Below are 134,950 nucleotides of genomic sequence, written 5' to 3'. Positions count from 1 at the left end.
CCCAGAGAGATCTCAACTTTTTATTCCTAAACACTTCCAAACCCAAAATTTTTAAATTCTCATTACAAATTGGATCTCACAATCCGTTCTAAGGTCGGAGAATAGTGGAGAAGACTCTGACGATGGTCCATGAATCGTTCGTGACAAAAAGATCTAGGAATTAGATCAATTTGGAAGTTCTTCAAAGTGGTCTCTCAAAATCCTAATTTCTCCAAGTTTTGAACCATGCATTCTTAATTCTAAAATTAATGTAGTTAGAGTGCTTAGAATCATGATTATTTTCGCATGTGTGTTGTAGCCCTCTTACCCTCAAGTTATAGATAGAAAAATATGGAAATAATCATATGTTTAATTAAACATAAAAAGAAAGATTTACTTTTTTTTTGGGGTTAAAATATCATTTCAATAGTCGAATTTCAATATCTACATTCTTAAAGAAGGAATTAAGCAAAGAAAAAAGCAATTAAATAAACCGACCTGATGACATTTGATAGGATGATGTATGAATATTTTTCAAAATTTTGTCTTCTTCGGAGCATTGTGGTGTTGCAAACATAGCTGACAAAAGACAATCGAAATGAGCTCAAATATATATATACCACACCAATATTAATTCAATATTGACAAACATTTGAAAAGATAACAAATTAAATTAAAATAATGTAACCTCAAAACTAAGAACAATCTCTGTTTTGGAAGTTAAAATAACAATGACCTATACACAATAATGGAATCCCAAAGATTATTAGAAGAATTACACTACAAATAAGACTTGTGGATTCGTGTGAGATATTGTTTTTGTTGTGGTCTTGTTCATCACAGTCCTGAATCATAATTTAAATCAATAATCAAAAACATAATACATTAATTACTTAATAAAAAATATTATATTAACAGGGTAATTACACTTAAAAAGAAAGAAAAAACAATATTTTAAAGGTCGAGTAAAGCGTCTTTACTAAATCTTAATCTAAAAGAGATTTATTAGATCTCCTGAGAAAATTATGGGATACAAGGGTTTTATTCCTTTTGATTTTTTTAATGACAAGATTAGATGTTGCACCTAATCTCATGTATCCTCCCTCACATAATAAAAAAATTATTTTTCTTTTGAATTTTTTTTCATGTGACAAATTTTATTAGACAAAGCATAAAAATAATTGCATTTTTAATAGATTATATATTTGTATGTAATTGCTTAATTTGATGATTTTTTTTTCGATTTTTTTTAAATAACACGAGGACATCTTACTTTGTGAAACAACGAGGTGTTTGAGTCTTAACCTCAAATGGGCGGAGTGACGCCCTCTATGTTTGAGGCTCCGTTTCCAATTATTATAACTTATCATTAACCCTACATTTCAAATCTCTCTTGTTTTTATGTCTACTTTGCTAAAATAGTCTATTATAATCTATTTTAAATAGTTTGGACCGAAACACTGTACTATATAACTACTCGAATAAAATTTATATCAAATCAAACTTCAAAAAACCAAAAAACTATATTTATTTACCAAAAAAAGCTTAGCTAAACCAACACATCTATATGTAAATAAAATATTTGGTAATGGAGAGGGAGGAGAGACAACCATAGGGGAGAAAGAAAAAGTAATATTAAAAAAATATTATATATATAAACATTGAATAAATAATATTCTTTTTTTTTTTTGGGAGAGATACCTTTTAAATATATTCTTTAAAAACACATAAACCATATGAATCAATACAATTATTTTTCAAAATAACAAGAACAAAAAGATAAATTTTCAATTATATATATATATAACATAATGACATAAAGTATGAACTATCCACCAAAACTCCACTATACATACATTTTATCTATCTATATCTATCTATCTAAAAGAGTTACAAAAGAAACTTTTAATTTTCTTTTTTCGCCATTTTAGTTATATGATTTAATCACACATTAAATCCGATTTCCTTTAAAAGAGATTATTCGATTTTATTTTAAAACATCTATTTTATCTACTTTAATTCACATTATATGATAAAGAGATAATTTTTTTTAAAAAAAATTCTTACATTACATTCAAGTTAAATGCATCCACAAAATTTTCCAACAAAATCTATCAACCACACTAAGATTGATAAATAATTTTTGAAAATAAATCTAAATTTTCGGTATCCAACAATAGAAATCTCATTTTTTATCTAATTCACATTAAATCCTTAAATAATCCCATTATATTATATTCGAGTTAAATGTGTACAAAATTCTTCAACAAAAATCTATCATCCACATTAAGATGATCATATATATTTTTTTAAAATAATAAAAAAGTCTATTTTTATCTAATAATTTTCGATTTTTCAAAGATAACAATTTCATTTATCTAATTCATATAAATTTTCAATTCTATCCATTTTATAACTATTAGCACATTAAAAAAAAAGTGGTTTCAATTTATTTATTTATTTATTTTGATCTAGATTTGATTTAAGATCAAATTAAATTAAAATTTGAATCTGAACCTTTTTTTTTCTATAATGAAACCATTGCACTCCCAATTTTTGAAGGTGTCCTTCTTTCTCTTTATTCTTTCTTTCTTATGTTAATTTCCTAAAATGAGGTGGATGAAAAAGGACCTTTAATATTAATATTATGTTTTTCAAAAACTTATTAGAGAAATATTGTTGCTTTTGAAAACTTATTAGAGAATAACTGTTGTTTTGGGAGTTCGAGGCTAGAGATCGAACGTTTGAGAACTCGACTAATCTGGAGGTCGAACGTTGAGAACTCGACGAACAAAGAAAAACTTGGAAACAATACATAGGCCGAAACTTCAACCATCGACAAGGAAAATCTTGCAAATCTTGCTTAGGTTGTCGAAGGTTGAAGTTTCGACACACATCCACCCTCGAGATTGCAGGTTTATTCCTTTTCTTTTTCCCTCATAGAGGAAATAAAGTAATGAGATGGTATACTATATGTATTTGTGTACTCGAGCTGCTTCTAAACAACCTATGCATTTTTATCATTTCGAATTAGACGGAGGCTTGTGGGATTGACGTGAGGGGGGCGAGGATGGCTATATTTTTGGGAAGTGAACTCCAGGTGAGTATGAAGCGCATGGATACAAGTTATGCCTTGGAATGAAAAGATAATTCCGAATTAACTTTGTCTACGAACAAAATTTTGTATATTAGGTTGTCGAAGGTTACACACATGTCGAAACTTCAAAGCGATTAAGGAGATAAGTGGGGCTGAAGAAGATTAAGGGAGAGAGCGAGATTCAAGGCGAGGATAGTAGGAGAGAGCAGAGATGTTGAATGAGATTTTAAGAGATGAGCGAGATTCAAAGCGAGATTTTAGGAGAGAGGGAGATTCAAAGCGAGGAATGTTGGAGAGAGCGAGATTAGTTTATATTGACTAATTTGACTAACATTGAACTTGGTAAAATGAAATGGTTGAATAATTGAAAAATGAGATTATTCAGGAATACACATTGAATGCTAAGATTACGCATTGAGTTTTGGTAGTAGATCCATATCAAAAAAGTGTTTGTGATTGCTCAGAAGAAATGAAAGCTAGTAATCATTAATGGAAAAATAACAACAATAACAGAGAGAGCGAGATATGAGAGAGAGCGAGAGTGAGAGAGTGAAATCTTAGGAGAGAGCGATACTGAGAGAGCAAGATCTTAAGAGCGAGATCTTAGGAGAGAGCGAGAGTTTCACTTTATTTGAACTTTCCATAGAAATATATATAAAAAAAGAGAAAAAAAGTGCTAATAATCATACTATAATTGAAATATCATTAGACTATAATTGAATATATTAGATTTTATACTATAATTGAATAATCATTAGACAATAAAATTTGAATATATTAGATTATTATACTATAATTGAATAATCATTAGACAACAAATTGATATAATAGATTATTATACTATAATTGAATAATCATTAGACAAATAAATTGAATAAATTGAATATATTAGATTATTATACTATAAATTGAATATATTAGATTATTATAATGTAAAACTTTATTGATTACAAAAAAAAAAATTGAATATATAGTAGATTATTATAAAAAAAATTGAATATACAATAAATTATAATAAAAAAATTGAATATACAATAAAATAAATATATAATAAAAAATTATTTATTATTCAATCCCTAACTATCTAGAGCCCGTCTTAGTAACGAAGGATACTTCTTTCGATTATGTCCTAACTGGTTACAAAAATCCACATCGTTGTCAAGTGGCTGGTTCTGTCCAATCCATTTCGTTGTGATAATGTGAACTTTTCGGTCTACCAGGTCTTTCTAACAACGATGGATCAGGATGTAAAGACGGGCATAATTAGGGTGCGTGATCCAGTAATCTTCATGCGGTACAAGTTGAAATTGAGGAAAAGTAACATTCAGCATACGTTGACAATTTGTAGTAATCCTCATAAAATCTTCGTAGTTCATGTTAAAATGTGAGCAAACGGCCATAAAATGGTAAGCATGTAATGCGAATGCTTGGCCATTTGTTGCATTGAACAGTACCGCTCGGTATGATGGCTTGTTTGGAGATCACTAAGTATAAAACACTTGAGAGAAATTGTAACACACGAAAGAGTGTGTTTAATACGCAACGGTTCCTGTTCATGTTAACAAGTGCAAGCATTCCGCCATTCATGCTTGCATTTTATGGCTGTTTGCTCCAACATTTATACATGAAACTACGAAGATTTTATTGAGGACTACTAAAAATTTCAACGTATGCTGAATGTCACTCTCCCTCAATTTCAACCTGTATCGCATGAAGATTACTGGATCACACACACCTTAATATGCCCGTCTTACATCCTGATCCATCATTGTTGAGAGACCTGGTAGACCGAAAAAGTTTACGTTATCACAATGAGATGGATTGGACAGAACCAACCACTCGACAACGATGTGGATTTTGTAACCAAGTTAGGAACATAATCGAAGGAAGTTGTCCTTCGTTACTTAAGACAGGCTCTAGATAGTTAGGGATTGAATAATAATATTTTTTTATTATATATTCATTTTATTGTATATTTATTTTTTTTTTGTTAATTGATTGTTATTCAATTTTTTTTATAAATAATCTATTGTATATTCAATTTTTTTTTTGTAATCAATAAAGTTTTACATTATTCTTTTACCCTCACACTTTTCGCTACTATTCAATTATAGTCAATTTTAATATTTTTTTTTTTCAGATCATGGCTTTAAACCTAAGACCTGTTGATCCCGATGTTTTGTACAACCAGTCCATTCATCGATCATCATATTGTACGCGAGATCGTACTACTGGAGAAATACTTGCAGACGTCGAGAGACCATGGTTTATTCAGTTGGACTGGCATCTGATCACAGCCTTGTCGAGAGATGGAGGCCCGAGATGCATACATTCCATATGTCTGTTGGAGAGTGCACTATCACTCTACAGGACATAGAAGTGTTTTTGGGGTTACCTGTTGACGGTGAGCCGGTCACCAGAGTGATGTACAATGACTGGTTAGAAGTTTGTTAACTGTACCTCGGTGCGACCCACCTGCCAACAAGATTAAAAGATCGAATGATTAAGTTTAACCAACAGACATATGGAATGTATGCATCTCGGGCCTCCATCTCTCGACCAAGGCTGTGATCAGATGCCAGTCCAACTGAATAAACCATGTCTCTCGACGTCTGCAAGATATTTCTCCAGTAGTACGATCTCGCCGTACAATATATGATCGATGAATGGACTGGTTGTACAAAACATCGGGATCAACAGGTCTTAGGTTTAAAGCCATGATCTGAAAAAAAAAATATTAAAATTGACTATAATTGAATAGTAGCGAAAAGTGTGAGGGTAAAGAATAATGTAAAACTTTATTGATTACAAAAAAAAATTGAATATACAATAGATTATTATAAAAAAAAATTGAATATACAATCAATTATAACAAAAAAAAAATTAAATATACAATAAAATGAATATATAATAAAAAAAATATTTATTATTCAATCCCTAACTATCTAGAGCCTGTCTTAGTAACGAAGGACACTTCCTTCGATTATGTCCTAACTGGTTACAAAATCCACATCGTTGTCGAGTGGTTGGTTCTGTCCAATCCATCTCATTGTGATAACGTGAACTTTTCGGTCTACCAGGTCTTCTCAACAATGATGGATCAGGATGTAAGACGGGCATATTAAGGTGTGTGATCCAGTAATCTTCATGCGATACAGGTTGAAATTGAGGAGAGTGACATTCAGCATACGTTGACAATTTTTAGTAGTCCTCAATAAAATCTTCGTAGTTCATGTTAAAATGTGAGCAAACAGCCATAAAATGCAAGCATGGAATGCGAATGCTTGTCACTTGTTACATGAACAGTACCGTTCGGTATTAAACACACCTCTTCGTGTGTTACAATTTCTCTCAAGTGTTTTATACTTAGTGATCTCAAACAAGCCATCATACCGAGCGGTACTGTTCATGCAACAAATGGCAAGCATTCGCATTACATGCTTACATTTTATGGCCGTTTGCTCACATTTTAACATGAACTACGAAGATTTTATTGAGGACTACTACAAATTGTCAACGTATGCTGAATGTTACTTTCCTCAATTTCAACTTGTACCGCATGAAGATTACTGGATCACGCACCCTAATATGCCCGTCTTACATCCTGATCCATCGTTGTTGAGAAGACCTGGTAGACCGAAAAGTTCACATTATCACAACGAAAATGGATTGACAGAACCAGCCACTTGACAACGATGTGGATTTTGTAACCAGTTAGGACATAATCGAAAGAAGTATCCTTCGTTACTAAGACGGGCTCTAGATAGTTAGGGATTGAATAATAAATAATTTTTTATTATATATTTATTTTATTGTATATTCAATTTTTTTTATTATAATTTATTGTATATTCAATTTTTTTTATAATAATCTACTATATATTCAATTTTTTTTTTTGTAATCAATAAAGTTTTACATTATAATAATCTAATATAATTCAATTTATAGTATAATAATCTAATATATTCAATTATTCAATTTATTTGTCTAATGATTATTCAATTATAGTATAATAATCTATTATATTCAATTTGTTGTCTAATGATTATTCAATTATAGTATAATAATCTAATATATTCAATTTATTGTCTAATGATTATTCAATATAGTATAATAATCTAATATATTCAATTATAGTCTAATGATATTCATTATAGTATGATTATTAGCACTTTTTTTCTCTTTTTTATATATATTCTATGGAAAGTTCAAATAAAGTGAAGACTCTCGCTCTCTCCTAAGATCTCGCTCTAAGATCTTGCTCTCTCAGTATCGCTCTCTCCTAAGATTTCACTCTCTCACTCTCGCTCTCTCTCAATATCTCGCTCTCTCTGTTATTGTTGTTATTTTTCCATTAATGATTACTAGCTTTCATTTCTTCTGGAGCAATCACAAACACTTTTTTGATATGGATCTACTACCAGAAACTCAATGCGTAATCTTAGCATTCAATGTGTATTCCTGAATAATCTCATTTTTCAATTATTCAACCATTTCATTTTACCAAGTTCAATGTTAGTCAAATTAGTCAATATAAACTAAATCTCGCTCTCTCCAACATTCTCGCTTTGAATCTCCCTCTCTCCTAAAATCTCGCTTTGAATCTCGCTCTCTCTTAAAATCTCATTCAACATCTCGCTCTCTCCTACTATCTCGCCTTGAATCTCGCTCTCTCCTTAATCTTCTTCAGCCCACTTATCTCCTTAATCGCTTTGAAGTTTCGACATGTGTGTAACCTTCGACAACCTAATATACAAAATTTTGTTCGTAGACAAAGTTAATTCGGAATTATCTTTCATTCCAAGGCATAACTTGTATCCATGCGCTTCATACTCACCTGGAGTTCACTCCCAAAAATATAGCCATCCTCGCCCCCTCACGTCAATCCCACAAGCCTCCGTCTAATTCGAAATGATAAAAAATGCATAGGTTGTTAGAAGCAGCTCGAGTACACAAATACATATAGTATACCATCTCATTACTTTATTTCCTCTATGAGGGAAAAAGAAAAGTAATAAACCTGCAATCTCGAGGGTGGATGTGTGTCGAAACTTCAACCTTCGACAACCTAAGCAAGATTTGCAAGATTTCCCTTGTCGATGGTTGAAGTTTCGGCCTATGTATTGTTTCCAAGTTTTTCTTTGTTCGTCGAGTTCTCAACGTTCGACCTCCAGATTAGTCGAGTTCTCAACGTTCGATCTCTAGCCTCGAACTCCCAAAACAACAGTATTTCTCTAATAAGTTTCAAAGCAACAATATTTCTCTAATAAGTTTTGAAAACAATAATATTAATATTAAAGGTCCTTTTTCATCCACCTCATTTTAGGAAATAACATAAGAAAGAAAGAATAAAGAGAAAGAGAGACACCTTCAAAAATTGGGAGTGCAATGGTCATTTATAGAAAAAAAGGTTCAGATTCAAATTTTAATTTAATTTGATCTTAAATCAAATCTAGATCAAATAAATAAATAAATAAATTGAAACCACTTTTTTTTTAATGTGCTAATAGTATAAAATGGATAGAATTGAAAATTTATATGAATTAGATAAATGAAATTGTTATCTTTGAAAATCGAAATTATTAGATAAAAATAGACTTTTTTATTATTTTAAAAAAATATATATGATCATCTTAATGTGGATGATAGATTTTTGTTGAAGAATTTTGTACACATTTAACTCGAATATAATATAATGGGATTATTTAAGGATTTAATGTGAATTAGATAAAAATGAGATTTCTATTGTTGGATACCGAAAAATTAGATTTATTTTCAAAAATTATTATCATCTTAGTGTGGTTGATAGATTTTTGTTGGAAAATTTTGTATGCATTTAACTTGAATGTAATGTAAGAATTTTTTTAAAAAAAATTATCTCTTTATCATATAATGTGAATTAAAGTAGATAAAATAAGATGTTTTAAAATAAAATCGAATAATCTCTTTTAAAGGAAATCGGATTTAATGTGTGATTAAATCATATAACTAAAATGGACAAAAAAAGAAAATTAAAAGTTTCTTCTTGTAACTCTTTTAGATAGATAGATATAGATAGATAAATGTATGTATAGTGGAGTTTTGGTGGATAGTTCATACTTTATGTCATTATGTTATATATATATATATATTGAAAATTTATCTTTTTGGTTCTTGTATTTTGAAAAATAATTGTATTGATTCATATGGTTTATGTGTTTTAAAGAATATATTTAAAAGGTATCTCTCCCAAAAAAAAAAAAGAATATATTTTATGTCATTATGTTATATATATATATATATTGAAAATTTATCTTTTTGGTTCTTGTATTTTGAAAAATAATTGTATTGATTCATATGGTTTATGTGTTTTAAAGAATATATTTAAAAGGTATCTCTCCCAAAAAAAAAAAAGAATATATTTTATGTCATTATGTTATATATATAATATTTTTTTAATATTACTTTTTCTTTCTCCCCTATGGTTGTCTCTCCTCCCTCTCCATTACCAAATATTTTATTTTACATATAGATGTTGGTTTAGCTAAGCTTTTTTTGGTAATATAAATTATAGTTTTTGGTTTTTGAAGTTTGATTTGATAGTAAATTTTATTCAGTAGTTATAATAGTACATGTTTCGGTCCAAACTATTTAAAATAGATTATAATAGACTATTTTAGCAAAGTAGACATAAAAACAAAGAGAGATTTGAAATTGTAGTTAATGATAAGTTATAATAATTGGAAACGGAGCCTCAAACATAGAGGGGCTCACTCCGCCCATTTGAGGTTAAGACTCAAACACCTCGTTTGTTTCACAAAGTAAGATGTCCTCGTGTGTATTTAAAAAAATCGAAAAAAAAATCATCAAAATTAAGCAATTACATACAAATATATAATCTATTAAAATGCAATTATTTTTATGCTTGTCTAATAAAATTGTCACATGAAAAAAAAATTCAAAAGAAAAATAATTTTTTTATTATTGAGGGAGGGATACATGAGATTAGGTGCAACATCTAATCTTGTCATTAAAAAAATCAAAAGGAATAAACCTTGTATCCCATAATTTTCTCAGGAGATCTAATAATCTCTTTTAGATTAAGATTTAGTAAAGACGCTTTACTCGACCTTTAAAAATATTTGTTTTTCTTTCTTTTTAAGTGTAATTACCCTGTTAATTAATATTTTTTTATTAATTAATTAATGTATTATGTTTTGATTATTGATTTAAATTATGATTCAGGACTGATGAACAAGACCACAACAAAAACAATATCTCACACGAATCCACAAGTCTTATTTGTAGTGTAATTCTTCTAATAATCTTTGGGATTCCATTATTGTGTATAGGTCATTGTTATTTTAACTTCCAAAACAGAATTGTTCTTAGTTTTGAGGTTACATTATTTTAATTTAATTTGTTATCTTTTCAAATGTTTGTCAATATTGAATTAATATTGTGTGTATATATATATTTGAGCTCATTTCGATTGTCTTTTGTCAGCTAGTTTGCAACACCACAAATGCTCTCGAAATAGAACAAAATTTGAAAAATATTCATACATCATCCTATCAAATGTCATCAGGTCGGTTTATTTAATTGCTTTTTTCTTTGCTTAATTCCTTCTTTAAGATGTAAGATTTATTGAAATTCGACTATTGAAATGATATTTTAACCCCCAAAAAAAAAGTAAATCTTTCTTTTTATGTTTAATTAAACATATGATTATTTCCATATTTTTCTATCTATAACTTGAGGGTAAGAGGCTACAACACACATGCGAAAATAATCATGATTCTAAGCACTCTAACTACATTAATTTTAGAATTAAAGCATGCATGTTCAAAACTTGGAGAAATAGGATTTTGAGAGACCACTTTGAAGAACTTCCAAATTGATCTAATTCCTAGATCTTTTTGTCACGAACGATTCATGGACCATCGTCAGAGTCTTCTCCACTATTCTCCGACCTTAGAACGGATTGTGAGATCCAATTTGTAATGAGAATTTAAGGAAATTTTGGGTTTGGAAGTGTTTTAGGAGATAAAAAGTTGAGAGAACAATTTTTCTTCAAAAAAAAATTAAGTTGCATGAACCTTTTCGGTTTCAATTCTTCTCGTATTTATAGAAGTGACTCTGTGCCATCAAATTGCATCTCCAAATGACACTTTATGAATCTTTAATTAAAGTGGGAAATGAGGTGTTACTCAAAGTAGGAAATGTGCGATTTTCCACTAACCCCAATTTTCTAACTTTTGAATTTTCCACAAAATTCAATTTTAAAAATAATTTTAATAATTAATTCAAATAATTAATTTTAAATAAAATTCATTTATTTTAAACTAATATTAAATAAAATTAATTCTAATAATTAATTAAATAATTTAATTAATTTAATATCAAATATTAATTTAATTAAAAATATCAATCCCGAACATGAGCTCCAACAATTTGAGATTAACCAGTTAAACCTTTTAACCTAATTTAACCAACTTTCGTTAACTGTCGTGACACTTCACTAAAGCTCAATAGCTGCACTCTCCTCACTATAGATATATTTATTTCCACTTGATTCAACCATGATTAGTAAGTCGATCCTTCACATGTTGTTCGTAATTACAGCTAGGTCAAAATTATCATTTTACCCCTATAATTACATCTTGTTCCTTAAGTTCTACTAATCCTCTAATGAACAATTGGTTTGTGATCCAATCAACAAATTGAGTCCGTCTCAGGCCAATGAGAGGGTGGAGCCCCTTATTCAAGATCCAAAGTCAGCATTAAAATAACAACTTATCTACTAATTCTAAAATCGGGTAGGAGCGAATTCTATCTTGCAGGACTATGTCCCCAGCTATCTACCCGGACTTACCCCTCAAATGGAAAGCTTATTAAGTCGGCAATGTTAAGCCACTCTCACCCATGCAGATTAAAGAATAATCTCAAATAAACAAAAGTCCATAGTTAGTTTAGGATTAAGATTCCTATCAGCAAACAGTGTTATAAAGTAAAAGTGACTATTTCGTGGTATACAAACTCATTGCATAGGATGTCCCAACTTGCATGTCTCCACATGAATGATTCAAGATCACATCATTTGTATCAAATACAAAATAGGTCGCATAGACCATTTTAGCTATTACTCGAACTTGACCCACTTTTATGTCTCTACATAAAGTTCAAGTATGCATGTTATAGCCAAGAGTTCTAAGTTTATTGGATTTAGGATTAAAAGGTCCAATTCACATATTCAATAACATTTTTACTGAATAATCTCAACAACAACTTTATTGTAAAATAGAATATGTTTAATGTACGCAAACTATAAGTTTTAGGACATACAACCCGATACGAATTATCTACTTCAACTCCCTGCACAATATTTGTCTGGTTCTACAGCTGTAAGTTTCTTTCGTATTATACATACATAGTTTTCTCTATATTAATATTTTTCCCTAAATTAATATTTATATTCTTAAATATTTCTATCTTTATATCTATTTTTAGATTGAGAAATGTACTAAACTAATCCGTGAGTGGGATGACTACTATGAGTCTCGAGTTGTACAATCAGCTAAAGTATTTTATGAAATGAATTTGAAGACTGCTAAAAATAATACATAAGATAAGGAGTCGGAGGAGACCAAGTTCCAATATATCGTAGTAAGTTATTTTTAATCACCCAAATGTGATAGTAATTACAATTACACATTGAAATTTTGGAAGACCTTATTATAGCATTGCGCACTGTCAAATCAATTTCTCATAGATGCATCTATGGTCGTGATTTATTGGTTAGTAGAAATTGAATCTTTCCATTATGATAAATTATTGCTATTATGGTCAATTTGTAGGCTGAAGATCTATATTGAACACATCCACTGGACAACGTTAAAGATTGTTCCTTATTGAACACTGTTTGCTGTTTTATTTTTTTTTTCCTTCTTAACAAAGATTATTTATTTACTATTAACATTACTACTACTCCAATGAGTATTTTCTTTATAGAAATTGATTGGATACTCTTTATCTATATAAAAATTTTTATTTTTAAGCGGGTTGTGAAATTTGATCCTCACTTATCATTTTATATACTACCCATGATTTATTTAAATATTGTTCATATTTTAGTGCATCCCATATTACATCATTCTTTGTACAGCCCATACAGCACCCCTCAAATATATTATTTTATTTATTTATCTATTTATTTTTGCAATTGAAGGGAATGCATGAAATTAGATATAATCCGTTACCCTACTAAATTGTCATTTGGATTTGTGTTTGATTTCAATTTGGCCAGACGTTTCAAGATCAGTTCTTATAACTTACAAACATTTAGTTATGTCATAAACAAGTTAAAAGATTCATAATAATAATAATAAATAAAAAGTAATCTTGTGGGTTTCACTTTCATTGGCTGTAATGAAGGATTCGTTTTCTAAACTAGGGCAAAATTAAAATACCTGCAGCAACTTCTTCCGAAGGCTTCCAAGCCATTTCATTGGGGCTGTGGTGATTGCTTCATCTGAAGATACTTCTCCTATTTGCTTGATCACAGTGGTTTCTTGGTTATTTGACTCGCCGTGTATTTTCGTGTCATCTTTAGCTTCAGATTCTTTCAGAACACTCTCTGGTTTCACTTTTATCTTTATTGGTTTACCAAGCTTCGATTTATCTTCCATTTGTGCATTTTCAACAGCCTTTGGACATACAGGAAACCCCTGATCATCCCATGATTCTAAAATCACGCCTGACCCAATGCATCTCCTTCCCTTGTAAAAGGCTGCAAACTGCCCTGCTGCGAGGCCTTGGTCGTCTTCGCTTAGATGAACAACAGCAATGTCTTCACGACCATCCTCATTGTGTTCCATTGTCAAATTGCAGCTATAGAAACTCGGGCCATGTCGGACCTAATAATTGTATATAATCATGAAACAATGGGGAACTGGAAATGACATGATAAGGATCTAGACCAATAACACAATCTAAAAGCAAATGAGTGGAATATAGCAGGCATAGCATCCCCAGACCATTTCTAGATCATCTACTCAATCTAATACGTTTAATTCCTAAATAAAATAGAATCTAATACTTTTCCATCTCAAAAAAGAAAGCCCCTACACAATCCCTTATCAAATAAAATTGACTTCCAAACTTAAATCCTTTCTTTGAAAGAAAAACCCATGACGTCGAGATGCTTGTTCTATTGAATAATCATGGAAGATCGAAATTATTATGTAATTAATCAACGTTTCCGGATTATCAATTTTCCCAAGCATGATTGTTGACACAAACTAGCAGGAATAAACTGAAGGCTTCTCAGGAGAGGTTTGAATAAAAATGTTAAGACTATTGCCTTTTCTGTTATACCATTACAGCCAAACAATTTGAAGTAGTGAAACTAACGAGAAATATGGGAGATGGAAGCTGAAACTTTACCTTACATTGAAGCCCAGAAAATTGGTCTGGGGGCATACCAGTAAGCCATTTTAGTGATCCAACACGAAACACCCGCCTTCTTTTGTCAAATGAGAAATAATTTCTCGACACAAATACTACATTGTTCTTTATATCTTTTTCCACAACATACCTGCATTAGACCAAGGCGTAAAAGCTGAAATCGTCATTGTAATATAACTCCGCGAGAGACACAAGTAAAGAATGTGAACTCATGAGGCACCAAATTAGAAATAATTCAACGTAATTTGTCACTAAAAACTAAACTGGCACACTGTAACGTTCAAATCTACTCTACCAAATAGAATTTAAGATGTTCCTGAAGTTTCATTAATCATACATGATACAACCGCTAAACAGCAGAGAACATTGAATTGATTGAAAAGGCATACCAAGGTCCTCCAGGAAGTCTTAGACCTTGACGTTGGCCAATCGTGTAGAACCAAAATCCTCGATGTTTGCCAAGAAAATCTCCCGACTCTGCCTCCAGTATCACACCTTCGTCCTCCCCAATATGTCTTGCAACAAATTCACTAAACTTTATCTACACATCAAAGAAACAGGTTCTACATGAATTATACCCACTAGATACCTTATACGAGACCCATCTTCATAAACTAGATGAATGAAAATTTTTGCAGTTAGGAAGAATAAGGAAATAAAAAACTAGCTCAGGGAAAGTTCAGCCATCAGAAAATTTCAACAAGAGTTAGCAAATTTTATACGCAAAAGTTATAACAAGTAATAGAGTATTCTTACGATGCAACCAAATAGTTAGAAATACTGGCATTGAGGAATGGTTTTTGAGAAAATCACAAGTTCTCCAAACAGATATTTCAATCACCACATCCAAAAGTACCTTCCCAAGAAAGCATATTCCTTGTGAATCCTTTCTGTCTTTGTTTGGCAGGTTGAATTTTGCAGCAAGTTTGCGAACCTCATCCTGCAGATGATTGTTGAGGGAATATAAGGCTGAGAGAAGAAACATGTTACTGAAGTCACAACGCTAGAAAAACATATTAACAAGATAACAAGCACACAGGTAATTCTTTTTTCCTTCAAAAAAGATAGTGCATTAGCTGAAAGAATGTAGCTGGTTAAGATGGGAGCAAGTGTTAACTCATGATATGAACTTACAAATTGAAACACTTATATATAAGTTTTGCATACGAGAACAGTTAAAAACTTAATAGCTTCAGGCTGCAAGATAACACATCCAAAAGCTCTAATATGATATCTACATCAATTGGAAAAGTCCAATATGATTTTTAACTTTTATTAAATACATAAATTCCTCAATGGAATGCAACCGATGTTAGCTGCTAGGTGTTTATGTCTGTAGAAGCTTAGAAGGCCAGTACCAAATCATATAGATTTACGAAGCTGAACTTCTCGGATTACAATCTGAAGTCTGAAACATAAGATATATCTTAAAAATTACATGATAATAAATGCTGTAAAGTAAGCTTGAACAAACCTTTGGAATACAACCAAGAGGGAATAAAAGCCGTTTAAGCTGATTCTGTGAGAGATGCGATAGGAAATACGTTTGATCCTTGACCTAAAAAACAATAATAGTGAAGTAAAATAGGAAATCTTTAGTTAGGAACAAATGAAAAACAAGGAAAGGATAAATGCGTTTGACAATAAAACTTGAACTAGGTAAGCAATACATAATACTTATTAATGATATTGTTTCTAGATGGATTACAACAAATACTGGCCCATGTTGTTCAATATAGGTCATACTGTTCCACTGAGTTTATACATGAGACTTCATGTTGAATTACTAAAGACATCACTAACTGTCATGCGTAAAATATAGATTAAAGACATCAATATAGGTCATATCGTTCCACTGAGTTTATACACAAGACTTCAAGTTGAATTATTAAAGACATCACTAACTGTCATGCACAGCATATAGACAAGAGTCATAAAAATAGCAAAATAGTGTCCTAAAGGGTTATAGAAACAATCAACTACAAAATAATAAAGTTCAGCAAGTTATAACTGATACTCCCTATTGGATGGGTTAGATTGAAAGAAAGGCCCATGCAATTGTTTCCAGATACCATGTCCTTGGATAGTTCTAAAACAGAAGGTTTATCCATTTGATCAGCAGATGGATGAATAACATTTGCATAATGCCCTGAAGCAACATAATCGAACTCCATATTGCTTATTGCATCCATGAATGCACCTGGAAAAAGCAGGGGATGCCATAAATTATATCAATACAAAAGAAATCATAAACATACAAATAACAAAATAATAAAATAAAATAAAACATGATGATATAGCCAAAATCTCTAGCGCATCCAATGAACATACCGAACTTTATTCTTGTGTTACAAAGGACGTCAGGGTTTGGAGTACGGCCACATCGATATTCTTCAATTATATAAGAAACCTAAAAGCATGAACTAAGCAATATTCAGTAGACAGAAAAGAGAACCTAAAACTACTTTGTCCTATCCTATTAGAAAAGAACGAATGAGCAAGAGGGTCAGCCGGCACAAGTATACCAAATTGATTGGATGTCATGTACTAATATCATTAAGATTTCCATCAAAGTTATAGCACACAATTGTAATTGTAAAAAGGCACTTACCACATTCCTCCAATATTCCTCGGTCAAATGAACGACTTCTAATGGTACATCAACCTGAAAACCAATTTACATTTTTCAATTCTAAGATCTCTCTTGAGCACAAACTACGGCAGAAAAATAAGACACATATTTTCCCATTATGCAGAACCTATAATTACGGCGCCATATGGTGAAATAACTTATGGACATCTTGAACGATGATCAATTTCCCAAGAAAACCTTTATTTCATTAAGATCTTCGCTGGCCAAATTACACTTTTTAAGTCCAGATGGATTTATAAGCTAAAATAGTAACAAACCTGATCACAAACAGCTTTAGCATACTTCAAATCATCGTCCCATGGGCATTCTGACCAAAAATTCTCGAAATCTTCCTACGAAAACAAAACCCATCAAAGTGCGGTCATACGAACAGGCTATTATCCTCTGCCAACACAGCTGATACATACAAAAAGAGAAACACTTCCACACGCGTTCTTGATTATAATCCTAAACACCAATTATTTTTGCTACAAGACTTCGTGCTAAAATGACCATTTGATTACTCACGATTGCGCCAGCATTCTCAATATCATCTACCTTAATTTGCAAAAAAACACAACAACCATATAACCTATTCCATTTAAAAGAACAAAGAGGAAGCACCTGGAACCAGATTTTGAGGTAGAAGGCAGTGCAGGAGTGGCCAGCAGCGTGGAGGAGGCGGAGGGCGACGCTGCTATCGACGCCGCCGCTGAGAAGAACGGCAACTTTGAGGGGATAGGAAGGCATCGAACATGAGAGGAAAGGCACCAAGTCGGCATCGGAGAGGCCTTTAGGTGAAGAAGATTCCAAGGTTTTACACAGGGCAGAGGAGGCGGAGAACCGGGTGAGGAAGAGCCGAGGGTTGCGCCGGCGGAGGACAGGTCTGAGAATTGAGGGGGAAAGGGGAAGAGAAGTGAAATGGGAGATGGGAAGAGAACACCAAACGACGGGCTTCACTCGCAGTCTCAGCATCACTGTAATTGAATCTCCCCTTCCTTTCTATCCACCGCCGTCGCATTCTTCTACCTCCCAACCGAAGACGAACCAACGAAAAACATATTGGGTTTTTTTTGTACCGGATGGACTCAATTGGAAGGCCAAATGAAAAATGATTTCTACTTACGTCATAAGCATGTGATTTTACCAATTTGTCCTTGAGATTCACTCCTCATACAAAGGTGGGTGTACGGATCCTCGCCAAGCCTACCGCCAAACTGTCCAGCAATTTTAATCATCTGCAGCATCACCGGCTTCATCTCGAACCGCGATCCATCCAAGGTTGGCCTCATGATTCCTGGTGATAAATCATAAAGGTCGGGCGACGCATAGTCCCGGAGGGCCTATTGCGGTCGTTCACCGAGAGAATGGGGTTCGCCATGATATTATTTGCATTTGGTGCTCTGTTTTCCGATTGCTCCGCCATGTTGGGATCTTTCTCTTGTTGTTGTTGGCTGCTATTTCTTCTTCTTCGGAAAGTTCTCTCAATCTCTAGGTCGTAATTGGGCTCAGGAATTTGTCCTTTGCTCATCAACGCCCGCTTCTTCCCTTACCAAAGGAGAGGCAGTGCACAGAGATGGAAAGCTGCAAAGAAAATAAAAAAAAATTACTGTTAGCACAATATGTACTGCCGCAGTCCCCGGCAACGGCGCCAAAAACTTGATGCGTTCGTGATTATGATGAAATAATGGTGTATATTGTGATGGTGGTGTATGCGTTGTACATGCAAGTTTTCTTAGCAAAATCCAATTATAAATCCTACTAGGTCGCCTGGTAAGCCCAGGGTCGAACACAGGGACTATGGAGACAGTATGCGACAGTGATTTCTGATTCCTTTGCAGTGACAAATAAAACAATGAGTTGGTTGGTATGTTTGTTTAAAGTATAGATTCTATGTGACGAAATTGAGAAAAGAATTAATAATAGCGAAAGTAACAATGAGTATGCGGGGAACAGGTTGAGAAGGGATTTAGCTAACACTTCCTAAGATTGCGTTCAAGCTATGCGATCATGCTACACACACAACAGCAAATCATCTCCCAATGCAAATTTCATAGTTCCTATTTCTAAGACGCATGCAATGTATACAATGATGTTGATAGGACTTATTCCTAAATCTATATTCTTGTCTATGCGATGATGAATGATGCACACATACACAAGGTGACCGCATACTATCATATCCTATCTCTAGGGTGCATGCGATGCGTTAATAGCAAACATAACTTATTCCTAAGTTTCTATCTCTTACTTATGCGGTTCTAATCTGAATCTCCCAAGCCTATATTCTAATCTGACTTTCCCAGGCCTAGATTTTATCCTTAGACCACCCTCCCGAGCATCTCTAAAGGACGAATGACGCATACATAGTACAAGATGATCGCATAAAGTGAAGATCTCAGGTTATGTTAGCTAAGTGCTTCTCAACCCATTTGGAAGTTTAGTTACTCATGTGTAATGTAAAAAGAGTGAACAGATGTAGAGACGCAAATTCCATTTGATAAATAAAATCAGAATATAGAATGACAATGGAAAGTAGGGATAATGAGTCTGGTAGCAATGTCTTGCTTCCCAAGGTTTTTACATTGTGTTTTTTTTTTTTTCTCTACTCTACCCAAAAGAATGTGCTTGCTTCCGCAAGAGTCGGCCCTCTCTTCGTTTGTAGCGCCTCCCAATAGTCTTCCGAGCTTCCCAGGAGTGATCTCTCGTCGTCCCCAATCCTTCACTCGCCTCCACCTTCTAAGTGTAAGAAAACTATGAACAACGGCTAACTATCTTCTATATGACGAACTATCTATACGGCTAAGCTCCCTTATCGATGGTGGCCTTCGGTATTTATAGAGATTAAGGTGAAGAAGCTTTTCTCTCAAATGATTTCACTGATGGGATGCCATTAAATCTCTGTCTGATGCGCCGATTAATTGTCACCAAAACGTTGAGTGTACTTGCTACAGTATGTTGTTAACGGCTTGTCAACTAAATTCAAATTCGATCATCATAAGCTTTTTGTCCCATCGTGATTTATTAAGCTTTCACTTTGATGTGTCGTCTCTATACGGCCACCTTCTTGAGCAGATCTTCGTGAACGCATACGATCGCATAGCTTTGCGGTCGCAATCTTCTAATGCGCTCGGACGCTAAATTCCCTGATCGCAATTTTGCCTTGTGCCAATGCATTTTCCTGCACAAAATACATAAATTAGTTGTTTTAACGCAATTGGCACATGCGAACGCAATGTTCTCAACTTAATGCTTTTGGAGACAATTTTATATATTTTTACTGTCGCAATCCTACATTGTTTATATCTTTGCGTTGTAATAACGTGCATTTCTGCCCGTTATCAGGTATCCTGTGTACCCTTCGTCTACCAACCTGTACCACTCTTTTTGGTGGGAGTATTTTTATCTTGGTATACCCTGGTGGATTTTTCCATTGTGATACATGACCAAGCGGGTTTATTGATTCGACATATGCTAATACTAGGGAATCAACACTATACAATCGGCTGCATAGAGTGAACGGATTAATATTGCACTCTTAGTTGCAGCAATAGCGTGCGAACACGGAATCTTCAAACACTGAAATTGCTTGCAATTATATTCTCGAGTGTTAAGGCTGACTATACCATCTAATCCACCGTCCTTGATATGAAATCTATAACAATCAATTAGATTTACTTGGCATCGCCTTGCTTTTTCACATTCTAAACCCATTATTTCCTCCACATAGATTGAGTGTGTCGATGTACTATTAGGCCACATTGTTCGCTGCTTATGAAACAAACCTTGAAGTACACCTCTTATGTATTCTACCAATGAAGTTATTGGTAACACTCTTGCTTATTTAGTAATATCACTGAAGCATTCAACACTATTGCTGGTCATGTTATCATATCGGTTATCGGACTGGTAACACTGTGCCCACCGTTGAATACCAACATCCTCTAAATATCTAGCAAGGGAACCATTATTGTAGTTTACTATTTGGACCCAATGACACTTAAACTCTAATTCTCGATACGCTTTACAAACATCGTGAAACAATTTTTTAATGGCCTCGCCTTTGAAGTATTTCTCCACGTTCCTTTTCAAATGGAAGGTACAAAGTCCGTGGTAAGAATTGGGGAATATGATATTAACGACATTAGCTATGCTCTATCCATGGTCTGAGACGAATACGAGGTTAAGGCATTCTCCAATTGTTGTTAGGTTTTTCATGAACCACTTCAGGGATCAGTCATTCTCACTATTAACAATTACATATGCTAGTGAGTACAGTTGGTTATTACCATTCATTGCAATACCAACTATCATTGTTCCCTTATGTTTACTCTTTAGATGAGTGCCATCTACAATGATCACGGGTTGATAACTCTTAAAGCCTCTTAGACTCGCACCTAGAGCTATGAACATGTATTTGAAATATTTTGATTATTCAAGCTCAATCTCAAATACAGTTCCAAGATTTTCTATTTTCAAAACCTCACCATATGCATGCAAGACGTCATATGATTCCTCTGGCGTCTCCCTTGAAAGAGCAAAAGTAGTTTCTCTCGCATGCCATGCCTTCGTCATAACTAATATTGACACCATATTGTTGTCGTATATCCTCAATAATACGGTGTGATTTGTCCCCCCGACCAATGCGAAACTTGTCCTTTATTAGGTGACCAATAACGAATGTGTTGGCTTGCCTGTGGTCATGATTCAATACTTAATCGAGCATGTGCGATTGAGCATGCATTTTATGATCTTGAAAATATCATATCCGCCTATTTTAATAGCTTGAACAACCCACTTACAAGTCTTGTGTGAACACCGAACACTATACAATTTTTTGTTCAATTTTTTAACCCGCAGCTCAAAGTTGTTCTTAATGGCCAACATTGCTAACCTCTTCTTCATATCACTCTTGCTGAAGAAAATTTGACCTTCTTCAATTGTATCTACCAACCCTATAGACGACTATGGTTGCATAATCAAGTCCCCAATTTTGGCGTTACTACTAGATGGTACATTGATCGGATTTTGGCGAAGTATACTCCCAACAAAATGGCCAAAATCATTTGACAAAATTGGAGTTGGTTGTTCTTCATTCACGACAAAATGACCACTCCCTAAAAAAAATTTGGATTGGTTGTTCTTCATTCACAACAGAAGGATTTTTCCCTAAAACAACCGAGGTTGTCTGTTCTTTATTCCTAACCTCTTCATCTTCTATCATTGCATTCTCACTTACACATGTCCCAACATCTTCTATTGTCACATTTGGATGCAATACGTTCATTATATTAACATCAATGTTATCATTTTCCAGTGAGACACCCAATGGACAAACATCATGCTCATTTACATCATCTTCACACATGGGTTGGTCTGATCTCTCTTAGCAATCAAATGTTGCCACGATGAATTTCTTCGATTTCCTCAAGACTTACAAATACCTGCAGCCTAGTACGGTCATACTCTGAAAGAAGAAATTTAACATCAGCATCGTTCATTAAGCATACTGGAGGAGAATCAATATTCATCTTATATTTCACCCTCATTATAATATTGAACCATATCGAATTAACTTGCATGATATCTTATACAAGATTTACCAGCTCATTGTCGTCAATGTGCTTGGAATAGCAAACCTTTCAAACGGCCTCCAGTAGAGCATTCTTCTGTATCGTCCCATATACCACCATAACATAAGAATATATACTTATCCATCCTTCAAGAAAAACAATACAGAAAGTGAGCATTTAGGAAAATAGGTAACTGTTAAATACTCGCTACTTGCTACTCGATTCTCGTCACTCGATACTCGGTATTCTCAACTTGATACTTTTCAGGTTTCATAGCTCTTTCTCCTCATCCTCGCTTCACTGGGAGCTACTTGCATGTATCAGTACACACTCACAAACTCACACTCATTCGTTCTATTTACTACATTTGTATGTCTCGCACATCGTCAAAAAAAAATTTAAAAAAAAAATTAGCAGGAAAAAGCACATTTACTTACTTGAGGTGTGAGACAATATAGTGAAATGATCTCAGTGCCTTTATAACTTGATCTCCATCAAGATAAACAGGTTTTGTGAAGTGGATTTTTTGAAGAGAAAGTGATCCCGATTTTTTCTTTCATGTTTCAGTCTTGTTTGTTCTTAGTTAATAAAAAAAAAATTACTTCACATTTTAAGAAATCGATTTAAAATTCACCATGTATATGGCCAGAAAATTCTCCAATTGTGTATGTTCATACATGAACATTAATTATAGAGCAGGTTCCGTATCGAGTGACATAGATAATTCAAAATAATCGAGTATGACGTTGATATGGTCGAATATACACGTGTCGATTGAAGCCGTATTGAGTGACCATGAAGCTAGGTATCGAGTGACTGTGCATCGAAGAACGTGTGAGGAGCCATCAAGGATCGAGTAAATTCGTATTGACAGGCACGAGGGGTGCATCTCAGGGGTGAATCGGTAAAATCACACGCTTATGACGTAACTTTCCATTACTTTCTCTACAGGAGGCCATTTTTCATTTGGGCCTCCCAAATGAGGCTATCCGTACAAGAAACCCAAACATATTATCCAATTTAATTTTTCTTAAAAGTATTATGTCAAAAAAATTGTTAAAAAAATACTTGTCTAACCTTTTACCAAAATAACAATTTAGTTCTTTATTTGTCTTGTAACGATTTGGTCCATGTAGTTTTAATTCTGTAATGATTCAATCCATGAACTTTAATGTGTAACAATTTAGTCCTTATATTTTTTAATTCATAATAATTGAGTCCCTAACATAAACAAATTTATCAAAATTAGATGTTGATTTTTATTATTTTATGATGTAGACTTTGTATTTTATTATCGACTTATTTATGCAAGAAATCTTATTAAATCTTTGACTCTAATTTCTATAGTAGGGACTAAATTGTTTCAAATATTAAAGTACAAGGACTAAATTGTTACACGGTAAAATTCAAGTACTAAATTATTACAGAATTAAAAGTTTAGGGACTAAATCGTTAAAATCAAAGTTGATGAACTAAATTGTTACTCTTTTGAAAGTTTAGAGAGTAAAAGTGATTTTTAACCAAACTTTTTATTATCCACCAATGCATTAATATTTTCATATATATACAAAATTTACTATAAATTTTGAAAATATTATTCACACATTGTATTTCATTATAGGAAAATAATATTTATTTTTTGAACAATTTCAATAAGTTTTAACTTTGAGTATATAAATTTGCCAAAATGAGTTTAGTTTAGTGTCAATTGACATGACTTTTTCCCTAATGGTCAAAGGTCGGACCCTACCCTGTAATTGTTGTACTAAAAAAAATTGAATATAAATTTAAAATTGATTTAAAACACAATAACTAAAATTGAGCAATTAAAAGTACAATGACTAAAATTGAACAAAAATAGAACAACATATTTTAACCTTTATTTTGTTGTTTTTTACAATAACATATTCAAATTTTTATTTTGAATATTAAAATTCGAAATTATTAATATATATATATATATATATTAATTTTCATATCTTTTTATTATTATTTAACAAAATCACCATGTTAGAATTGTGTGACTTTTTTTTTACCTAAAAGTAAATTTTTCATACATTTGTAATTTTAAATCTCTGACCTTTTAACCAAAAAGACATATCTCATATTGATTGAACTTTGTTGATGTGTTGTGATTTAATTAATTAATTACTCATATTCACGTCAGAGTCAAATCATCCTTTAAACCAATGCTATAAGTATTTAAATAAAAAGTTATATATAGTAGCCAGGGTGTAAAAAAAAAATTCCATACAACTCCAATTTATCACAAACTATGTTAGCATCAAGTTAAAAAACATAATAATGACCCATGTTAGTAATATCTAAAAACAATAATAAATGATAAAAGTGTGTTTAACTGCCGACATAGTTCATTTGTAGTGGCTCTTTGAAAACCAACGAGAATGAAAGTGGATTGCACCCCCGAATTTGTCATCGAGGACGATGACAGTTTAAGTGGGGGAGGATGTCACAAACTAACTTTGAGAAAGTAGATTGTGATCCCACTTGTGCAGACAGTGTAGTGGCGACACATGAGTGTCGACATATCTAGCAAAGACAAAGTGTTAGAGGTTCGATGTAGCACCCGGTATGTCGTTTTGATTCGACAAGGGCGCAGAAGGGCCTAAGTCTCGACTATGTCCGGATAGATAGATGTCTAGGAAGTCCCGAGTTGGATTGTTGCTCATGGGTCGGTTGATGATGGTTCTCAATAAGTGTGCCCGAGCAGGAGAGAGAAAGTTGATGACATCCCGACACTCGAGATGGCATCCTGAAGCATCAATGGGACTCGATAGTTCTCGGTTGGCCCGATACTTGCTCGAGTTGTCCTGCTCGACTTATGGTTCTCGAGATGGCCTAATGGTCGCGATTATGTTGTCTTTTTATAATGGTTCGGTGGATATATTGATTGAATTAATTAAGAGTTTTCTTATGTCTTTTTAAAGCAGAACGACCATAGGACAAGTATGGCAGATGATCTTAGCAGTTCGTGTGAGGATGAGGGGCAACATGTTGATGGTTAGGTTGTGTGGGTCTGCCCTCCTAAGTACTGGTTGGCTCTATCATGTGATGCAGCTTAGGATGCTTCGCATGGTAAACGGGGTGTTGGCTAGGTGCTTCAAGATCATAGGGGTGCTCATTACAGCTGATAGAAAGACTATGAAGGGATCTTTTGATGCATTATATACAGAAGTTAATGTGATTACAAAAGGGCTTCGAGATGTGACTCCAAAGGTGAAACCGCTGTTGGTAGTGGAGTCTGATTGCGTCACAGGCCGTTCTTGATTAGGAAGGAAAATGTGCTCATTTCAGTCAAGTCGGTAACAGAAGATATCATAGATATAGAAGTGAATCATGTGAATCAATTTTAGCACATCCAGTATACACAAAATGTGATGACAGATGGTTTGGCTCGACAGCCAGTGAACAAGTTTCAATCTTATTTTTGGCAAGATAATTTTCTTGATTGGTTATGCTTGTTAATTGAGCTATTGTTGAATGATTTGGTTTTCTAAAGATTTCTTTTTAAAAATAATAATAATAATAATAATACTTTGTTAAGGTATATGGGTCATTTTTTAAGAAGCCCATTTGGTAAGCCCAATCCCGTCCAAGAAAAATATGTTCTTGTCTATTTTTACTTGAAATGTATTTATCGATGATCATAGGGATTTTATTTTATTTGTTTTTTTTATATACATAATATGTGGATGAGGGATTGAACCTCAAATCTTAAGGTTGATCTTGATAGTACATATTCATGCCATATGAGATGTGCTCATGTTGGTATTGACTATTATAGTCATCTATTCTTAGTTTATCAATCTTCACTATTAAGAGCATATATATTGCTATGTATATCGTACAACAAGTTATTGTCTCGTGTTTGTGTTTGATATTTGGAGATGTTTTTGTGATGTTCTTGTTATATTAACTCGTTCTAGTATGGATAGAAGCTCGTAATGAGGGTGATGTGATCTTACTCATGAGAGTAATGATATTATTCCTGTAATTAGTATACTTTTTTTAACCTTTGAGTTCACGATGTATGAAAGTGAATATTAAAACTTCTAAAATTTAGGACAACACATTTATAACTTGAAATATGCTCAGATTAAAATAAAACCAATATTTAAGTTTAAAAATGTCATGACACACTACATAAATTAATAATATGACATTAATCTAATCACCAAAAAAAAACTATTGACTAGAATATTCTATGATATTATCTATTCTTTTAAATAAAATTTTGCGACTAATTTATATGGATGATATTTATATCGTCGACACATTTTCCCACTCATAAGAAAATGTACAGTAAATACTTGAATATAAGCATATATATGGAAAAATAGATCCAATTCTTCTCCACTTAAAAAAAATGTTTTTAGTATAATAAAGGATGAGAAGATTCAAGCCACAAACCTTTATATCACTAATATATAATATATATATTTTTTAGTTGAGAAAAAATCTATTTAATAATTGCGTATAGAGAAGTGATGAAGAAACCAAAATCCCAAATAAATTGACCGATAACCAGATGAACATTAAGTAAACGTGTTTTTTTTTTTTTTTTTTTGGAGATCTTGAATTGAAAGAAGAATTTTTTAAGTGATCTAACTCCAATCTAATTTGTTTTCCTTAAATCTATTTTAACAACTGAAATAGTATATTGTACTAAAAAAAAATGAAATATTAAGTCGAAAAGTTTTATATAATATAAACCATAAACTATATTCTAAAAATATATATATAAACTATAAACTAAAAAATCAATAAAATATTAGAGACTATTAATATATTTACCCCTTAAAAGTGACGTTGAAAAACGTTCTATTTTCTTCTTCGTTCATTAATTCCTATAGCTTTTACAAAATTATTTAAATATTCATATTTGCATCCACATTTATATAAAAAATGATATTTTGTCATTTGAATAGTTGTATCATATTAAGATATATACCTTTAATCGAAAAGTCAAACTCTTCTTATTTCATATATTGCTAAACTAAATAAAACATATTTGTATTTATATTGACAATAATCATGTTCTTGATTTTGTCCACACATACCTATACTTTTACATCCACTAAAAAAAGGAAGTTGGGGAGTAAGTACAATAGCACATACTTTTGAATTTGATCATTAGGAATGCTGTAAAGAGGCATTCAATTGGATAACAATAAGTATGTCACAATGGAAATTAGAAAGTTTGATTGCTATTTTCTTTGGGAAAAAAAAACTTTTAAAATCCTTTATACAAATTTGTGGCTTGATTTGAGATTAATCCAATCTAAATAAGTTGTTTAAATTTATATACATTTTTTTTATCTAACTTCACAAATATAAATAAAAGTATCGCTAAAATAATATGATAATTAATTTTTTTGGACTAACAAAAAAATTAATAGATTCTAACTTTTTATTTGTAAAAATAGCAAATCAATACATCTCATTTGTGAAAATGGCAAAATGAATTAAAAATAAAAAAATAAACGAATTTATAAAAGTCTAAACTACCAACAACTATACAAATGAGATTTCGATTGATTTATTAAAAAATACTCGTAATTATATTGTAACTAAAACAAACGTCTAGAGATTATTGGGGCTCTAAGTGCTCCAACCAAGTGTTTGCCATTTTTTTTCTCCGAAATCAACTCCTCCACCAACAGTTGTGACACCTCCAACTTCAATTATGTTTTCATCTCTGGCTCCGTTAGGCATGACTCCCTCTCCTTCCACCAAAACTTTACCATCAGCTTTGACTTCAACTCCTTCTCCACCGGCTTTATTTATTGCTCCTTCGTAGCCACTAGTGATTACTCCAATAGCATCTTCTTCTATCTCAACTCCAACAAAGGCTCTGTTGCCAATCTAACCTCTAACAATGGTGTTGTCGTGAACTATCATTAGAACCATAATTTTCTGCACTTTACTAATTGGTCTATCTTCACTCTTCACTCAAAAATTTTCAAACTAATTAAAAAAACCTTATGTTTGATTGTATGAATTTTTCAAACTAATTAAAAAATCAAAATGCAAAAACATAGAATAAGTTGAAAAATTTAAAAAAAAAAAAAAAACAAAGAAAATGATATTTGAAAAAAAAAAAGGTTTAGTTCTGATATTTGAAAAAAAAAAATACAAAAACAACCATGTGATTTTATGATTTAAAACAAGAAGATATTTTAGAAGAAAATAAAGATGTATGACAAAAGGAACCTACAAGGAAAAAATGAGTTACACTGTAATTCAGATAAGGGTTATGTATAAAGGGTCTTTTGAAAGTTTTTTTGCTATACTTCCAATTAGGTATTTACATGACCTACAAATACGCTGAATTAGTCTCCAAGTTACACCCAACAAATACATTGTAATTGAAGATCAATTAATCAAACAATCTAAATTGCTTTTGAACTTAGCCAAAATTCTATAATAATACTTTTTCTTGTTCTAGACCCAAATTATCATTTTAGAAAGTGAGGGATGGACCGATAAAAACTTTATTTAAATAATTGCATTCATGAATAAATAAGACGATTAAAAATCGATTTAGATTGGAGTATGAAAATCCCAATTAAAAATCGTCACCTAAAATTACTAACCAATTATAATATTGTGTTTGATGCCAATTATGAAGATCTCGGAAGAGAAACAAACAATATTCGACAATGGTAAATTTGTCATGTGGATTTAAGATCCCAAGGCAAACTGGTTGATATTGACACCGTCCATATGCTTGGCCTACGAAATCACTTTGGAAAGAATAGACTTTGCGACTTGAACTCTTGGTTGATGGACGATTAACTTTCATCTATGCACCTATGAATTTGACCGATTAAGTCAAGCCTCCAAAGTAGACTTGTGGTCGATTGAGAACAACAAATAAAATTAATTAAAAAATTGAAAATTGAAAAACTAAATAAAATAAAATTTGAAATTGAAGATAAGATCAAATATAATATTTGAAAAAAAAAAGATTACATTCGATTTTAAAATTTGAAAAGTGGAGGGAGATAATTTAAGAGAATCATAATTCATGCTAAAAAAATCTGCAAATGACAGAATTAGTTGCAATGGAACTGATTTTTCATGGCGTTTCAGGGTTAAAGAAAAGTGGGAACACATGTGAGAGTGTATTTGTTATAAATTTGATGAAATTTCTATTTATTCTTCCCACGGAATCTTTAAAAAAAGATAATATGATTCAAAATTCTAAAATAAGACCAATTAATAAAAATGAGATATTTTATTATATTTTAAGACAAGTTTTTAATAAAGATATTCATGAAAAAATTTAAAAACGTAGTTATGATAACAGAAAATTTAATATAAATATAAAAAATTAGTTAGGAAACTAATATAATATAATATTTGAAAATCCAAAATAAGATAATCATATAAACAACTTAAAAAATAGATGATTTAGTTAGATTAAGAAAGAGTATAATATAAATATAAAAAGTCTATTTAGGAAATGATTTAGTTCAAAACATTTTTTTGAAGATAGGAGATCGTTGGGATACAAATTTCAATTATTTTCAAATTAAATCACAAAATTTATGCCAAATTTCCACATGAAGAGAGACACTTAGTTCCCGATGAAAATCTCAAAGGAAATAAATATAGTTTGTATTATAAATTTGATAAATTAATTATAATATAATTAATAAGATGCAGAATTAATTACAATTGTGGTTAAAAAGGTTGGTGAGGATATTTAAGATTAACGGCAAATCGGCCCACTTATGTGTCACGCAATTTGCTATATTTCAAAAGAATTCTGCGTTTTGCTATTTCTCCCAATGACACTGTAATTACTGTTATATATCTACTATATACCAAAAAAAAATAAAAATAAAAATCACCTTTGGTCCCTAAACTTTCATAAAAGTGTCAATTTAGTCCTTCAACTTTGTTTGTAACGATTTAATCTTTATACTTTCAATTTTATAATAATATTAGTCCCTTAACTTTAGCATATAACAATTTAGTCTTTGTACTTTTAAATTTTTTACAATTTAGTCCCCAACGTAAATAAATTTATCAAAAATAGATGTCAATTTTTATTATTTTATGATGTGTACTTTGTATTTTATACAAATATTGAGCCTCTAATTAGTTTATTGGTTTATTTATACAAGAAATTTCATTAAATCTTAACACTATTTTTTAAATAAGGACTAAATTGTTACAAATTTTAAAGTACAAGGACTAAATTGTTACATAGTAAAGTTTAGAGACTATATTACTACAAAATTGAATATTGAGGAACTAAATCGTTGCAATTCAAAGTTCAATGACTAAATTGTTACTTTTACAAAAGTTTGGGGGCTAAAAGTGATTTTTATCCTATTTTAATCCCTAAACTTTCATAGAAGTAACGATTTGGTCAACTTTGGTTTATAATAATTTAGTCACTATACTTTAAATTTCGTAACAATTTAATCTCTATATTTTGTTATGTAACAATTTAGTTCCTATATTTTAAAATTTGTAACAATTTAGTCTCTATTGTAGAAATTAATTATGAGATTTAATAAGATTTCATGCATAAATAAACCATTAAATTGATTACAGATTCAATATTTTTGTAAAATATAAAGTCTACATCATCGAATATTAAAAATTAACATCAAATTTTGATTAAATTTTTTTAAGTGAGAGACTAAATTATTACAATTTTGAAAGTAACTAAATTGTTACGTAATAAAATTCAAGAATCAAATCGTTATAAAATTAAAAGCATAGAGACTAAATCATTACAAACTAAAATTCAGAATTAAATTGTTAGTCTCGAAAGTTCAGGACCAAAAATAATTTTTAAACTTAAAAATATCATTGAATGAGTCTTTAAAAGATCTTAACTAATGGGACAGATTGTCACTCCATTTTTTTTAATGGGACGTGGGCCAAATTTAGAGCGCGTAAAATTTATCACTTCTTGTTAACATTTCTAGAACTAAATTCTCCGATGATTTTTTTTTTTTTTTTTTTTTTAAAAAAAAAAATATCAATTCATCAATTTAAACCTTAAACTAAGAATTGTATCAATTTAAATCCTAAATTTTGAGGGTTACATCAATTTAAATTTTAAACTTTTAGAGTTGTATCAATTTAAACCCCAAACCAATAGTTGTATCATCTTGAACTCTAAATTTTCATAAATATATCAATTTAAACCTTAAAACTTTCATAAGTATATCTAAATAAAACATAATGGAGGGTTTAAGTTGATACAATTATGAAAGTTTATGGTTAAAATTAATACACTTATAATAGTTCAAAGTTTAAAATTGATATAATTATTAGTTTGGGATTTAAATTAATACAACTCCAAAAATTCAGGATTTAAATCGATATAATTATTAGTTTAGGGTTTAATTTGATAAAATACCCAAATTAAGGATTTAAATTGATAGAATTATTAGTTCAAAGTTTAATTTGATATGACACCCAAAATAAATTGATATTTGTCTTATTATTATTATTATTATTTTATGATTTAGTTAGTAAGGAAGGAAGTCTTATTTTTAAGCAACTATAGCCTCTTGAACTGAGAGAGAGAGAGTTATTTATTTATTTATTGGGAGAAAATAGAGTTTTGCTAACTTAAAGTGGTTGACAGAAGTGAAATGATTAATCAGTGATGTTGTAAGTTTCCTTAAAAATTTCTATTGATTTGATTTTTATTTTTATTTTTTCTAACTGCCGACATGGTCACTACTAAAAATTGGACCCCAGAAAAAAAAACAAAATTTTCATAATAATTTTATTTTTATTAAATTAGAGATAAATTTAACTGCATATAATACATAATTTTTAACATCATAACACATGTCAGGATAAATTGAAGCAAATTAAATTATGGGTTTAATACTGCCGACATGGCCCAATTAACACTAAAAATCACATCTTTTTCCCATCCCCTTTGATTCAAAATTGGGTTAAACTCGCTTTTCCAAGTGATTACTATTAATTAATGATGAAATTAATTTTGAGTCAATAAGCAAAGATAATATTGTCATAAACCAAATTATTTCTCCAACATTAATCACTAGGACTCATATTGGTATTTGCATCATTATGGTTTTGAATTATTACTTCTTTTTAATCTCAAAGCGAATAATATTCAACCGCGAATCTCGACTTGCCACATCGACGATTTTTTTTTTCTTAAAAAGAAAAAAAAAATTGGGTTTGATTTTGTCTTGATATATAATTCATTGGCCCCATGGGAGATATTGTAATGTGGGAATTTTGAAATATTGGGCAATGATGTCAAAATATCAAGGCCAAATAATGCATATACACATACATATAATTTATGGTTGTTCAAGAGCAAACACTTTATTTTTTTCTTTTTCCTTTTATGGTTTGACTTTTGGCTTTTTAATTGTCTTTTTTATTTTTTAAAGAAAATAATAGTTTTGGAACTTTTTGTTTGGTAATTTATTCACTAATACAATTACAATTTCTTCTTTCTTAATCATAAGTACATTCACGTTAACTACCAGTTATAATCGTACAAACGAAGCAATTTTGAGATAAAAACAAAATATTGTACTAAATCAGATTTGTACCAACAATCACTAATTTAACAAAATATATATTATATACAGTTTAAAATATATCTTAGTTTAGGTATTTCAATTATCTCCTAAACCCACTACATATTATCAATTTTCTACAAAGAAACAGCAAAAATATTGGGATGAAACAGTGAATATTCATTTGGTTAAATATAGAGATCGATCCATATGGTCGACCATCAAACCATAAAGATATAATGTCTAAGTATAAAGGCCGATCCAAAGGGACGATCATAGAGTTCGAAGAGGCCAACTCTATGAAGGTAAATGTTTATGCCTAAAGGGCTGCTTAGATTGCAAATATTATGGGTATGGACATTAAATGTGTGGAGTTTAAATGTCTACGTTTTAAATGTATGGGATAATTAATATTTGTGTTGAATTTACAGGATAATTAATGTCTGAAAGTTAAATGAAAATGTTTGATTTACCAATTTTGTAGATAGAAACTAAAACTAAATAATTTTTTGTTTGAATACTATTTGGCTCATAAACTTTGAATCATGATCTATTTGTTGTCCTTAACCTTTTAATAACGACTGTTTTAGTCACTCAACTTTTAAAAAGTGTTTATTTTGGTCCTTACTGTTGAGATTCTATTAACTTTTAAGAATGAAATTGCATCTAACATGGGTTGAACAGGATGAAGGTGAAATAAAATGTCAATGACCAATGCACCCAAGTAGTGAAATAACCAAAATCTTGAACCCAACATAACTTTTGAGATCTCCTATAAAAATTGCTCTAGTACCTAATTCAAAATTGAAACCCTATATTTTTTTAGGCCCCGTAACCATTTGGTTTTTTGTTTTTGCTTTTGAAAATTAAGCCTATGGACACTACTTCCACCTTGTTATCTACTTTTCACCAATTGTTTAAAAAACCAAGCCAAATTTTGAGAACTAAAAAATAGCTTTCAAAAAGTTTATTATTATTATTTTATATAGAATTTGGCTAAGAATTTAACCAATGTACTTAACAAAGATGCAAATCATGATAAGAAATATGGACGAAACAGGCCTAATTTTCAAAAATAAAAACAAAAAATTCACATAGTTACCAAACGGGATCTTAGCGTGTCTAACTTATTTGGCAACCTAGTCATAAAAAAATACAAATCATTTTAACTTTTTTGTTTAAGAGTTGACAAAATTGCAATAGAAGGAACCAAAATAACTAATTGTTAAAAGTTTAAGGACTATAATGGACACTTTTTTAAAGTTTAGGGATTAAAATAGAATAAGATTCAAAATTTGAGGACCAATATAAGATGTAGACCATAATTTTTTTAATTAAATGTAAGAGAAGAAGTATTCATAATTAAATTTAATTATTTAATACATTGTTATATTGATTAATTATTTAATCACTTAAAATATCAACAAATGAATATTTTCAATTCAACATTATTTAAATTATTTTATTTAGTTAATAAAAATAATTAAATAAGTATTAGTCAATTATGATATTGATAAAATTTTGTATTAAATAGTTAAGATGACATAAAATATCAATGATAAATTTATTAGATGAAATTTATTAAGTCTAAATGATATATTTATATTTAATAATTAATTAAAATTAATAGTAATAATTAATTGATATTAATTTATTAATTAATCAGACTTTATTCGTCTCCCAAGTAAAAAAAAAATCACAAGTATGGAGGGTGTTAAAAATCCATGATGGACATTAAAGTTCCTTGGATAATAATATCCTGAATTTTAAAAAGTAAAATCTTATGAAACAAACATAAATATTAAATGTCTGTCTGAAATCCATTGTAATACTTGTGAAACAAATAGACCTAAGTGTTGTACATGTTTGGGTCATTAGTGAAATAAATCAGACAATTTACAATGGTTAGTAATAGCTTGATTAATGACGTGAGAAATTAATTGGCGAATAACCATTACGAAACTCATTTCTATATATTCGAGAGGGCTTATGACATTTGAGGTACACTGAAATATATCCCGACCTCTATACCCTTTACCTCTCTCTAAAGATAACTAACTTGATCATCGGAGTGTTAATAACTAAGCACCAAACTACTGCGAGCTTTTCTATTTTGTAAAGTGTTTGTTCGATTTTCTTCCCAAAAAGTACAAATTCACTGTTGGTATGAAATATCGATATCAACAATATATATAAAAAGAAGGTCAAACCATCAATATGAAATATTTTTAGTAAATTGTTTATATATATATTAGCTTCCAAATTTGTGCATTTACACATATACAGTAGATATTGAAGCCGCTTTTACATATATACAATAGATATTGAAGTCGCTTTGTAATATGTGGTTTCATCTCAAAATCAATTGAAAACGAGAGAAATGAAACTCGTATAGCATATAAAGCTAGAAACTAGTCTAAAAGAAAGTGCAAAGAGACTTAACGAGTAAATTAGGCTTTGGTATCCTTCAGTTAAAGGAAGATTATTTCTTCGTTTTGTAAAAAGTAATTCATGGGATCATGCTTTTTTTTTTTAATTAAAACTAGAAAAGTATCGATTTTTTTTTTTTTTTAAGGAAGTGGCGTGAGTTATTTATATCAAGAAAAGTGAATGTTAAAGTCTCTTGATTTTTTCAACGTGAAATTTTCAACCTAAACCCTAAATTGAGGGACTATAAAATATACTTTGACAGCCTTAAAAGAGAGAAAAAAAAAAACAATTAAATCGTCATTGAACTAATGACCCTCAAACTTTTAACCTTTTTATTATAATCTTTCATGCACAAATCTTGATATAATCATTTCCAAAGTTAGAAAAATATTCCATTTCCATCTCAAGATTCTCATACAATTATGCACTAATTAACAAAGTTGATCGATGATTAGTATAGGTAATTAAAGCAGAATTTAGCAAGTTTCCAATTCCAAAAAACCACAAGAGTCAAGAGCAAAGGGTTTGGTTTGGAGAAGGAAAATTATTAAGTTAGGTACATTAATGATCATAATTTTATTATTGATTTTCTTTTTGTAGAAAGCATAATCTTCTTTAATCAGGTTTCAACATTTACTAATTAGAGGGTAATTAGAGCAATTTCATGAATAAATATGGATAAAATTATGGGCCTTATTGCTTATTGTTTGCTGCATTTTCTGGTTATATCTCAATGTACTTTTTTCTCATTACAAAAAGCAGAAAGCTACTTAGAATTGATATTGTTTGTTTTCCTAAGAAATTAATTAGAACCTTCAAAATAGCTAAATTTACTTATTTAACATAATTAGTTTTCCCTTCCAAAACATGTCACAAACAAGTCCATTTATGTGTTGCTTTTCTTTCTCTTATCCTCCCATACACACACAGTCACACATAATAAAATTATAATAATATTGTCCATTTGAAATTAATATTAATGATTTCGTGAGTTTGAAGAAAAAGTTAAATCAAAGGGAAATAACTTTTAAGACTATAGTATCTAAATTTAGGCATTAAAAAAATAGAAAATAGTATTTTTTTAGAAATATAATAGTCCGTAATGAATCAAGTGTGATGCACGTATATATGAATAACGGATACCTAAGCTTAAAGAATTGTGGTCTATTGGCACAAAAATGGCACTAGTATCATAATATCTTTCAATGAAAAGTTGTGTTCCAAATGTTAAAGGATAAAATAGGTATTTACTAAAAGTATAGGGGCAAAAGAGAAAAATAAAGATTATTGTATAGAGTCCAATTTATACATACTAAATAATAAGTTTTAATTTAAAGTTTATGTAAAATTTTATATATGTAATCAATACATGATATTTAAACAGTTTCTATTATCACGAATTCTCTTAAAAGTAGTAAAATGTGTACTTGTGCATGTCTCTCATTTTTCTTTCTATAAGATGTGCTATTTTTTTAATTTCTTTTTGAACATTTTTCTTTAAAGTTTCTGTACCATTCTAACTTATTTATTCCCTAAAATTTTCTCTTTCTCTAACATTTTTTTCTCTAATACTTTCTCATTTTCTTACTAAACGTCTATGTGTCCAAAACGTCTGTTTTCTTTTATTTTCTCTCCTTTTTTCTTTTTTAGAAAATGAAGTGTCCTTACGTATATTTTAATTAGACGTTCCTCTTTTGTACATTTCTCACTTATCTATACGAATGAAGTATTTATTTAAAAAAAAAATGTATCGACATATTTAATTAGTTATACATGGATTGTACCCGAATGCAATGAATGCATCAATAAGATGTACAACTATCTCTATTCGAACAAGCATGTCTTGCCAACATCAATTATACTGATTGGACTTAATAGACATTTACATTTAAATTGCCACATCCTACAAATATAAATTAAAAAAATACTTAAATTCAACTAGTCACGTATCATCAACAAAAGATAAAATAGATATTACTGATAATATAAGGGCAAAAAAGAAAATGAAATATTTTAAATTATATAGATTTGATGTAATTCTTAAACTCATGAAATGTTTTAAATCACCAGTCGACTCAAAAGCTCAATATAGTAGATGAAAGTAAATTTAATTGTATATTATCTAACAAAATGACACTAAAATTATAGAGTGATCTTTTAAATTATTTTCTATTTTATTTTTAAAATCGTAGAATTGTTTTGAAGAGATATTTTTATTGCTGTTAAATGATCAATAAAACCGTCTTTTGTTTTATACTATTTTTGAGGATGAATGTATTTTCATTCATTCTTTCTTTAAATCAATTAATAGTTTTGAGTAATTATTTTATATAGTAAAATTGTTAAAAATATTTTCATATAAAACAAAATGTCATCATCATTGATACATTATTTGTAAACATTTTACTATATTTATAAATAAATTTACTTATTTTTCTACATTTAAAAACAATTAAATAATTTTTTACATTTAAAAAAAAGACTTGGAGACAAAAAGAAGATTACCGAACGATTTTCTTGTTTTGTTTCGCCCATTTTCGGCTTTTTAGGTTGATTGCAGATAAAATACGTCAAAAGGAAAACCTCATTTCTAAGGCAAAAGAAAGAAGGGCCAAATAATAATAATAATAATAATAATAACTTTTTCATACAATAGTAACTTGAAACACAATTTTCCATTCTTTTTCATGTCAAAAATTTCAAAATTCCGTACGCTTTTTTGGACTCCTAAAAATATGTCTTTTTCTTTCGAAAAATAAAAAAGTGTCTTTGTTAATTACATTACAATTTTGATTCAATTTCCTAATGCCTGATTGTGATTCATATCACTGCATCATGCTGATAATATAATTAAGCGTTAATATATATACCAGACTTAGATGCCATATTTATAAATTGGTTAAATAAATAAAGGTTTATATATTACTTTGATCCATATATTTTTTGTTTTGATTCATTTTGGTCTCCATACTTTGTTCATTTTAATCTTTATATTTTCAATTTTGATTAATTTTAGTCCATATACTTTCAAAATATTCATTTTCGTCCTTGTACTTTCGACTTTTGTTCTTTTTGGTCTTTGAACTTTCAAAAGATGACCGATTTGATCTCTTAAAAATGAAATATGAAAAGTAATGGGACTAAAATGGTCATTGCTAGAAAGTACAAGGACCAAAATAAAGATTTTGAAAATATAATGATCAAAATGAACCAAAATTGAAAGTACAAGAATCAAAATAAACATTTTAAAAGTAAAGAGATCAAAATAAAACAAAAATAAAGGTATCAGGACTATAATAATATTTAAACCATAAATAAATAAAACTTTACACGTAGAAAAGAATTTTCTGTACATTACAAGTATATTAATTTTTTTTATTCATTAACAAGATATCTCATCACTAATATAACTAATACAGAAGGTAACCCGCTAATAGATCTTATATTTTTTTTTTTATATAGGACAGCATATTTATATATTATAAAGATATATCACTCATATGTACAATTTTTGTATCATTGGTAATATTTATTATATATTAATATTCCTAATGTTAAATATATCACTGACTTATTTAATACGAAGTATACCAATATATGTGCATATTAAATGCATAAGTTTTTCTATTTACATCATTTTCGTAATTTTTTTTTTCGAGAAAAGGATATATACTTCATTAAGCGTATGAGATAAAACAAATGAAACATTAACAGTATGAAAGCATGCCAAATAGAGCAATACGCATGAAGTATTAGTTTTTTTTTAAAAAAAAAACCAACCTTTTAAGATTTTGTAGACTAATGGAGTGTTTATTTTCGGGAATGAAGTTAGGATGAGTTAGACATCCTAAGTTCAACCCTTGTTTGAAATAAGGATTTTGGAAGGGTTTGAATGAATAGTAAACATTATTTAAATCTATGGGCTACACTTTGTTTTTCTTAATTTAATTTAGAAAGTTCGTTGGCCAACTTTTGGACACCACTTTCAATGACTGTCGTCGGCTAACTCTGACCGTCACCCCAACCTCCGGTCGCCACTTCTAACGACCCTGCCGGTAAACTTTCAGCCCACCGACTCTAACCAAATTTTGGTTGCCACCGATAACTTTGAAAAAAACATTAAAAGAAACATTTTTATTACATAACAAACCAAACAAACTTGTATATAAAAATACTTTTAAGAAAGAGTTGTCAAACATGTGTGTTTTTATGTTAAGGAGTTTTTGTTTTTTTAATCAAAAGTGTTTAAATAAAATGATTTTTTTGGAAAAAAAAATTCTTACTCATTCTAAATAGGTCTTAGTTTAATTACAATAATATTTTTTAAAAACACATTTTCTCTTTCTTCTAATTATTTTTTTCATTTGGAGTTTCTCTTTTTAGTTATTGTTATTTATTAGAATGTCTTTTTTTTTAAATTCTATCTCTTCCCTCCTTTGTTTATAATGTTGACTTTGTTTTAGGAGATTTCATTTATTTTCTTTTATTTCTCTTAGTTGTAAATCGACCACTACAATAAACATTCCTTACATGTTTCTATTTATATTATTATTAATATTATTATAAGATTTTTGTATAAAATAATAGCTCATTAGACTGCAGTTGTGTAATTAAGTATATTTACTTAGGTTGTTTGTTTAAAAAACAGTAATTCAAATTAGTTAAAGTGACAAAAGTTTAAATGAAATTTTATTTCAAAATCGAGTAAAATCAAATATTAAATTCTAAAACAATAAATTAAATAAAATTATAATTTTAGTCAAATCTCTATTTCAAAATTCAGATATATATATCTTTCTAAATTTTTTAGTTTATTTTAAACTTAATTATGTTAAAATAATTAAGATGACAAATTTAAACTAATCTAAAATCTAACCACGGAATAAATACAAAAAAATATTTCACAAATTCAAGATCAAGCTTCTTAAACCTAGACTTCCAAAATCTATTTCTTAAACGTCTATCTAAACCTCCCAACCCAACCCCAGGCTTAACATTTTAAGGCTTAGCATTCCAAATCTACACTCAAAACACAGTTTTCTTAAATGTCTATCTAAACCTCCCAACCCAATCCCAGACTTAACATTTCTAGGCTTAGCATTCCAAATCTACGTGTCAAACGCTCCCTAAGAAGAGACCAGGATATGAATGTGGATGTAAACAATCAACTTTTATAAAAATATTGATAAAATGTCAATGTTCATGAATATTTATGAAAAAACTATGGATATAAAAATTTGAAAAAAAAAAACAATTCAATTTGCAGATAAACATTCCTCTCTTTTTAACTGAATTACATCTTTTTATTATTAATATTAAGTTCACATTAGTGATATTTTGTTGATATATTTTTTTTATGTTAATGATTTTTCTATAAGTTTTATGAGAATGTCAACTCATCATTCTTCATGTAGTCAATGTTGAATCGATGAACATATAAAAATGTTAATGAAAATGTCTGATGTATTGGCACAAATTAAAATTCTTTGAAAAATTACATCTTATTTTTTCTGCAAAATGTTCTACAACGTTGCACATTCCCTAATTTTTTTTAATACAACAACTGCGGGATATGAGATTGAACCTCTTATTTCTATAAAGAAAACATGTCAATTACTGTTGAGTTAAGTACGTTTTAACTATATAATTGTTCACGGCATAAAACTTCTATAGCCATTCATTTTAATGAATGAAAGTAAATTTTATATTATATTAGAAATGTCCCTAAGCATCCAAAACTATAGAGATGTAACAATATTATTCCAACAAATCATGAGATGGGAGACCCTTTTGGATGAGGACCCTCCCCTCAATTTGGGTGGCATATGCTATATATTGTCACAAAACCTAAAATAAATCAACAAATAAAAATATGTGATCTGGTAATATGGAATCTTATATTAATTATTATGAAGAGGACAAATAAGGCCTAAGTATGCACACTTATAGCACAAATTAACTTTAAACAAAATTAATTAAAGACAGAACATCTTACATTTTCTATAGTTATTAATTAGTTACTGACCCTTCGTAGTCTAAAACATCTTACAAAGTTTGGATTGGTCATTTATTTTTGTTTTTAAAAATTAAGCCTATATTATCCACATTTCTTATAAGTCAAATTCCAAATTTCAAAAACAACTTTTTTAAAGTTACTTTTTTTAGTTCTCAAATTTTGGCTTGGTTTTTTAAATCATTGATGAAAAATAGATAACAAATGAAGAAATTTGAAGGTGAAAGTAATGTCTATAGGCTTACTTTTCAAAAATAACAAACAACAAACAAAATAATTATCAAATGGATTCTTAGAATTTCATTTTGTATGTACCTATACATCGAGACGGTTAATTACACGCAATTTTTTTTTTTACTAAAGTAACCTTACTTGAATGAGAAACTTACCCACCTCATTTTTCTCAAAAAAAACAAAACAAAACAAAAAAAGAAGAGGAAAAGACAATAAACTTGTTCAATTTTCCTTAAAGAGTGCCCCCACTTCATATTAATCCTAATCTTTACTAAAGAATTTTACCCAAAAATGAGTTGATGACGTAGAAGATGAGTCTCTATTAAACATAGGCATGCTAAAACACATCTATTAGATGATATGATATTAAATTTATTTTCACTCATTAACTTAAATTTTTTAGTCAACTGATGATTTAAGATGATATCAGAATAGGTAGTTTAGAAAGGTCTTGTGTTCAAACCCCTACAATGTCATTTCCTCCCAAATTAATATTGATTTTCACTTGTTGAGTCGTCCAATCGGTAATTTAAAAAAATCGTATATTAGAAAACACAAAATCTTAAAAAAAAAAAAAAAAAAAAAATCATATGTCATCACTCAATTACAATACACTAAATTTGATTTGATAAAATTCCAATACATAAAAGAGGAAAATAAAATATTTAAAGAATTTACATTTAGTTTCAATTATACGGCTAGAGAACAATAACCCAAAGTTTAACTTAGTACTAAAAGATTTTTAGTTTATTAGGTTTGAGGAAGCATAAATTTTTTAATATTAGTTGAATTATACCCACTTTAATTGTTGGCTTAAATTTACAAGTATATTTATAATTTCCAACTTTGTAGACACGGCAGAATAAAAGGGAAGAGAATGAAAGTTGAATTATTTTGCAAATCCAACTAAAGAATTCTACATGGAAATCGATATGATGAGTTGGATTAACCAAAACCAACCATTTCACTACATTACGTGTCATCCATCATTTCATTTTAATTTTAAACTTTTGTTAAATAACCAAATGGACTCTAAAAATGAAAATCATCTACTTCCAATTCTATGTCCAACAAATCTTTTATAAACTTAAAAGTTATTAGTGTCAAATATTATATTAACAGATTTTAAACAATCTCAAAGCACAAAAGGTAGGGATTAACTTTATAATTTGTTAAATTACAAAACTCTTTTAAGTTTATGTCAATCACATCCATGAAATTTAAATAGTGTCGAATATGTACAATTGTTAATTATTCTTTTTTTTTTTTTTTTTAATAAGACCTTAAACTCTAAAAATTATGTAACCATTAGTTTCTAAACTTTTGATTTTATATTTAATAAAATGTCGGCCATTTCAAATTTATATATAAAAAGTCATTCATCTATTCAACATTTTTAAAAAAAGAAATCACGAATATATAACTGAAAGACCATAAATCTATAAAACTAACATATTTTTTTAAAATTTCAAAGGACTATTAGATAATAATTAAAAGTTCAATATCATATTAGATGGTTTTTAAAATTGATTAGAACGCCTTATTTTATTTTATTTTATTTTTAATTGGGATTCTTTTCTCTTAATTTGTTACCTTGGTTTTTATTATTTAAAGTGATATAATTGAATTCTTAGTCAAATTCTATAAATAAAACAAGTTTTTAAAACTATTTTTTTAGTTTTCAAAAATTTAACTTGGTATTTTAAAACAGTGGTTTGAAAGTAGATTACAAAAACCAAAAATCTACATATAGATAGATTATTTGTAGACTTAATTTTAAAAAATCAAACGATTCTCAAACGGGTATATAATTTTAACCTTTATAATTAAGAAAAGGGAAATCTACCTTTTTAGTACCCAAATTTTGAAGAATATGTGCATTTGGTCCTTAAGTTTTTAAAACATATCTACCTTTTTTATCCCCCAAGTTTATTAGAATAGGTTCATTTGGTCAATGAATTTTCAAAATATACCTATTTAATTTCCAAGTTTTTAAGAATGAGTTTAAAAAGTCTCTAAAATATTTTTTTATAACTATCTTATATAATTACATAACATTTTGAATTACAAAAATAAGTTAAAAAGTAATTAAGATGGATAGGTTTTTAAATCTAAAACCCTAAAAAGAATTATTGCATGGACTTTTTAAATTTATTTTAAAAAAAAAAATCAAGGACTAAAAGGATATGCATTAAAAATTTATCCATATATTTAAAAAGTCGGGAATTAAAAAGGTAATTTTTAGTAAAAATAAAAAAAAATGAAAAATGAAAAAGGATATATCTTAAACTACACGTGTGGAAGAGAGAGAAATATAGGTTATGTGAAATGGAAGCAAATATCTTGGCTTGGTTGGAAAACAAAACCTCTCTCTCTCTCTGATTCATGGATTATGATTACCTTGTGAGTGAAGAAATATGAAAATTTAAAATTTAACCCCCAAAATAAATAAAATAAAAAGTTCAATGAGTCAAAGACAAGACGACACCGTTTTCTCTCTCCAACTTAATTTAATTTAATTTTCTTTTCAGGTCCCCCTCCAAACCGTTTCTACCAAAGACCCATCAACAACCTTCTCTCTCTCTCTTCCCAATATTGTAAGCAAACCCCACAACCATCACCATCATCATAATTTTATTTTTCCTACTCCATCTTTTTCCTTTTTTTTAAAAAAAAAAGATTTATTTTTCTCTCTTTATAAATTCCACACAGATCCACATCAACCCAGTTCCAACAACTTAAATACTCTCAACACAGAATATAATCTTTTGTGTCTTTTAATTAATCATAATGAGGAAGCCTGAGGCATTGGGTGGGACGACGACGACGACAAAGCTCCGAAAGGGGCTCTGGTCACCTGAAGAAGATGACAAGTTGATGAGCTATATGCTTAACAATGGCCAAGGTTGCTGGAGCGATGTCGCTCGTAATGCCGGTCTTCAACGCTGTGGTAAGAGCTGTCGTCTCCGTTGGATCAATTACTTACGCCCCGATCTCAAACGTGGCGCCTTCTCTCCCCAAGAAGAACATCTTATCATCCATTTGCATTCCCTTCTTGGCAACAGGTCCTTTTTCTTTATTCAAAATAATTATTTCAGCTAGTTAAGACATATATTATCGATTCAACAAAATCATAAATGGTTAGTTAATTTAGTTAACTATTATACTAGCCACTTTGGGTAAAATTACAAAACTTAATATGTTGGCAAAGGGGTTTTGATTGAAAGAAAACAAAAGAGCTAGAGTGCAAAATCAGTTTACGTTTGATAGTGATAAATCATGCCATTCCCATATCACTATTATTTTTATACAGATATTTCAACTTCACTATACACTATACTTTCTCTTATAAACTTTTTTTTAATTATTAATTTAAATATTGTAGACTAGTCTAAATGAAGATGACTATGATGTATAGTGAGTCGCATTTTATGGTTGGACTCGAAAAGGCCAAAAAAATATTATATTAAAGTCGTCATTTTTTCTTAAATTGATTAGTTAAATTGTGCTTGTTTTAAAATCTATCATATTGAAATTATGGATTATTATTATTATATTTAATCATTTTGTTGTTAATTAAACATATGACATGTCACCGAATTTAACAACCACTGAAATTATATTAACGTTACAAAAAAGACTTTGACATAAACTTGAAATTGCATTTTAATTGATTTTATTGTAGAGTTTAGAGTTTAGCTCAGCTGCATGCTCTCTCATGCACAAATATTAATACATCTACGTAACTATATGAATGCAGATGGTCTCAAATTGCGGCGCGATTACCGGGAAGAACCGATAACGAAATCAAGAACTTTTGGAACTCGACCATTAAAAAGAGGCTCAAGAATTTGTCCTCTTCACCATCTTCGAACACCAGCTCCGCCGGCTCTCCCTCCACCGACTCAAAACCCAATATTTTTGGCGGCCTCTTATCGGGTCAAGATCAACAACAACAACCACAAGGGTTAATGGATGACTTTCCCATCTACGCTTCCGATCCCGCACCTTCCATTATCGCCCTTGATCCCTTCCCTTTCCTCGCTGCCCACGGTGGACCATTCTTCCCCGCCACCACCGCGACCTTCACCACCGGGGTCGAACCGGGTTATTTCCAGGAAGATGAGAGTTTCTTTAGTAATCTCCCTCTTTTGCAAAGTGTTAACACTACCACCGCCGAGAGAAGCTTAAAAACCGAAACCGTAGTTAAAGAAGCTAACCATAGTAATTACTTAATGAACAACATCAACTGCCTTGCTAATCATAATAATATTAGCAACAATAATCCAAAGATTGATAACAACATCAATGGTGGGGTTGGAGCAAATTTTCTTCATGAGGAATTTTCAATTGGCGAATGGGACTTGGAGGATTTGATGAAAGATGTTCCTTCTTTCCCATGTCTCAATTTTCAAGTCCAATAGTAAACCGAGAAATTATTCGAAGAGACCACAACAATATACACGGATAATTTTATCCTTGAAGAAAATAGAGGGAAAAAAGACTTATATCGAGACGGTCACATTATATAATTTTTCGAGATGTATATTAACACTTTCACAGGGATATATTTAGGGTTTGGCTAGATTATTCATATCTATCTTTTCTAGATCTTTATAAGTTTTCATCTTCTTTCCTTTCTGCAAACTTTTTTTTATTATTATTATTGAAAAGCTGTTCATATATAATGTGAAGTAATAATAATAAAAGAAAAAAGGTCTAAGGGTTGTGGTATATAGACATTGAAGACCCTTGAAAGGCACTCCATTAAAGAGAGCTATGCTTTAAGATAGAGAAAGAAAGGGAGAAAGAGAATTAACAATAGATTATTGTATACATGTAGTTTACTACTATTGTAAAACATGCATGTACAAAAAGATATATGAATATGTTAGTTGGTGAAATTAATGGAAGTTTGTTATACTTCTCTTTTTCTTAATATTATTGTTGATATGATCATATATGACATGATAGATTGTGCAGTAAATAAATGAATGGAATTGGGTCAAAAAAATGGAAGAATAAAGTTTTTATTTTCGTCCGTCAACTTCGTTGAAATATTTGAGGTGATCTACTGAACTCTCTTTTATTCTTTAGTTTCTTGTTAAATAAAGTTATTTTTAGGTCAAGAATATGCCGAGCGAGAATTCGAATTTCTAATCTTATGGTCGAGAGTTACAAATAATTTATGTCAATTAAGTTATGTTTATGAAGAATGAGTGAGTGTGTGGTTGAGTTTGGATTTAAAAGAAGGAATGATGGGTAAAAATGGAGGTTGAAGAGAAAGGTTGTATGATTATTTCTTATATTAATGGGGTTTTAATGATAACTAAGTTGAGAGATGAATATCCATTGTCCACTAAAGCAAAATTAAACTAGGAGTAGAGATCTTTTTATCATTTATTTATTATTATTATTTTTATTTTGTTTTAATCTCTAAAACACTTTTTTGCTTTTTTTTTTGTTAGTGACTCTCCCATTTTTTTTTTATATAACTAATTATGACAATTAGAGATTAGTTAGGCACATGCTTGGTTTCAATTCTAAATCCCATTATGTAACACACTATCCCTCTCTTTCTTTTTTTGTTTTACCCAAAATAAAAGTACCCACAGATTGGGATAGTGTGTGTGTGTGAAGTATATATATGTACCATCATTTTGTTCAATTTCATCTCTAGGGTTTTGAAAGTTCTATTTTATTTGAAGGCTTATGAATATTTTCTAACAAGTTTCACTTAATGATTAATAATATCGAAGTAGATATTGACCTATATTGAGTTATTTTCAAAATTACAACCGCTTTTATTACTCTCAATTGATGTATTCTTTTGTAACAGAGAATTCATATCCTTAGTTTTTGACTCTCGGTTGTACGTATGTTCCTTCTCACATACTTTTGTTAATAAACGTAGCTTTTTCTTTCTTTCTTTCTTTTTTTAAGTTGAACTAAATCGAACAGCGAATCGATGATGTAACGTTTAAAAATAATTGTGTGGTTTCGAGTTTGCTTTTGTTTGATCATGTTAATTATCCACCTCATCTTTGCACAACAAAAAATTCAATTAGTCCTACTTAAATTGAAAAGGAAAATGAGTGGTATTGTACAGATAGAGAGAAAAAGAAGAATTACACATAAAACTAAAGGAAAAAAAAAAGGTGAAATATTCGATAAGATTGTCATGATTTTGAAATGAGTAGAGTCTTTCCTTGAATTAGGAGAGAGCTATGGAGTACTTCATGTGATAATACTCATATTGAATTGATTTCTAGATCCAATGAAGTTTCATTGAATTTTTAAATTAAATAAGATGAGTTAGACATTTAACATTTCTTAACTTGATAATAACAAAGCTTTTTTCTTTCTAATTGTTACACCGTCTTTTCATTAATGAATCTACTAAATATAATTCAAAACTAGCTAGTTTGTTAAAAAAGAAAAAAAAAAAGAAAAAAAAAGTTACATTTCAAAGATAACTAAAACTTCAAAACAATAAATTTGAAACTAATAGAATAAATTAGGAATACATAAGTTAAAAAAGGATTAAATGATACACATAAATATAAGTATAAAGACACACTATAAAATAGGGTCAGACAGAGAGAAAATGTTAAGATATGATTGCATCTTCCCAAAATTCTCTCATTAAAGCTAGCTTAGAAAATGACCCAATTGAAATATTTTACAAAAATTAGCTCATAGGTAGACATAAAAAGTGACCCCTTTTTTCCACTTGAATGAATGATAAAAAGAATGTCCCTTTTTTCCCCAATCATTTTCTTGAGGACTTTGAAGGCTAACCCATGACTAACATGTGTGCCTATGAATTATTTAATTTAGAAAACTAAAGATTTGGTTACTTGAAGAATAAACAAAGTACACTTGATCATGTCTTGGATTAGTTGCTAGAGTGATTGGGGGAAGAAAGATAGGTCATTTGCATTTTGAAAAACATTATTCTCTTTACTTAGGGTTTTATAGTGTTTCTTTATTTAAAAAAAAAAAAAATTAATAACCTCAAACATACTAACCAATGCACTAATTAACCAATATAGTTCATTTTTCACATGGTAAAAAGTTATACATGCATCAATAACATATGTATGTATATATGCGCATAATAATCATATATATGAATAATAAGCCAAAGCCTCAATCTATAATGTTTTACCTCATTTCTTTGTCCCATGTTTAGATATTTGCATGAACAAGACAACATATTTAAAAAGTAGTTAAAATAATCTACACATTTTTATATATATATATTTTTTAAAGGTTATAAAGGTCATATATGCAATATATATACCACTATTTCTTTAGTTTAATAACATGTTGGATGAGTGGAGGTTCTATTTGAAAATATTTATAACTTAGTTTAAAATTGTTGTTTCTTTTAAAATAATTGTTGATAGTTATGATTTTAGAAAAATTAGTTATAAGTAAAAATAATTTTTCGTAAATTTTAATTTTTAACATTAACAAAAAAACATTTTATGGTGTGTTTGGTAAATTAATATTAGATTGTCGTGGTTCAGCTATAATAATCAAAGTAGATTGATATTTATTTTTAGATAATTAGTTAATTTAAATCTTATTTTGATTTCTAAACTTTTAAATTTGTTCTATTTTAGTCATTAATCTGTCAAAATAATCATTTTAGTCTCTAAATTTTCAAGTTTATTCTATTTTTTATTTTGATTTTGATTTTTCTACTTTGGTCAACATTTATATTTTAATTTGTAACAAGTTAATGAAGTTTCAAATACTGGTATAAAGGTTAATATACAAGCATGATTTATAAGTTTGAGGGACGAATTGGGCAAAGCGGATTTAAGGCAAAAAAAAATAAAATAGCGACGATAAAATGTTTGCTTCTTAAAAAAATTTTAGACTAAAATAGACATTTTAAAAATTAATAATCAGTACATTTACCAACATAAATATATACCATTTTAGAGTACAAATATATAACATTTACTTCCATTAATTATGTTCAGAATAACAATTCTGTGGATATAACTGTCTTCACAAACATATATAATGTTAAAATGATTAAGTTATCTACAAATTAGTATAGCTTGAAGAGTTTAAAATACATTAAAAAATAAAAAAAAAAGGAGCATAAAATATCTTTACGATAAAGTGAACTTAGATTAACTGACTTAACGTATATATTAACGACTACTACCATTGTCCTCGAGACTAAAGAAAACGACCAAGAGCTTAAGATACTTTTATGTTGAATTGCTTTTTTTAACTTTCATTTGAATAATAAAAAATAAAAAGAAAACAAAGATGAAATTGGAGCACAATGAGATCGAGATTTTATCTCATGAAGTCGGAGCGTAAGGAAATAAAGACCTATCAATATGTTCGTGTATCAAACTTCTCCTACTTGTTGATAAGAATCCAACTCAAAATAGTAATTAAATGTCTTTGCTAATTTTTTTTTTTTTTTTATGAAAACAATTTTACATAATACCACAAAAATACCTCAATCATTGTACATTAAAAGAGGGGGAAAAAAGGAAAAACGACCAAAAATAAGTTAGAAAAACATTGAAGAATACATGTAGATGCACTTCTTTTTATTGCAATTATTTGAAAGAAAAAAAAAATTGCATTTGGGTTGGAATTAGGGCAACATCTAGTATTGGGCCCAATAATGGGCCTGAAAATTCTTTAGTCCGGAAGAAAATTTAATATTGGAAAAGATGAAAAAAAAATAACGTCGCCTGAGAGATTCGAAATCTCGCGGGGAAACCCCATGCACTTAGCAAGCACACGCCTTAACCACTCGGCCAAAGCGACAGGCTGTTGATGGAAATTAACAAAATAATTATAATTAATTATTCTCTAGTCCTGGATCTTTTCTTCTTAATATTGTTTTAAAGCTTATTAGAAATATACGGTTTTTCTATAATATACGAGGTGCATCTTTTTATTCATCTTCGACTCTTTTGTATAAGAATGGTTAGATTTAATTTTTTAAAAATGGTAGGAATTTGAGTATCCTCGCAAATACGAATATTTTTTAATCGTATCGATTTTTAAAAATATTTATGTAAATTTAAGACAATCAAAATTTTAGGAAAAAAAAATATATTTTTGATATCTAAATTCTGGATCTAGTTTTCATTTAGTTTATACGTTTCAAACCATTATACCTTTAGTTCTAAAGTTGTGAGTTTGGTTTCAATTTGAGTCCTTAAGTTTCATAATGTTTCAATTTTAACTTTATGATTTGAGTTTTGTTTCAATTTGATTCACATATTTCAAAATCTATACTTGTAACTTTGATTTTTCATTAAATAGTCACTTTAGTATTTGATATTAATGTTTATTAATTAATTTAAAATAATTTTGAAGAGAAAATCTAAAATTAATTTTAATTGTGATGAAAAATAATAAAACTTAATTGATTATAATTTTTTAAAAAAATTTAAATTAACTAGTAGAGATTAACTCTAATGTCGGAAAAGTGGGTATTTAGTACAAATTTGAGATAAGAAATTTAAAATATTAAAATGTAAGAATCAAATTAATTTTTTTTTAAGAAAAAAATAAAATCTCAAAGGTAGAATAGTAATATTTTAAAATGTATGGACTAAATTGAAATCAAATTAAAAACTAAAAAACTAAAAATTTTCACCAATGGTTTAAGAAACAAAGTCACTTTTTGAGAACTAAAAAAGTATTTCAAAAAAGTATTTTTGTTTTTTGAATTTGACTAAGAATTTAACCATTATACTCAATAATCATGTCAATCATTATAAGAAATGTGAATGAAATAGATTTAATTTAAAAAACAAAAACGAAAAAAACCAAATGATTATCAAATTGGGCCATAACATTTTGAAATGTATTAATCAAATAGAAACTAGACTCACAACTTATGGGGCATTTGGGGCAAGGACTAAATACTATTTTATAGTCCCCAATTAGCTACAATCAACACTATTTGAAAACCCCTATTTGTTACAATATTTACTATTTGTTGCCGTTTTTACTATTTTACATTCATCATTTTTTTATTATTTACTACGGTGTTTACTATTTTCTTTTCGAACTAAAATAGTTTACACCTCAAACACATACTATTATAACTCAAACTAAAATATCTACACCACAAAAACAAACTATTATAACCAACTATAATAACCAATTCCTTGTCCCAAACGCCCCTTTAGAGATCAAAAATACATTTTCCCCCGTAATTCTATTAAACAAATGCAATTATCTAAATATTTCAAGATATATGTAAAAAATTTCATATAAAATCAAAATAATTATCTAAAAATGTCAAACATCTATTATTTTCAGCATCAAAAAATTTAAAACATCTACATTTCTAAAAAAAAAAAAACAAAAAAACAAACAAACTACCGTCTAAGAAAAACAATGTATTATATAATTAGGCCACTTGAATTGGGTTTTCAACGTACTGAAAATATTATTAAGGAGTTTATAACGGTAAGCACTGATCTCATTGAGAAATGCACATTTTTTTTTCTAACTACAATAAGTACTCATTTTTTTTCCTTAGAAAAAAAAAGGTCGTTTTCCAAATTAAATCAACGGGCTTGTTTTTTTTCCCAACATTCTTTTATTTCTTTTACCACTTCTCAATGCATCGAACAAATTGTTATTTAAGATTCAACTATGTATCATGTTGTATACTTAGTTTTTTTTCCTTCTTTGTCTTCTCTTTTTTAGACACGATAAAACAAGAAAGCGAAAAAATACGAATATTTAACAACTTCATTTACAATATATATTTTAGGGGTATCTAAGAAGCAAGGAGAATCGTGTTGAGTTGATATTTTTTACCAACTCAATGTTTGACAACCAACTTTAAATGTTGAACTCTCCCCAATTCTCTCTCCCTCTAATGTTTTTAATAGTTCAATTCATCGGTCTCCGTTGGTAATTACCTCTACTACACTCCGGCGACATACTCTGATGACCACCTTGGCCAACCCCGACGACCAACTCCGAGCTCCGACAACCACCTTGGTAAAAAAAAACTCTGACTGCCACATTCACACGACCAAATTTGATGAAGAACTCTAGGCTCTACCAACCACCTCCGACAAGAACTCTAGTGACTAACTCCAACGACTTACCTTCGCACAATCAACTTCGACGACATATTCTACCTACCACCTTCACGTGCCTAACTTCGACGACCACTAATAAAAATAAAATGGTGGGATTAATTACCCACCATTTTATCACTCTCACTCTCACCCGTTTTCCCACGTGTTTTCATTACTCTCCCGACTCTCTCAATTACTTCGTCATTTCTCTATCTCTTATGCTCTCTTCACATTTACTCTCTTTCTCTTCTTTCGCTGTCTGATTCATCTTTCTCATCTTTCTCTCTTTTCTGTCTGACCCGTATGAGTTTTATTTTCCTCTTTCTTTTTCAACTTCTCCTTTATCTTTTTTTATTTTCTTTCCATGGCTGTTCTTTTAGATCTAATTTTTCTTCTTCCATTTCATTTTTTTCTTAGATCTAAAAAATATTACATACGACGTCCTATTATTATTTCAGTAAACAAAAGTTCAATGATATGTTTTAAACAACCTATCCCTTGATGTATTCAAATATTACATAATTTTAATGAAAATAGTGAAATTTAAAAATATGGCTCAAGTTTTTTTTTTTTTTAAAAAAAATAGTATGTACACTGATTCAACATAATAGTAGAAAAAACGGACATCAATATTTCTAAAAACATTTCACCGGTTTTAGAAAAAAGTAAATCCATATTCCACAAGTTGATATAAAAAAATATCAAATAATTGGTTTTATGATTTAAATTGTAAGATTTTGGTTTTTTCAATATTAACATTTAAGTATCTTCCCTTCTATCTAAAACAATGTCAATAGTTTCATTTGATGACACTAGGCCTTTAAGTTCTTTTTAATTTTTATGGTAATTAATGATTAAGTTGGATTTTTTTTTATTTGAATAATCACTTCAATTTGAGTGTTTAAAAAATTGAATTCAAATTTTTTTGTTATGTATGTGAATATTTTATAGAGAATTTGTTATGTTTTGAGAATGAAAAAGAATTTGAATTTTTTTCTTAGAAAATTTAGAAAAATATGTGTATAGTTGAAAAAAAAAAACAATCAATTTCATTTAAAAAATAATACCAACTCAACTCTAAATTACCAACTCAATTCAACTATGCACACCAAACACATGTAATGTAACTCTCTAAATAATTTAACTCTCCAGATAATAATTACTAACTCAACTCAATTCTGCACATCAAACACTCCCTTAATGAATTAAACTATGGTTAAGTTAATATTTTTGTAAATGACTTGTTTTGAACAAAGTCTCGAATAAAATAATTAAAGAAAATGTTAGTTCATAAACTTGAAGACATATCTATTAAATTTTGTAGCGTAAATCTTTATTATTAACTCCATCAATTTTTTTAATTAAAAAAACTCCATAAATTTGTTATTTTCGTTCAATATTGGTAAGATTATCTAGGGATGAGGGTTAATCTATGTCAAAGCCGAGTTTTAAGTGTTTGTCTAAGGCCGAAGTTAACCCTAGCAAAACTAACTAATATTGCATATCTTACACATGTCTGATCTAAAGTCATTCTAGGATCGAAATGAGCCTACGGGGAGATGTTCGACCTTAGTCAAAGCTGAAGCCACCCCTAGCCAAACATGAAACCGAGCATGCCCTACGTCTAATAAGTTATATAATTATTCCAAATTAACTTCAAAACCATAACCGAACGAACTAAGTCGATCACGTCTATAAATATATCATCATGACTACATGTGAAATAATTGAAATTATAATTTCATATTCTCTAACTTCCACACTCTTTCACCCTCTAATTTAAGTATTAGAGTGTGTGTGGTAAACATCATTTCGATGTATATGTTTTCTCTTTTGCACACCACGTTGTTTTATCATTCAAACAAATTCACTATTTGTGCCACATGAAAGTTGGATGTGCTTTCTTAATCAAAATTTTAGCATAAAAAAAATCTTCTAATTAAGCAAAAGTCAGAATTTAGTAAGAGAAAATTCTCATGAATAGTCTCTAACCTAGCTAATCAGGATTGTTCTTTTTTAATGAAACCATGTAAACTATTAATGAAATTTTATGAAATGATACCAAATAAATTGTAACATGAAGGTTATGTATTGATGAGATGCGGTTCACTAGAATGAGATTTGGCTTAGCTGGCTGAAAGTGACAGCTGGAACTTACAAGTAGTCACGCGCCCCACGCCTCTTCGCTACTCCGTTGAGTCATTTCACCCACTTTCACCCATTGTTTCAAAATTTAATTCCACCGTTTCTCCCCAGTTTCCCTTATAATAATCTTATTTCCACTCCCACGGGTGGTGCACGTGCCGCTACATTTCACTATCGTAAGGGCAACTCCGTCATTTTCCATCTCTCGCCTTCCTGACCTCACATGTCAGATCTCATTCCCTCTCTTCAACTAAAAGAACATTCCACCAATTACCTACTGCCACGTAGACTTCCGTCTCTCTCATTGGCTGCAACTTCCTCCACGTCATCCAATGGATTCTATTTAGAATCACCACGTGGTTCGCTCTCCCTGTTCGAAAACTCCGCCGCATTAACCAACTCCGGCGGATCCTTCGAAACTAACTCTTCACCTTTTTTCCATCTTCGGTCGGATCGTAGTTCTTCAATCGAAATCCCCGTCGTCGGATTCCTGTCCAGTAGTAGTCGCTTTTCGCTTTCAAAATCTCGACGGCCATCGGAATCTTCTTTTTCTACCGTCGTCGCCGTCGCATTAGATCAGGACTGTTTAATGGCGTCACTGGCGCTTACTTCCTCATATCTCCCTTCTCTCCGGTCGCGTCTTCCGAAATCTGAATCTAATGCTCAAATTCGTTGCTCATCTCTCCGTTCCAGTCTTACCAAAACCGCCATTTTCGGTAGCGGCGTCAGAACTAGCTTCCGCATTCCGTCTTCTATATCCAATGAAGCTAAATCCGTTAAACCAGCTCTAAATTTCGGAAGTTCTCGTGGAAATCTCGGTGGTTTTATTGTCCGAGCGTCTTCTTCTTCTGCTGCTGCTGCGGTTCCGGCTCCGGCTCCGGCTCCTCAGCCATGGCAAGGTGCGGCGATTAAGCCGCTTATTGCTTCGATTGCTACAGGTATCATTCTGTGGTTTGTTCCAGTGCCATCCGGTGTTTCTCGAAACGCGTGGCAATTGCTTGCGATTTTCCTCGCGACCATCGTTGGGATTATTACTCAACCCTTGCCTCTTGGTGCTGTTGCTTTGCTGGGACTTGGTGCTTCTGTTCTGACTAAAACCCTAACCTTCTCTGCTGCTTTCTCTGCATTCGGTGATCCCATCCCATGGCTCATCGCTCTTGCCTTCTTCTTCGCTCGAGGGTTCATTAAGACTGGACTTGGTAATCGAATTGCTTATCAATTTGTTTCTCTATTCGGTAGTTCGTCGTTAGGGTTAGGGTATAGTTTAGTATTCAGTGAGGCCTTGTTGGCACCGGCAATTCCTTCGGTGTCAGCCAGAGCAGGAGGGATATTCCTTCCACTGGTTAAATCGCTTTGTGTTGCTTGCGGTAGCAATGTTGGTGATGGGACGGAGAACCGGTTGGGAGCTTGGTTGATGCTCACTTGCTTTCAAACTTCGGTGATTTCATCATCCATGTTCTTGACGGCTATGGCTGCTAATCCTCTGAGTGCGACTCTGACGTATAACACGATTAAGCAGACGATTGGATGGACAGACTGGGCTAAAGCAGCCATTGTTCCAGGATTGATCTCCTTGATTGTGGTGCCATTGCTTTTATATGTGATTTATCCGCCCACGGTGAAGAGCAGTCCAGACGCACCAAAGCTTGCCAGAGAGAAATTGGAAAAGATGGGACCAATGACCAAGAATGAGATTATAATGGCTGGAACTCTGCTTCTCACGGTAATGAACACATCTATGATCCTGTCCCTACTCTGTTTCAGTTTGAAACTTTTGCTTTTTGCTGTTTGCCTTTTGAGTTGATTGATATCTAGGAACTTCATTTCCTATTTCTTAAGCAGCTACTTGGCTCTTGTTTTACTCTTAAGACTTTGACTTATTAGTGATTTGCTTTTACATTTGCTTAGTCGTAATATCTACACGATGAAAACTACTCATCTCGAAAATTATAACACCATCGATTGTGCTGGAGCATGCATTTATTAGAGTATGTTACTTTGTGTTTCTCTATCATACTTTTCGCATAGTTGAGATGTTGAACTCTAGTGCTGAAACATTTAGTGAGGTCTGTAGTTGTTTAGTGTACTTTGTGGGGATCTCAATGTCAGTTGCCTAACTATAAAGTGGAAGTTGTATGGCCTGATTCAGTCCCTTATATTTCTGTGAGTTGCATAGTGGATATGGACATGTTAACAACTGCCTTTCTTATTCCTTGGATCAGGTGGGGCTTTGGGTTTTTGGAGGGGTTCTTAATGTGGACGCTGTTACCGCTGCTATTTTGGGGTTGTCCGTCCTTCTTGTGACCGGGGTTGTGACATGGAAAGAGTGCTTGGCAGAAGCTGTTGCCTGGGACACTCTAACATGGTTTGCTGCACTCATTGCAATGGCAGGGTATCTCAACAAATATGGTCTCATCGCCTGGTTCAGCCAAACTGTAGTGAAGGTTTGCCTTAAATTCCCTTTTTTCACATGCCCTTGGCCTTGCTCGGGCAATTCATTATCTGAGTATATGAGTGCGTGGATGCATGATTAGGAGCCCGTTTAGCATGACACTTAGACTAGGAATAATGCTTTTAATTAATTAAAAGCACTTCTTCTTAGATCCCTCTAGACAATCAAAAGTTCCTTTCCAAAATTCTAGGAATACCTAAAACCTAAAATCCCAGCATTAATTTGCATTTATTCTAAAATGTACAAATAAAAGTATGATTGACAGGTACTCAAACAAAGATAGTCCTTACTACCTTGGTTCCTAACAATACCCCATCCCTGGAAAGCTAATGTCTCGACGGCTACTCAGACAATACTTCAACTCGGTCACACCAGTCAATCAAAACCATTGGCCGGTTCCACTCCGGAAAGTTAACAATCGGCTTTGATACCATTGTTAGGTACTTAAGCACCTTGGAGAACCACATGCCAAAAGCTAGCTATTGGGGTGGGAAAGCCAAGCCACTTAAGTACCACATTGGTCATCTCATTCTAACCAATGTGGGACAAAAACATCCCATACTATCTTGGTTCCTAATAAAGTACTAGTATCAAAATTCGCCCCAAACTTGTCCTAAGACATCCTTATGTGCTTATTCAAGGTTCTTGGCTTTTAGATTGCTTCTTTGGTTGTTTTTAGGCACAAAAAACAAAAGCAAAAACAGAAAAGCAACCCATTTCTTCTATATGATCCTTTTCCCATCTGGAAAACTACTCTCCTTTACCTAACTGACTATTTCGATTTAGTACGTACCACTTGAAGAATTGTTTCTAGTTGTGCCTGTAGGCTGGGACGTTACATAAACTAATGACTCCACGCATCTGATGAATCACCATAAGTGGCATCCTACGCCGCCTAAACCATTGTGGCTGAAGATCCCTTTTGCTGTCAGTGATTTTTGTCAGAATCTGTGCTTTCTTCTTCCTTCAACTAAAGAAAATCCACAGAGAAATTAATTTGGAAAGAAAATTTTTAAGGCCTTGTTTGATAAGGAATTTGTTTTTAGTTTTAACTTTTTGAAAGTTATGCTTGCTTCTCTCCCCTTCCTTAAGTATAGTTCTCATATTTCTTAAGAAAACATTTGAATTCTTACCCAAATTCCAAAAATAAAAACAAGTTTTTGAAAACTATTTTGTCTAATTTTCAAAACCACAATTTTAGAAAGTAAATAACTAAACAAGGAAATTTATAGATGAACATAGTGTTCATCAGCTTAATTTTCAAAAGCTAAAAGCCAAAAACCAAATAAGTCACGGAACAGGGCATATGGGGTTTAATTTTGAATCTGCTAACACATCACACATGTTGCAAATAGTTCCATGAGGTAATGGAGTCTAATATCATCAACTAACTATCCATAGCTGAAACTCCATAGACTTCTGCTCGGTGGCCTCTTCCAGATTTGCTGTAATAATCAACACTGTATAAAACTAGCCAGATGTTGAATATGAGGCTCGGATTCTAATCTTTGCACATGGTTATATCACTTAAATCTTTTTATGCTGTTTGTCACAATTGGCAATCTATAATTATTACTGTGCTACGTCGGATAAGTATCTCTCCTTACAACTCACAAGTTTGTGTTCTTTCCACAGTTTGTTGGCGGCCTAGGTCTTTCATGGCAGCTCTCTTTCGGCATTTTAGTTCTTCTCTATTTCTACTCCCACTACTTCTTTGCAAGTGGAGCTGCTCATATAGGCGCGATGTTTACAGCCTTCTTATCTGTTGCTAGTGCTTTGGGGACTCCCCCCTACTTTGGAGCAATTGTACTTTCCTTCTTATCTAATCTGATGGGTGGCCTAACTCACTACGGCATTGGGTCAGCCCCTGTTTTCTATGGTGCTAACTATGTTCCTCTTGCTCAATGGTGGGGCTACGGGTTCCTCGTATCTGTCGTCAACATCATTATCTGGCTCGGCGCTGGGGGAATTTGGTGGAAGGCCATTGGTTTATGGTGAAGCAACTGATCTAAACCAATATTAAACCACCCTTAATTTGTCAATGTCTCAAGGTGCAATTTTCTTCCTAGGCCTTTGAGGCAGCTGGTTGCTGATTCTCATTTTTGTTTTTATATTTATTATTTTCAAATCACAAATGAATCCTTTAGTGACATCAACGAGATTGTAATCTGAAAAACTACAGAAGATGTTACTCGAGATAAAAGTTTACTTTTACCAGAATTTTGACTTTGCAGATTCATTGCCTTCAATTTGTGACATATTTAGTCATTCACATTACGTTTCCCACATCTCTCCCCTTAAATGAATCATACAAGGTACTAGCCTCAGTCCTACCCGCCTAGTACCAACTCTTTGAGCTAGACGATTACGTGCCGAGAATCAAAAGGGGAAGAAACTCCAAAACCTTTCAACCGTTGCTTGGAAATTCACATGTAAGGGAAAGTAGAACTCCGGACGAAAAGGAGGCTGATTATAACTTGTTGTGGGGGAATGGCAATGGAGGTTGATGGATGTTGCTGCCTATCCTTATTTTGTCCATGAATTGAATGATTCTAGTTGCTTGGTAAATCTGCCAACATTCTCTCTTAGCCTTTCATTTGAATGATGAGATAATTGAGATAAACAGACAGAAGAATGTTAGGCAGTAGAATCAGGAATGGTAGGAATTATAGTTAATGGTTGATTTTAGGGGGATGGGTTCCACCTCTTTTATGAAATCGAAACAGAGAGAGCATTTGTACCACAGAAAAGGAAATGAAGCAGTTGCGTTTTGGAAATGGAAAAGGACGTGGACCATAACATAACCCTCCAAATTGGAATCAGATAAAGATGATATGGACAAAGCTTTATGGTTTGTTAAGTGCATTCCCAACTTTGTATAAACAATAATGGTGTCAACGCATGCACTTGAGTTTACATCCATTTAAAATCTGATAACTGTTTTCCCTTTTTAGTTTGGGTAAATTGCAAAAATCATCCTACACTAAGATGGTAATTATAATTATACCCTCATATTTATATAAGTGTTAGAATTGAACTCTCGAATTTACATCATTGTAGAAATTGTGACAATTATATACATTTGAGGGTTCAATTTACATCATTTAGGGGTCTAATTTCTATAAATATTTTAAGTTTGAGGATCCAATTTTAACATTTATATAAGTTTGAGGGTTCGATTTTTATAATTGAAAATTTGAGGGTGTAATTGCAACTACACCATACTTTAGGCCTCAGTTTGGTGTTGTTATATACTACTTTGGTTTATTCATAAACTTCGTTTTTAGAATAAAGAACTCAAAGCAAAATTGTTTTCAAGCAAGTTGGAACAATTATTAAACGAGTTGAAGTTTTGAAGTTTTTAGAATTCTTGTTTTACTAACAAATTTGTTGACATGAATACAATTCGGTTGGTTAAGGTATATATCATTGATCAAGAAGTTAGATATTTGAATCATTTCATCTCATATGTTTGAACTAAAAACGAACCAATAGAAAATTTGTTATGGGATGGATATAATGCAGTGATATCATTTCACCACTTATTTAGACTTTAGAAGATATTTAGATTGCTACTAGAAAGGAATCTAGTTCTTTCCTATTGTTGGAATGTTTTGAATTTGCCATCTGGCACTTGAACTCCACTAAGAGAATGAATGGCGGGCCCTAGAATTTAGTTTAGAGAAGTACACTATATAAACTCTTTAATCTTAGAGGCGCCATTTTGTATTCAGAAAACATACCCTTTAATAATATTATTCTCCATTTGTCCCGTGAACGTAGCTAACACACTATTAGTGAACCACGTGTATCTATGTGTCAATCTCTTTTATGTTTTTTTTTTTGTATTCTTTAATTGTCGATTTTGTAACACATATTTAGTTCAATCAAACGAAAAATAATTAATTGTTTAAATAGAAGGAAGATAATCAAGCTTCATCTTCACTAAACTATGGTTGAAATTTGAAAATAGGAGGTATGTCAATGAAAATTAATTAATCGTTTAAAAAGAGGAAGATAATTAAGCTTCATCTTCAATGGAACTATGAAGGTTGAAACTTGAAAAAAACAAGTGATGGTTGAAGACTCCCACACAAAGAGGCTACCTAAAGAGTTGAGAATATAGTATATGAGTTGATGATGCCTAAAACTTCACTTTGAAGAAAATAATGTCTTTTTGTCAAAGACTTCGACCAGAATTTGAAGTAATTTTTTTTAGTACAATAAAGAATAGAGATTCAAACTATAGACCTTTTAATCGTTAATACTTATTGTATGCCAATATGTCAGTTGATCTATGTTTGGTTTGACGAAGTTTGTGTTTATGACCATGGTAGAATTCTTTTTGCGTGAAATCATATAATAATTAACCCAAACTTCAATTACCCAATTTAAAACATACAACATCAATATTAAGATCTCTCTTTCATTTTTTTTAAGATATTGTAGAAAACTACTAATAAATGCATTCATAACAATAATTGAGTAATCATTTTCTATATCTAAGAAAGAGTTGATGAATATGTGAAAAGCAACTTTATGTGATTCAGATAATTTATATCAAACCCTTTGAAAGTTTACACATTAAAGTAAAGTTGGCAATTGAGGTTATCTAGAACTTTATATTAAAAAAATTAGGTTGAGTATTGTTACTGACATTTTTTTTTATATTATTGTTATCTAATGTTGGCTTTTCTCATCATGACCATAATATTTCACATATGACTAATAAGGACCAAACTTTTCGACTCTTGAAGCCTATTAAACTTTAGGTAGCCAGGAAATCTTTTAAAATTTGGTATGCTAATTTCCATCGTCTTTTAAAATTTCCAAAAGTTATATGTTGCTTTCATTCCATTATAATGCATTTTAACTCAAAAAGAAATTCATATTTTAACTTCATTAAGTTGGACAAATCATCCATTAAAATATCATAAATTTTTTATCAAATGATTTATGACTAACAAATAACATAAGCATAACTTAACTAACATAAACTTGTACTATCAACTTTGCGGTTTGAGATTCGATCTTTTACCATACATATTATCAAAATAATAGTAACAATAATAAATAATAGGAATAATAAGAATGACTAGCATATTTATTTTAGAAAAGTGAGATACTAAAACAAATGTATTAAAAATTCAAATACAAAAATGACTAATTTAAAGAAAACTTATAGGTCAAAAGAGATATTTTGAAAATCCACGAACAATTAAAATAAAATAAATTAAATTTAAACATTTAATGCATGACTAAAATATTTTATTTTCTAAAATTTAAAAACTCGTATAAAAATAAAATTGTCCACACATAAAATACAAGTACGAGACAAGAATTCACATCTATAATTCTATGTGAAAATGAGAGTTACATAAACATGTTTTATTCACTATAATGTGTTTTAATATCGAATTAAATAACTTGCATTAAATTATTTTTTATTATAATAATTTGAGGTTGGAAAATTAGAACTTTTAATCTTATTAAGAGTTTGTAATGTTTTATAATTATTGAGGTAGGTTCATTTGGTCAAAATTTGTATTAATCCATATTTATTGTGGTTGAAAATATTGCATAATAATAATAATGATACATTGTTTTTGGTGTGCCAATATTATATTGGTGATTCATATTTACTTTTAGATACTGAGATTTCATTGGCCCTTCAAAAGCACCACCACGTACACCACTATATTCTCTAGCTTTTTAGATTAACTTTTAGAACTTTTTAATATTAAGTTCATATTTCCTAAAATTAACTCTAATACATTAAAAAAATGATAACAAGCACATGTTGTTGAATTAAGAGAAAAAAGTACAAAACAAATCTTACTCAATATTGAATTATCTGATCAAACTTTGGACTTTCTTTGATAATTATTAGATTTTTGTTTTTTATTTTTTGAAAATTTAACTTATAAACATCATTTCATCTTTAAATTTCTTAATTTATCACCTATCTTTTACCAATTTTATAAAAATGAGTCGAATTATGAAAACTAAAAAAAATGATTTTTTAAAAACTCGTTTATTTTTTTTGAATTTGACCGAGAACTCAATTTTTACTTAAGAAATATGTAATCTTAGTGTAAAAAATTGAAATAAATAAATTTAATGTTAAAAATTCGAATGGTTACCTATATAGTCTAATTATTTGATACTCAATTTCATATTATTCTTCTAGATATTAATTAATTTAAATATTGATGCTTGAGAATATTATATATATATATATATATATATATATTATATATATATATATATATATATATATATATATAATAATGGTGCATGAGAATATATATTAGATTGATACGTTTATATATTATATATTATATTATATATATATGATAATGGTGCATGAGAATATATATTAGATTGATACGTTTTCTATTGCGTGAAAAATGAATTTTAGAATATGTGGTTGAGACGAATCTCTAAATGGAATTATTTTTTTCCACTATTATATTTCAATTTAAAAACAGTAATGGTGAAACATAAGAATGTTATGTGAATATTTGAAAAAGAAATCGAGAAAAATTATAATTATTATAAATATTATGATAATAGATGTCAATTAGATGTTCATGTTTAGTGTCTAGTGACCTGTGTTATGCTCTCATTTCCCAAAATGTTCTATGTTTTACGTATAGTGTCTATGTAATTTACCTTCTACTTGTCAAATTGCCTATAAATAGTGGTATTTTGGTGGGTTTTGGAAGACACACATATTGGATAATTTTGTGGAGAATTTAGATAAAATTCTTAATTTAATTTTTTAATTTAATTTATTTTGTTTAATTTATATATTATATTTAATTTATTTTAATATTTATTTATTATTATATTATATTATATTGTTATCCGTATTCCTGTTGTGCTCCTTATGTTCACAACACATTATTATGTTGGTTTTTTTCTCTTCGGTATAATTAATAGATTTAACATTATTTTGCATATCTAATATTTATTAATTTTTCATATAAATATAATATTTTGTAATAGTGTTAATATGAAAAATATTACAAAATTAGAATTTGTAGCATTTGATATTAATAGTAATAATTATTTGTCATTAGTGTTTGATGCCAAAATATACTTGGATGCCATAAAAATGTGATCATCAGAAAACAATTTTTCTTCCTAAAACTTGTCATAAATTGATGCACTTGAGGCTCCCAGATTTTAAATCAATATGTCAGAGAAGATATTTTTCTACATTTCGGATATGCTTTTGTAGTAGTAATATCGAGAGAAAGGTTTTAAACGGTATTCTGAACTATGACTGGACAAAATAATGAGTTATTGATGAAAAATCATGAATTTCGACTAACTAGAACCACACAATTCCCTTAAGTGAATGTTGTGAATGTTAATAATCATGGTCGAGGTCGTGATCGTGGTCGAGGTCGTGACCATCACAAAGGAAGAAATAATTATTATTTTCATGGTGGTTGTCATAATCATTCAAATTTTAAAAGAACCACACAAAATGATGATCACAAAAGAACAACCCCACAAGATAAGAGTTCAAAAAATGTTGAAAATAAATGTTTCCGATGCATATTGTCTAGACATTGGTCACGTACCTATCGTACATCAAAACACTTAGTTGATCCCCATCAACCATCCTTGAAAAAAAAATAAAAAAATGTGGAAACAAATTTTGCATACTGGGATAATGACATATTTGACCAATCTCATATTAAATTTGGATGTGACAGACTTCTTTGAATCTTCTAAAGAAAAGATCGACAAAATTTAATGTTGTTTTTTTATTCATCTCCACGTTTTTTTTTCCTTTTAGTAGATGTTAACCTCTGTATATTCTAAACGTTGTTTTTCTTATTGCAATTATTTTTTTAATGAATAAATCTGGATCATTTTCATATGTTGGGTGACTAAAAATTGAGTAAAGAAGATCTATGTCTGGCAGATAGTGCAACTACATATACAATATTTATAAGTAGAAAATATTTTCTAAATTGACAATGTTGAAAGCAAAAGTCAACATGATATCAGGTTCTGCAAACTTGATTGAAGGATTTGGAAAAGCAAATATTATTTTTCCTTGAGAAACAAAATTTACAATTGACGATGCATTGTTCTTTAGTCAATCAAAGAGAAATTTACTTAATTTTAAAGACATATGTTGCAATGGTTATCATATTGAGACTGATAGAAAGAATAATATGGCGTATCTTTATATTATATCTACTGTCTCATATGAAAAACGTATACTGGAAGAGTTCTCTACTTTATTTTCTGGATTATATGTTACTCATATACAAGTAATTTAAACATTTGCAACAATTAACCTGAAGTTTATGAATCTAGACATATTCACAATTTGGCATGACAGATTAGGTCATCCAAGGTCTATAATGATTAAAAAAATTATTGAGAATTTAAATAGACACCCAATAAAGAACCAGAAGATTCTTCAATCTAATGAATTATCATGTGATGCTTACGCTAAAGGAAAATTGATAATTAGACCATCACTAGCTCAAGTGGGGATTGAATCACCTGCACTTCTAGAATGAACTCATGGTGATGTATGTGGACCTATTAACCCACCAAGAAACTATTTAGATATTTTATGGTATTAATAGACGCATCCAGCAGATGGTCACATGTGTGCTTATTATCAAGTCAAAAATTTGCATTTGCAAGGTTACTTGCTCAAATAATTAAGTTAAGAGCATAATTTCATGATTATACAATTAAGATCGTTCGTCTTGATAATGCGAGTGAATTTACGTCTCAAGCTTTTGATAATTATTATAGTCAATTGGGATAAGTGTTGAATATCTTGTAGCTCATGTTCATACACAAAAATGGTTTAGCATAATCATTCATAAAACGTTTGTAGTTAATTTCTAGACCATTGCTTATGAGAGTTTATCTTCCTATATTTGTATGGGGACATGCTATTTTGCATGCAACGTCACTTGTACGCATTAAGCCAGTATCTTATCATAAGTACTCACTGTTACAATTAGTTTATGTCCATGAGCCAAACATTTTTCATTTGATAATTTTTGGATGTGCAGTATATGTTCCAATTGCTCCACCACAACGTACTAAGATGAGTCTTCAAAGGAGGTTAGGAATATATATTGGATATGATTCTCCATCAATTATCAAATATCTTGAACCCTTGACGAGTGATGTATTTACTGCACGATTTGTTGATTGTCATTTTAATGAGATAAATTTTCCAACACTAGGAGAGGAATCAAGAAATTAGAAAAAGAAATTACATGGAATACATCGTTATTGTCTCATTTAGATTATCGTACAAATCAATGTGAACTTGAAGTTCAAAAGATAATTCATTTGCAAAATATAACAATTCAGTTACCATATGCATTTATAGATGCAAATAAAGTAACTAAGTCATATATACCAGCTGCAAATATTCCATAAAAAAAAGATATCCCAACACAGCAAGTTATCATTAATGAGTCTGGAACACGCCATAAGCGTGGTAGATTAGTGAAGATAAAAATCCTCGAAAAAGAAAAATAATTAATAGTCAAGAAAACTTGTTGAGAATGTAACTACCCATGATGAAATTCATGACATGACTAGTGAGGAATATGGAAACAGGAAAATTTTGAAATCAAAATGTATTTATTAACAACATTTTTGCATATAATGTTGCTCTTGATATTATATCTGAAAGTGAGGATTTTGAACAAAAATCTATTGAAGAATGTTGACATAGAAAAAATTGGCTTCATGGAAAGAAGTAATCAAGACAGAATTAAAGTCACTTTCAAAATGTCATGTTTTTGGACCAATAGTCCGCACAACCAAAAGGTGTCAAATCTGTGGGATACAAATGGATATTTGTGAGGAAAATAAATGAAAATAATGAGGTTACAAGATATAAAACAAGACTAGTTACAAGGTTTTTCACAAATACCTGATATTGATTATGAGGAGACATATTCTCCGTTGGTAGATGTAATTACACTAAGATATTTAATTTGTCTGACTATGTATGGAAATCTGGACATGCATCTTATGGATGTAGTCATAACATATTTATATGGATCTCTTGATAATGATATTTATATGAGAATTTTAGAATGATTTAAGGTACTTAAAACATATAAATCAAATTTTTGGGATTTGTTTTCAATAAAGTTACAGAGATCGCTATATGGATTGAAACAATCAAAACGAATGTGGTACAATCACTTGAGTGAATATTTTTTTTAAAGAATTATATCAAAACAATCCAATACGTCCATGTGTTTTTATAAAGAAATCACAGTCAGGATTTGGTATTATAACCTTATATGTTGATGATTTAAATATAATTGGAACCCCTAAAGAGCTTTCAAAGGCAATAGAATATCTTAAGAAAGAATTTGAGATGAAAAATCTCGGAATTTTTTTTTTGTTTTGGTTTACAAATTGAGCATTTAGCAGATGTGATATTTGTTCATCAGTCAACTTATATAGGAAAAATTTTGAAAAGATTTTATATGGACAAAACATATCAATTAAACATTCCAATGAAAGTTCATTCACTAGATGTGAATGAAAGATATATTTCGACCTCGAGATATCTTAGTGCAATTGGTATACTTATGTATCTTACTAATAATACAATACCAGATATTTCATTTTTAGTAAATTTATTAGCAAGATGTAGTTCTTCTCCAACAAAAAGACATTGGAACGAAATTAAGCATATACTCAGTTATCTCCGAGTAACGGTTGATATGAGTTTGTTTTATTCAAATAAATCGAATTTTGATCTTGTTGATTATGTAGATTTTGGATATTTATCTGATTCACATAAAACTAGATCTCAAATATGTTTTTTATTCATATATGGAGAAATTGTTGTATTGTGGTAGTCAGTGAAATAGACGATAACGATTACTTCCTCAAATCATGCTGAAATTCTTGTAATTCACGAGGCTAGTCGAGAATGTGTATGGCTAAGATTAATAACTCAGTGAAGGAAATCGAGCATGAGGATTTCCATGAGCAGTAGAAAGATCGTTCCAATTTCCATTCGAATTGAACAAAATCAATTATAGTTTAAGAATAGAAACTAATAGGTCATGCATATCTAGAAATTACAACATGCTAAGATAATAGAATCAAGGGGATAGAGTATGCGTACCTTTAAAGAAACATTCTTCAAGAATCCCTCAATCAATCTCCAAGCGTCCAAGATCAGCAACGCTCGAACACAACGACCGGTGCACAACACGATCAACAGCACGAACACAACAAACGGCCAACGGCTCCTTGAAACCAATCAAGTTGAGTGAGGATACCACCACAATGGTTACCTTGGTATTCTCAGTGTGAGAATCCAGGAGTTGTGGGCTCTGTATGAACTTGGCTTAAGGAAGAGATTGAAGGACAACGATCGTGTAGACGATCAAGCAAGTGGGAGATAAGAAGCATCAATCATATAGACGATGTGCCCGATCATGTAGTAAATGGCAGCCTATCGTATAGACTTAGCCACGCGATCGTTTAGCTATGATCAGCTGATGAACTATCGTATAGTTAAGAATGCACGATCGTTTAGTCTCTGAGAGCTATCGCTTAGTGAAAAATTTCACTTGATAGCTTATCCGTGAGAAACTTTCCGAATGAAGTAACTACTTATTTTAGGAAAAAAAAATTTTTTATCTCACGGTTACCATAAAACCACCAATAACCCCCCACTCAATCGGTTTTAAAAAAAGATTTAATTATCAAATATTATATATTATAAATATATACGATAACCAACTTACCATATAATATTTATAACCTATAGTTTTAATATTTCATCTCATGAAACATACAAACCATAGTTCTTTTTCTATTTTATGGTACTTAATGTAAATCATATTTACATTAATTATCTACTTGATGTATCTCATACATCACACCAATTATATCATATATAATTTAATTTTCTCATGTTAATTTGAACACTTCATACTAACTCCAAGAACTGATTCTCAACTTGAATCCATTGAGCTACCAAGGGGACCTTATGGACCTGTAGCTTGAAGCTCCAACGGTACGTGAATAATTGACTAAACTCTTTAGTCACAGGATCCACCATCTATTAACTTCTGACACTTCACTAAAGATCGACAGTTGCACTCTCCTCACTACAGATATATTTCTGTGTTTATATCAACCAATCAACAGTGCGATAACTCTTCACAGATCGCTCGTAAGTACAGCTAGACCAATTTACCATTTTGCCCTTATAGTTACATCTAGCTCTTTAAATTCCTCTAATGAACATAAGTCATAGTCCTACTATGAATGAGTCATCTCTTTCAAATAGAGGATGTGGCCACTATGTTTAAGACCCAGAATCAGCTCTTAAGGGGGCAATCTATCTACTTACCTATGCTTGCAGGGAAGGAGTGAATTCCATCTTGTGTAACTGAGTTTCCAGCTCCCCAATTAGACAAATCCCCAAAAAAGGTAGGCTGGTTGAGTTGACAATCTCGTCACTCTCACCCATATTAATCAAAGGATTGCCCTCAAAGGCAGGAGTTCCTAAAACACTTAGGATTAAGGTCATGTCACTTATGGTCGTTTAAGTGAGATGTAAGTATCAAATATCAACGACGTTATATAAAAAGACGAATCATCTCGTGGTCTAGTCTTATACAAACTCTTTGTATAGGACACTTCCGCTCGTATGTTTCCACATGAATATTCAGAATCAGACCATTTATAGTAGTTCACGACACTTGTAAACCTCTATAAAGCCGATTGTATCTGTAGTCTCACCACGATAAGGTCTCCTTAATCCGTATACTACAAACGTTTTAGGTTATTACTTAAGGCATGATCCACTTGTATATCTCATATACATGCTTAAGTTTACATACAATAACCACGAATCTTTGTTTATTGGATATGAGTAAATGCAAATAAAATGACTCTTATTTTATTCATAACAATGTGTACAAAGTTTACAAATTGTGAGACTCTAGGAGAATTAGGACACTAATCCTAACACTCAACACATTCACGTTTTGTCTTTTAATAAAAAACTTCCAAACAATATTATACGAAGTCAACACAAAATGCACATCCCAAATCAAATGAGGATATATTAAAGGAGATAGAACATAGCATATTTCACCAAAGATTTTCTACACTCATGATCTTGCAGAAAATAACGACATCAATTACAACAAATTTGTTTGAAAGATAACCCGACAAACTTAATTACAAAGGTATTACCTATCGCAACCTTTGAAAAACTGGTACACAATATTGGAATGTGGCGTCTTAAATATCTCAAGTAATGTTTTAATGAGAGAGAGTAAATATACTTTTTAAGAGTACAAATTATATGAAATATGTATTTTTTTGTTATCTTCACTAGGATTTTATTTTCATTGAGTTTTTTTCCTAGGTTTTAACGAGACATATTTTATATACATAATGGGCATATAAGGGGGAGTATTATAAATATTATGATAATAGATGTCCATTAGATGTTCATGCTTAATGTCTAAAGTGTCTCAACATTACATATTATTAGTGTCCACTCTATCCACCTCCTACTTGTCAAATTGCCTATAAATAGTGATATTTGGTGGATTTTGGAGGACATATACATTGGGCAAAATCCATGAAAATAGGAGAAAGTGAAGATTTTAGAGAAATTTCTTATTTCATATTTTTCTTATTTTATTTTATTTTATTTTAATATTTATTTATATTTAAGAAGATTCTCATAAATAGAAAAATCTGAAAAATATTTATACTTTAGAGCAAAAATTTTTTAAAAGTGTTTTGTATTTTTGGAACTTTTTGTTATAAAATTTAAATATTTTTAAATGTTTAAAAAGATATATATTTTAATATTATATTTGATTGATATTCATATTTCTATTATGCTCGTCAAGTTCACAACGATGGTAGGAATAAGCGATTTTTATTATGCGAAATAGAAAATAATTTCTCTCACAATATTCTCCAATTGGACAAGTGTAGGGCTATAGTCTTTCAACAACGAACCAATTCTGAATGCAGAGTGGGCGCTTTCCCAATTTTGAATTACATTCTGCCATTTGTCTCGACAACATTAAAATATTTGACACGAGTCTTGTCCTAAACCATTAAAATTCTAAGAGAAATTTAATTAATTTATTTTCTAATATAGCAAAATGAATCAAATTATTTACAAATTTAGCAAAATTTTACTATATATTTACGATAGACCGTCAATAGACCATTATAATACTATATATCTATTTGTATCATAATAGATACAAATAGTAGTGTATTCAAATCTATATTTTGCTAATATGTATAAATATTTTCAGTGTCATTTAAAATAATTTATCAATTTAATTCATGGTTGAACTTTTTTAGAAAATGTACTTTAGATTCTTTCTTCTCTAAATGATTATTTATAACTATTTTAATCTAGTTGAATTTTGTCCCGAATTTAGATAGATGTCGTAATATTAATTTGAATTTGAAAAAAAATCCAGTGCAAATTTTTTATTTGATAATTTGTTAAAAAAATATTCGCGTGTATTTCTTAAAATATGTGTTCAATACCAAATTAATAAGCTTCCAAGAAAGAGAAAAACAAAGCTAAATTTTTGTTTTAATTTGTAAGTTTTGAATATTATTTAATAGTTAATTTTTGCAGTGATCAAATTTAAATTTGTGTCTAATTTGATATCATTAAAAGTATTGAGTTTATAAAGATTTTGTATTCTTCCTTTTACTAAAATTAGTTAGTGAAATAGAAAAATTTTAATACATTGTATATAATAAACTATTTAATTAAATTCAGAGTTGAAATCGATAAAGTTTAAAGTTAGGTTAAAAAATGAATTCAAAGTGATAAATTTAGGGTGAAAAAGTAAAATTTTCTTTTATAAAAATAAATAAGGAGTATTTCATTAAATATAACTAATTTGCACTTCAATATTCATTATATTTACTACTCATTTCAATTAATTTATGCTACATCAATACATTTTTATGTCCGTACGTTTATAATGTATACTAAACGTCACTTAATCTATCTTTAAAATATCACATTATCTATTTTGTAAAAAAAATCAAGATAAATCAAAACAATTATTTTTCAAACAACTTAGGAACTAAAAGAGTGAAGAAAAAGGAAAAATCTTAAAATTTCAATTAAAATCTAAAAAGAATTATAGAAGTTAGTATATCACTCAAGTTTCAAAAATTGGAATCATTATGGACTCACTTATTGATTAAATAAATAGAGTAAATTGACATATTATAACAAATAATTAGATAAATAATTCTACGGTAGCCAATATGAACCCATGTCATTTGGTTAAGACATATAATTTTAATCAAGTTTTGAAAAAAAACCAATCAACAAATTATTATTATTATTATTATTTTGATAACGAAGTATTATTCTTATTATTATATCATTGTCTTAACAAAACGACTTATTATTTTGGGAAACTAATTTATTTGTCTTTAACTATTTAAATAGCAACCTACTTTTACTAAAATTTTATTAAAAGAAGGAAAACCTTTTTCGAGGTAAATTCCAATTAAATTCCAAATTCCAAACTATATTTCATATTTGTTATTAAATGCGTGGAAATTATTCCAAAGTACAAAAAGTAAAATTACGCAACTAACCCTGACCGTCCTTCTTTTCTTAGCGGAAAAGACAATCAGGCCCCTTCTGTTTGCCGCTCGACTTTTGCCCGCCAACGCCAATGTCCACAGCGCATGTGAATGAATGGCGGAGTAATTCTTCCCTAGAAAACGCCTCACTTCCAGTTGCTTCTCTTCATCAACTGACCAACAATCTCCTCCTCTTCGCCTAAGGCTTCTAATCAACTTCATTTCCCCAATCTTTCCAATACCTCAAACACCAGGATCATCACAGTTTTCTGTATCTAATTCTTCTTCTCCTCGAAATTTGGCTTCAAAGAAACAGACCCACTTCTCCTTTTTCTTCTGCGCTTTGAATTTGAAGTGGGTTTTTCTCCACGTCGTCGGAGTTGAGGTATCCAACTTGAAATGTCTTTGTGGAACTGTTTGAACCTTTTGGGAAATTTCTTCTGTTTAGACTTTGGGTTGAAATTTCTTCTTGGCTAACGGTGGATCGTGAAGTCTACAAATTAGGAAGTTTAGTCTAAGGATTTGAATGCTTTTTGGCTTTTTGTACATTGAGTCGCTGGCCCAATTCCTTAAACTTGCCTTTTGGGGTAAAAGTTATTTTAGAGTCTGTCTTGGAGTTAGTTTTCCTGACGCGGTAAATGAATTGGGTTTCGTTTCATTATTATATATGTTGTCTTCAGTGTAGCAAAATTTAGAGTTGTTCCTTCTGGCACTTGTAGCTGAAAGTTCAAACCCACTTTTGTATCCTGTGTTGGGTTTTGAAGCAATTGAAGCATCGACGTTTTTATTCATTCTGCAGGTTCTGGGAATCGATTTTGAACTTCTTTGATCCTCATTTGGGCGATAATGATCTGCCTGTGTACCTTGAGAATATAGCACCTTGATTATTTTGAAAACAGTTCAGTGAATGGCCTTCTCGATCATGTCTGAGGAAGATGATCCTTATCCATCTTGGGATAAAACAAGAACACCTATTCGTATTTTCTTCAAGGATGCTAGGTAAAGAAGCTGCCGAACTTTTTATTCCCTGCTTGTTTTGCCTGATGTTCACTAGGCTTTCTAACAGCAGTACAAATGAGGGACTGTATTTTTGCCTTCAGGTTTCTGCGTTATGATCTATAATGTTTTAATAAGAACCCTTCTTTTCAATCATGGTAATTCTGTTCTCGTTTTCTCTTTGTGTGAACAGACGTGTTTTTAAGTTGGATGAACTTGGTCGGGAAATAGCACAGATTGCTTTGCCTGCTGCACTGGCTTTGGCAGCTGATCCTGTAGCTTCTCTGGTCGACACAGCATTCATTGGCCAGATTGGTAATTCTGCTTTCTTTTGAAGTTTTCATGAACATTTTTTAGGAGGAGGGGGTCTCCTAATTTTCTCTTATCCCTTGTACAGTTTTAGTTTGCTAGTAGTGGTAACAGGACATGTATCATTTCTCCGTTGCTTTCTCTTTAACTTTGTAGTGTGTTCATATTGCTATATCATTGTAACAGGTTCTGTGGAGCTTGCTGCTGTTGGGGTTGCTATTGCTTTATTTAATCAAGTTTCAAGAATTGCGATTTTTCCCCTTGTAAGTGTCACCACATCTTTTGTTGCTGAGGAAGATACTATTGGAAGCCTTTCAAATGAAGCAGAGGATAATAACGATAGGGAGACAGGTTTATTTACAAATGATGAAAAAAGTTTGATGATCCCACAGAATGGTATGTTTTCCCTCATCCACTATTTAACCTTCCCCTATTTTGAAGATTAAAATTCATGAAAATATTTTCTTTTTAGTCCTAGGCCTTGCATCCTCTGATTTCATTTATTATCCTTGACAGGGAAAGGTGAAGATGCACATCATTCAAAAAAACCATTGGATAAGAAATTTGACCATGGTAAAGTTGAGAATGGAAGAAGATATATCCCATCAGCCTCATCGGCTTTGGTTATAGGTGGTGTTCTTGGCCTCATTCAAGCCATCTTCTTGATTTCTGGGGCAAGACCTCTTCTAAACTTTATGGGAGTGAAGTCTGTAAGTATTCCCTGTTGTAAAATAATCAGATTGTTTTTTGTATGCTGTTTAATTAATGCCTTGAGACTTTCTTATGATTTTAGCTGCATAACATGAATGTAGGATTCACTGATGATGACTCCTGCACAGCAATATTTGACACTGAGGTCACTGGGTGCCCCAGCAGTTCTTCTTTCTTTGGCCATACAAGGGGTCTTTCGTGGATTTAAGGACACAAAAACTCCTCTTTATGCAACCGGTATACATGCATACAATTCCTAAGTTCTGCTTCTGTTTACCTAACAGCAAAAACCACATTTTCTTTTGAAACCTCTGAACTACCTGTGTTCACATTTTCCCCCTTGTTCTACTTCAGTGGCAGGAGATGCAACAAACATTATTCTAGACCCAATATTCATATTCATTTTTCGTTTAGGCGTTAGTGGTGCAGCCATTGCACATGTTATATCACAGTAAGTTTTACGTTATATGTTGCTGATTACACGACATCCAAGAATTTTCCGCCTATTGTTTTTACATTTACTCTTTTTTTTTAATTATTTTTTTTGTAGATATCTAATTGCACTGATACTTTTTTGGAGATTAATGGGACAAGTTGATCTCTTACCTCCCAGTATCAAACATCTGCAATTTAGTCGGTTTCTGAAAAACGGTAAGCATGAGATTTGTGTCATCTACTGTAAAATCTAAAGATTCTTCTCTCGTTTGAATCATGTCATAAATACTTATTTGTTATTTCTTCAATTAATATCGTAGCTACAAAAGATTCTGCATCAGATTACATGCGATATAGATCTATGCTTAACAGGGGAAAAATTCTTCACTAGTGGGAAATGTAAAATCTGAGTTTTGTTTTATGACCTCTCTGTTTTCATTTTTTTTTCTTTGTACATTCCATGATTTCACATCTAACAAATATCTGGAAATCTCATGCCAAAAGGCAAATAATGATGGACTATAATAAATCCCATTAGTTCTGCTTTATTAGCTGAAATTAATTTTTAGATTATACCATGACATCTTCAATCTAAAAGTCTGGAATTTTGTAGTAAACATTGTTCATTTTTCGACAGGCTTTCTATTATTAATGAGAGTCATTGCTGTGACATTCTGTGTGACACTTGCTGCGTCATTGGCTGCACGCCAGGGATCGACGTCAATGGCTGCATTTCAGGTCTGCTTGCAGGTTTGGTTGACAACATCTCTACTTGCCGATGGACTAGCTGTTGCTGGACAGGTTTGGAAAAGATTTTTTTCCCAATACAATTTTGTTCTCTGGCAGATGATTCAGAATTTACAAGCTTTTCATGGTCCCAAGTTCCTTTCATTTTAATAAATTTGCTCTCAAGTTTAGTGTTTGTAATGTTCTTTAGGCAATACTAGCAAGTGCCTTTGCCCAAAACGACCACGATAAGGCAACGGCTGCAGCATCACGAGTATTGCAGGTTCTTAATTACCTTTTTCACAGGTCTAATCACTTATAATAAAGGCATTTTCTCTAATATTACATATTAAACTATACTGCAGCTGGGATTGTTTCTCGGATTGGTGCTTGCCGTCTTCCTTGGAGTTGGAATGACTTTTGGAGCAAAGTTATTTACTAGCGATGTCGATGTCATACACCTTATTGGCATAGGCATTCCAGTATGGCTTCTTGTCTGCCTGCTAAAGCAAACTACTATAGAAAAAACTACTCACTTCAATATTGAACTGAAATAAAAACTGAATTTTCTTATAATTAATACAGTTTGTTGCTGCAACGCAACCAATCAACGCCTTGGCATTTGTTTTTGATGGCATCAACTTTGGAGCTTCTGATTTTGCATACTCAGCTTATTCCATGGTGAGTCTACCGTCCCCTTGTTCTCTTACTCAAGAAGAAAAGGCCACGGTAGAGCAATTATACAAAATAATAACTGCAGTAGCTTGGCTGGTTATTGTCCCAAAATTTGGGGGTGAGGGTGGGACCTAACGATGACACGAACAGTAACTCAAGCTTTCATCAAAATGACTAAATGAGCACGGGGAAAACTGAATTATCTAGCAAAAAAAAAAAAAAAAAAAAAAAGAAAAAAAAAAGGAAAAAAAAAAAAGAAACAGTAACTGAGGGAAAAATGAACAAGATTGTACCATTTAATTTTTCATGTTGCTTATTTAGGATACCTAGTGAAGCATAAAAACTATTGGGGCCAAAAGACTACTCTCACTCGTAATCCAACCTTTCTAACTTAACATTCTGTCTCTTCAGGTTCTGGTGGCAATTATCAGCATTTTCTGTTTGTTCATTCTCTCGTCAACTCAAGGATTTATCGGTATCTGGGTCGCCTTAACCATCTACATGAGCCTACGAACATTAGCCGGATTCGGGAGGTATGTTGAAAATTTCCTTTCTCATCTTACAGATCTCATGCTGTCCAACATTTGATACTATGAACACTCCAAAATCAGCTAGTATCTGTGACAATCTAATGCGTTACGATAGTCTAACGTTTTTGAATTGCGCACCTGCATTCATTTACAGGATAGGCACTGGAACAGGCCCTTGGTATTTCCTCCGAAGATAGGTTGGAGTTGTTTGTATACATGGATAAGCTGTTGGTGATGTTTCTTTTACAAATTATTCTCCAAGAAAATACCTTTCGATATCATTATATGTACAGAAAAGAAAGGCAGCATGTTCTTGCACTATATGTATTCAACAAGAATTCAAGAATACAAGAAAATAGAAGATGTATCGAGTGGTTTGTAGCTGTAAATGACAGTGTTGAGATTGAGATAAGTGTAATAGCAATAAAAATAGTTTCAAATTTTATGTTAATTTTGTTATATGCAATCCTTTTACTTTGAAATTATTATTTCAAAGGTCTTGTAAGCGTGAGCAGTTTTCTTCCCCACCCTAATTTTATTATTATTTTGTGTTTTAAGGAAAGTTTCATCATATTATTTAACCTGTCACGTGGGCAATATTCTTCTGACTTCTTTACCATCCATTGGCTATCTGCGTCCAGAAAATCAGAAACTAAAGCATCATTAAATTCTGGATTCATGAAGACTGGTTTGAATAATCCAAGGATCATTAATGTGGGAAGTAAATGCTTTTCAAAACCTTTTGCTACAAAAGAGGTAGAGAGGTATGATTAAAGTGACTCTCGTACAATTTTATCATTCAATGATAACTTAGGTTCCTCTTAGGTGTGAGATTTTCCATAGTGTCTTAGCCTCTCAAGTTGAATAATTAGTGAAGTAAACACTGCAACAATCTTGGCTTTAGATATCAGTTCCGAACTGATATCATATACTTATGGTGACGGATTACAAATTGCCATTGCATCCGGTGACATTGTAGGTTACAATGGTGCTTGTGCTTTGATTGTATCGCCACGTGCGGAGCGACCGATGTCTTAAAAAATGGTTAATTTTAAAAGAAAACAAAAAAGGAGTCGCCACCCATTTTTTTTATAGCAATTTTTAATTAAAAAACAAAATTTGGTCTGCGAAAGCTAGAGTTGAGTTCAAGAGTCATTTGTATATGGAGGTGTTAGCACCCCACAATACTCATTTAAAAAATGGGGGCCATATCTCATATCTTAAAATAAAATCATTATTTAAATAAAGTTCATTTGGAAAAATAAGATTTTTTTAAAAAATAATGTTTTATTTTACACCTCATTACTCCAATATTTGAAGAAATGATCCCATAAAATAAGTGGAGCAATTTTCATTGATTTGACTATATTATAATTGAGGAAAAATTCCTCACCTCAAGAAAGTGAAAAACTATTACATTTTCTCAATATTCATTATATGATAATCTTTAAATAAAGTTTTTTTTATTTAAAAAATATTAATTAAACTCATTTTTTTTTTCTTGGGATCAAACCTCGGACTTCCAATAATATGATCTCTCAACTCAAGAATTCTAAGAAATCGGACTCCCAAATTTTCTAGATTCCATCATAGGAATTTTTTAGAAAAAAGCACGGTGAAAATAAATTATTAGAAAACCTTTTGAAATAATATGTTAATTTTTAAATGTTCCAAAAAGTTGTAATTTAAATGACTTTGAAAGAGTTAAAAAAAGATTAAAAACTTAAAAGAAATATTAATTAGAAATTGAAATTAATTTCAATATGAACATTATTTAAGCAAAAGTATAATTAAAGAAACATAATAATGAATGAAATAAATATAACCGAGCGTATTAAAAATTTAATAAAAATGTATTGGAGACCGATCTCGGACTCCCAAAGAATCAACTCCTCACCTCAATAATTTTAGAAAATCGGACTCCTAAATATTTCTAGAACCCGTCGACAGAAATTTTAGAACAACGTCCTTGAACCAAATATTTAAGAAAAGAGATTAAAACTCATTTAATAAAACTCAAAAGGAGTTAATTTCAAAGACTTGAGAATAAATAAAAATTGCTAGAAAAATTTTACTTAAAAAAATGACCTAATTTAAATATATAAAGTTACATTGGCAAAATATATAATTTAACAATGCATTTAAAACAATAAATGAACAAACAATGATATTACAAAGATATTAAAAGTTTAATAAAACATATTGGAGGTCTTGGACTCCCAAGGAATGACTTCCTTACATAAAGATTCTAGAAAATAGAACTCCCAAATATTTCTAGAATCCATTGTCGGATATTTTTTTAAAAAGAAAATTAATTAAAAATATTAACAAGTTTAAACAACTATTAGCAAGAAAAAAGGAAGAAAAATATAATACTTAAATATGCATATGAAAAAAAGGGGGAAATGCTAAAGAAACAATAATAATTGCTATAATAAAAAAATAATTAAATTAAAATGTTAATTATAAACATAAAATAAAGATAAATATATAAAGAATAAAGTTTAAGAATAAACTAACAAAGGAAAAATAATAAAAAAGAATAATAATATTAACCCAATTGAATTTGTTTTTACTAAGTTATCTTTTTCTTCATCTATTTTGTTTCTCTCTTCTCTTCCACTCTAAACACTTTATTGTTTTTTCATCTCTCTTATTTTGTTACTAAAAAAGAAACTCACAAGAAAAAGAAAAGAGTTCTTGGACCAAAAAAGTTGAAATGCAAGCCCTGCCAATACATTTCCAATTAAGTTAGAGTTTTTCTTGTGTGTTGGATATTGACATTATATATATATATATATATATATTTTGATTTTCTGTGAAACTCTCCCTTGATGTATGTAAGGAAGAAGACTCTATTTCTAAAGAAGAGAGGATTTGGGGTATGGTTGATCGGTTTCGAGGATCTTGGAGTTGTTGTGATGGAGGTTCTCTAGGGTTTCTAGAGAAGGAGATTTTTTTTTTTTTTTAAAAAAAAAAAAGAGAAAAGAAGGGGTTTGTATGAAATGGTGGCCAATGTTTTTTTAGGAGAAAACAGGGTTTTTAAAACTAAAAAACCTAACTCCAAATGTTATTTTCTTTTTATTGATTTTTATTTCAAACTTAAAATTTTACCAAACTTGTTCTATCCTTAAAAAGGAAGGACACTTTTGGGCAATTGAAACCAAATTTAAATTTTCTACATTTGCTTTGTTTTTTTTTACCCTAAACTAAATTGTTTACTTTAACCAAACTAAAATAAAAGTTAAAAAGAGGTAAAATTTAGAAGAAAAAAAAAAGGTGAAAAACCATCAAATTAAAATTAACAAAATTAAGTCAAATTAAAATAATAATTAAATTTATTTTAAATAAAGCCAGACAAAAATAGGTGGCTACTGAAGGAACTCGTTTACAAGGAGATCCACAAGCGGAAATAGATCGTCCAAATTTCATTTTGATTGAAAACAAACATTTACAGTAAACACAAACAGATTATGCATTTTAACAATTATTACAACATGTTTTTAAACTAGAACAAGAGTCTAGAGATTATACCTTTGAAGAACACTTCTTCGTGTAAATCCCTCGAACTATCACAAACTCCTCGAACAGTCACGAATTCCTCTTGCAGCACAAAACTCGAACCAAAAGGTGAAGACACTACCACTTGGTATCTTCGGTATTCTCAGGGTGAAAACCTAGGGGTGCTGGGCTCTGACTATTTTGGTTAAGAGGAAGTTTGAGAGTTTGGAGGAGGAAGACAATTAAGGAAACTCTATATCGTATAGCAAAGAAGCCTCAATCGTATAGTGAAAATCTCCTATCGTATAGACTCTGCAAATCGTGTAGTTTTCTGTAGGGAAAAAATAAAATCATATTTTATTTATTCCATTTTGTCATAAAAACCAACTAACCACCCACTAAAGTGGTTAGAGAGAAAATAGGATTATTATTAAAAAAAATAAATAATATAAATAAATATGATAACCAACTTATTATATTATATTTATAATCTATAGTTTAATATTGCATCATATACGTTATAAATTATAGTTTTTTTTCTCTATTTTATAGCATTTAATATAAATCATGTTTATATTAAATTTAACAACTATGAATCTCATTCATAGAAAATATATTTGGATCATATTCAAATATTTATTCCTTCAATTAAACTATAATGTATCAAATACATTATATCAATTATATCATATATAATTAAATTCACTCTTATTAATTTGAACAATTCAAACTAACCCAAAAACTGATTCTCAACTAAATCCTTTTGAGCTACCAAGGGGATCTTATGGACATGTAGCTTGAAGCTCCAACGGTATGTGAATAATTAATTAAACTCTTTAATTACATTATCCACCATTCGTTAACTGATGGGCACTCCACTAAAGACCGATAGCTGCACTCATCGCACTATAGATATATTTTTGTGTCCATTGGATATAACTAATCAACAGTACGATGACCCTTCACAAATTGCTCGTAAGTACAGCTGGGTCAAATTACCGTTTTGCCCCTGTAGTTACCTTTAACTCCTTAAGTACTACTGATTCCCCTAAAGAACAATAAATCATAGTCCCACTATGACTAAATCCCTCTAGGGTCAGGAGACGGTGTGGCGCCACATTGTTAAAGACCCGGAATTAGCCCTTAAGGGAGCAATTTATCTATTTACCCCTGCTTTGGGGAAGGAGTGAATTCCATCTTCTATAGCTGAGTTCCCAGCTCCCCAATAAGACGAATCCCCAAAATGGTAGGCTTGGTGAGTCGGCGATCTGGCCACTCTCGCCCATACAAATCAAAGAACTGCCCTCATAGGTAGAAGTTCATAACTCACTCAGGATTAAGGTCATATTACCTATGGTCATCCTAGTGAAATGAAAGTCTCTATTATGAACGACGTTATATAATGAGACTAAGCATTTCGTGGTCCGGTCTTATACAAACTCCTTTGTATAGAATATCTCCGCTCGCATGTCTAATACATGAATGATTAGGATCAGATCATTTGTAGCACTTTACAATATTTGTAACATCTACAAAGCGTGCCATACTTGTAGTGTCACCAGGATAAGGTACCCAACCTTATCCATATACTACAAACTATTTATGTTATCACTTAAACATGATCCACTTGTATGTCTCCACATACATGTTTAAGTTATAACGATAACCTTGGATGTTAGTTTATTGGTTTGTGGTTAATGCAACTAAAATATCACATATTTCATAGACAAAGTGAATAAAATATCAAATATTATTAATCACATACAAGTTTGTTTATATAAGGTTTACAAACTATAGAACCCTACGAGATTTAGGCCATCAAACCTAACAGCTACAACATGCCCCCTTTGTACATCCTTATAGAAATAGAAGGTGGACGAAGGTGTAACCACTATTTTGTATTAGAAGATGGACGAAGGTGTAAACACTTCAAACATATTAATGATGTCAAGGGCCAGGGATAAAACAAGCGCCACATGATAAAATAAAAAAGAGTTGGAGACCAGGGATAAATAAACATTATTGCAACAAAGAGGTGTATAGGGCTAGGGATAAACAAACGTCACATGAAAAAATAAAAATGCTAGAGCCCATTGATAAACAAGAGCTATTGCAATAAAAATAAAACTTTGGGAGCAAGGGATAAGCAAGCACCACCGTATCAAAAAGTGTCAATGGCTAGGGATAAACAAGTGCCTCATGACAAAATAAAAACACTGGAGGCCAAGGATAAACAAGTGCCATCGTAGCAACAAGGTGTCAAGAGTCAAAGATAAACAAACGCCTTATGAAAAAGTAAAAAAAACTGGAGGATAGGATAAACAAGTGTCATCGCAGCAAAAAAGTGTCAAAGGCTAGGGACAAACAAGCGCCTCATGATAAAGTTAAAAAGAGCTGGAGGCTAGGGATAACCAAGCACCATCACAGTAAAAAAATGTCAAGGGCAAAGGATAAACAAGCGCCACATGATAAAAAAAAAAAAAGCTGAAGACCAAAGATAAACAAGTGCCATTATAGCAAAAAGTGTTAAGAGCTAGGGATAAACAAGCGCCATCGTAAACAAAAGTAAAAACTGGGGGCTAGAGATAAACAAGCACCACCACAGCAAAAAGTGTTAAGGGTTAGGGATAAACAAACGCCTCATGACAAAATAAAAACGTTGGAGGCCAGGGATAAACAAGCACCATTACATTAAAAATAAAACACTGAGAGCCAGAAATAAACAAGCACCTCCATAGCAAAAAGTGTTAAAGGCCAGGGATAAACAAGCGCCCCATGACAAAATAAAATCGCTGGAGGCTATGGACATACACCAACGTATATAAGCAGAATAGTTATACAAGTTATTGCAGCCTTTTACTTAGAATAATGAGGGTAGATAAGCAGAATATGCATTGATTTTACTAAGAATTCATGTTGAATATTATACTTGCACTGAAGTACACTAAACATTCTTACTGACCGCATATCATGGATTAAATTGCGTCCAAGTGTATATTTTGCAGTTGATTGTAGGAGCTGGCCGCATGCACTAAATTTCCACTCGATGAACAAATATTTGATCGCATGTCTCGGGATCCCTAACCCAGTTTCAGTAGATTTTTTGTCACAATTTCATAATGTTGACCATGATTGCAGTGCTGACATTATCACCTACCATGTCAGAAGATGATGATCGATTAGAGTGGGAATCCCAACAATTGTTAGCACATGACTCTCTATATAGAGCCTTGATGCCCATGAAGAAAATGTCCAAGAGTCGAGATTTTACCTAAGAACACCCTTAGGCTCAATCCTTGTACCACAATAAAAGAGAGAGCAAAAAACATTTTTCTGAGAACTTCCATCTCCAAACTCCACCCTCATTCATCATCAGAGCAAGAGTCTGAGAGGGCCTTCTCCACTCCATACCACCATCTCATCACCAGTGGCCTTGACATACATCTATTAGAAGCAAGAAATTGCTGACAACTGCCATTTCCTTTACTTCTTACCGTTGTTTATTGTTGTATAGCATTTTGACTTAATAGATAATTCATTTTGTAAACAACTACTTTATTTTTATCTATATATATCATCATGTCTACTTTCAACATCTTCTCCACCTTTACCTTCGCTTTCTCATTTACCATGAGTAGCTGATCTTCACCGGGTATGGGGGAGGGTTAATACTATGAACTAAGTTGAATCTTTAAAGGTTAACCCTGTTCGTTTAGTGTATGACTATTTAAATGCTTGCCTATGATCACTCATTGAGTCAAACAACTATGACTAACTGCCCGAGAGGTTAAGTAGTTGTGGATCTCATTAAGCAAAGTAAGAAATGTTTCTAGAGATAGAAATAACTTTATGCTCAATGCAACATCATTCACGCATAAAATAAATATAACAAGTGTGGCTGGCCGCTGAGAGGTGTGCGATGAATGCATGTTGCAAGCTAGGATTATCCTTCAATGTTAAACTTAGGAATGTGGTATTAATTTCCCCCAAACCCTGCCACCTCCATATATTTTACACATGTTAAAGCTGCTGTCTATCTTAATTTTCTCATAATGAAACTCAAAATATTCCATGCTTGTTTAGATATTATCACTGCATAAATTTATTTAATCACATGATTTTTGACTCTCTTATAATTATCTTAGTTTTTGCCACATTCACATAATTCCCACACATTCATAGTACAAATCCTTGAGTTCGAACTTGGCTCACAATGTGAAACTTGTAGTTTGTTTATACTTGGCAAACTATAAGAAAACTTGTGACACACACATGATTAACTACAACTAGGCGCATAATAAGTTCAACACATAAACACTCTAGTGTAGTTCAAGATAGAAGCATACAAACAGCGCAACAGTCACATGTCCGCCTCCACCTCTTTTTATCATGCTTTCATCCTATGTTTTTCATTTTGCTAGTTAATTTACTTTCTATGCACTTTTCTTAGTGTATGACCGCTCGTTTGTTTCCTTATGCAAGGGTGGCAGATGTCTTTTTATTCATAATGCACCATGTGGGGGTATGACTAGTTCTATCTTCACATCCGAGAGTTGTATGCTAGGCATAAAAGACTAAATTTGTTTTAAATCTATCTATAAGGGACCTTTTGTCTGAGGCGGGTTCTGTTTAGGCTAGGGTTCTTAAGCTGACGGAAATGGAACACCCCTACCTGGGAACCTACCTGGAAAGGTGAATTAGATAAATTTTCTACAAGCATGCGAAAATTGGTCAAAGACTCCGTTAAAGAGTTTAATGGATGATGATCAAAAGTTGTTTAACTATCCAAGGTAAAAGTTATTCTTGAGCAAACCTAAAAAGTCACTTAGTTAAAATTCTTAGCCGTGTTTTTTTTTTTTTTTTTTTTTTTTTTTAAAGTAAACTAAACCCTAGGTTATAAGATATTCATTGGGAGGAAGAGATGTATCTGATATGTCAATGATTCCACCCACGTTTTTCCCTGAATGTTCACACCGTGATATTCATGCTTGGCCTCGTGGTGCCCTGGGAACATCCCCCTTCGGATGGTGTTTGCGTGAGTCAATATCAAGGTGGACGGAGAGAATGTTTATAATAAGTGGGTGAAGGGTGTGTGTCAACACATCCTACGGTTTCTATCATTGGTTCACACCGTAAGATCATTTTGTACTCCCTCGTGGCGTCCTGGGAGCATCCCCTTTCGGATGGGTTTTGTGTAGTTGGTCAAGATCAAGGTGAACTCCAGAAATGGATAGAGTCGCTTTAGGTTTTGCCCCAATCAGATTTTTTCCCTTCGGATTAGCTATTTGNTTCACACCGTGATATTCATGCTTGGCCTCGTGGTGCCCTGGGAACATCCCCCTTCGGATGGTGTTTGCGTGAGTCAATATCAAGGTGGACGGAGAAAATGGATAGAGTCGCTTTAGGTTTTGCCCCAATCAGATTTTTTCCCTTCGGATTAGCTATTTGGGGCAGATCTTTAGGGCCTAAAATGACGGGTCACACTTAGGGAGATTGTTAAGTAAGTTAATGATCTCTTGACCAAATCAAGGATGACTAGTCGTTATAGGTACTAGAATTGTTCTGGTATTAATGACTGGTTGAGTACTTCTCAATCTAGAGGAGGGATAATTGACCCCCATTCAGTAGCTTTTGTCCTAAACCTTTGAAACATCATTGCAAAACTAGATATCATACAAGGTTCATATTAGTTTTGCTAAAACTTTATTGGATGTTGTTTGTTTTACAACGGGTATGTAACACCCCAAATTTTGTTTTTAATGTAATTTCAATATTTTCTAGTATTAGAGGGCACTTTTTGAATTTTGAAAATTCAAAATATAATTATTATGATTTAATTGCTAAGAAATGAGTGTTTCAATTTCATGGTTTAATTGGAGGGAAGTTATGGAAATTAGACTTTTAATATCAAACAAATTAAATTTGAAATTAATGTCAAGAATTAATTTCATTTTGGAAGGAAGAAGTGTTTCAATTTAATGGTTTAATTAGAGAAATGAAAATTGGATTTTTAATGTCAAATTAAAATTTAAAATTAATGTCAAGAATTAATTTCATTTTGGAAGGAATGAGTATTTCAATTTAATGGTTTAATTGGAGGGAAGTTATGGAAATTGGAATTTTTATGTCACACAAATTTAATTTGAAATTAATGTCAATAATTAATTTTGTTTTGGAAGGGGATTATATCACACAAATTTAGTTTGAAATTAATGTCAAGAATTAATTCCATTTTGGAAGGGGGTTATGTCACATAAATTTAATTTGAAATTAATGTGAAGAATTAATTTCATTGTGGAAGGGGGTTAGTTAAATTCCTTGTGAATTGAAAATTTTAAGGGAGAAATGGATTAAAAGTTGGAAGTAGGGTTTGATTGAAGGAAGATTTTGGAGATTGGAATCTTGAGGGTGGTTGTTGCTAAGGCTTCACTGAGGAATTGAATTCAAAGATTTATAATTGAAGAGTACCGCTTGGATCGATATCTGAATCTAGTATCAAGGTAATTAATCTTACTACTGGAACTGCCCACGGGCTAGACACTAGATATATGCTAGCATAATAGATGAATATCATGACAGAACGATAGCATGATAAATGGATAGTATAGTATGCCCGATATATATTTTTGTATGAGAATCTGAAAGATTTATTTGTACATGTAGATACTTGCATGCTAGTAAGAGATGATACTTGATTCACTATGAGGATATTGAGGCGTATATGCATGTTGTATAGCCATGTTGAGGTGTATATGTATGTTATAAAACCATATTATGATAATTGTGATGTTGAGACTGTGATAGTGTCTTTACTGATTAGTTAGATTCCCACTAAGTATTGTGTTTCCTTTGGGATTCACCAGATTGTGTTTCCTTCGGGATTCACCAGATTTGTGTTTCCTTTGGGATTCACCAGATATTGTGTTTCCTTCGAGATTCACCAGATTGTGTTTCCTTCAGGATTCACCAGATATTGTGTTTCCTTCGGGATTCACCAAGAGTTGTTTTTCTTCGGGATTCACCAGGGGTCGTGTTTCCTTTGGGATTCACTAGAGGTGGTGGGCATACTTAACTACAGTAGGATAGAAACCAGTTTTTCATATATGTATGTGTCTCATGAATACTAGAGCAGTTTTTATGTTTTGCCAGAGGTAGGCATCTAGAGGACATAAATGCCTAGCCTGACCCCAGTAGTGGGGTTACTTACTGAGTATTTTATACTTATCATTTCTCATGTTGTTGTTTCAGGTAAAGGTAGAGATGCACCGACAATTCACAAGAAAAATTCGTGATTGAGCCACTGGGACCAGTTTTATGCTTCCGCTCATGATATTTAGATTTCTTTTCATGTATTTTTTCAACTTTTAGTTTTGTTGTTTGAAACTTACTATTCAGAATTGTTATTATCATTTATGATTTATAGGTACCCATTTTTTGTTTTTAATATTTGAATTTAATGGAGAACTTTTGAACTTACCTTATTTATTTAGCATTTATTTCACCATAAAAGGGTGTGGTTTTAAGTTCCATGCATGCATGTATTTAGTAATGACCTAACTTAAGTTCTAGGGGGTCGGGTCGTTACAGTTGGTACTAGAGCCCATGTTTTAGGTTCTATAGACTGACTTACTATGTAAGTCTAGATTGTCCTTATGGCCCATGAACGGATTCCTCGTCATTGCCAGGTATGTCTTATCAATTAAAAGTTTTATGGTAGTTGTGCATTAAATATTTGTTTAGCTTAAATGCATTAGTTATATTCTAATGCTAGGTCAGTGGCTTGTTAGAAGTTATTATAAGCGGATTATTAAGGTACGATGCTACAAAAGGAGAAAAAAATAAAATTATGAGGTCACTTGGCACTAGTTTATCTCATGAAAATTCTGTTAGAAACAAACAAATATATACCTTAGTTCAAAGATCTTAAAGGTTGATGAAACTATGTAGAGTTATGATAATTCAAGAATAAAGGTATTTAAATGTTCAAGTCAAGGATTAAAATTCTCTAGATAAGAATACATTAAGGATTAGTGTTATGTTTTTTGTTGAGTAGTGCAATTGGTGTCAGTACAAATAAATTTCTTCACAGGCCACATACTCAAGTATAAGGTTAAAGTTGTTTTATGGATAAGAAGGAGAAAAAGAAGAGACTATGGATTTATTTAAGGTTCTGAGATATTAAAACCAAACATTTTGAGAGGAATTTTGGAAAGGATTAATAAGTCATAATCACTTTGATAATACTACGACTTGATGGACTAGGTAAAGTATGTGTAGTGATATGAAGGATTCTTTTGGAATATCTAGCTAAATTGGTGTCATTAAAAGAAACCAAAATAGTTGGACATGATTTTAGACTTAAAGGGGATAAAGCAAAGTATTATTTGTTTGGGTTGAAGGATTATTTTAGAGTACCTAGATTAATTAAATCCATAGCCTTATTGTGATGAGGAGATCAAAGTTGGACAAATATGAACAAACAAAAATATTTTGGAGTTTAAAAGCATGAAAATTGGCAAAGGAGAATTCTACAAGATGAAAATTCTTAGTGAGAGAGATAAGACTTATGGAGGAGTTAAGTAAATATACTTTAGTAAAAAGATTATGTTCCACTTGGAAAGTGGAAAAAATTTTTATCCAAGAAAGTTTACTCTTTTGGAAACAGAAAGGAATTTAATGTATTCAAAACTCCCAGTTAAGTATGGTTTGGAGGTATGATATGAGAGGTTACAAGGAATTTGTTTCGGTGTAAAAGAAAAATATCTCATTATCGTGTGGAACTTTAGGAGAATATGAGTTGGATGGAAAGATAGCTTACATAGGTGATCGGTATCAAAATTTTTTTTAGCACAAGAATCTATTACCAAAATAAAAGTTTGAGAAGGTATAAGCTAAAATGGAGTTACTAGTAACAGTAGATTAGGGTTGGCAATGGGACCGGGGCGGGGCGGGGGGCGTCCCCCGTCTCCGGCCCCGTAGGGGAAATTGTCCCCCATCCCCGTCGGGGAAACAGGGTCCTCGCGGGGCCTCATTCGTGACAGACTTCAACGGAGGGGAAGGATGAGCGTGTAAGAACGAGAGATGAGTGAGAGCGAGAGGGGAGGGATGAGTGAGAGTGAGAGCACGAGCGCGAGGGCGAGAGCGAGAGCGAGAGCGATGTAAAGAGCGAGAGGAGAGGGATGTTTTGTTGCAGATTGCAGAAAGCGAGAGGGGACTGGGGAGGGGATAAAAATATATATATAAATTCGGGGTCGGGGATTAATCGGTGTCGGGGTCGGGGCGGGGATACCGTCCCTAGGGGCCCCGAATAAATTCCCGGTTTGACCCCATCCCCGGTCAAACCGGGGAATCCTCGCCCCGTCGGGTTTTTTTGCCAACCCTACAGTAGATGTTCAGAACTATTGACATGGTATGTTGAGGTTTCATTATTAAGAGGTAAACCATTGAGGGCATTAGTAAGATTTAAGGGATTTTGACGTAGTGTGCAAGTTCGAAACATGAACTAGCAAGACCATCAATTTGATTGAAAGAGGAAATTAATCCAACTCGAAGTAGACAAAAGTGGTATATGCACAAAAGTAAGTAAGTTGGATCTTCCAATATCACCATTGGCATAAGGGATAGATTGGTAATAAAGTTGAGTTAATAACAAGAAGTTGCTATAGGTGGGTTTGGAGCAGTACAGGATAGTACGTTTTCCCTTGCATGGGCACTGAATTAACTAGCTCTAGGGAATACAAGTAATTCAAGCTATGACTTATGAATTAAGAGGATTTTATCGTAAGAACTAACTATAGGGATCAATTACGGTTATTACGAGGTTATGGAAATGTGTTATCAATTGACTGATGCTTTACCATCTAGGGACTTCAAAACCTCATTTTCAGAGGGAATTTTAGACTCATCTGCAACAGGGTCTAAGTAATGATATGTGATTGTTTTAAGGCTAAAGAATAATATGAGGATTGGCTTAAGAAGTTTTATAGACAGTATAGAGCCTCATGATAAGTTTCTCATGAATGTGAGACTTAATTAGATAGAGTTATTCTTAGACATGTAGACCCTAAGACAGACATCACAGTCAGCGCTTTTAGAGTAGAAGCAGTATTCAGTTGAGCAAATTTGTTCTGGTACGTATCTTCAAATGACGCATTATATAGCATAACCAGTTTCTCCACTACAAATATGAAGTTTTCCATATGATAGAATGGTAAGCTCAAATATATGTTTTTAGTGGATAAGAATTTCTTAAGCTCATGACAGTTTTCATAGTTCTCAGCTTGAGCGTGTTAAAGTATTGTTGGTTTTCAGCATCTTAAGTTTCATAGTTATATATGGAAGGGGTTGTCACACCTCTTTTGATACTAGTTTCAGCTGTGTCAAACAGTGACTCTCGTTTTACATCTAGTTTTTGGAAGAGTCTCCAGTTAGCATTGGGTACTCGATTGGATTTTAATACAGCATTTCACCCACAGATTGATGGTCAGAAAGAATGGTTGAACCAGACATTGGAGAATATGTTGTGCACTTGTGTGTTAGAGTTTTCAGGGAGTTGAGACTCTCACTTGCATTTGATGGAATTAGCATAATAAGAATTATCCGGCTACCATTGGCATGTCGTCGTTTGAAGCCCTCTATGGGAAGAGCTGCAGGTCTCCTGTGTGTTGAGATGAGGTAGAAGAGAGGAAATTGCTAGAACTTGAGCTAGTGCAAGTCATGAATGGGGCAATATAGAAGATCAAGGCTCGTATGCAAACAACTCAGAGCAGACAGAAAAGCTACGCCGACGTGAGATGTAAGGACCTAGAATTTGAGACTGGTGATAAAGTGTTCTTAAAGGTGGCACCTATGAAGGGTGTTTTGAGGTTTGAAAGGAAAGGGAAGCTGAACCCGAGGTTCATTGGACCTTTCGAAGTGTTGGAGCGAATTGGTCTCATAGCTTACCGATTGGCATTGCCTCCATCACTTTCTTCAGTTCATAATGTCTTCTATGTTTCGATGCTGAGAAAGTATGTAACAGATTCGTCCTATGTAGTTGACTTTGAGCCATTGTGGTTGAATGGCAACTTGAGTTATGAAGAGAGGCCTGTGTAGATTCTCGCCAGAGAGGTGAAGATGTTACGCAATAGGGAAATAGCAGTTGCAAAGATTTCGTGGCAGAATCACCAGTTCGAGGAGGGCACTTGGGATGAGAGGATGAGATGAGGACCACGTACCCAGAGCTTTTTCAGGAATGAACTTTCGAGGACGAAAGTTCTTTAAGGAGGGAAGAATGTAACACACTAAATTTTGTTCTTAATGTAATTTCAATATTTTCTAGTATTAGAGGACATTTTTTGAATTTTGGAAATTCAAAATGTAATTATTGTGATTTAATTGCTAAGAAAGGGGTGTTTCAATTTAATGGTTTAATTGGAGGGAAGTTATGAAAATTGGTCTTTTAATGTCAAACAAATTAAATTTGAAATTAATGTCAAGAATTAATTTCATTTTGGAAGGAAAAGGTGTTTCAATTTAATGGTTTAATTAGAGAGAAGTTATGGAAATTGGACTTTTAATATCAAATAAATTAAATTTGAAATTAATGTCAAGAATTAATTTCATTTTGGAAGGAAGGGGTGTTTCAATTTAATGGTTTAATTGGAGGAAAGTTATGAAGATTTGATTTTTTATGTCACACAAATTTAATTTGAAATTAATGTCAAGAATTAATTTCGTTTTGGAAGGGGGTTATATCACACAAATTTAGTTTGAAATTAATGTCAAGAATTAATTTATTTTGGAAGGGAGTTATGTCATATAAATTTAATTTGAAATTAATGTCAAGAATTAATTTCATTGTGGAAGGGGGTTAGTTAAATTCTTTGTGAATTGAAAATTTTAAGGGAGAAATGGATTAAAAGTTGGAAACAAGGTCTGATTGAAGAAAGATTTTGGAGATTGGAATCTTGAGGATGGTTGTTACTTAGGCTTCGTTGGGGAATTGAATTCAAAGATTTATTATTGAAGACTACCTCTTGGATCGATATCTGAATCTAGTATCGAGGTAAGTAATCTTAATACTGGAACTGCCCACGGGCTAGATACTAGATATATGCTAGCATAATGGATGAATATCATGACAGAACGATAGCATGATAAATGGATAGTATAGTATAACCGATATATGTTCTTGTATGAGAATCTAAAAGATTTATTTGTGCACGTAGATACTTGCATGCTAGTAAGAGATGATACTTGATTCACTATGAGGATATTGAGGCGTATATGCATGTTGTATAGCCAGGATATTGAGGTGTATATGTATGTTATGATATTGAGGTGTATATGTATGTTATAAAATCATATTGTGATAATTGTGATGTTGAGACTGTGATAGTGTCTTTAATAATTAGTTAGATGCCCACTAAATATTGTGTTTCCTTTGGGATTTACCAGATTGTGTTTTCCTCGGGATTCACCATATTGTATTTTCTTCAAGATTCACCAAATATTGTGTTTCCTTCGGGATTCACCAGATTGTGTTTCCTTCGGAATTCACCAGATATTGTGTTTCCTTCGGGATTCACTAGGGGTATATTTCCTTCGGGATCCACCAGGGGTTGTGTTTCCTTTGGGATTCACCAGAGGTTGTGTTTCCTTCGGGATTTACCAGAGGTAGTTGGCATACTTAACTACAGTAGGATAGAAACCAAGTTTTCATGTATTTATGTGTCCCATGAGGACTAGAGCAGTTTTTTTATTAGGCATGCTTCTCTTCTCTTCTTCTTTTTTTTTTTTTTTTCTTTCTGATTCTGTTTCTCCTCTTTCCCCTTTCTCTGTCACTTCTACCCCTTCTCTGAAACCGCACTTCCCTTTTTTATGAATTTACGAATCATCTAAATTGTTTTTCACCAACTTCTTTCTCTTTTATATTATGTTTTGTTCTGCAGGCCCATGTCAATTTTGGTGCAAATGCCATGTCCATCCTAGAGTTGGGAAAATTGATAGATATAATCCTTTTCAAGTTTTATTTTGTAATTTTGGCTCCTTTTTAAAAACGTAGATTTTTTACCCTACCCATTTTCAAACAATGTAAAACCCTTGAGATTTCAAAATCACAACCCATTCTCTTCACTATCTCCATTCCAGTCGTTTGGCCCTTTCCATTTCCCCTTCAATTTCCATCCTTTCCTACTTCTTGCAATTTTTCTTTCCATTTGAAGATAATTTCAGATTTTCCATTAAAATTTTTCCATTTGAAAATGATTGTTTTAAATCAATTTTTTGAGATCGGCCATTTTTAATTTTGAAATTTGCCATTTGTTTGATATTTCTTCTGTTTGAGAAACATTTTTGCATTAGAACATTATTTTTGGCGTTATCTGAACGATTTGGACCCAAAAAGTTAATTTTTTTTTCCAAAAAAAAGTGAACATTTATTTTCTGGAAAATGGTTCCTACATGATCGAGCTTCATACGAGCCTAACCGGGTATGGTACCAGATGAGGCAAATGAAAAGATGGGGGAGGAAAGTTGGGCACCTACCTGGTCGGGCTTTAGACAAGCTTAACTGGGTATAAGACCCGATGAGTAATGAAAAGACGCAGGGGGGAGGGGAAGGGGGGTTAGAAGCCTGCCCAGTCGGGTTTCATACGTGCCTAACCGGGGAAAAGGGCGTAGAGGGGCAGGACCAGTTGTGGAGTGAGGGAGTATACTATTTTTTGGTCTGGTCCCATATCCGGGTGGGCATATTTCAGTCAATTTTGATTATGGATTTTGGCCCGGTCCATTACTTGACCAGGTTCGACCGGTCTTAGAGGTTATTATTATTGTTATATTTAATTTTCAAGGAGTTGTGTTGTATTTACTATTAATTTATTCTCAATGTGTTGTGTTGACTTTCAATTTATCTATCTGATGAAAGATGTAGGTTATAATGGAATTGGAAATGAACCTCTAGGTCGAGTTGATTTCGAGTCTCAACAACATGAGAGTGGTGATATATTCGCATGTAGATTTTTCAAATATGATGTAACCAGATCCAAAATATACACCTTAATACAAGATAGAATGATATATTTTCGTAGACAATATGCCATTCAAATTTGGACAAATAGAGCATTGTTTTAGAAGTTTGTAAACTTTTTTGTAATTAATGATTCAAGTGATGAATGAAACTCTATAGTTGGCTTAATGTGTTTTGTTATGTAAAACATGCAAAATATGTTACATGTTCTTTTTTTTAAAGTACTTTGTATTATGTAAAACCATCATGCAAAAATAATGTAATTCCGGCCGGGTCCATACATGTAAGCGCCAATTTTCGGTCGGGACATGTAAACATTTTTCATACAAAATATACGTAATTTCCAGCCAGATCCATGCATATAGGTGCCAATTCCCGATCGGGCCGGGTTCATAAACATTCAAATACACGTAATTCCCCACGGAGTCCATGCATGTAGGCACTAATTCCCGGTAGGATCATGTAAACTTTTTTCATGCAAAATACACGTCATCCCCGGTCGGGTCCATGCATGTAGGCGCCAATTTTTTGTTAGGTTCATGTAAACTTTTTCATACACGTAATTTCCAGCTAGGTCCAGTATGTAGGCCCCAATTCCCGACCAGGCCGAGTTCTTGAACATTCAAAATACACGTAATTCTCAGTGAGGTCCATGCATGTAGGCACCAATTACCAACCGGGTTATGTAAACTTTTTTCATGCAAAATACCCTTAATACCCGCCCAGGCCCGACCGGGTCGCCCCATACCTCGTACCCGATTATATTCCATGAAGCCCGTCTGGGTAGTTTCAAACCTATTTCCAATATATCCAATGAAGCTCAGCCTGGTATCTTAATGAAAATAGTTATTTCGTCACTTTTTTTATTTTCAAATACCTTTCGTTTCTGGTTCCTATCCCATGAAGCCCGTCTGGATAATTTCAACCTATTTTCTTAGTACCTGGGGAAGTTCGGTCAGGTATCTTAAAAAAATAGTTTTTTTTTTTGTCTTTTTTTCTTGTTTTAATTTTCAAATATGCTTCTATATGACATTAGAAAAAAAGAAACAAGCAAGCAAGCATCAATATAAGCAAATGAATTCTAACATGAAAGAAATGATTGAACCACTGAATACAAAAATGAAACAATATATCTTCTTACGAAGTGTACAAAATCACAACTTCGTGAGGTACAAGTTTTGGACTTGACGAAAAACTTTTCGTTCTGGAGACGATTTGGTGAAGAGAACTTTTTGTGAATCACAATTTCGTGAAGAGATTTTTTTGTGAATAGAATTTTTTGTTGTGGGTTGTAAAATAATTTGGTGAATTAATTTTGGTGGAGAATTTTTTGTGAATTAATTTTGGTTGTACAACTAATTTTTTGGTTGTTGAAATTTAAGAGTGAGAATTTAATAAATGAGGCATAAGAGTAATTGTACATAAAAAATTTCTTATGCCTACATCATCAAGGGGTCAAAAAAATTATTTTTTTAAAAAAGGTCAAATATACCAAATCAAATCCCAAAATGGCCATTTTTGCCAATTACCCCTAGAGTTGTATAGGAACTTACCCTTAGTTGTTTATGGTGTTCATGCCTAATATTCATTGATTGAAAGCACAAAATCCTAGGGTTGTATAGGAATTTGATGGATCTGCTTGCATTACTAGTTAGAGCCATTTTCAGAGGAGAGATGGAGGGGAGAAAAAAGAGAGGAAGGGAGGGAGAGAGAAGTCAACCGAATTCTGAAAAATAATGAAAACCTTGTTTAAAATTTACTTATTCAATACGCCCATTTTCTAAATTTTATGGATTAAGGGTCTGTTTGGTTCGCAATCTGAATTTTATTTTATGTTTTGTTTGGTTTGCAATTCAGTGAATATATGTTTGGCAGACACCTAAATTTTGTTTTTGAAAACTATTTTCGATTTTATGATTCAAACCGTACAAAATCTGAAAACAACATTTTCGTATTTTCTTTGTATCCAAATTTTGAATTTTAAAAATTCAAATGTAAAATTATATTAAATAAAGATAAAAATATTTAGAAATATAGTAGTTAGGTTATAAACCCAATTTAATTTTTTTAAAGAAATTAAAATATGTATTAGGTAATGTATCATAAATTAAATAAGGTTAAATTTTATGTTTGGTCCCTATGGTTCGGATAAAGTTAGTTTTAAAATTTAGAATTTAATTCCTATTGTTTGATATAATTTCATATATAGTCTCTATGGTTTGTTAAATCTTCTTAAATAGTCCCTACCAGTAGGGACTATTTATTACGAAGTTTTTATCCAACCATATGGTTAAATTCTAATTATAAACCATAAAACCTAAATTTTAACTTACTCCAAACCATAGAAACTAAAATTTCAAAATTTCCTATAAATTATATAATATTACAAACAATAATTATACAATTTTTTTAAACATAAAACATGTTCATTAAAATAATCATAATTTATTATCAACTAATATTTAATGGATTACTACAATTAGTTTACAATTGTTCATATTAGAATTCAATTTCTGAATTTACTACCAAACACATATCTGAAAACATAAAATACAACCTTGTTTTCATTTAATCCCTAATTTCAAATTTATGTTTTCAGATTCTTTACCAAACAAATCCTAAAGTGTTTGTTTTGAAACTTTTGGGACCAAATAGATACTAACTTCAAATCTTAAGGACTAAAAATGTATTTTGCCCTCCTTATTAATACAAAATATTAAAAGGTAATTGAAATTGTAATTTAACCCGCAGTTAAATAATTAAATAATTTCCGCCCATAACTCTAAGAAGCGGTTAATCCTTTACTCTATCCATTAACTTCCTTTCTCCTTCCCCCGCCAAATGTTGTTGGGTCTTTGTCAATGGAAATTGCAGTCACTCTAAGCATTCATAGACTCTCTTCAACTCCTAATTTGATCAATGTTTCAAAGGATTGGAACTCAATCATAAAGCACCAAACCAAGCTTAAGAATGATCATGCCATTCTTTCTACATATACCCAGATGGAATCTCTTGGCATTGCACCCGATTCTGCTACAATGCCTCTTGTTCTAAAGGCTTGCGGGAGGCTCAACGCCATTGATAAAGGGGTAAGAATTCATTCTTGTATTAGGGATTCGGATTTGATCAAAGATGTTCGGATTGGGACTGCCTTGGTCGACTTCTATTGTAAATGTGGGCTTGTTACAGAGGCCAGTAAAGTGTTCGATGAAATGCTTGAACGAGATTTGGTATCGTGGAATGCTTTGATTTCGGGATATGTGGGGTGTTCGTGCTATAAGGAAGCAGTGTTGTTGTTCATGGAGATGAAAAAGGCAGGCCTCACACCCAATTCCCGTACCGTAGTGGCTCTGCTTTTGGCATGTGGTGAGATGTTGGAGTTAAGATTAGGACAAGAGATTCATGGTTTTTGTTTGAGAAATGGATTGTTTGATATGGATGCTTATGTCGGTACTGCTTTGATAGGATTTTATATGAGATTTGATGCAGCACTTTCACACCGTGTTTTTAGCTTGATGGTGGTGAAAAACATAGTGAGTTGGAATGCAATAATAACCGGATATTTTGATATTGGAGATTACGCGAAAGCTTTGAAGCTTTTTAGTAGTATGCTGACAGAGGGTATAAAGTTTGATGCTGTTACCATGTTGGTGGTAATTCAAGCATGTGCAGAATCTGAATGTCTCCGATTAGGCATGCAACTGCACCAATTGGCTATCAAGTTCAATTTTATTGATGACTTGTTTATATTAAATGCACTATTGAATATGTATAGTGATAATGGAAATCTGGAATCATCATGTGCGTTGTTTAATGCCGTTCCCACCTCTGATGCTGCTTTATGGAATTCTATGATATCTGCTTACGTTGTTTTTGGATTTCATGCTGAAGCTATAGCTTTGTTTAATAAAATGCGTTTGGAACACATAAAAGAAGACGAAAGAACCATTGCGATTCTGTTGTCTTTATGTGAAGATCTAAATGATGGTTCGATATGGGGTAGAGGCTTACATGCTCATGCCACGAAAAGTGGAATGGAACTAAATGCATTTCTGGGCAATGCATTGTTAAGCATGTACGTTGAGCACAATCAAATTGATTACACACAGAATGTTTTTGAGAAGATGAGCGGCTTGGATGTCATCTCGTGGAACACTTTGATATCAGCACTTGCTCAGAGTAAGTTTCGAGCCAAAGCATTTGAACTCTTTACGATGATGTGTGAATCAGAAATCAAGTTTAATTCGTACACGATGATATCTCTCCTCGCATTGTGTAAAGATGGAAGTGATTTACTGTTTGGGCGATCGATCCATGGTTTGGCAATAAAAAATGGTCTTGAAATAAATACTTCTTTGAACACTTCACTGACTGAAATGTACGTCAATTGTGGTGATGAAGGATCAGCTACAAATCTGTTTACTAGATGTCCTCAAAGAGATTTAATCTCATGGAATTCCCTTATTTCAAGTTATATAAAGAATGACAATGCAGGAAAAGCTCTATTACTTTTTAACCATATGATTTCTGAGCTGGAGCCCAACTCTGTGACAATCATAAATATTCTCACATCTTGTACCCAGCTTGCCCATCTACCACTAGGACAGTGCTTGCATGCTTACACAACTAGAAGGGAAAAATCTCTTGAGTTGGATGCTTCACTAGCAAATGCTTTTATAACAATGTATATGCGATGTGGTAAAATGCAATATGCAGAAACGATTTTTAACACCCTGCAGGCAAGAAATATTGTCTCATGGAATGCCATGATAACAGGATATGGCATGCATGGTCGCGGACGTGATGCTACTCTAGCCTTTGCAAAGATGTTGGATGATGGTTTCAAGCCAAACAATGCATCTTTTGTATCTGTTTTATCTGCCTGCAGCCATTCTGGTTTGACCGAGACAGGTTTGCAGCTTTTCAATTCCATGGTGCAGGATTTTGGTATGGCTCCTCAACTTACTCACTATGGTTGTATGGTCGATCTGCTTGGTCGTGGGGGTCATTTTCCTGAAGCTATAGCTTTCATCAACTCAATGCCCATTGAGCCTGATGCATCAATTTGGAGAGCTTTGCTCAGTTCATGTCAGGTTAAAAGCAATAAAAAGCTAGTGGAGACCATCTTTGGAAAGCTTGTTGAATTAGAACCAACCAATCCAGGCAATTTTGTTTTGCTTTCCAATATCTACGCAGCAGCAGGCCTTTGGTCAGAGGTTGTACAGATAAGAAAGCGGCTTAGAGAAAGAGGTCTAGGAAAGCCTCCAGGAACTAGCTGGATTGTAATTGGAAATCGGGTTCACTATTTCACTGCTACTGACGTTTTACACCCTCAATCAGAAAAGATCTACGAAAATTTGAATTCTTTGACATCATTGATCCGAGATATGGGCTGAAATTTAGAATTTTCTGGCGTCCAGCCAGACCGCCAGAACGTGATTTTAAGTGGGTATATATGTAAAAGAGCTTTTAAAAAAAAAAAAATTGTCAAGATTTGCTCCTTGCATTTCGCTCTCATGATTCAATCCTGCTAATTCTAAACTGAACGAGATGTGCTTTGTGAGAGAATTGTAAAATGGAGGGGATGAGTCCCAGATCGATATTCTCTGTTCTTTCCCAAGATATCTTACAAGAGCTCCTTGTTATGTGGAACAGGTGTACATTTTGGACTGTTCTTGCTGCATTCTTCGTTGCAATCTCCAACGGTGTGATTGGCCAATTGCCTGGTTCCAACAACAGATCAAGATTGCTCCAAGAACCGAACCGGTACGAATACTTTGTACTAAAAATTCTCATTATCCTTCACAAGTGTGTTGGTTTATCATGTATAAACAAACCATTCTACTTGATGGTACAAATTATGATTTAGATATATGACGTCCATTTTAAATATGTATTCCTCGAGTTATCACTGAAAGAGTTCTAAATCAACAACCATGAACCAACACCTTTTACTAAATATTACCACCTTTATCACCTTGACTATGATGGTGGATCTACATAAATTTCTCTTGAAGATAGTAAATATCACCTGCATAATTTTGCTTTAGAAATTGAGATATTATGATTGTCTTTCAAGTGGAAGGGTGTTGACACAGAATGTGAAATATAATTTATTATTATTATTATTGAGTTCAACAATATATGAATATATTAAAGGGTTCCTGAAACTATGAACTTTTAGTTAGAGGTATATGCTTAAACTAATTGAGTTATACCTAAATTAGTACGAAATGAGAAATCTTTGAGGTTTGATTAGTACAAGTACAACATATATGATACGGTTGGACTAAACTTCAGAATGTCTTTTGTATATAGCAACATATCCAATAAGATTGATACTTTTAACATGTATAAGATGTTGAAAGTATTTACATTGAAAACTTTTATATTATTGGATGTAAGAATTCTTATTAGTTGGTGGAAAATAATATGAATGTGAATGACAACTAATTAAGAACATGGCCTGATTGGTCGACACTAAAGGAAAATAATTAAGAAAAAAAATCTGCTAGCTCCTAGTCTGCCAATCTCCTAAAAGCTTTAGTCATCGGAAGGCCATATCACAGTCTCCATTAGTCGCTCTCGCATCAACTCCAAGTTCTCATCAGATATCTCTTTGTACATTTCAGCGTGATCACATTTCTATGAAACAACACCAAATCACAATTCAATATGTGTTCTTATAATGGTTCCAACAAAGAATTTGTCCTCTAAATACCAAGTTTGTTCTTACCTTAACCCATTTGTTATAGAGATGAAGCCTTGTTATCATCACTCTCTCAGCCAAATCTTGCTTCTCCTGTTAATCATACAAATACACAATCCAATATCTTATTGTTCAGTACTCAAATTATATACTCATCCTTAATGTAATTCAAATAGACTCTTTTTTTCACGTTTTGAGATTAACATATTATGTGGGAATTTGGTTGACGATATAATGTCTTAATCAAGTGGGTTATATTTAGGCTTACAATTTCTAGAGATTGCCATACTACCTTTACAAGAGTTCGGATGAAACGCTTCCCTTCCCCAGGCTTGTGATTTACAACAAAGCTGTTGATGTAGAAAAATTGAAATTCAAGATTAGGTGGGGAAATGGATATGTACTGGAAACACTGTTTTGATTTCCAGAGAGTAAGAATTTACATTGGCAGTCATAATGAATTAACTTCTTAAAAACTAAAGTGAAAGGCTTCACTTACTTATAAAACCATCTGTATTGAGTAGGGTTCATCTCATAAAGCTGATTCAGAACTGTCTTCACAGCTTTGTATGTGAAATAATTCTGTATTTGCTGCAAATAGAAAGCTTCTGGTGAGCTTAAAATAATTCTTTTTTCCCTTTTTAAATGCAGAATTCAAGTGCCAAGAACATTCATCATTCAGGAAGCAGGAGAAGAGGCAAGCATTTGATAACAATGATCAAAAACCGGAAATCAAAAGACGAAGAACCATTTCATTTTTTGTTTTCGGCTTCTAAAAATTAAGCCTATTTAAATAGGCTTAATTTTCAAAAACAAAAAATAAAAAACGAAATTGTCCCGTTTAGCCTATTTAAATAGGCTTAATTTTCAAAAACAAAAAATAAAAAACGAAATTGTTACCAAACGGGACGGATCATTTTGCATTTTTGCATTGAAGAAGAGAGTCATCATATCCATACCATTTTCACATCATCAAAACTGTCCTCATACTGCCCAGCAAATTCATTGACAACAACAAGCCTCCGGTTCCTCCGTTGGTTCCTCCGACTCCGGTTACCACCACTGGCCGAGAGCCGCCACTCACCGGCGGAATTGACAAACGAACTTCTCAAATCCACCGACTTAGACACGGCCAAATGACTCGATTTCCTTTGCAAAACCAAATCCCCACCACTTCTAAGACTCGTAATGGTAACCGGCGATGAGTCCGAACACAAAGACGGACACGGCGGCGAGTCGACGACCGGCGCACCAACAACAAACAAAGCTCCCACCATTTTGGAAAAAGATTGAAAGGATCACAACCGTGAAGAGAAGCAGGATTTAAGGAGTGGCAATAAAGGAATGAGAATAAAGTGAATATAAAGAAGAAGTGGAAATGGGTTTTGGAGAATAGGGGAGATTGGGTCAAAGATTCAGCTACCGTGACAAACTTAAACTTTGAGAATTCAATTTGGAATTGTACAAGAAACAGATGAAAGAAGGTTTCATATTTTTTAAGTTTGTCGTTGTTAATTTCATTTTTCTTTCTTTTTTCTTTTTCCCCAAAATATGCATGTCAACTGCCAACGTAAACCAAACATTTTTCTGAGGTCCCAAATCATCCATTGCAATATTCCAACTCCCAAATCAAACGTGGTTTTTTTTTTCATATTGAAATAAAATTTTTTACTGGTTCTTTTTTAAATCATAACATTACAAAAATTTTTAGTTTAATAATTGCAAATCAAACATCAAACTTTATCATAACAACAATTTATTATAATTAAGAAATAAACTAATGTATTTTATAAATATTGAGTGATTTTTCCATATGATAATTAGAGGGGGATTCAATATGCCCCTAATCATAATATCTCTTTGAGTTCTTTAAAACTAATGGTATTCATGAGTTGAGTTGAAAAACTTTTTAGACCCAACCAAATTGTTCGGGTTATAAATTTCTTCAATCCAAATAACTCTTATTAAAAAATGAACCCAACCCAATCCAACCATGAAATATTTGGATTGAGTTGGTTCGAGTTAATCAGGTCATTTATTTAAAATTATGTTCTTAAAAGAAGCAAAAAGTAAATATGTAAAAATCTAATTTAATTATTTTCATATATTGAATTAAGATTAAGTACTCAATTTCAATTTATATAGTGAAATTTGTTTTTCTAAAGTACAAAGAAACTACTTTTAAGAGTAGTTAAAGAATAAATTATTAAAAAATAAATTAAATAAAATTAAAATCAATATATGTAAAAATAATTGTGTTATAAGTAATAAAAAAAAGTTAATAATAAATTCGGGTTGGTTTAGGTTATATTAGATGAACCCATGAACTAACCCAACCCATAAAATTTTCATTTATTTGAACCCAATCCAACCCAAACCGCACGGGTTGGGTTGGATTGGTTTGATCAGTTTTTTCGAGTAATTGGATTTTTTGAACACCTCTATTTAAAACTATCTCAAAATCAATTGATAAGTAAAAAAATATAACTCATTTATTTTTTATAAAGATTAGGAGGCCTCTAATTTTCTCTTTTTTTTTTAGTATTATTATTGTATATTCAAATATAACTCAAATAAAAAGTCAGAAATTCAAATTCTCTATTAACTAAAAAAATTAATATTCGTTGTTGTGACCAAAAAACGCATTCTAAATTTTGCCATCGTCAAATACTTTTACAAAAAAAAATTTGATATTTAGGGGAATAATGGAAATTATGAAAAATGATGGTAAGAATATAGAAATTCTAGAGCATTCCGGGGTGGACGGTTAGCGTGGAATCTGGCGGATTCCAAGCCACGTGGAAATGGGAAAGTGTACAATTTTGATTTTTTGCTTTTTAAGTTTTAACTTCTATCACCGCTCTTTTAAGCTCACCTCCCTCACCCACTCGCATCTTTGCGCGTGAATCACTTTTTTTTCTCTCTAATTTAGATTATTATTTTCTTTTTTGGCATAGATTATTTTTCATATCTATAGTTTCTTTTTAAGATTTTATATCCGTAGTTTTTAAATTATGTAGCGTCTTAATAAGTTTGAGCATTTTAGACCTTTGAGCTCAACTTTCCATTGGCCTCAACTTTGAAGGCCTACTTGGCCTTTAAGCTTGAGTTGGGCCCTCGACCTCATAGGCCAGGGTCGAATCCATCTCTTTGGCCTCAACCTCCATTTGCGTAGATGGTCGGACACCGGATTCATCGTCGTTCATAAACCCAGGCCGAACGCAAATGAAAATTTGTGTGTCCATTCCTCATTAATTCTATCACAGACTACTCAAAAGATGTGTGAGAATATTTGAATTAAAACTTAGCTTACGTAATTAGAATCCTAATCGGTAGTCCATAAAATCAAGTTAATTAACAGAAAAGCGAGAATCGTCAACCAATCAATCAATTAATAGGCATTAAGATTAAGGGCAAAACTAAGCCAATTAATTGATTTCCATTGTCTAATCATTTAATTGAGCGAGATTTATCTAAGTTAGAAAGTAAATGCTTGCTAATTGGAATCCCAAATTAACACAACAAACTAACTTAACTGATACTTCTAGGTGACGACTACCTAACGATTACAAATTAGGGTCAATCAAAGCAATCAATTAAACATGCACAACTAATTTGTCAGAAATATCCCAAACACGAAAATTGAAGAATAAGCTCAAGATAAATTCTCATAAATTCATAATAAAAACTCACAGAATTACAATACAAGTCTCAAAAATTGAATTGGAACCAAACTAAACTAACAAACTCAAGCTAAGTTCTTACCCTTTAGCCTCGAATCATGCTCGAATTTCTTGCAATTGGCAAAGGGGAAGACTTTTTACAGAATTTTGGTGTAAAAAGGGAGCTGAAACTAGGATGGACAGAGCGACAGCGTTCAAAAATTGGTGTACTCGGGGATGATGTAATCAGCTGACCCAAATTATTCTTTTATAAAACTTCCGCAGCGTCGCAACGTTGTGGCGAATAATGGTCGAGCGTCAGGCAGTCGTTGCAACGCTAGCCTAATGCTGTGTTGCGTGCGAACTGGGGCTATGCGTCTAACAAACCATGTAACGTTGCAACGCTCGATAGGAGCCTTGCAATGCTGCTTATTTTGTCTTAGAGCATCGAAGGGCAGTGTTGACGAGCAGTGCGACGATGGCGTTGGGCATTTAAGGAACGTTGCAATGCTTGTGGTGGCGTTGCAATGCTGTACTGCATTCGAGCATTCTACCTTCTAGCATTAAGCTAGCATTGAACTTAGGCTTATTGGGAGCATTGCAATGCTTGGCAGGCCAGCAGTCTTCACTCTTTTTTCATTTGATCAATTTAGCTTATAACTTCGTCATTTTAGTGCCTTTTTGTCCCGAACGGTTAATCTGACTGCTTGTACACTCAAATCCTTCAAAATGATAAATTTAACCAAATTAAGTAGCTAAACAACCCTGAGTTAAGCAGAAGAAGATAGCACATTTCCAATTCTATCAATAGGAACGCTAGCCCAAAAATCCAACATAAGATTTCATTAGGTCATTAGATAACAGGATTCCGAAAGGGAACATGAGAACACTTAGATCATCCTCCTCTATAAATACATCATTATTACTCCATACAAGGTAACTTAAATCCTACTCTGAAACTTTCTAGCTTCCGCATTCTTTCACTCTTTGACTTAAATATTGGAGTGTGTGTGGAAAGCATCATAACGGTGTACAGGTCACATTCTTCTCCCTATTAAACAAATTCATTATTGATATCACGTGAATATTAGGTGCGTTTATCTTATTTGAATTTTGGCATCAATATATATAAATATATATTGTTATGGTGATTTTGGTTTAAAGGGTATAATCGATATTTAACAAACAACAAGAATGTTAAGAAGATAGAATAATTCAGGCTGAAAGTGACAACTCAGGACCAAAATGAGTCTAGAGAAAGGCAAGCTCAAGCTAGCATGCTCAACCTCAATCTTGAGCCTCATAAAACCCCTAATGAGGCATGCCTCATGCATGCCTTAGCCCAGGGGATCATCCTATATCCGAAAGTGGCTACAAGAAGGTGCTCAGTCGAGGTCGACCCTAGCAAAATATGAAACAGGGCATGCCCTCGCACGCTCCAGCCCAAAAAACCAAAGAATAATTTGAATGCAATTCTAGGGAAAACTCTTGGTTAATTACACCAATAAATAGATCATGATAGCTATTAAATGAGAAATTTTGGACCAATAACAAATTGCCACGCCATTCACTAAATTAATGATGAAATTCCAAATCATCAAATTTGGGGTCAATTAAGGGTTGACATGTGTCCCAAATTGAAATTGAAGACCTCCGATGATGCCACGTGGTTTCATCATGACCGTTAATCATATAAGATTAATTTGACCCAATTTAATATTATTATTTGGGTTAAAGTCCAACTAAGCCCAAAAATGGGTTGAATTTGACCCAAATCTAACTAATTGGACCCAAAGGCCAGGCCCATGGACCAACCAAATCCAAGTCCAACTAATTAAACCCCTAGGCTCATGGATCAACCAAGCTCAAGCCCACAAGGCTCACCAAAGAACTCTATAAATAGAGAAGCTCTCTCTGTAACGACCCGACCCCCTAGGACCTAGGTAAGGCCGTTACTAGAATAAATGCATGCAAAGAATTTAAAACGACGCTCAGTTATTTGAAATAAATGCTAATTAAAAACAAGAGAAATTCAAAAGACATTTAATAAATGCAATTGTTAAAAATAATAGTAGGATACCCATTAATCATAAAGGTTAATAAGTGCATATGAAAAACAACTCTTAATATTATGTTTCAAACATCAAAACTAAACATTAAGGGAAACATGAAAGGAACTCTAAATCTCATGATGCGGAAGCGTAAAAACTAATCCCAGTGGCTCGATCACGAATTCCGTTGCGCCATCGCTGGTGCATCTCTACCCTTACCTGAAACATCAACATAAGAAAGAATGAGTATGAAATACTCTGTAAGTAACCCACCACTGGGGCCAGGCTAGGTATCTATGTCCTCTAGATACCCACATATGGCACATAAACGCATGTAACATATAAGAGACTGAGTCATATCCTATTGTAGTTAAGTATGCCACAAAATTGGTGAATCCCGAAGGAAACTAAAACTGGTGAATCCTGAAGGAAACACAAACTGGTGAATCCCAAAGGAAACACAAAAACTGGTGAATCCGGAAGGAAACAAAAAACTGGTGAATCCCGAAGAAATACAAAACTGGTGAATCCCGAAGGAAACACAAACTGGTGAATCCCGAAGGAAACACAAACTGGTGAATTCTGAAGGAAACATAAAACTGGTGAATCCCGAAGGAAACACAAACTGGTGGGCATCTAACTAATCAATAAGGATATTCACACAGTCCTAACGTGCTAAAATTCAACATGGTACGGTTCTAAAGCATACATAAAAAAAATCCTTAGCACCATGGTTGTATCATATACCCATAACTCTTAACAACATATTATACATCATTCATGTATAACTTATATCATAAAGCCACAACATACAGTATGCCTCAACGCCAGCAGATTAGACATCGACATATGAAAACACATACCATCACATACTAACGATCAAGCACTCAGGTGTGCAGGTAAATAAATCAGAATTTGTGCCAGAACATACTTCGATTCAAGTCATACTATCAATCAACATGCTAACATTTACCATAACATACACTTATCATGCTAGCATACAACTAGACCCTGGCCCGTGGTCAGTTCCAGTGAAAAGATTACTTACCTCGAAGTCAAGTTCAGATATTAATCCAAGCTAATGCTCTTCAACAAAATAAACCTTGAATTAAGTCCCCTAATACAGACATAATACTAAATTTCAGTCTTTGGAATCAGAACCCAGCATAAAATGTTAAATCAGATGGTCACCAAAACTTACCCAAATGAAACTCGTAAGATTTCGACTCCAAAATTTCCTCTTAGCAGATTTTAGAACTCATACCAAACCGCCAATCTGAACATGATTTTAGTCCCAAATTAGTAACTTAATTTTCTTATAGGTTCCCTTAACCCAAAAGACAAACAGCCCAACTACTCACCCAAACTTAACAATTCCTGACGAAAAAATCAGTCTCCTTTTCGATGAGCAATGTCCTCAAGATCCTCTGAATAACGCTTCTGCAAGTCCAAACTTAACGGATTTTAATCCAAAATTATTCCAAAACAAACCACACCCAAACTCCCAGGAAAACACCTAAAACTAAGAATCTTATCCAAAAGAGGTATGACAGCAACCGCGACGACGGTAGAAGCTGGGCGGCGTTTGAGGAATAAGCGACGTTGGACGAAGAAGCAACGCCGGACGACAAGACGGATCAAAAAAGACGTCGAACCCACGATCTTTGATCTGGCACCCGCTGACGGCTGAGAGTCGACGACGACCGTCATGGCGTGAGCAGAAGCATGCGAAGCCCCAGTGCGAAGGGCCAGCGGAGAGGTGAGGCACGGACACGCGACTGAGAAGGGAGGTCACGCGGTTTGGGTCACCGAGAGAGAAAGGGATGCGAGCGGCTGGGATTCGTGGCTGACGGCGGACGTTCAACGTCCAATCTGGGCGGCTGTGATTCGTGACTGGCCGGAGAGGTGAGGCACGGACACGCGACTGAGAAGGGAGGTCACGCGGTTTGGGTCACCGAGAGAGAAAGGGATGCGAGCGGCTGGGATTCATGGCTGGCGGCAGACGTTCAACGTCCGACCTGGGCGGCTGTGATTCGTGACTGGCGGCGGACATGAGGGGCGGCGGCTGTGAGGAGTGGCTCGGGATGAAGATGGAGGGGGGTGCCCTTTTTATTTTTAAAGAAAAACTAATAATAATAATAATAATGATAATAATAATAAAAAGGAAAATAGTATATTTTTAATTAAATCCTTTCCTTAACCCACTTTATACTATTTGATCCCTTTCCTTTTTCCAAAAATAATTAATTCTTGCCATAACTTTTTAAATTACATTTGAAAATTGAAAAGTTTGTGAATAAATTCCATGACAACACTTAAATCCTCGCATTCATACTTTAAATTTGGAATTCCAAACATGCCCTTCAACTAAGGACAAATACTGAAAAGGGGAAAAGTTTTACATTAATAATAAATAAATAAAAAGGTATGGGGTGTTACACTCTCCATATGTTGGGATCAATAATTTTACATTTCAGAGAGCCCAAGAGAATTCACTACAATCAAAAGACTCCTAGACTTCTGAAGTTGCACACTTCCTTGAAAAAACACAAAAAGACTCTTCCAAGACTTTGACTTCAAGAACGTCACGTGCTTTGCTTCTTTAAGTTAAATGTACACATTCAACTAAGAGAGAATCAGAGGATCAAGTGTTAGAGATCGAATCACAACACATCAAATTAACATCTATACCAACACAAACTCAAGTTCAACTCCATGAAACAAGTTTCTCCGGAAGCCTCGTGCGAACAAACTAGCACGCCTGGTGGGATGTCTCTACCTCTCATCTCTCTCTCAACATCCAAACAAATCAATGGCACTGAAGAAAGTTGCATCCAAGGTAACTGCTACAAGTGACTCCTAGACGAGATATGTCTGTTGGGATTGATGTCCTAATTCTCCCAGTGGTCTCATAGTTTGTAAACATTTTGTACATATTGTTATTAATAAAATAAATTATTTTATTTGCATTTACCCATTCTAATAAACTAAGATCCGTGGTTATTTTATGTAACTCAAGCATATATGTGAGACATATAGATCATGCCTTAAGTAATAACCTAAATGGCCTGTAATATAAGGATAAATGAGGGATACCTTATCCTAGTGACACTACGGATACGACCCATTTTGTAGATGTTACAAGTGTTGTAAAGTGCTACAAATGGTCTGATCCTGACCATTCATGTGGAGACATGCGAGCGGGGGTGTTCTATATAAAAAGTTTGTATAAGACTAGACCACGAGATGATTAGTCTCTTTATATAACGTCGTTGATAATTGAGACTTACATTTCACTAAAATGACCATAGGTGACATGACCTTAATCTTGAATGAGTTGGGAACTCCAACCTATGTGGGCGGTCCTTTTGATTAGTATGGGTGAGAGTGACCAGATTACCAACTTCATAAGCCTACCTTTTTGGGGATTCGTCTGATTAGGGAGTTGGGAACTCAGTTACACAAGACGGAATTCACTGCTTCTCCGAAGTAAGGATAAGTAGATAAATTGCTCCCTTAAGGGTTGATTCCGAGTCTTGAACATAGTAGATACACCCTCTCTTTGGAAGAGAGGACTCAATCATAGTAAGACTATGACTTATTGTTCATTAGAGGAATCAGTGGTACTTAAGGAGCTAGATGTAACTACAGGGGCAAAACGGTAAACTGGCTCAACAGTACTTACGAGCGATTTGTGAAGGGTCATCGCACTATTGATTGGTCATATGGACATAGAAATATATCTGTAGTGAGAAGAGTGCAACTGTTGGTCTTTAGTAGAGTGATCAACAGTTAATGGATGGTGGATCTCGTGACTAAAGAGTTTAGTCAGTTATTCACGTACCGTTAGAGTTTCAAGCTATAGGTCCATGAGATCTCCTTGGTAGCTCAATAGGTTCAAGTTGAGAATCAGATTTTGGGTTGATTTGAAGTGTTCAAATTAACAAGAGGAAATTCAATTAAATGTGATATAATCGATGTGATGTATTAGACACATTAATTGGAGAAATTAATATAAATATGATTTATATTAAGTACCATAAAATAGAAAAAGAACTATGGTTTATATGTTTCATATGATAAAATATTAAAACTATAGGTTATAAATAGAATATGATAAGTTGGTTATCATATTTATTTATAATATATTAATTATATAATAATTAATTCTTTTTCTCTAATAACCGTTTTGAGTGAGAGGTTACTGGAAGTTTTATAGTAACCGTGAGATAAAAGGAAAATTGTTTTCCAAAATCAGTAGTTGATTCTTTCGAAAAAATCTCACGAAAAAGGCTACAAGTAAAAAATGTTTTTACTAAGCGATATGAGAGCATACATGATCAAGCTAAGAGTTGACTATATGATAGTTACTTGTTGATCATTGCTACACGATCGAGTAACAAAGTCTATACGATAGGCTTCATTTTCTAAACAATCGAGTACATCGTCTATACGATAGACAATCTTCATTATCTCTCATTTACTCAATCGTATACCTTCTATCTTCCTCAATCCAAGATCATACAGAGCCCACAACTCCTAGATTTCACACCGAGAATACCAAGGTAACACTTGTAGTGGTGTTCTAAATCCGTTCGTGGATTAAGTTGGACTCGATTGGGTTCGAAGAGCATCCAGTTATTCGTGTTGTTGGCTGTTTTGTTCGTTGCGTTCGAGTGTTGTTCTAGACTCATTGGAAACATGATCGAGGGATACTTGCAGAATAGTTCTTTAAAGGTACGCATACTCTATTCCTTCTATCCTCTTATAGCATACTGTAATTTCGGTTTATACATAATCTTTTCGTTTCCTTTTAAGACTGTAATTGCTGTGTTCATTTTGAATGGAATTTGGAACGATCCACTTCCGCTACTCATGGAGATCTCTGTTTATGATTTCCTTCACTGTCACCTGTAGTCGTTCAAATGAGGTGATGTAGGAGCAAAAGCAAGGTTCCGTTATCACGCACAACATCCTGAGACAGATGACAAAATCTCCTAAAGGCAGGATTGTCGTTAAGGAGAATCCCTTGTTTGAAAACTCTACTTCTCCCTCTAGCAAGTAAAAAAGGGAATCACACCAAGATGTGATTTCTACCATGATGACGGACGTAACAGCTGAGGCGGCCATGGCAGAAATGGAAAGAAAGATAAATTTTCTGATGAAGGTCATTGATACGCGAGATCATGAGATCACTGCCTTGAGAGAACCTATGCTGTCTCGAGAAGCTGTTGAATCAAGCAAAACTTCTGTTGTCAAAGAAATGCCAAAGGAAAGATCGTGCTGCGGGAAAATCAACTGCAACAATCAGCTTCTGTTGCCTCTCTATCAGTCCAACAGTTGCAAGATATGATCATTTCCATAAGGGTCTCAGTTTGAGGCCCACCTCATACCTCTTTTATGTATTCCAAGTCGTACACCCAAAAAATTGACAGCTTGAGAATGCCTACTGGGTACCAATCCCTGAAGTTCCAACAATTCAATGGAAAGGGCAACCCAAAGCAACACATTTCTCACTTTATGGAGATATGCAAAAACGTGGTAACTAGGGGAGATCTGCTAGTCAAGTAGTTTGTCAGAAGCCTCATAGGAAACGCTTTCAACTGGTACACTGACTTAGAGCTTGAAGCAATTGACAGGTGGGAGCAGCTTGAAAGGGAATTCTTGAACCGTTTCTACAACACCAGACACACTGTCAACATGATGGAGCTGATAAACGCCAAGCAACGAAAAATGAAGCTAGTCATCAACTACATCAACCGATGGAGAGCTCCGAGTCTAGACTACAAAGAGCGATTCACTGAACTATCTACTGTAGAAATGTGCACCCAAGGTATGCACTAGGGAATTCTCTATATTCTGCAGGGAATAAAGCCCTGTACATTTGAAGAATTGGCGACTCGCGCCCATGATATGGAGTTGAGCATCACCAATTGGGGAACGAAGGATTTCCTAATCCCTGAGATGGAGAGGATAAGAAAGAGATAAAAGGCGCTGAGAAGATTGTGAAAGGCATTGCGAAGGAATCAATGGTTGTTAATGCGACCCCGCTAAGGTTTTCTTCGAAAGGAAAGGAGAAGAAAATTGAAAAGAAAGACAATGGAGGCGAAAGACGTCGCCTGACTTTGAAGAAGAGGCAAGAAAAAGTAACTACTGCAAGTATCAAAGGGTTGTTAGTCACCTGGTCGAAAAATGCTTTGTGCTAAAGAAACCGATCCTAAGGTTGGCTCGGGAGAGGAAGATTGAGCTAGACCTAGATGAGGTTACTCAAACAATTCATGTCGCGGTGGTAGTAACTCTGAATGGGCTGACATCGATTATATGTTATGATGAAAGAGAGAGCTTGGTCCAGCTTAGAACCCTCGAACCTGTGGTTGTACGATTTCAGCAAGAGATCCAAGTCACGGATTTTCAAAACAAAGAAGAACACGTTGATATTGACGATGACGAAGGCTAAATTCTTGTAATGTGCTGAAAGAAGAGAAAGCCGAGTCCTGCCCAAAAAGAGTCACGCTTCTATTGGAGTTACAGAAGATGGAGCAAGACTCAGAAAAGGAAGGGAAAAAAAAAGGCTCAGAAGCCTAAGCTTGTTAAGAAGGAAAAGGAGGACTTCCCTCAACCAAGACGACAGGTGATGTTAGCAGATTTCCTTCCAAAGAACTTCTATGGTGGTGGTTTGAGAAAAACGCCAGAGGTTGTTGCATTTCACGCTGTCAGCATGACAAAGGAAGAGGATACTCTTGAGTCGGAAGCGGATCAACCAAATTCCATAAATTATTGAATACAAAGTTTACAGTAAACAGACAATAAGATATGCATTTAAAGTTTAAATTACAGCATGCTTTACAAGAAAAGGTTTTTAGAAATATCACCTTTGTAGAACTTTTTCTTCACGATTTCCCTCGTACGGATCACGAAAAAATTGAAGACCTTCTTCAATCGAACAAAACTCAGACACAACCACAATGAAAACTTTGGTATTCTCAGGGTGAGAACCCAATAGTGGTGGGTTTTTACTATTTTGGTTAAGAGGAAAAGGTTAATGTGGAGGAGAAAGAAGATTGAGATCTTTCTCAAGAACACAAAAGACACAAAACACTTCTATCTTTTCTCAATCAATCGTTCAACAACAACAGTCACCAAGAAGAAGGAAATGATTTTATTTTATTCTCTTTGCCATAAAGAATAACCACCTTCACTAATGTGGGTGTTGAGAAAAAATGGGGAAGGGAATTGTAACTCCCTTCCTTATTATTCAAATAATAATAATATAATGTAAATAAATATGATAACTAACTTATCATACTATAATTATATTAAATTATATGTTATATCAAATATAACATGTAACCTATAGTTTTAATATTGTATCACATACATTATAAACTATAGTTTATTTTCTCTATTATATGGCATTTAATATAAATCTCATTTCTATTAAATTTAACAACTATGAATCTCATTCATAGAAAATATACTTGTATCTCATTCAAATATTTATTTCCTCTCATTAAACTATAATGTATCAAATACATTATGATAATTATATCACATATAATTGAAACAATTTAATTATATCATATATAATTAAATCCCTCTATTAATTTGAACAATTCAAATTAATCCAAAAACTGGTTCTCAACTAAATCCTATTGAGCTACCAAGGGAACCTTATGGATCTGTAGCTTGAAGCTGCAACGATACATGAATAATTAATTAAATGCTTTATTTACATTATTCACCATCCGTTAACTATCGGGCACTCAACTAAAGACCGACAGCTGCACTCTTCGCACTACAAATATATTTCTGTGTTCATTGGATATAACTAATCAAAAGTATGATGACCCTTCACAAATTGCTCGTAAGTACAGCTGGACCAAATTACCATTTTACCCATGTAGTTACAACTAACTCCTTAAGTATCATTGTTCCCTCTAATGAACAATAGATCATAGTTCCACTATGACTAAACCTCTCTCGGGCCAAGAGAGGGTATGGCGCCACATTATTCAAGTCTCATTTATCTACTTACCCCTACCTTGGGAAAAGAGTGAATTCCATCTTGTGTAGTTGTGTTCCCATTTCCCCAATCAGACGAATCCCCAAAATGGTAGGTTTGTTGAGTCGACGATCTGGTCACTCTCACCTATACAAATCAAAAGACCGCCCCCATAGGCAGGAGTTCACAACTCACTCAGGATTCAAGTCATGTTATCTTGTTCCTTCAGTCCCACTGAACCTCTAAAGAACAATTGATTTGTGGTCCAACCAACAAATCCCTCTCAGCCTAGTGAGAGGATGGGGCCCCTTGTTTTAATTTCGAAATCAGCACTTAAGGGAACGATCTATCTACTACCACTAGAGATGAGTAGGAGTGAAGTCCGTCTTGTACCCTATGTTCCCAGCTATTTACTCGGTCTTACCCCTGAAATGGGAGGCTTATTGAGCCAGCGCTGTTGAGCTACTCTCACCCATGCAGATCTAAAGATAATCCCAAATAAATAGGAGTTCATAGTTAGCTCAGGATTGAGATCGAGTTACCTAGATCATCAAATTTGAATTAGTCAGTTTTATACAGTAAAAATTGTTATAAAGCAAAAGTGACTAAGTCGTGGTCCAGTCTTATACAAACTCATTGCATAGGATGCCCCCACTCACATATCTCTATATGAATGATTCAGGATCACATCGTTTGTACTAACTATAAAGTAGGTCGCATCCATAGTGTCCCCAGAACAAAGCTCCCAACATTATCCCTATACTATAGACCACTTTAAGCTATATACTCAAACTTGATCCATGTTTTATGTCATCACATAAAGTTCACGTCTACATTAAATGGCCTCAGGACCTTAGTTTATTGGATTCAAGATTACAATTTCAATAATAATTTTATCGAAAAACAAAACAGAATATGTTTATCAATTTACAAACTACGAGTTTTAGGACATAAAATCCAATACACTTCCACTTGGACTAAAACTCCTAGTGGGTTATCACAATGTTGAATTTAAGTGAGGAAAAGAAGCATATGAGTACAATAAACATATGAATACAATAAACTAGGGTATATACCCAAAAGTTCTCCCACTTGTCTTAGTTTACAAACTTCATCGACCTAGACTCCGTAGGTGACCTTCAAACACTTTAGCCGTGAGGGCCTTTGTAAAAGGATCAACAATGTTTTGCTCAAAAGATATCTAGGTCACTACAACGTCTCCACGATCTACAATCTCCCGGATAAGATGGTATTTGCACTCAATATGCTTGTCGTGCTTATGGCTTCTTGGTTCTCTTGAATTTGCAACTGCATCACTATTATCACAATATAGGGTGATAGGCAGATACGTATTTGGAACGACTTCCAAATCTGTCAAGAATTTCCTCAACCATACTGCTTCCTTTGCTACTTCACATGCAGCTACGTATTCAACTTCCATTGTGGAGTTTGTAATACAGTTTTGCTTCACACTTCTCCACACTACTGCTCCTCCATTCAGAATGAACACTGATCCTGATGTAGATTTTCTTGCATCTTTATCGGTTTGACAATCAGAGTCATTATATCCAGTAAGGATCAAATCCTTAGTACCATACACGAGCATGTAGTTTTTCGTACTCCTAAGATACTTGAGGATATTTTTAACGGCAGTCCAATTATCATATCCAGGATTGGACTGATACCTACTGACTATCCCTATTGCGTAACATATGTCTCATCAGGCTCCTTACTGTGAAAGCATAGGGAATGCGTCTCATATCCTCAACCTCTTGAGGTGTTTTAGGACATTGATCCTTTGACAAATTAATTCTATATCTGTAAGGTAACAGACCTCTTTGGAATTCTGCATCTTATACCTAGACAACATTTTGTCTATACAAGTTGCTTGAGACATGGCTAGTATTCTGTTCTTGTAGTTTCGAATAATCCGAATCCCGAGAACATACTACGCATTTCCCAAATCTTTCATTTGGAACTGCGTTGCTAGTCATTTCTTGATGTCAGTTAGGTAACCTATTTCATTCCCAATGAGTAGAATATTGTCAACATATAAAACTAAGAATGCTACAGTAGAATTGACGAACTTCTTGTAAACACAAGGCTCGTCAACATTCTGTTCAAAGTCATAATATTTGATCGTAATATCAAATCTTATATTCCAAGATCTAGAAGCTTGTTTCAACCCATAAATGGATTTTTGAACCTTAAAAATCTTTTGTTCCTGATCCTGTGTAATAAACCCCTCTAGTTGAGCCATATAGATACTCTCCTCAAGATCGCCGTTTAGAAAGACTGTCTTGACATCCATCTGCCAAATTTCATAGTCATAAAAAGTGACAATGGATAAGAGTATTCTAATCGATTTAAGCATGGCAACGGGAGAGAAATTTTCTTCATAGTTCACTCCCTTTCTCTAGGTATAACCCTTTGCCACAAGTCGATCCTTAAAAGTCTGTACTTTACCGGCTTGGTCTCATTTTCTCTTGTAGATGCACTTACAACCAATTGGTTTTCCATCATTTGGTTGATCTACATAGACTCCATTTCGAGGTCCATGGCTTTGACCTACTGATCATGGTCCACATCTTTCATCGTCTGTTTATAGGTCATGGATCCTTTATGCTGTCATCAGGTATGATGACTTATGTTTTTGTTAAACCCAAGTAATGGTCAGGCTGATGAACAACCCACCCACTACGTCGAGGCATTCTCAACTCTTGAGAAGGATGTGACTGACCAGATGTACAAGTTTTATCTACTACTTTAGTAGATGAACTAGCTCTATCTGTAGCGTCTTTGGAAATTTCATTCAATACTAGTCTATTGCGAGGTTGATGACTTCTTATGTGGTCTTCCTCTAAGAATGTGACATTCGTCGATACAAATACCTTATTCTCTTCAGGATCGTAAAATAGACCACCTTTTGTTTCTTTTGGATAACTTATAAATAGGCATTGTTTTGAAAAACGTTCCAATTTTTTAGGATTTTGCACCAACATGTGTGCCAAGTATCCCCAATTCCTAAAGTGACGTAAACTGCCTTTATGCCCTTTTCATAGCTCATAAGGTGTTTCTGAAACACTTTTAGAAGGAACGTTATTCAAAATATAGACAGCAGTTTCTAATGCATGTCTCTAAAAGGAATCAGGTAACTTAGCAAAGCTCATCATTGAGCGAACCATGTCCAACAAGGTTCTGTTTCTTCTTTTAGATACACCATTCTGCTGAGGCATATTAGGTGCAGAGAGTTGTGACTTGATTCCGTGTTCTATCATATAGTCCTGGAATCTTAAGTCCATGTACTCTCCACCTCGATCTGATCGTAGTGTCTTAATTGTTTTACCTAACTGGTTCTCAACCTTAACCTTATATTCTTTGAACTTTTCAAAAGAATCAGACTTGTGATGTATTAGGTAAATATGATTATACCTTGAATAGTTATCAATAAAACTGATGAAATATTCATACCCACTTCGAGCTTTGACATTCATCAGTCCACAGAGGTCCGAATATACGAGCTTTAAGGGTATTGTGGCTCTGAGACCTTTTCTAGTAAAAGATCTTTTAGTCATTTTTCCCTCAAGACAAGACTCACATGGAGGTAAAGAATTGTCTTCTAACTAATTTAGGAGTCCGTTTTTAACCAATCTCTCAATTCTTTTGAGATTTATGTGGCCAAGTCTTAAGTGCCATAGATAGGCATTAGAAGAAACTTTTTGTCATTTATTCTGAGTTTTGACTGTTCTAAACATCTCAGTATTTTAAGATAAATTTTGCTTTAGTTGGTCTTAACTTATATAAGTTGTTTTCAAGTATAGCAGAGCAAATTTGAATACCTTTTCTGAAAATGAACGCTTCATTAATTTCAAAAGATATTTTATATATTTGTTCTAATATACATGTGATAGATATTAAATTCCATCTCATTTTAGGAGCATACAAAACATTTTTAAGTATGATATATCTATCGTTGAAAAACAACTTCAAGTTTCCCACTGCTTCGGCCGAGACAACCTCTCATGTTCCAACCTTGAGGGTGATCTCGCCTTCTTCAAGCTTTTTCCAGGAACTAGTTTCCTGAAAAGAGAAACAAATATGATTAGTGGCTCCTGAATCCAATATTCAGGTTGAGGTATCATACTCCACTAAACATGTTTCAACAACTAGTAAATCATATTTACCTTGTGCTTCTTTCGAGGCAGAGGCCTGAGGACATTCCTCAATTAAGACAAATCTCAGGTCATCTATTACTAGTATTGTATTTAGATTTGTTTTCCATGTTGAGTAGTTTTCACCGTTAAATTTTTCAGAAGCTAATAGTTGAACTAAAGAGCTAGTCATACTGAAAAGAAAAGCATATCCTTTTTAGTAAAAAAACATTAATCTTTAAAATCCAATCAAGTTTAGCCAAAAATAATCTACCCATCATTATTATATTTGCAACGATATTTCAACGATTTAGAATAACCTTCACCAAGGGGTGATAGACTATTCCTCCGTTGAACCAAGACTATCTTAACTAGATGCTATCACCGGAATAACTCTTATTCCTATAGTAACTTAGTTATCGCTACTTTGGTCAAGAATTTACTAACACTTGGTAATTCTTGTAAGTGTAATCCTCCATTTTCAGACCTCAAAAATTAGAATCATTATGCTCCCGAAGTTGGAAAGACAAGAAAGAAAACGGACCTGAGAGACCCTATCAATTTCTAAAGTTCGCAGAGTTCTGAATCCTATAATACAACCCTCTGATTGGTAAGGTCGCTCCAGGGCAGACATGCAGGCACATTATAGGAATCTCATGGTGTGACCTAATGGAAGAGACTGTAGGATGTGTTGACACACTTCCTTCTCCCACTTACTACGAACAACTTCCCCTATTCACCTTGGTATTGACTCATGCGAACACTCTCCAAATGGAATCCGCTCCCAGGGCGACCCAAAGCCAAACATGAGTCTCATGGTGTGAACTCTTAGGGACGCTAGAGCTAAAAGTATATTACTTCTCTCTAACTGAAGTGTTCTAGACGGTTAGGGTATAAAAATACTTAGTGATACATTTCGGCTAACTTAAACATATCCTAAATCTAGATGTGACTCAAACATGTATGTGTTGGCATACAAGTGGATCATGTCTTGAGTGATAACCAAAATGGTCTGTAGTATTGAGAAAAAGGAGGGAAACCTTATCCTAGTAACACTACGGACGTGGTCCGCTTTGTGGAATGGTCATAAGTGTTGTGACTTGTCACAGATGGTCTGATCCTGATCATTTGTGTTGGGGACATGCGAGCAGGAGCGTCCTATACAAAGAGTTTGTATAAGACCTGACCACGAAGTGTTAACGTCTCGTTATATAACACCGTTCATAATAGAGACTTCACTTCACTAGGATGATCATAGGTAACATGACCTCAATCTTGAGTGAGTTGAGAACTTCTGCCATTGAGGGCGATCCTTTGATTTGTATGGGTGTGAGTGGCCAGGTCACCAATTCAAACCTACCATTTTGGGGATTCATTTGATTTGAGAGCTAGAAACTCAGCTACATAAGATGGAATTCACTCCTTTCCCGAGGCAGGAGTAAGTAGATAAATGACTCCCTTAAGGGATGATTCTGGGGCTTGAACAATGTGGCGCCACACACCTTCTCTTGGCCCGAGAGGTGTTCACACATAGTTGGACTATGTTATATTGTTCATTAGAGAAATCAGTGGTACTTAAGGAGTGAGATGTAACTACAGGGGTTAAATGGTAAATTGGCCCAGCTGTACTTACGAGCATCTGTGAAGGGTAATCGTACTCATAATTGGTTATATCTGATGGACACAGAAATATATATGTGGTAAGAAGAGTTTAGTTGTTGGTCTTTAGTGGAATCACTGACAGTTAACGGATGGTAGATCTCGTGGCTAAAGAGTTTAGTCAGCTATTCACGTACCATTGGAGCTTCGAGCCACAGGTCCATTAGGTCCCCTAGGTAGCTTGGATAAAGTCGAGAACCAATGTTTGGGTTAATTTGAAATGTTCAAATTGATAAGAGGAAGTTCAATTATATATGATATAATTGGACTGGTTAATTATATATGATATAATTGGCTAAATGTATGAGATACATTATTTTGAAGGAAATTAGATGTAAATATGATTTATATCAAGTAGAGGAAAAAATACTATAGTAAATATGTGATATCAAACTATAGGATATAAATATAATATGATTATATTTATTAATTAATTAATTGATTGATTATATGATAATTAATCCATTTTTCCACGTTCGGACGTGGGTAGTGGGCAACGTTGGTTATGGTAACCATGGGTTAAAAATGAAAAGAGTTTTCATTTTGCATAGTGCATTCAATATTTCTTCGACCGCCCAAAAGAATTCGTGAAACGATCGCCCGAGAGCCTATACGATAGTTGCTTCTCCGTCTAAACGATCATCTACCTCACAATTTATCTAAACGATCGTATACGTTTTTCCTAAACGATCATTTAGCTTTTCATACAAAATTGTGTAGCTCCTCTATGCGATAAGCACTTCTGCTATACGATAGCACTGTTTTCTCTCCCACTTGTTTATCGTCTACACGACTCGTTTGTCCTCCGTCCTCTACCAAATTCATTGAAGCCCACCCTTTGGGTTTTCACTCTGAGAATACCTAGGGCTCATTAGTGGAGGTGTCATCCCCACTGTAGCGTTCGTGTTCGTGTTGATCGTGCTATTGCAGTTGATGTTCCTGCTGGGTTTTGGTAGATCTGTTGGAGGGATCAGTTGCGCTGGGGTTCTGAAGTTCGAAGATAGTCTTCAACTGGTATGAAACCCTTTCCCTATTAATTATCTTATTCTGAGCATGTCAATCATTAAATTTATTTGCATAACTGTATGTGTTGAATGTATATCATTTGTATTTCGGTCACGGTGAGATCGGAGCGATCTGAACACGCTCATGGAACTCTCGATATGAGATCCTTAAGTCACATGCTTTTCTTATGGTGGGGTTTTAAAACTATATGGCATACAATATGCACAAATAATCAAACAACATTATACATCACATGCATAGTAGGTAAACAACGCTGGCACGGTCAACGGAAGCGCGGGGCGGGTGGGTCGACGGAAAACACACAAGCACGCGGGTCGCGAAGGTAGGAGTGGGCGAGCGAAACTGGGTCGAAGACTTCGTCGACAGTTGGCACGCGTGGGGCTATTCCAAACCGAAATGGATCTTGGGCTGGCAGGCAGGTCGTCGGGTCTGGTGGCCAAAACGGGTCTAGAACCAAAATTTCTTTAATTTTTTAAGCTGTCCAATCTCCCAAAACCGAGCAATTACAACCTAATTTCAACTCTAATGACTCTAACAAATTTATAGACCCTTTTCCACACATTAATGCTCATAAACTGTGAGCAATTACAAATTTCCATAAGAAATTTAAAGAAAAACAATGCCAAAATCGTAAAATGTCTACTTTAGTCCACATTTCATTCAACAATTGAAAGAAAGGAAAAATTACCCACCAAAAGAAATTGAGCATAATTAAAGCATGCTCTGATACCACATGATGGAACACAAGACATACGCAGCGGAATAAGGATCTAATTACACTTTAATTGCTTCTAATTACAAGGAAATTAGCATGCAAAAGAAATAAAACAATAAATTAAAAGAGATAGTGTACAACCTTTGTAGCTCCCAAAAACGAAAACCCGAACTCTACCGGACCACCACTAGAGTTTCCTTACTATTCTCTAGACTCAGAACCGGGTTGTGGGACCCAGTGAATGAAACAATGAAAAGAGAAGCAAGGGAGGTTCAAGGTTAATGTGAGAAAAAGGGAATTTTTAGTGAGAATTTTGGAAACCAAAATTATAGAAAATTCAGCTTGCTTTTTAGAAAAGAAGAACAAGAAATTTGTTTTATAAAAATTTCTTTTATAAAACAATTACATGCATCTAATGCATTTAAAAACTCACCAAAAATCAACACCTCACAAAGCACTAAACCAAAGTGGGCTATGTGTCATTCTATAATATTTACACATAGTCCACTTAAGTTAGTGAGATTATCCAACAAATTCCACTAACTCTAGTCAACTGCAAAATGGTCTTTTTCCATTTGGTCAAAGTCAAACTTTGACTTTCCCTAGCGAAAAAAGTCAACCCTTTGACTTTTTACAATTTTGACCCTTTTGACTAATTTTGACCTCCCGAACATGAATCTGCATTCATATTTTCAAAATTCAAATCACATTTGAATATAGAGCACCATAAAAAAACCGATAGCGATATCGCATATACTTGTCGATTTTGCTCCCTTTTCCTAATTCAAACAATTCGAATTAATCCAACATATTATTCTAAGTTTAATCTATATGAGCTAGCAGGGGGACCTAATAGACCTACAGATCATGGGCTCCAACAATCCGAGATTAATCGGTAAAAACTCTTTAACCTAATTAATCAACATTTGTTAACTAACGGGTCATTCCATTAAAGTCCCGTAGTTGCATTCCCCTCACTGTAGATATATTTCTGTTCATCTGATATAACCATAATAAATAAGTCAATCTTTCACAGGTTGTTCGTGGTCTTGGCTAGGTCAAAGTACCGTTTTACCCTCGAGAACACTTCTTATTCCTTCAGTCCTACTGAATCTCTAAAGAACAATTGATTTGTGGTCCAACCAACAAATCAAGTCCCTCTTAGCCTAGTGAGAGGGTGAGGTTCCTTGTTCTAATTCTGAAGTCAGCACTTAAGGGAACAACTTATCTACTACCACTAGAGACGAGTAGGAGTGAAGTCCGTCTTGCACCCTATGTTCCCAGCTATTTACCCGGTCTTACCCCTGAAATGGGAGGCTTATTGAGCCAGCGCTATTGAGCTGCTCTCACCCATGCAGATCTAAGGATAATCCCAAATAAATAGGAGTTCATAGTGAGCTCAGGATTGAAATCGAGTTACCTAGGTCATCAAATTTGAATTAGTCAGTTTTATATAGTAAACGTGTTATAAAGCAAAAGTGACTAAGTCGTGATCCAGTCTTATACAAACTCATTGCATAGGATGTCCCCACTCATATATCTCTATATGAATGATTCAGGATCACATCGTTTGTACCAACTACAAATTAGGCCGCATCCATAGTGTCCCCAGAATAAGACGCCCAACCTTATCCTTATACTATAAACCATTTTAGGTTGTATACTCAAACTTGATCCATGTTTTATGTCATCACATAAAGTTCAAGTCTACATTAAATAGCCTTAGGACCTTAGTTTATTAGATTCAAGATTACAATTTCAATAACAATTTTATCGAAAGAAAAACATAATATGTTTATCAATTTACAAACTACGAGTTTTAGGACATAAAATCTAATAGAAACTTCATGTCACCACATTACCATCACCAAAGAATCTGAAGATGATATGGTCAAAGAAGAAGTGGAAGATGTTCTACTAGGTTTTGAGGATGGTGGTCAGTTCACGGTGAACGAACTCAAAGAAGTGAATCAGAGCATAGTGGTGGAACCGCTCCTAACTTTCATAAGCACATCTCTCTCTAAAGAGGAAGAAGGCAAATATATGAGTTTGCTCACCAAATGCAGAGACGTGTTCGCTTGGTCATACAAAGAAATTTTGGGGCTTGATCTGAAGGTAGTAATCCACCATTTTGCAATCAAAAAAGGGTTTAGGGTTTATCCGTGAAGTCAGATACCCAACGTGGATAGCTAACATTGTCCCAGTTAGAAAAAAGAACGGACAACTTCGTGTCTAAACAGTGTGTGTTCAAAAGACGATTTTCCGTTGCCCATCACGGAGATCATGGTTGATGCGACAATAGAACATGAGGTTCTATTCTTTATGGATGGGTCATCGGCGTATAACCAAATATGAAAGTCTCTTGTTATTGAGAAAATGATGGCCTTTTGATCCATGAAAGGAAAATATTGCTACAAGGTAATGCCCTTCGGATTAAAGAATGCTGATGCTACTTACCAACACGTCATGCAAAAGGTGTTTGACGACGTGTTACACAAACATGTAGAATGTTATGTGGATGATCTCATGTCAAGTACAAGAAACGACAAGATCATTTGGAGGATCTGAAAGTCATGTTCGATCGCCTGCGAAAATACTAGTTGGGGATGAACCCTCTCAAGTGCGCATTCGGTGTAACCTCAGGAGAATTTCTTGGTTTAGTTGTAAGGCATCGAGGGATCAAGATAGATCAATTCAAGATCGATGCCATTCAGAAGATTTCGAGGCCAAAGAATTTACATGAGTTAAGAAGTCTCCAGGGACGCCTGGTTTACATCCGGAGGTTTATTTCCATCTTGGCCAGTCGATGTCAACCTTTCTAAAGACTGATGAGAAAATGAGAAAATTTTGAATGGGAAGAGGCCTGCCAGAATGCTTTCGACAACATAAAAAGGTACTTGTTTAGTCCTCCTGTCCTAGGTGTTAAGGTTGATACCCTAAAGTCTTGTGTCCTGTAGTTTGTAAACAGTTTGGACGAATGCTTGTGTTATATAATATATGATATTTACTTCACATCTGGTATTTTTCTCAGTTACTTGTTTTATTTGCTTTACCACAAATCAATAAACATAAAATCCCTGGTTATCTGTATGTGACTCAAGCATGTATGTGGTGACATACAAGTGGATCATGTCTTGAGTGATAATCAAAATAGTTTGTAGTATATGGATATAGGAGGAAAACCTTATCCTGGTAATGCTACGGATGCAGCCCACTTTGTGGAATGGTCACAAGTTTGTGACTTGTTATAGATGGTTTGATCCTGATCATTTGTGTTGAGGACATGCGAGCGGGGGCATCCTATACAAAGAGTTTGTATAAGACCTGACCACGGAGTGTCAACGTCTCGTTATATAAGACCGTTCATGACAGAGACTTCACTTCACTAGGATGACCATAGGTAACATGACCTCAATCCTAAGTAAGTTAGGAACTCCTGCCATTGAGGGCGGTCCTTTGATTTATATGGGTGTGAATGACCAGGTCGCTGATTCAAACCTACTATTTTAGGGATTTGTCTGATTTAAGAGCTGGGAACTTAGCTACTCAAGATGGAATTCACTCCTTCCCTGAAGCAGGAGTAAGTAGATAGATAGCTCCCTTAAGGACTGATTCTGGAGCTTGAACGATGTGGCGCCACACACCTTCTCTTGGCCTGAGAGGTGTTCACACATAGTTGGACTATGTTGTATTGTTTATTAAAGAAATCAGTGGTACTTAAGGAGTGAGATGTAACTATAGGGGTAAAACGGTAATTTGGCCCAGTTATATTTACGAGCATCTGTGAAGGGTCATCATACTCATGATTGGTTATATCCGATGGACACAGAAATATATCTGTGGTAAGAAGAGTTCAGTTGTTGGTCTTTAGTGGAATGCCTGATAGTTAACGAATGGTGGATCTCTTGGCTAAAGAGTTTAATCGGCTATTCACGAACCATTGGAGCTTCGAGTCACAGGTCCATTAGGTCCCCTGGGTAGCTTGGATAAAGTCGAGAACCAGTGTTTGGGTTAATTTGAAATCTCCAAATTGACAAGAGGAAGTTCGATTATATATGATATAATTGGACTAGTTAATTATATATGATATAATTGGCTAAATGTATGAGATACATTATTTTGGAGGAAATTAGATATAAATATCAAGAAGAGGAGAAAATACTATAGTAGATATGTGATATCAAACTATAGGGTAAAAATATAATATGATTATATTTATTTTTTTAATTGGTTAATTATATGATAATTAACCCAAAAATTACGTTCGGACGTGTGTTAGTGGGAATGCGTCAGTTATTGTATGTCACCCCCCTCCCAGATTACCCTCTTAATCTGAATGAGGATATGACCATGGTAGTTACTAGCCCTACCACCAGCACTCACCACTTTAGCCTTCTACTCTAAATGTCAACCTGTTAAACATTAATAATATATGCATACAGCATGCCTCCTTATGGTTCTACGTAAGATTATATAAACACATGCATACAGCTATGACATAACATCTACGGAATAAATATTTACAGTTGTGCCCAAACATCTCTAACAAAACCCCAATCCCTTTCAAAACATGTGTACATAAACAGATCATCAACCTAAATCTTCTTAATAAGCCAGACCTTTCAGTGGCAAGCAACAACAGGATCAACCTTGAGGAATCTGACCGCTACCTGTAAATGGAAAACACAAAAAATCTATGAGCTGGTAGCCCAGTGAGTGACTATAGTTTTATATTACATCATGCATTACATCACTATAAACATGTAAGTATACTGATGAGTATCTCAAGCAACTTTCTCTAAATATAGCTTTAAACTGTTCTTGGACATCATTAAACATCATTATTCCTTAGTTGAGAACGAGCCTAGAATGCTCTAGCTCCTAACATCTATTATCGGCCAAGAGACCCATACTTCGACCTCCCTTTGGTGGTGTATGGCCTAGGAGACCCATACTTCGGCCTCTCATTCAGAACTACCTACGTGCACGTGGAGTTTTCTAAGTACCGTAAATACATTAGGTACGATTACCTAGATACCTTCTCCATGTCCTTTCAGTATCGGGTTATTTCGTAGCATCAAATTAAGTTTCATTGCATGTCATTTACACAAGAACTCATTCTATCATAGCCTTCCTCTAGGAAGCATATTTCAACATTATAAACTTAACTTTTGTAATGATTTCACAATATACTTTGGCCTGTGTTAAACATATACAAGCCGGGGAAGATACGTTAAGCTATTCATTAACCATTTGTTGCTTGAGGGAGTATAAATTCACCATTAACATCACTGTAACTTACTTGGCCTTATATGCATAAGTATTGAAAACATTAAGCTCACTTAGTCATTCACAGCTCGTCGGGGCTCTTAACGGTTTATACGCCTCTCTAGCTCTTCTTGGCCTGAAAGGACATAATTTCTAGTTAAACTACTTAGAATTCTTAGCAAAATACCTCAAATAGTTTCTTTACTAATGGAACTTTCATCAACAAAGACATCATTACTAGCGAGATAATCATCATGAGTGAATTCATCATCATGAGCGAGATCCTCACATGAGTGAGATCAAGCTCTTCCTAGCAAAACTTTCATCCTAGCGATACTCACCTCCTCTAACAAGCTTTGCTTCCTCACCAACGAGATTCAGCCCACATTTCTAGTGAGATTTCCTTCTTGAGCAAGATTCTCATAACAAAATCAGCGAGATTATACTTCTGAGCGAGATCCTCATCCTTCTCATCTCGCTCTCGCTCTCCACGGTGAGCTGTTTGCTTGTTCTTCCAAAGCAGCTGTCTGCTTCTGCACAGATTCTCTATTTCAACTTCAAAAATTCATAACTCAAAATCTAGAACTCTTTTCAAGAAACTTTCTTCTACAAACTTGTTTAAATTTACCTTAAAATTTCAGCTGAAAATTCCTTATATTTTGGCTTAGATCTTCCAATCTTCATATCGAGCCCTAATTAATCCGAGATTCTGCCTCTTCTACAAATTCTTCACTTCTTGTTCTTCTCCTTCTACAATCTTTCTCCGGCAAGACAACCTCAAAAACTAGATTCTCCCAGCTTTCAAATGACACCTATTTCACTAAATTTGCTCATGCAAATTGCCAAAACCAAGCTTTTGAATTTTCTCTTCCTTTTTATCTTCCTGCAGCCTCCCGAGTTCAAGGATTAAACCGCCACGTCACCCAATACTTAGTGCCTCCAACCAAACCAATAAATGAGCTTCCTCATTTAATATATTTTTCTTTTCCTTTCTCCACAACTTCTATAAATAGACATAGATTTTCAATTGTTAAGTATTTAATATAACATTCCCTTGACTAGGCATGCTTATCTAGGAAACTTAGAGTTCGGGGTTTATATTGTAACTGATGAATAAAATGAAATTTGATTCATTTTTTGAATAGTTCATCGAATCTTCGAAAAAGATAGAAAGAAGCGTAAACGATCGCTTAAGTAAATTGAGAGCCTATATGATAGTCGTTGCGCCTAGAAGATCGTCCACCTCGCGCCTAAATGATCGCACACTAAGTCCTAAACGATCGGATAGCTTCCCTAAATGATCGTATAGTATGCCATGTTAGCTAAACGATCGTATACCATTTCCTAAACGATCATTCAGTAAAACCTACATGATCGTATAGTTTCTCCTAAACGATAAGCATCATGCTATACGATAGCATCTTCTTCCCTCCTACTTGCTTATCGCCTACACGATTTGTTCATCCTCCTTCCTTTATCAAATTCACCAAAGAACACGCTTTTTTGTTCTCACTCTGAGAATACCTGGGGCTTTTTTTTGTGGTCTTGTCCCCTTAGCATTCGTGTTCGTGCGGTTGTTCGTGCTGCTGTTATTGATGCTTCTGGTGGGCGTTGGTTGATCGGGTAGAGGTTTCCACTGCATTGAGTTCCGAAATTTGAAGAATGTCTTCAATTGGTATGGCAACTCTTTCCCTCATTTATTGTTGTTCAAAGCATGCCTTTAATTGACTGTTAGTTTGCATAACTCTGCGTTTGAATGTATATTGTTGTATTTCGATCACTGTGAAATTGGAGCGATCTGAACGCACTCATGGAACTCTTGGGTAAGAGATCCTTCACTAGGTGCTCCTATGGTAGGGAAGCCATTGATATTATACATTGCTGCATAAGAAAGATTGTTGGGGGTATTATGAAGGATTTCTTACCAAAGAGTTCCATGAGCGCGTTCGCATCGCTCCGATCTCACTGTGATTAAAATACATATTATACATTCAATATATACAGTTATGCAAACAAACAATAATTATCGGAATGTTATGAACAACAAAATAACAAAGGAATGAGTGTCATACTAGTTGAAGACATTCTTCAAACTTCAGCACTCAAAGTAGCGGATCCCTTCAAGCGATCTACCAACGCCCAGCAGAAGCGTCGACTGCAGCAGTACGAACAATCGCAAACACGGACACCGTGGGGACGATACCATCACTAAAGAGCCCCGAGTATTCTTGGAGTGAAAACCCAAAGGGTGGTCTTTCGTGAATTTGGTAGAGGAAGGAGGAAGCATGGATCGTGTAGGCGATAAACAAGTGGGAAGGAAAAAAGCGCTATCGCATAGCAGACTGTTTATCGTTTAGAAGAAGTTCCACGATCGTGTAAGATTTACTAAACGATCGTTTACGAAAAGATATACGATCATTTACCTAAATCGGCACTCTATACGATCGTTTAAAGAAGCTATGTGATCGTGTAGTCGACAGTGTGCGATCGTTTAGGTACGAGGTAGACGATCGTTTAGGTGGAGAGTGCTATCATATAGGCTCTCGAAAAAAAACTTAAGCGACCGTTTTCTTTTCTCCAACATGCGCTTGTAAAATCTTTTGGGCGATCGATCAAAATGAAAACTATTTTCATTTTAACTCATTAGTTACAATAATCGACGTTGCCCCACTAACCCACGTCCAAACGTGAATTTTGGATTAATTATCATATAATTAACCAAGTATTAATTAATAAATATAATCATATTATATTTTTATCCTATAGTTTGATATCACATATCTACTATAGTATTTTCTCCTCTACTTGATATAAATCATATTTATATCTTATTTCCTCTAAAATAATGTATCTCATACATTTAGCCAATTATATCATATATAATTAACTAGTCCAATTATATCATATATAATTGAACTTTCTCTTGTCAATTTGAACATTTCAAATTAACCCAAACACTGGTTCTCGACTTTATCCAAGCTACTTAGGGGACCTAATGGACCTATCGCTCGAAGCTCCAACGGTCCGTGAATAGCTGACTAAACTCTTTAGCCATGAGATCCACCATCCATTAACTGTCAGTGATTCCACTAAATACCAACAACTGAACTCTTCTTACCACAAATATATTTCTGTGTCCATCGAATATAACCAATCATGAGTACGATGACCCTTCACAGATGCTCGTAAGTACAGCTGAGCCAAATTATCATTTTGCCCCTGTAGTTACATCTCACTCCTTAAGTACCATTGATTCCTCTAATGAACAATACAACATAGTCCAACTATGTGTGAACACCTCTCGGGCCAAGAGAAGGTGTGTGGCGCCACATCATTCAAGCCCCGAAATCAGCTCTTAAGGGAGCTATCTATCTACTTACCCCTGCCTCGGGGAAGGAGTGAATTCCATCTTGTGTAGTTGAGTTTCTAGCTCCCAAATCAGATGAATCCCCAAAATGGTAGGTTTGAATCGGTGACCTGGCCACTCGCACCCATACAAATCAAAGGACCGCCCTCAATGGCAGGAGTTCTCGACTCATTCAGGATTGAGGTCATGTTACCTATGGTCATCCTAGTAAAGTGAAGTCTCTGTCATGAACGGTCTTATATAGCGAGATGTTAACACTTTGTGGTCAGGTCTTATACAAACTCTTTGTATAGAACGCCCTTGCTCCTTCCTATATCCATATACTACAAACCATTTTGGTTATCACTCAAGACATGGTTCACTTGTATCTCACCACATACATGCTTGAGTCACATACAGATAACCAGGGATTTTATGTTTTATTGGTTTGTGGTAAAGCAAATAAAACAATCAACCAAGCAAAAATACAAGATGTGAAGTAAATATCATATATTAACAACACAAGCGTTCGTACAAACTGTTTACAAACTACAGGACACAAGACTTTAGGGCATCAACCCTAACATATTATTGGTGCAAGAGGGAGAGAAAGGAAAATAGCGAGCCCTGTACTACCTAAGCAGAACTTTAAATGGAGTTGAAATCAATTATTCTTCTATTGAGAAAACTTGCCTTGCACTCTTCTTCGCTACCAACAAGTTGAGACACTACATATAGGCCTTTACAGTTCATTAATTGCGAAAGCCGACCCCATCAAGTACTTTCTATCTAGGCCATCATCTTAGGGAATTTGGCTAAATGGGCAATCATGCTTCAACAATACGATATTGTTTATGTGCTGCAAAAGGTGATTGAAGGATAAGCGTTGGCTGACTTCTTGATGGATCACCCAATTCTATTAGATTGGAAGTTAAGTGAAAACTTACCCGATTACGAAGTTCTCTTCACAGAAATCACAGGGCCTTGGATCATATTCTTCGATGGTACGGCTCGAAAAAGTGGTACGGCGGTAGGCATCATCCTCATTTCACCATAGAAACACATGATTCCTTGTAGCTTTGCGCTTCCTGAGTTATGCTCAAACAATGTCGTCAAATACAAAGACTTGATAATCGGCCTCCAAATGGTTTTAGAGATTGTATTGTCATACATAGAGATTTTTGGTGACTCGAAGTTGATAATCAATTGGCTCTTACTCCAGTACGATATGAAGCATGAGGACTTGAAGCCTTACTTCATTTACACCAGACAATTTATGGAGATATTCAAAAGCATGACACTAAAGCATGTCCCGAGGACAGAAAAGAAAAAAGTGGACGCTTTGGCGAACTTGGCTACTGCTTTGGCAATTTTAGACGATGTGTCTCTTAGTATATCACTTTGTCGAAGGTGGATTAAACCTCCGATCGAGACCGCATGTAAAGAAATGAATGTGATATCAGTCTACTTAATTAATGAGAAAGATTGGTGACAACCCATCGTAGATTACCTTGAGCATGAGAGGCTTCCAGAAAATCCCCACTATAAAATCGAGATTCGAATGAGGGTTGCGCACTTCATTTATTACAAAGAGGTTTTATACGACGCTCCTTAGAAGGGCTCTTTCTTCGATGCCTTGGAAAAAAGGAATCAACAAAGACCTTGGAAGAAGTGCGTTCAGGCATATGCGGTGCATATCAATCTGGATAAAAGGTACAGTTCCAGCTGAAGATGATGGGTTACTAATGGCTAGGGATGATCCAAGGTTCGATGGAATATGAAAAGAAGTGCGAGGCTTGTTAATACCATGCGAGCTGCATTCATCAACTGCCTGAGCCTCTACATCTGACTATAGCTTCATGGCCTTTTGAAGCGTGGGGGCTTGATCTTGTTGGCCCTATAACACCTAAGTCATCAACAAGATATTCTTACATCCTTGCAGCCACTGATTACTTTTCAAGGTGGGTTGTGGCTATCGTCTTGAGAGAAGTCATCAGCAAGATATTCTTACATCCTTGCAGCCACTGATTACTTTTCAAGGTAGGCTGTGGCTATCGCCTTGAGAGAAGTTAAGAAAGAAAACGTGGTGGACTTTATTCGCACTCATATCATCTATCGATACGGTATCGTCCATCGAATCGTGACAGATAATGGGAGGAAAGTCTCCAATAGCTTGATGGACAGGTTGTGTGAGAAGTTCAAGTTCAAGCAGTTCAAGTCATTCATGTACAACGCTGCTGCAAATGGGTTGGCAGAGGCATTCAACAAAACGTTATGAAACCTACTAAAGAAGATTATCTCTAAGTCAAAGAGGGATTGGCAAGAGAAGATCTGTGAGGCATTATGGGATTACTGAACCACTTATGGTACCCTTACAGGAGTCACCCCATACTCTCTTATTTATGGATTAGAGGTTATCCTTCCTTTGGAAAGAGAAATTTCGTCACTAAGGATGGTGGTACAAGAGGGATTGACTACATAAGACAATGCTAAGCTATGTCTTCAAGAATTGGAAGCACTTGATGAAATATGACTGAAAGCTCAACAAGAATTGGAGTGTTACCAAGCGCAAATGTCTAAAGCCTTTGATAAGCACGTAAAGCCTTGATCTTTTCAAGTCGATGATCTAGTGCTTGTTGTAAGAAAACCCATTATCACGACGAGACATACGAGAAATATGTTCACACCTAAATGAGATGGACCTTACATCGTTAAAGAGGTCTACACAAATGGAGCATACAAAATCGTTGATCAAGATGGATTAAGAATCGACCCAATCAATGGCAACTTCCTTAAAAAAAAAAAAAAAAAAAAAAAAAAAAAAAAAAACTCCTTATCTTAAGAGTATAAACTGTGCGCTGCTTCTGATCCACATGAGCTTAAAAGGGTGAACGACCCATAAAAAAAATTGAGCTAAGTTATAACTTGATCCCTATCATTATAAAGGGTACGTAGGCAACTTAAAGAAATTTATGTTCAGTCACATGATAAAAAAAAATGAGTTTAGTTACATAAAGAAGTAGAGAGTTAAAAGAAAGCTTTAAGTATTGGAAATTGTCACTAAAAAAAGAACAGAAAAAAAGTGGCTCCCACATAAGAAAGAGTTTTTGGGCACCACAGTACACAAATCTAGTGACTAAAAGGGCTTAGAGTCACAAAAA

General features: G+C 33.0%; 6 protein-coding genes and 1 non-coding gene across 8 annotated transcripts; 4 read left to right on the top strand and 3 right to left on the bottom strand.

Annotated features, from left to right (window-relative positions):
* Positions 1-13,346: 13,346 nt before the first annotated feature.
* LOC120088435 (tRNA-specific 2-thiouridylase MnmA) lies at positions 13,347-18,235 on the bottom strand. Its single transcript, XM_039045726.1, has 10 exons — positions 17,778-18,235; positions 17,432-17,506; positions 17,133-17,186; positions 16,853-16,931; positions 16,594-16,721; positions 15,996-16,079; positions 15,378-15,461; positions 14,911-15,062; positions 14,501-14,651; positions 13,347-13,971 (listed from the first exon to the last, which is right to left on the bottom strand). The coding sequence occupies exons 1-10, from the start codon at positions 18,126-18,128 to the stop codon at positions 13,516-13,518; spliced, it is 1,614 nt and encodes a 537-aa protein (XP_038901654.1). The 5' UTR covers positions 18,129-18,235; the 3' UTR covers positions 13,347-13,515.
* A 26,473-nt stretch (positions 18,236-44,708) lies between these two features.
* LOC120088891 (transcription factor MYB83-like) lies at positions 44,709-46,865 on the top strand. The gene is made up of 2 exons (XM_039046331.1): positions 44,709-45,030; positions 45,726-46,865. Exons 1-2 carry the CDS (start codon positions 44,756-44,758, stop codon positions 46,387-46,389), a joined length of 939 nt encoding a protein of 312 aa, XP_038902259.1. The 5' UTR covers positions 44,709-44,755; the 3' UTR covers positions 46,390-46,865.
* A 3,829-nt stretch (positions 46,866-50,694) lies between these two features.
* On the bottom strand, positions 50,695-50,776 carry TRNAS-GCU. Its single transcript has one exon. It is a non-coding gene; the product is annotated as a tRNA-Ser (tRNA).
* A 4,641-nt stretch (positions 50,777-55,417) lies between these two features.
* Positions 55,418-59,910, top strand: LOC120088316 (dicarboxylate transporter 1, chloroplastic). The gene is made up of 3 exons (XM_039045530.1): positions 55,418-56,932; positions 57,432-57,653; positions 59,297-59,910. The coding sequence occupies exons 1-3, from the start codon at positions 55,433-55,435 to the stop codon at positions 59,657-59,659; spliced, it is 2,085 nt and encodes a 694-aa protein (XP_038901458.1). The 5' UTR covers positions 55,418-55,432; the 3' UTR covers positions 59,660-59,910.
* Positions 59,911-73,343: 13,433 nt separating this feature from the next.
* Positions 73,344-78,197, top strand: LOC120089484 (protein DETOXIFICATION 42). The gene is made up of 14 exons (XM_039046969.1): positions 73,344-73,694; positions 74,109-74,308; positions 74,499-74,620; positions 74,801-75,010; positions 75,131-75,324; positions 75,427-75,562; positions 75,680-75,776; positions 75,876-75,976; positions 76,398-76,561; positions 76,698-76,769; positions 76,852-76,968; positions 77,072-77,167; positions 77,573-77,694; positions 77,846-78,197. Exons 2-14 carry the CDS (start codon positions 74,217-74,219, stop codon positions 77,886-77,888), a joined length of 1,566 nt encoding a protein of 521 aa, XP_038902897.1. The 5' UTR covers positions 73,344-73,694; positions 74,109-74,216; the 3' UTR covers positions 77,889-78,197.
* Positions 78,198-97,789: 19,592 nt separating this feature from the next.
* LOC120089333 (pentatricopeptide repeat-containing protein At2g13600-like) lies at positions 97,790-102,861 on the top strand. 2 transcript variants are annotated; one of them, XM_039046771.1, is made up of 3 exons: positions 97,790-100,645; positions 100,856-100,966; positions 102,561-102,861. In XM_039046771.1, the coding sequence occupies exon 1, from the start codon at positions 98,062-98,064 to the stop codon at positions 100,594-100,596; it is 2,535 nt and encodes an 844-aa protein (XP_038902699.1). In that variant the 5' UTR covers positions 97,790-98,061; the 3' UTR covers positions 100,597-100,645; positions 100,856-100,966; positions 102,561-102,861. The 2 variants fall into 2 exon arrangements, with proteins under 2 accessions (XP_038902699.1, XP_038902698.1); XM_039046770.1 differs by having other exon boundaries at positions 97,790-100,966.
* On the bottom strand, positions 101,456-103,387 carry LOC120089334 (chaperonin-like RbcX protein 2, chloroplastic). The gene is made up of 5 exons (XM_039046772.1): positions 102,869-103,387; positions 102,409-102,500; positions 102,202-102,259; positions 101,937-102,002; positions 101,456-101,845 (listed from the first exon to the last, which is right to left on the bottom strand). Exons 1-5 carry the CDS (start codon positions 103,184-103,186, stop codon positions 101,744-101,746), a joined length of 636 nt encoding a protein of 211 aa, XP_038902700.1. The 5' UTR covers positions 103,187-103,387; the 3' UTR covers positions 101,456-101,743.
* Between the last annotated feature and the right edge of the window lie 31,563 nt (positions 103,388-134,950).

This window comes from Benincasa hispida, chromosome 10, assembly GCF_009727055.1.
Source record: "Benincasa hispida cultivar B227 chromosome 10, ASM972705v1, whole genome shotgun sequence".
NCBI classification, from domain to species: Eukaryota; Viridiplantae; Streptophyta; class Magnoliopsida; order Cucurbitales; family Cucurbitaceae; genus Benincasa; species Benincasa hispida.
The sequence above is the reverse complement of the archived record's forward strand: the minus strand, read 5'-3'. Positions and strand labels throughout refer to the sequence as shown.

Bases quoted from the DNA above. Each gene is read 5' to 3' on its own strand.
- LOC120088891 (XM_039046331.1), top strand. From the start codon at position 44,756: ATGAGGAAGCCTGAGGCATTGGGTGGGACGACGACGACGACAAAGCTC. The intron at 45,031-45,725 runs GTCCTTTTTCTT...ATATGAATGCAG, and splicing joins CATTCCCTTCTTGGCAACAG to ATGGTCTCAAATTGCGGCGC.
- LOC120088435 (XM_039045726.1), bottom strand. From the start codon at position 18,128: ATGCTGAGACTGCGAGTGAAGCCCGTCGTTTGGTGTTCTCTTCCCATC. The intron at 17,187-17,431 runs GTTTGTTACTAT...ATTGGTTTTCAG, and splicing joins CTAAAGCTGTTTGTGATCAG to GTTGATGTACCATTAGAAGT. The intron at 16,080-16,593 runs GTATCTGGAAAC...ATTGTTTTTTAG, and splicing joins TAGAACTATCCAAGGACATG to GTCAAGGATCAAACGTATTT.
- LOC120089333 (XM_039046771.1), top strand. From the start codon at position 98,062: ATGGAAATTGCAGTCACTCTAAGCATTCATAGACTCTCTTCAACTCCT.
- LOC120089484 (XM_039046969.1), top strand. From the start codon at position 74,217: ATGGCCTTCTCGATCATGTCTGAGGAAGATGATCCTTATCCATCTTGG. The intron at 74,621-74,800 runs GTAATTCTGCTT...TCATTGTAACAG, and splicing joins AGCATTCATTGGCCAGATTG to GTTCTGTGGAGCTTGCTGCT. The intron at 76,562-76,697 runs GTTTGGAAAAGA...AATGTTCTTTAG, and splicing joins GACTAGCTGTTGCTGGACAG to GCAATACTAGCAAGTGCCTT.
- LOC120088316 (XM_039045530.1), top strand. From the start codon at position 55,433: ATGTCAGATCTCATTCCCTCTCTTCAACTAAAAGAACATTCCACCAAT. The intron at 56,933-57,431 runs GTAATGAACACA...TCCTTGGATCAG, and splicing joins CTGGAACTCTGCTTCTCACG to GTGGGGCTTTGGGTTTTTGG. The intron at 57,654-59,296 runs GTTTGCCTTAAA...TTCTTTCCACAG, and splicing joins TCAGCCAAACTGTAGTGAAG to TTTGTTGGCGGCCTAGGTCT.
- LOC120089334 (XM_039046772.1), bottom strand. From the start codon at position 103,186: ATGGTGGGAGCTTTGTTTGTTGTTGGTGCGCCGGTCGTCGACTCGCCG. The intron at 102,003-102,201 runs GTAGTATGGCAA...TATGATTAACAG, and splicing joins TCATCCGAACTCTTGTAAAG to GAGAAGCAAGATTTGGCTGA. The intron at 101,846-101,936 runs GTAAGAACAAAC...GTTGTTTCATAG, and splicing joins TCTATAACAAATGGGTTAAG to AAATGTGATCACGCTGAAAT.